General features: G+C 39.6%; 16 protein-coding genes and 1 pseudogene across 16 annotated transcripts; all 17 read right to left on the bottom strand.

The window, feature by feature from the left end:
• Positions 1 to 5,307: 5,307 nt before the first annotated feature.
• LOC118815155 (trace amine-associated receptor 1-like) lies at positions 5,308 to 6,336 on the bottom strand. Its single transcript, XM_036581079.1, has one exon. It carries the CDS (start codon positions 6,334 to 6,336, stop codon positions 5,308 to 5,310), a length of 1,029 nt encoding a protein of 342 aa, XP_036436972.1.
• Positions 6,337 to 10,947: 4,611 nt separating this feature from the next.
• Positions 10,948 to 13,867, bottom strand: LOC118816302 (trace amine-associated receptor 1-like). The gene is made up of 3 exons (XM_036582826.1): positions 13,763 to 13,867; positions 11,455 to 11,898; positions 10,948 to 11,415 (listed from the first exon to the last, which is right to left on the bottom strand). Exons 1-3 carry the CDS (start codon positions 13,865 to 13,867, stop codon positions 10,948 to 10,950), a joined length of 1,017 nt encoding a protein of 338 aa, XP_036438719.1.
• A 17,288-nt stretch (positions 13,868 to 31,155) lies between these two features.
• On the bottom strand, positions 31,156 to 32,178 carry LOC118816301 (trace amine-associated receptor 1-like). Its single transcript, XM_036582825.1, has 2 exons — positions 31,862 to 32,178; positions 31,156 to 31,789 (listed from the first exon to the last, which is right to left on the bottom strand). Exons 1-2 carry the CDS (start codon positions 32,176 to 32,178, stop codon positions 31,156 to 31,158), a joined length of 951 nt encoding a protein of 316 aa, XP_036438718.1.
• Positions 32,179 to 39,332: 7,154 nt separating this feature from the next.
• Positions 39,333 to 40,409, bottom strand: LOC118816300 (trace amine-associated receptor 1-like). Its single transcript, XM_036582824.1, has 2 exons — positions 40,087 to 40,409; positions 39,333 to 40,014 (listed from the first exon to the last, which is right to left on the bottom strand). The coding sequence occupies exons 1-2, from the start codon at positions 40,407 to 40,409 to the stop codon at positions 39,381 to 39,383; spliced, it is 957 nt and encodes a 318-aa protein (XP_036438717.1). The 3' UTR covers positions 39,333 to 39,380.
• Positions 40,410 to 46,745: 6,336 nt separating this feature from the next.
• On the bottom strand, positions 46,746 to 47,774 carry LOC118816298 (trace amine-associated receptor 1-like). Its single transcript, XM_036582823.1, has 2 exons — positions 47,452 to 47,774; positions 46,746 to 47,379 (listed from the first exon to the last, which is right to left on the bottom strand). Exons 1-2 carry the CDS (start codon positions 47,772 to 47,774, stop codon positions 46,746 to 46,748), a joined length of 957 nt encoding a protein of 318 aa, XP_036438716.1.
• A 9,182-nt stretch (positions 47,775 to 56,956) lies between these two features.
• LOC118816228 (trace amine-associated receptor 1-like) lies at positions 56,957 to 58,221 on the bottom strand. The gene has a single exon (XM_036582749.1). The coding sequence runs from the start codon at positions 58,219 to 58,221 to the stop codon at positions 57,169 to 57,171; it is 1,053 nt and encodes a 350-aa protein (XP_036438642.1). The 3' UTR covers positions 56,957 to 57,168.
• Positions 58,222 to 61,794: 3,573 nt separating this feature from the next.
• Positions 61,795 to 62,965, bottom strand: LOC118816297 (trace amine-associated receptor 1-like). The gene is made up of 2 exons (XM_036582822.1): positions 62,500 to 62,965; positions 61,795 to 62,436 (listed from the first exon to the last, which is right to left on the bottom strand). Exons 1-2 carry the CDS (start codon positions 62,839 to 62,841, stop codon positions 61,795 to 61,797), a joined length of 984 nt encoding a protein of 327 aa, XP_036438715.1. The 5' UTR covers positions 62,842 to 62,965.
• A 5,329-nt stretch (positions 62,966 to 68,294) lies between these two features.
• On the bottom strand, positions 68,295 to 70,882 carry LOC118816296 (trace amine-associated receptor 1-like). Its single transcript, XM_036582821.1, has 4 exons — positions 70,711 to 70,882; positions 70,425 to 70,446; positions 69,008 to 69,261; positions 68,295 to 68,935 (listed from the first exon to the last, which is right to left on the bottom strand). The coding sequence occupies exons 1-4, from the start codon at positions 70,880 to 70,882 to the stop codon at positions 68,295 to 68,297; spliced, it is 1,089 nt and encodes a 362-aa protein (XP_036438714.1).
• A 2,409-nt stretch (positions 70,883 to 73,291) lies between these two features.
• On the bottom strand, positions 73,292 to 74,335 carry LOC118816295 (trace amine-associated receptor 1-like). The gene is made up of 2 exons (XM_036582820.1): positions 74,005 to 74,335; positions 73,292 to 73,932 (listed from the first exon to the last, which is right to left on the bottom strand). The coding sequence occupies exons 1-2, from the start codon at positions 74,333 to 74,335 to the stop codon at positions 73,292 to 73,294; spliced, it is 972 nt and encodes a 323-aa protein (XP_036438713.1).
• An 8,333-nt stretch (positions 74,336 to 82,668) lies between these two features.
• LOC118816294 (trace amine-associated receptor 1-like) lies at positions 82,669 to 85,615 on the bottom strand. Its single transcript, XM_036582819.1, has 4 exons — positions 85,598 to 85,615; positions 83,973 to 83,996; positions 83,382 to 83,622; positions 82,669 to 83,309 (listed from the first exon to the last, which is right to left on the bottom strand). The coding sequence occupies exons 1-4, from the start codon at positions 85,613 to 85,615 to the stop codon at positions 82,669 to 82,671; spliced, it is 924 nt and encodes a 307-aa protein (XP_036438712.1).
• Positions 85,616 to 89,267: 3,652 nt separating this feature from the next.
• LOC118816293 (trace amine-associated receptor 1-like) lies at positions 89,268 to 90,308 on the bottom strand. The gene is made up of 2 exons (XM_036582818.1): positions 89,981 to 90,308; positions 89,268 to 89,908 (listed from the first exon to the last, which is right to left on the bottom strand). The coding sequence occupies exons 1-2, from the start codon at positions 90,306 to 90,308 to the stop codon at positions 89,268 to 89,270; spliced, it is 969 nt and encodes a 322-aa protein (XP_036438711.1).
• An 11,162-nt stretch (positions 90,309 to 101,470) lies between these two features.
• On the bottom strand, positions 101,471 to 102,685 carry LOC118816227 (trace amine-associated receptor 1-like). The gene has a single exon (XM_036582748.1). It carries the CDS (start codon positions 102,515 to 102,517, stop codon positions 101,471 to 101,473), a length of 1,047 nt encoding a protein of 348 aa, XP_036438641.1. The 5' UTR covers positions 102,518 to 102,685.
• Positions 102,686 to 107,360: 4,675 nt separating this feature from the next.
• On the bottom strand, positions 107,361 to 110,908 carry LOC118816226 (trace amine-associated receptor 1-like). Its single transcript, XM_036582747.1, has 2 exons — positions 110,899 to 110,908; positions 107,361 to 108,397 (listed from the first exon to the last, which is right to left on the bottom strand). Exon 2 carries the CDS (start codon positions 108,393 to 108,395, stop codon positions 107,361 to 107,363), a length of 1,035 nt encoding a protein of 344 aa, XP_036438640.1. The 5' UTR covers positions 108,396 to 108,397; positions 110,899 to 110,908.
• A 5,571-nt stretch (positions 110,909 to 116,479) lies between these two features.
• On the bottom strand, positions 116,480 to 117,478 carry LOC118816292 (trace amine-associated receptor 1-like). The gene is made up of 2 exons (XM_036582816.1): positions 117,187 to 117,478; positions 116,480 to 117,114 (listed from the first exon to the last, which is right to left on the bottom strand). Exons 1-2 carry the CDS (start codon positions 117,476 to 117,478, stop codon positions 116,480 to 116,482), a joined length of 927 nt encoding a protein of 308 aa, XP_036438709.1.
• Positions 117,479 to 122,138: 4,660 nt separating this feature from the next.
• Positions 122,139 to 123,454, bottom strand: LOC118816224 (annotated as a pseudogene).
• A 10,095-nt stretch (positions 123,455 to 133,549) lies between these two features.
• LOC118816223 (trace amine-associated receptor 1-like) lies at positions 133,550 to 134,608 on the bottom strand. The gene has a single exon (XM_036582746.1). It carries the CDS (start codon positions 134,606 to 134,608, stop codon positions 133,574 to 133,576), a length of 1,035 nt encoding a protein of 344 aa, XP_036438639.1. The 3' UTR covers positions 133,550 to 133,573.
• A 3,059-nt stretch (positions 134,609 to 137,667) lies between these two features.
• On the bottom strand, positions 137,668 to 139,113 carry LOC118816222 (trace amine-associated receptor 1-like). Its single transcript, XM_036582745.1, has one exon. The coding sequence runs from the start codon at positions 139,042 to 139,044 to the stop codon at positions 138,019 to 138,021; it is 1,026 nt and encodes a 341-aa protein (XP_036438638.1). The 5' UTR covers positions 139,045 to 139,113; the 3' UTR covers positions 137,668 to 138,018.
• Between the last annotated feature and the right edge of the window lie 4,161 nt (positions 139,114 to 143,274).

The raw sequence follows: 143,274 nt of genomic DNA, 5'->3' as shown, positions 1-143,274 counted from the left end.
AGTACAACAGGGGCTACATAGACATGGGCTGCACCACTTGCCACTTCCCTCCATTATCTTCAGTAATGTACAGTCATTCAGGAATAAACTGGATGAGATGCAAGCAAACTTCTCTGACCATATCTGTTTTATGTAATGCAATTGTGCAAGTGTGTACTGTAACTGCAATTTTGGCAAATGACCAAAAGATGCAAAGTTGAGCACAACTACATGGACCAAGAATGCTATGCTTCAGCTGAATGGCTGTTTTCATAGTACCAATTGGGATTTTTTTTAAAAGTTTTGTACTGATTTAGATTAATTGACTTTCACTGCATCAAGTTGTATTACTTTTTGTGAATATTCCCAGAAGGTGATTAAATTGTAGCCAAACAATATGCCCTGGGTCAGTATACCCCTCAAAAATTCTCTCAATCAGAAAACATAACTTTCCATCACGGTGCCATTCGCCAACAAAGAGTTGCTCAAAAATTAGTGAAAAAGTTCATTAAAATGCCAAAATGCTGCTTAAAGACAAAGTAGGAGATAAACCTAGGAATGGTAATTCCTGCTGTGCTTAGAGGGGAATTAAAGCTACAGTGGGAATTCAAGACAAGAATGGTATTTGGACCCTGATGAGTCTGATTCCATCTGGCAGAAGAGTTAAATCAGTTTTACTTGAGGTTTGATTCCTTTGATTTCATTAAGGAATTGTCCAAATTTAGAGTTGTTTCAGAGGGCAGTCAGAATTAGGTTGATGAAATGGACTCCTGGAAAACTCTTGAACAGACAAATGTGAGGCAAAGTCAACAGCCTGATTGTATCAGTGGCCGACTGCTTCAAAACTGCCTTGTTTTTGTGTGGCATTTCTGCATTTATTTTCAGCTCTCCTTATCACAGGGTAATGTTACAATGCTATGGAAAAAAATCTATCATTAATTTTAGCCAGAAACTTATTGGCATTAGCTTAAATGATCTTAGCCATCTTTATCAAGTTAGAGCCATGAAAAGAGCAGAGTCCATTCTGGCGGACACTCGTCACCCTTTTCATGCCCACTTTTGTCTCCTGTCATCAGGACGGAGGTACATTTTCCCTAGAAGGGCCAAGTCAAATGGATACCTGAGGCCATTTGTTCCGTCAGCGATTGGATATTTAAATAAGTTGTAGGCACATTGCCCAAGGATTTGAGGACTTTCAGTGGTTTTTATATCCCTTTGTAAGGCCAATATAATGACATCTTATCTAATTGTATGTATAATATGTGTGGGTTTTTTGCTGTTTTTGAAATGACTTGTGTTGTCTAATTTAATCTGACATTACATATATGACCACAGAACAGTGCTGTGAAAAAGTATTTGCTCCTCACCGGTCTCTTCTATTTTTCCTAATTTGTCACATTTAAATGTTTCAGGTCATCCAACTAATTTTATATAATATCAAGACAACACAAGTTAACACAAAATACGGATTTTAAATAATCATTGCATTTATTGAAGATAAATATTTATTCCAAACCTATATCAAACGTGAAAAAGCAATTGTCTCCCTAAACCTAATAACTGGTTGTGCCACCCTTGGCAGTAACAACTGCAATCAAGATTTGCAATAACTTGTGATGATTCTTTTACATCACTATGTAAAAAAGATCGCCAACTTGCTGATTGGAGCGGAATGGCAAACTCATAGGTGATACGGCAGAGAAGACAGAGCCCAGCCAAGGACTGAGAGAGAGAGGCAGCTTGGCGAGGACAGACTGAGAGGACACCGGTCAAGTCAGCATGACTAGGCTTGACAGCAGGGCTCAGCTGGAGGACAGCAGCTGGATGCGAGAACCTGTAGGCCTGGTGGCATTTGCTGCGGCCCTCCAGAGACATTTTGAGTAGGCACTGGCAGGATGGTTAGTCAAGTCCAAGGGCTGGAGCTCTAACAAACAGAAGTAGCAGCGTTGCTGGTGTCTGTGGTGCAGTGTGTGGCAGAAAAAGCTGTAAGTCTCCAGCGGGAGGGCCACTGCTGCTGTCCCTGGGGAACAAGACACAACCCCAAGGGAGGGCTGGCTATGCATGTGGCTGTGAGCACATGTCCATGGTGAGTGTTTACACGGACAGTGGACATTCTGTAACTCCTGCTCAGAGAGCCTTTGGGGGAGGGTGGCAGCATGCCCGTGTACCGAAGGACTCAAACTTTGCTTGGATTTTCCAAGTCACCAGGAGAACTCCTGGCAAGGGGGGAGCTTGGTATCATCCCACTACTGGCTACAATAAGAAACACTTTGCAGTTGTAAATCGTTGTTGCCGCAGACGTTAAGATGTGCAGCAGTGTCATTTGGGCCTAATTAGTGCTATTTTGTGCTGAATTGGGGCAGTAGTGCAGTGTTTACACCTACCGTCAGGGTGAGTTGTGTGGCTGTTGGTGACCTACCTGCAATCACTGAGCGTGAATAGAAGAGATGGCAACCGCAGCTACAAAGGAAGAAAAAAAGCTTGGCTATTTACTGAAATCTGAGCTCAAATAATAACAGAAAAGGTGCAACCAGGCGGAGAAGCAAAGACCGGAATGGAGGAAGAAGTATAGCCATTAAATGTTCAATGGCAAAAGATAGGACAAGCATTGCCATAGGACTGAGAAAAAGGCCAGAACTGAAACACTGCAGAAAGGAATTCAGTACCTTGACGCAGGGATATCTCTTGACCTGGGCTTCTAGGGCTATAGCCCTGAACATTTTTAACTAAGCCCCAGACCTTCTCTTCATACATGATTTTATTCAGGGACGCACCTGATCCTGAAACTGGATATACATAACAATGGTATATCTTTTTAAGATAAACTTAACACACTTTACAATGTCCTTAAAAAATAACCCTAAAACCAGTGCAAAAAATCTGGGAGAAAATATCCCAAAACAATTCTACTGTCAACTGAGATGAGTCCCGGATCTTTACATGCCCAGCCAATGCCCTGGCCTTGATCATTTTAAAACCAAATACTTGTGAAAGAGGCATGGAGTTGCTCATGGTCTTCTACCAAAGATGGCTTTTCAATCAGAAGCTCTGGAGGTGCCGTCTGACCTATTACAAACTGAGTAAGTTTATGTATAACTGGCAGGACTTCCAGTGCCCAGTAGCTACCAGCCTAGCCTCAATATCAGCTGCACAGGTTGCATACCAGTAGCCATTTTACAGCGCATAAATAATCGACTTTTCTTCTGTTTCTCTTCTGGCTTACCTAAGGGTTGTGTTCTGTCTCCTCTCTTGTACATCCTTTCCACAAATGATTGGAAGAGTCAGAATCAGCAGAATATACTTAAATTTGCAAATGATACGATAATTGTTAGGGTGTTATAGGTTGCGGACACTGAACACGGGCCTTTGGTGGAGGACTGATGCACAACTACAAATCTGAAAGCAAACATCACTAAAATAAAAGTCATGGAACACGTGACATGGTAAATAACCTGGTGGCCATAAAATGTTGAGTTTGTTGAATAACAAGTAAACAGAAGGTAAAACATATTACTTAGTACTGTTACCTTACGAGAAGTTAAATAAACTAAACATTTTAAGGCAACAAGCTTAATTACTCTTCCTTGCTATATTATTTTTCAGTGTATAAAGCCTCCAACATGTACATTCACTAAAGGCAGTGTCATTAACTTTGTTGACCACATTGTGAAGGTGGAAATCACTATCACAGGTTTTGCTAAAAAATGATTTAAATTATATATTTATGCAACATCACTTGGAAAGTAAGGTCTATTTTTATTCTTCAAGGTCATCCATTCAGTTTTGCATTTCAGCTTTTTCTTTCTGCTTACAGACTTCCAGTGGGGGGAAAAAAAAACAAGAGACAGAATAACTAAAATCTAACACATCTAAATGTGTAAGACAGTTTTGTAAAACATTATTATAGATAATTATTTGAAATAAGTGCTTTCAATTTTTTTATTTTTTAACTTAAATAGGCTATTTTGTAACAGTAATATCTGGTGTGCTTTTCCTTTTTTCTGAAAAACAAGTTCATAATAATAATATATATAATAATATAATAAGTAATATAACAGAAATAACAATAATTCATGACAATAATGAAAATAAACATTCTCTGAATGATTGGCTTTAAATAGCATGAAACTACTTTTATACTCTTAATGGCACTGTGAAAAATCTATTCTAAATGTTATATGTTTTAGATAAATTCAAAATCATAAATGGTTTAACATACAACAGTACTTTGTAACCATGCTATAATTTAGAATAGATCAAAACAAATCATAATGCTTTGTTTCCAGCTTTGCTTCGGCCTACACAGATGGGTGGGCAAAGGCAGCACTGACATATGAGCAGCTTTCATTTATAGGCATACAAACATACTAACGAACGTTGTTCTGCTAAATCGCTCCTAATCCCTTTTACTTTACTTGATGGATAACAAACCATGAATTAAAACTTGTTGATCACTAATTCACCACCTTTTTGTCTGATTTTGGTGGAAGTCAGGCTATGAGTCTGTGTGAGAAATGTGATTAGTTCTCCAGGACTGTCTGGGGGTTAGTGTTAGTGGATAATTCAAGTGGAACTGGGTCAAAGGATAAAGCAAACACAATTAACTTTTGGTAAATTATTGTACCAAACAGTAATTAAAGGCCATTTTTCACACTTATCCAAAACACTTGTGATGTACTCTGGACTCATTTTCAGGAAAGGCCTGGTATAACAGGTTTGTTTGTTCCTTCCTAATTCATACAGGGATCGAATGATGAATTCTGTATGTGACTTATTAGCACTAAAACATTAATAAACAGATAGTCATATGCAGAAGTTTGGCTCCATACTCAAATGACATGTTTTGTAGATTTTCTAAATAAATAGTAGTCTTCCCTTTACAGGGAACATACTTCTGCACAATTTAATGCAAAATAACATTATCATGTATTAGCTAAATTTCAAAATAGAACATAAAATGCGGCCTATAATTGAATAACAAGGCCATATTAAATTGTTTACTCTTCACAGAATTAACAAAACCAGGGGTTAATAAAGTTTTGTATGGACCGTACCCGTATTGGGTTTGTATGACAGTCAGATTCATTTAATACATTTATGTTGTAACTTTGATTCTGAAAGGTGATACTGTAAAGCAGAGTTATCCAGCTCCAGCTCCATAATCATGCATGTTTTCATCCACACCATTAGCTATTAATCAAGACCTTTAGCTGAAACTGGTGAGATACAGCAGGAAAGCACCAATATCAGCTATTAAAACAATCACATAAATACATAAAACACTGTATAATATTGTATTTTTTGTGTATAGGGCTTTATTTCATCATACTACTCTGAACACAGCTGTATTCTGGAAGAGTTTTTCCTAAATATTTCACCTAATAAAATAACTTTGAGTGCTTTTCTAAACCACTTGTAGACCAATGCATATATAATAGGATTACAAGCTGAATTTGACAAAGCAACCCAACAAAGCAAATCAAACAGTTGTGGTGAACCACTTAAACCAAAAAATGTCACAATGAGATTATAGATAGAAAATGGTGCCCAAAATGACAGAAAACCTCCTGTGACAATGGCTAATGTTTTAGTTGCTTTACTATCTGTCTTATTAACAGAGGGCTGCCCTCTGGATTTATTTACATGAGAGAGAGTATTGCGGACTAATCGTGATTGCCTCCGTGCAACAAGATATATTTTCACATATATGCTGAGCATGATAATGGTAGGTATGTACAACAAGGTCACAGTAATTATTAAACTTGTCATGAATCCTATAACCACCACACAGGCTCCCTCACATAAAACATCACTGTAAGCTTCTGCACCTGTGTCATTTAACTCTGGATATATAATTCCATCAACAATAGCAAGACCCCAACAGACGGCAATCATACATAAAGTAGTAAGAGGAGTCATTTTACTGTGGTACTGCAGGGGGTGGCAGACTGCATAATATCGCTCAACAGAGATGAATACAAGATTTAACAAAGATGCAGTGCACAGTATAATGGCAAAGCTGCTGTGTATTTTGCAGAATATACTCCCCAAATACCAGCAAGTCTCCACAGAGCGTATCATGCTGGCAGGCATTACAACCAATCCTACAAGCAGGTCAAGTACAGCCAGAGAGAGAGTGAGGTAGTTAGTTGGGGTGTGTAGCTGCTTGAAATGAGTTATGGATATGATCACCAGAAGATTTCCAAATAATGTGAGAAGTACCATGACACTAAGGACAAAATATATAATAACACGCATGGCCAGTGGATAGATGAACTTCTGACAGGAGTTAGGATGATGTTCATAACAAAAAGAAATGTTTCTTATGCTCAAATTTTGACTTATGCTCATGTCCATTATGCTTATTTTCCTTTATCTGTAAAGAAATATGCCTTTAACAAGTACTTAAGAAGTGCTTTCTAAATTAATTATTCATGGCAGTAAATAATTTAACATTCCTGAAAAGGATTCACTTCAAATTGCATGAAAGAATAAAACTATCATTTCAGAGGTATTTCTCAATAGTTTGAGATACATTAAAAATAGTAAAAAGCTTATCATGCATGAATAGTATATGAATGCTAGGTAACCCTGAAATGATTAAGCATAGATTAAAAACAAGCACAATATTACAGTAGTTTATCTTTTTTTTCCATCTATGTTTAATGACTTCCGTAGCCAGCCTTACCAATGCTTGTACAGGGGGGGGGTAAAGCCAGCTCTGACAAAAGAGCAACTTTCATTTATAAGCTGATAGACCTGCATCAGGAACGCCCTTCTGCTAAATCACTCCTATTTCCTGATCCCTTGATAGTCTATGTGGTAGTTACCAAATACAAATCAAACTAAGTTGATACATACAGAATATAAGCTGTTAAACTGATATTATTACATAAAAACTTTCCAACTCTCATTACTGCACTCTGGAAATATAACTAAGCCAAGAAAATAGGAAATAGGAAAGGAATTGTACATAAATTTAACATGTATGCGCATTACAACGTTATTACACTAGAAACAGCAAGTCGACTTTCAGTGACAACTGCAACATTCAGTAACACCAGCCAAAATAGTTAATAGTTAACCAATTTTGATCACTCACTGTGCTTTTTTTTAACAATGTTAAATAAAACAATTGTGGCCCCCTGGTGGCTCAGGGGCCCTAAGCGACTGTTATTCCAGAAACAGCCCTGGGTAGACCTATCAACTGAACCGGAATAAAGCTGTCTACATGTACTGTACATTCTCTAAAAGAAAAGGTACTAAACTGGCCCTGGTGTGGGTGTGTCTTCAGTATGTCTAGCAAGGCAACATAATTTGCCAAATGTTTTTCAGTTGTATATTTCAGTTAAATTTACTTTATACACTTTATCTTCACACAAACAGATTACAACCTGTTAAATTGATATTATTACATAACAATTTTCATTCAAATGAAATGAGCAATATAACATTACACTAGAAACAGAAAGTAGACACTGCCTGATCACATCTATTCAAAGTATTTCAGTGACAACTGCAATATTCAGGATAACTTTCCACAAGATTTTGGAGTATGTCTGTGGGAATTCTGCCTGCTCATTCAAAAGAGCATTTCACTGATGCTATCATGCTAGCAACATTTCAGTTCATCCCAAAGGCCACTGGAGTCCCTCCACACCAAACTCATCAAACCATGTCTTCATGCACAGGAGTACAGTCACAGTGGAACAGGAAAAGGCCTTCCCTAAACAGTCACCACAAAACATATTGAACTTGAATTAGGAGGGGTGATCACACACTTTTGATTGTTTTAAAATAAACCTTCTGGGCAAGCTTTCCAGGCAGACCCAGGGCTACTTCTGAAAACTTCTGAACGGAGGCTCCTACCTCCCGCCACATTCTTGTCATTGTCATCATTAATAGCTAGCCAGTTTTGATCACTCACTTTGCTTTTTTAAAACAACGTTAAATAAAACTTTGAAAAGTACATAGTCAGGGCTCCCTGGTGGCTTAGGGGCCCTAAATGACTGTTATTCCACTTACAGCAAGAAACTCTCCGGGTGAACCTACCAATTAACCTGACATTAAGCTGTTTGCATGTACTGTACATTCTCAGAAAGAAAGGTACTAAACGGTCACTGGCATGGATACATGTATGTTTAGCTTGAAAATGTAACTTAACAATATTCTGTTTTAGTGGTATATTTAAGTTGCATTTACCTTACACACATATTTATACTTCATATAACAGCAAGCTTTTTATTTTAGTTTTCTATTTTTGTTTTGTGTTTAACACAAATTTGTCCTTTTCCCCTTAAAATCGCCGTTGAAACTTTAAGGTTACATTTCCAATGTTTCTACAAAAAAAAAAACATATTTGTACACACTTTTCTATTATATACAGTGTAATATTTAAAACTCATAAAATTTGTTTGCCATGTTTTATTTAAACTTGATTAAATGCAAATAAACTGTACACAATTAATATATAATCATTTAACTTACTTGAATACAACACAGAAATTAAAATTCTGACAGGATTATTGATAATTGATCTCAGTATTTGCAAATGATCTGATTACGCCACTACATTTTCTTTTATCTTTTGACACACAAGAATTGTCAGCACAAGGATGGTCAGCATATGCCCAGATTAACGGCAGCAACATAGCTGTCATTCTGTGGACTGGGACAAACAGTTTAAGCAGCATCACTGCTACAGGGTGAAGAGCCAGGCCAAACACACATACGCACACACACAACACTATAGAAAGTTATCCTTAAGCAAAGCAAATCTTCACTTCTGGACTTCTCTGCAGCTCAGTCCACAGGTTTCTAGTGGTGTTTAGCTCAGGGGACTGGGATGACAACTGCAAAAGTATAATTCTGTGATTAGTAAACAATTTGTGTATGAACTTGAGATATTCATTGAGGTTGCTGTTCTGCTCGAAGAGTCACGTGAATTAAAAAAATCCATGCAAAATCATAGACCCACTACCAACAGGGGCAATTTAATGCACAGGCTTACCAGGGCTGAAAACTAGGGGCCCCGACTAATTCAGGGTTTCTGACTGGCCATTCTTTTTTTTCTTCTCTTCTCTTTTTTCTTCAATTCTTCTTTTTTCAATGAGGTTCATAGATTCCCCTACACAGCTTGATATCAGACCTACTTAATCAAATGTATTAAGCTGGCATTTTAAGATGAAATTTGATTTGTTTTCTGTGTTTAATGTCACTTTGTTATGGGCAAATTATTATATTCTTCTTAGCCCTGCAAACACTACACAGCTACTACTGCTATCTGCCATCACCACAAGCTCAGTTATCAGTGTGCCAGTGTTTGAATTTGAAGCTCCAGCTGTGGCCACAAGATGTAGGTTAACCGATTACAGGTAAAAGAGGGTTCCACCTCATAGAGTGTGTTGATTTCTGCCATGGTCGGTTGTCTCCAAATTTGGCAACTGAAACAATTTGTTTTACAATCAGTATGTTTAGGTTTTAATCATGTTGCCTTCTTTTTTGGGTCCACGAGTTTGGAAATTGTGTCTGCCAAGTTGGCCTACTCACTTTTTTCAGCCATAGTCAAAAATTGATTTTTGCCTAGCCTACTGGATCAGTGTCCTACAGTTTTACCAAGTAAACTGTACCACAGGCCCCAACAGATTGAGCAGAGCACCTCTAACACATATGAGCTGAAGCTTAAATTAATCTCAAGTTTAGTGTAAATTTCAAACCATGACTGACTATGGACTTTAGAGGTTTGGTTCTGGGTTTAACTTTTGTGAGCCTGAAACTGATGGTCGGTGAAGATGCCTGGATATCGAATAGCTTTGGGGACCTGCCAGCTGGGCAGCCTGGTGCTGTTTGCTGAGGCCCTCCAGCGACACTATGAGCAGGCACCGTAGGCGTGGTTGGTGAAGGTCGAGGACGCAATGCTCTGGCACCTTGGGGAAAAGAACGCATGCACGTGGATAGTGTTTACAGGCACAGGGCACATTCTGTGACCCCTGCTAAGAGAAATGTCCGGGAGGGTGGCTAAATAAAACAGCCTGTAACCATTACAAATATACAGTGCAGGAAATATGTATTAAAGAACATCTTAAAAGCAGTTCAAAGGCATGTAAATGGTGTCATGTTCACAAGTATGAGTTTAGTCGTAAGCTGTGGCGTATCTGTGTGTTGAAACATTAAAGCCCTTTTAAACCACTTTGCTCAGTTGAGGCAGTCTAACTGCAAACTGCTAGAGTCACTTACAGGTCATCTGGTGGAAAATTATCTTCTTATAAAGCTCTCACATGTCCACAGAATATTAAGAATGCATGCTTGATATGATTTTAAAATAGACATATTTGTTCAGTGTATTTGAGACTCAATTTCTTGAAGTGCTGTTATTTCATTTTGAGCGCAGTATTTTTTCTTTCCAGTTTTTTTTTTAAATTACGTTCCTGTATAAAGCTATTCAAGATTTTGTACCTTAAATGAAACGTGCAATATACATTAAAAATTATTAATATATTATTATTATTAACATGCTAAACAGATGTATGCAAATCTTGGCTTCATGTTAAGTGGAAAAGTACTCCCTCTACAGAGAACATGCTTTGCTCATTTTAATGTGAAATAAAAACATAAAATGTGGCCTATAACTTTTTTAACGAGGATGTATTAACTTGTTTACACTTGACAAAATCAACTAATCCAGGGGTGATCAAAACCTCTGCTTGTGACTGTATGTGTATTGGGTTTGTATGACAGAGAAAGTCATTTAATACATTCTTGTTGTAGCTTCAAAAGATGACACCGTAAAGCAGAGTTATCCAGCTCCAGCCCTGTAGTTTTCATGTACATCCTAACTAATAATGAAGAGCTGAAACTAGTGTGATAGAGCACGAAAACACACGTCAAGAATTACAACAATCATACAAAAGCACACAACATTATATGATATTGTATTGCTTTTTCTATGTGGTGCTTTATTTCATTGTGCTACTCTGAACACAACTGTATTCTGGAAGAGTTTTTCCTAAATATTTGACCTAATAAAATAACTTTAAGAGCTTTTCTAAACCACTTGAAGAAGAATGCATATACAATAGGATTGAGAGCTGAATTTGAAAAAGCAATCCAACAGAGCACATCCAACAGGTGTGGTGGACCACTAAAACCAGAAAATGTCACAATTAGATTATAGATAGAAAGAGGTGTCCAAAATAACAAAAACACTCCCATGATAATGACTAATGTTTTAGTTGCTTTTCTCTCTGCTTTACTAATGGCAGGCTGCCCTCTGGATTTATTTATTTGAGAGAGAGTATTGTGGACTAATCGTGATTGCCTCCGTGCAACAAGATATATTTTCAAATATATGCTTAGCATAACAATGATAGGGATGTAAAAACAAATCACAGAAACTGTAAAATTTATCATGGGTCCAATAAACAACACACAGGCTCCCTTACATATAACATCAATGTAAGCTTTCATGTACAGAACACTTAGCTCAGGATGAACAATCCCCTCAGCAACAGAAACACTCCAACAAACAGTGATCATGAACAGAGTTGTAAGGGGAGTCATTTTACTGTGGTACAGCAGGGGGTGACAGACTGCATAATATCGCTCAACTGAGATAAATGCAAGATTTAAAATAGATGCAGTGCACAGCATTATGGAAAAGCTGTTGTGTATTTTACAGAATAAATTCCCAAAATACCAGCACGTCTCCACAGAGCGTATCATGCTAGCAGGCATCACAACCACTCCTAAAAGCAGGTCAGCTACAGCCAGAGAGAGAGTGAGGTAGTTAGTTGGTGTGTGCAGCTGCTTGAAATGCGTTATGGATATGATCACCAGAAGATTTCCAAATAATGTAAGAAGTACAATTGTACCAATGAAAAAATATATACTAACTCGTACAGCTAGTAGATAGATGAACTTCTGACAGGAGTTAGGATGATGTTCATAACAAAGAGAAATGTTTCTTATGCTCCCATTTTGACTTACGGCCATGTCCATTGAGGTTTTTTTTACTTTATCTGTAAAGAAATATACTTTTAGGAAGTATTTCAAAAGTGCTTTCTATAAATTAATTATTCATGGCAGTAAATAATTAAACATTCCTGAAAAGGATTCACGTCAAAGAATAAAATGATCATCCCAGAGGTTTTTCCTAATTGTTTGAGACACATTAAAAATAGCAAAAAGCTTATCATGCACGAATAGCATATGAACGCTATGTAACCCTGCTATGATTAAGAATAGATTAAAAACAAGGCAGTAATTAATTAAACATTGCTGAAATCACCTCACTTCAAATATTCATAAAGTGATAATTCCAGAAGTATTTCCCAATTGTTTTCTGAGATACATTAAAATAGTAAAAAGCTTATCATTCATGAGTAACCCTGCTTTTTAATAAGAATAGATTACAAAAAACACATTCTTACAGTATTTTCTTTTTTCTGTGTTTCAGCATCCAGCCTTACCCATGCTTGCATGGGGGGAGCAAAGCCAGCTCTGATGAAAGAGCAGTTTTCATTTATAGGCTGACAGACCTGCAACAGGAATGCACTTCTGCTAGATCAGTCCTACTTTCAGATCCCTTGATAGTCCATGTCATAGTTACCAGACAAAAATCAAAATATGTTCACCCAGAGAGATTACGAGCTGTTAAACTGACAGTGATACATAAGAATTTTCCAACTCTGATCACTGCACCCTGGAAATATTCCTACATATTAAGCCAATAAAATAGGAAAAAGGAAAGGAAATGTATACATGTATGAGCCATAAGACATCATTACACTAGAAACAAAACAAAGACACTGCCTGATAAAATCTATACTGAATATTTCAGTAACAACTGCAATATTCAGTAATATCAGCCAAAATGCTATTTTATTTATCATGCATGGTTGCTGCACTATATGGCCAAAAATAGGTAGACACCAGACATTACAATTTTATAAGCTTGTTAAACATCCAATTCTGAGAAATATTTTGCAATGTGTCTGAGAAAATTTGTGCCCATTCATTCAAAAGAACATTTTTAAGATCAGGCACTGATGTTGGGTGAGATGCACTGGCTCACTATCACCATTTCAGTTCATCCCAAAGGTGTTCAGTGGTGTTGAGGTCAGGGCTCTGTGCAGGCCACTAGAGTTCCTGCACCAAACTCATCAAACCATGTCTTTTTGGAGCTTGCTTTGTGCACAGATGCATTTTCATGCTGAAACAGGAAAGGGACCACAAACTGCTGCCACAAAACATATAATTGCTTGATTTGACTGGCTAAGCGTGTGGCTAAAACATATAAATATATTACTCAAAAGGGTGATCACATACTTCTGGTGGTTTTAAAGTAAACCTTCTAGCCAAGCTTTCGAGGCAGACTCACAGCCATTTCTGAACACTTCTAAACAGAGGCCCCTGCCTACCACCCTATTCTTGTGTATGCAGAAATAGAAAAAAAATTAATAGTTAACCAGTTTCAATCATTCTATGCACTTTCTATTTAAACAGTGTTAATAAAAATTAACTAAGTTTTTCTCTGCATGAATCAAGGTGAGTGACACAGTCTATGCAGACTGAACGGCAGATGGCAGCAGACAGTGGTACGGAAGAGCAAGTGCAGCAAGAAAGGAGGAGTAAGACAATAGGCTACATAGACATGGGCTGTGTCGCTTGCTGCTTCGCTCTATTATCCTCGGTAGCGTACATTCATTCAGGAATAAAGTGGACAATTTGCAAACAAACATGAAGTGTTTATGGAAGTACAAAAATGCTTGTGTGATGCACTGACTGGTTCATAGATCATGACTTGAGCCAGGATTTTGAAATCAAGGACTTTGGTCAGCCTCTCTGGCTTGACCATGATGCAGGGCTGACTGTCAAAGTTATCACCCATCTGTGCTTTTGTGGAGAAACATGACAGTATATTTGCCTGTAGTTCTGGAAATGAGCAGTAGGTGGGAGCGACGTGCTCTGCACTTTTCCGTTGTTCACAGAGTATCACGCGAGTAAATTGCTTCAGAATTTCTGTGCAGAGAGTAATGCAAGGTGCAGAGCGAGCCACTGTCCCTATTGAAGAGCATTTCTTCATGTCACAGATGAAATGCTAATAGAGCGTGTCAACAAAGCTGCTAATTTGGAAACAGAAAAACAGCAAAAGCTGAAAAGGGCTGTGTTGGTATGACCTCCCAGAATCAGTGAGGTTCAGATTGAGTTGCATTCCAACATGGCACAGTCATATCCTAAAGAAGCAGAAAAGTCAAAACATAAGGCACTAGACATGGTAGATGTAGGAGAAACCCCCACTCAACACAGGAAATGTCAGACATGTCACACTGATGAAGACACAAGTACCAGCAGAATGATCGAGGGTCTCAAAGCTGAGGTGTTGAAAATGAAAAAGGTGATCCTGAAGACAGTTGGGACCAGCACAACAGACAGCAGACACTGTAGTGAATGTGAATCGCAGGAGACCAGCTGGATGCAGAGCCTGTCAGAAGGCACAGATTGGTGAGTCATATAAGCACTGCTACAGGTGTGGTCAAGATGGACACCTCTCCCGTGGCTGCAGGCAGAGAACAGACCAGGGAAACGGGAGGGGGCTGCCAGGTCGGGACCGCCAGTAGCCCCACATCAAGGGTCCCTAAGCAGTCAAACACTTGAGGGAAGCAGTAAAAGCTCAAAACAGCTTACAAGTAGTACCAACTGTGAAGATCTGCCCCCATCTAACTCTTGCAGTAAAAGCCCTTCTTTAACGAACAGTTCTGTAAGTTACCTTCCTCCTCGATGCCAAGAAAAACTCCTAAACCTCATAGGATGGAAATGTCTGGTGCAGTGTCAGCTTGATGGTGTCGCTGTGGAAGCACTGTGGGACACAGGTGCACAGGTCAGCTTAATCAATGAGGAATGGAGAAAAACTCACTTACCCCACCGCACAGTCCGCCCAATAGAAGAGCTGCTAGGGCCAACTCCGTTGATTGGCTTAGCTGCAAATCAGACAGAGATTCCCTTTTTAGGTTGGATAGAAGTAGAATTCAGATTGAACAAAAACCTAAATTCATCCAACCCCCTCTTGGCCCCAATACTCATTTCAAATGACCCAAATGTAGCCAAACAGCCAATCATTGGATTTAATGTAATAGAAGCTGTTATAAGTGGGTGTGTAAAGGGACAGTCAAAGCCAGAAATGATCCAGAGACTTTGTCAAGCTTTTTCAGTGACACTTAAGACAGCAAGATCACTGTTAAGACTAATCAAAACTGCCTTGAATTGTGAAGTGGGAAGAGTCCATACTGGCAAGAAGAGATTCCACCTGGCAGCAGAGCAAGTAACAACTGTGTATGTCAGAGCCAGTACAGGTGAACAGTTCAAAGTCTGCATAGTACAGGGCCAAAGTCTGCTCTTTACCCTGTGTGAGCTGTCTTTCTTGCCAGAGGGTGTAGTTGTGGAGGAAGGCTTAGTTACAGTGACAGCAGAAAACCCAATGTTTGTCACTCTTCCAATCATGCATACAACCAAACATGATATCACCTTGAATCAACAGACAGTCATTGGTCATCTGCAAGTGATAAAAACAGCATATGCAGTCCAATCGGAACAAGTGGCATTGGCTGGAAAGAAAGATGAAAAAAACACATTGTTACAAATCCAACAAAGTAGAGATCATGCACATGAAGACAAGATCCAAAAGCCATGTCAGTGGGATCCTCCGGTTAACTCAGATCGACTCAGATGACTCACAACAACAGACCGTTCGGCAGTTATTACAGGAAGAGTGTCATGCCTTTGCTTATGATGACCAAGATGTCGGATGTATTCGCTCCTTGAAATTGCACGTCACCCTCCATGACACATCTGTAAAGAAAACATACATGTCTGTGCCTAAACTCCTACACCAGGAAGCTAAAGAGTACATCCAGGATTTGCTTAATCGTGGCTGGATCACCCACTCAAGATCACCATACGCCTCCCCAGTTGTCTGTGTCAGAAAAAAAGATGGAAGCCTGAGGTTATGCTGTGATTAGCGAGAATTAAACCGGAAATCAGTCCCTTATCGTCACCCAATCCCCAAGATTCAAGATATGCTTGACTCTCTCAGCGGTAGCTCCTGGTTCTCTGTTTCAGATCAGGGGAAGGCTTATCATCAGGGATTTTTGGATTAGGAAAGCCAACCTCTAACAGCCTTCATAACTCCTTGGGGTCTTTACCATTGGATCCGGATCCCCTTTGGACTTAGTACGGCACCAGCAGAGTTCCAAAGAAATATGGAAATGTGTTTGACAGGCCTCAGTGATGTTATGTGTCAGCCTCACCTTGATGATAATCTCGTCCACAGCCCCAGCTTTGAAGATCATGTCCAAAGTATTAGAACAGTGTTACAGAGATACCAAAAGCATGGAGTGAAGTTGAATCCACATAAATGTGAGATGTTAAAGTACGCTTCCTGGGACGAAGGGTGTCAGGAGATGGATATAAGATGGACCCTGTGGAAATAGCACCAGTACAGGCCCTGAAGGAAAGAATGCCTTCTACGGTGGGAGACTTAAGAAAAATACTTGGCTTCCTCTTCCATCAGCTGGACACAGAGCCACCAAGAGACACTGAATTCTCTCATAGAGAAGTTAACGGAATCACCCATTCTAGGCTACCCAGATCTCACTATGCCATTTATTCTTCATTGTTATGGATCCCAGGAGGGATTAGGAGCGGTATTATATCAAAGACACAATAGGAAGCTGGTCGTAATTGGTTATGGATCAAGAACTCCGACGCTGCCTGAGAAAAATTACCACATGCACTCGGGGAAGTTGGAAGCCACATTTCACAGTGTATACAGATAACAACCCATTAACGTACATCCTCACCACAGCCAAGCTAAATGCCACAGGTCATCACTGGGTTGCCCAACTTGCAGATTTCAACTTCTCTATTAGGTGCCGCCCTGGCAGACACAATGTTGATGCTCACAGTCTCTCCAGAATGCCTCCTGACATGGATGTTTTCATGAAACAGTGTACAGAAGAGATCAGTCAAGAAGCCATCAGTGCATCCGTCCAAGGAGTATCCATGCCCAGGGATCCACTTTCTCTTTGGACCACTACAGTGAGTATGGATGCGTTGAGTTTGGTCAGCGATGCATCTGCTCTGAGTATGCCTTTAATCTCAGCACAAATCAGAGAGAGTCGAGGACAGAGATCCAGACATAGGGCCGGTTATAAGGTTTAAAAAGATCAACCAGCAGTCAACCAGAAGATCACTTAGATTAGAGCATCCTGATGTTAGGGCCCTTTTCCATCAGTGGAGCAAACTCTATTAGCTCAGAACGCATGCTTTAACAAAAGGCAGGGAATAGAAATTGGCTTGTCCTTTCTAAAGAACATTATTAGATTTTAGAACATTTTATTGGCTGAGGATGCAGGGTGACACTGAGAAATTTGTGATGCATGTCTGTGAGTGCCTGAAAAGAAAACATCCACACAAAGTACCTACAGCGCCGCTCATACCCATTGTAACATCTCGTGCACTCGGACTGGTATCAGTAGATTTTCTACATCTGGAAACATGTAAACATGGTTTTGAGTATATCCTTATAGTGATGGATCATTACACATACTTTGCCCAGGTATATGCCACAAAAAACAAATCAGCAAAAACTGTTGTAGAGAATGACTTTAATGATTTTGCGCTTCGTTTTGGGTTTCCAGAGAGAATCCGTCATGATATGGGGAGAGAATTTGACAACAAGTTAATGTCACAGCTGGAGAAATGCTGCGGGGTGCAAGGCTCTCATACAACCTGCTACCACCCACATGGAAATGGGCAAGTGGAGCAATTCAATAGGACACTTTTGTCCATGCTCCGTACCTTGACTGACAGTGAAAAAGCTGACTGGAAGAACTCGCTGGCTAAGATGGTCCATGCCTATAACTGCACTCGCAGTGAGGCCATGGGATTCTCTCCATATTTTTTGCTTTTTGGGCGCTCCCTAAGACTGCACATAGACCTCCTTTTCAGTCTGAACCCAAGTGCAAAACGAGGATTACATGGAGTGTGTGGAAAACTGGCTATCAAGAATGCGACAAGCATATGAGATTGCTTCAAAAACAGCTGGCAAAGAAGCTTTAAGAGGAAAGAGAAATTATGACAAGAAAATCCAAAGTACTGACTTACACCCGAGAGGAAGAGTTTTAGTCCGAAACCTGTCTGAAACAGGTGGACCAGGTAAGCTTAGGTCATATTGGGAAGACAAAGTTCATATTGTGGTAAAAAGAAAGGTGAGTAGCAGTCCTGTCTATGAGGTTAGACCTGAGGGAGGTGGAAAGACCCGGGTGCTCCATAGGAATCTGTTACTGCCAAGTGACAGTTTGCCCCTGGATAAACCAGACCCTAATGGACAGAGGAGAGAATTCAGGCCACAAGCAGGCTATAACACTGCACAGACAAGACCCAGGAGAAAAAAAACACAAAGAGAGAGAGAGCCAGCAGAATACTCTGATAGTGAGAGTGCAGAAGAATGTGAATATGTCTGCAGATTCCCACTTGACACACCTCAGATTAAAAGAAATCTTGCCCTTAACCTGGATGCACAGCCTTATGTACCTGACAAAGAACGGCGAGATGTACAGCCAGGACAAGATGCAAGTAATGCAGGCTTATCAGACTTTGCAGAAATGGAGGCAGAGAGTACAAGTATTCTGGGGTTCACTGAGAATGAATATCCTGTGTATCAGGAGATGCTCCAAATGATGGAGAGCCCAACCCCCAGTCTGTCAACTATTACCCACAGAGAGAGCGACGTCGCCCAAAGGTCCTGACATATGAAGAATTGGGAAGAATTGTAAAAGTAGAAATTGACAACTTGAAATTAAATAACCGAGGGAAACTTTCAAAACTGATATGAACATTACGAAAAACCTACAGACTGAAATAATTAGCAAAGGACTGAACTGCAGTCAGTATCCCTAGATAATTAAATGTCTGACTCATTCTTTAGAAAAGGGTAAACTGAAAACATGGGTAACAGACTGCTGAATTTGGGTGGCCGAAATGGAGTTCTGTTACAACTGAGTATTCATCTGGTAAAAGATGGGGTTTACTTAAACTTAACAAAGTAAAATTTGTTTATATTTGGTTACACTGGTATTTCTTCTGTTAGATAACTTTATCTAAAGAATGATTAATCATCATCATCATCATCATCATGTTATGTTTAATATAATGTTTAAGTTAAGTAGAAAAGAGTAAATTAGATGTGTGAAATGAGTAAATGTTGACAACATTTTAAATTTGACAAGGAGAGTGAAGCACAGTCAGTAAACAATCTGACAAGAGCATGTTTTGAAAGTTATCACCCATCTGTGCTTTTGTGGAGAAATATGACAGTATATTTGCCTGCAGTTCCGGAAATGGGCGGTAGGTGGCAGCAGTGTGCTCTGCACTTTTCCGTTGTTCACAGAGTATCACGTGAGTAAATTGCTTCAGAATAGAAGAGCATTTCTGTATGTTTTGCAGGTGAGCTGTTGTTTATTTGTGAACATATTACTCAGTTTATGTTGTTCAAAAAGCATGGTGTCGAATTTCATTGTATATTGGTTATATTGCGGAGTTTAGAGCTCGTGGTAAGTTAGCATGGTAGAAGCCAAACAATGAGCTTGTTTTGATATATTGATTGGGGTAATTCATAGTTAGCTTTGTTGAGTCACCATCTTAGAACTCTTGAGTGATATTGTGTTACTGAAAGGTTGCGTCTTTAGTTTCATGTTCTTTGTAAACAACCTTTAAAACATAGAGAAAATTGCTTCAGAATCTCTGTGCAGAGAGTAATGCGAGGTGCAGAGCGAGCCACTGTCCCTACTGAAGAGCATTTCTGTATGTTTTGCAGATCTCCTCATTAAAGTGTCAGTATTTGAGAATTGTAAGGCCTTGTTCTGTGAGCCCGCAACATATGCATCAACTGAATGGCTGCTTTTATAATACCAACTGGGATGTTTTTAGAGATTCTTGTACTGACTTAGATTATATATGACTTTTTGTGAGCAAAAGATTATTCCCAGGAAGACAATTACATTGTACCCAAATAAAAAGCCCTGGGTCAATATGCACCTCAAAAATTCTCTCACTCAGAAAAGGCTAGCTTTCTATCAGGGTGAAATTCAGCAACAAAAAGTCTGTTCAGACATTTCTGAAAACGGAAATAAAATTGGCCTACTTTGTTTAAAGACAAAGTAAAGCAAGAACTTAAGAATGGTAATTCCCACTGCACACTAGGAATTAGAGCTATAATAGGAAATCAGGACAAGAAAAAGGGGTATTTTGATCCCAATAAGTCTGATTTCATCTAGCAGAAGAGTTGAATCCGTTAAATTAGGCCAAATTTAGAGTTGTTTCAGAGAGCAGTCAGATTCAGATTGATAAAATGGACAGCTGGAAAACTCTTATACAGACAAATGTGAGGAAAAGTCAACAGCCTGATTGTATTAGTGGCTGACTATTTATATACTGTGTCTTGTTTTTGTGTGGTGTTTTTAAATTTATTTTTCTTTATCACAGGATAAGAATCCAATGCTATGAAAAGAATCTATAGTTGTTCCAATGGCCAGGGTTCCACCACATTAGCTGCTCAATGATAAATGCCATGAGATACATGTATCATTAGTTATGAGAAGTCTGGAATGAATTGTGAAGAGATTAACTCTTCAAATTCACGTATCAAGCAAGGAAACAGCTAGAGGATGCCACGGCAGCACTGCTGAGTTTTGTTGTTGGGCACCTAGAGGGCAAGAGGACACATGCACGTTTATGTTTTGTTGATTTTTTTCTCAGCATTCAATTGAATGTAGCCCCATATTTTAGCTCACAGGCTTTTTCAAATATCAGGCGTTGACTTTGGCACTATTTGTTAGTTAGTGGACTTTTTGACAAGGAGGCCACAGAACTTGTGTTAAAGACACCTTGTCAGATGCCCTAATGTGCTCAACAAAATCACCTCAGGGGTTTGTTTTGTCGCCCTTGTTATTTGTGCTCTACACGAATGACTGCCAGAGTATCTGAGTAGAGGTCTATAATTAAGTTTGCTGATTATTTAATGATTGCCAGTCTTCTGCATGACCATGAGGGGGGCCTACCTCAGTCATGAATTCGTTCATCAAATGGTGGGAAGATTTTTTTTTTCAGTGTCTCAAAAGAGATGCTTATTGATTTCTGCCAAAACCCTCCTGTCTCTGGGCTGTCGTTGGGTTTCCCAGTTAGTGTGTGTCAGCCCCTCCCCTGCTGTGCCACACTGGTGGAGAATGCAGGCACTGCTCCTTTCTGGACAGGTCCTGTGACTGGGAGCCGAGCAAAGAGGTGCGAGTGGCATTAGTTTCGTTTTTTGGCTTGTTTTCACTTAAATTAAAAAGAAATGCCAAGAGTGATAAAACAAAACAAAACAAAAGAGACAGGAGCTCGCCTCCACCGTCCTGGACTCTTTGGGCTTCCTGCAGCAGCCAGCTGACAAGCCCATGAGAGGAGCAGCAGGTGGGTGGGGCCGGGGTGCCAGCAACTATGCCCCTGGAGGAAACACTGCACCGGTGCTGCCGGACCTTGCCGAGAACTGCACCAGCGGGAAGATTTTTTGCTGCTGCTGTCTGCTCCCTGGACTCGACCAAGATGATGACAGCGTGTAGTGGGTCTTCAAGCCTGGGGAGGTCGACATCCATGTGTCACGGCCCGCCCACTGCCTCCCGACCCTCGTGGACAAGGCACTTCTCCCACTGGAAGATGAGGAGCGCAAAACAGTGGAAGCCCCTGTCCACCCGGACCTGGAGTCTTCCTCTACCTGCCCCCTGGGTTTAGCTTCTCCCCTGCGCTTGGCGTCTTCCTGGCCTGTTCCCAAGGTTCGCTGCTTCTCTCCTGGCTATGGGCCGGGTTTTTTACGGGGTGGGGAGGTGGGCCTGGAGAGGGCAGGCTCACATAGAAGTAGAAAATGACTCATCATGGCTGGTATGGCCTGATGCCTGGGTACTGCCTGGTCTCCAGAGCCGCCGTCAGTGTCAACTGCAATGCTTGGTGTCCCGGGGGGCACCCCAGAATTGCTGCCGAAGTAGACAGCAGCACTGAGCATCCCAGAAGACACCCCAGAGCCGCCACCGCCAGTGTCAACAGTGCTGTCTGGTGTCCTGGAGAACACTGCAGAGCCACCACCAGCATCAACAGCACCACCTAGTGTCTGAGAGGACATTCCCCCGCATCAATAGCACTGCCTGGTGTCCTGGAGGGCAGCTCAGAGCTGCCACCATCATTGACAGTGCCGCCTGGTGTCCTGGAGGGCACCACAAAACTGCCACCAGTGTCAACAATGCAGCCTGGTGCCTCAGAAGACACTCCAGAGCCCCTGCCAGCACTGACAGAGCCACCTGGTGTTCCTAGAGGACACCCCAGAGTCACTGCCTACATCTACAGCACCACCTGGTGTCCCAAAAGACACTTGAGCATTGACAGTGCTGTCTGGTGTCCTGGAGGACACCTCAGAGCCACTGTCAGCATTGACAGCACCACCTGGTGTCCTGACAGACAATCCAGCCAGCCGGCCCAGAGGCTGAGAACTTCTGCTGCTGACACCCCACCTGATGGCCAGGAGGACACCAGGGAACCTTGACACCTTGTGCTCCAGAGGGCTCCGATCAAGCAGCCCTGGCCTGGGCTCATCGCCACATAACATCCTGGCTTCTCTCCCCATGCCTCCTCAGCTTGGATGCAGCCAGCAGACCCCATCTCATCTTTGACCCTGGTGGCGGTGGAGAGGCGGAGCTGCCACCTTTTCCCGCCACATGACGCTGCACTGAATCACAGGAGGAGTACAGACGCCTTTAAAAACAAGCCCTCTCTGAATAGAAAGGAGGATGATGGCCTGGAAGCCACATGCCAAAGAGACTGAGAGAAGGCCTAAACGGAGAGAGCCTTAAGGATTTCATATTTAGGCTGAGTATAACAGACAGAAATGCCATTACTACAGAGTACCTTCTCAGCTTGGTGGCATAAAGTGAGACCTAGGCAGTGAATATGAACTGGCAATGACTAAATTGGTAAAAATTTGTAAATCTGTAAAAAATTATTTAATTTAGTTAATTTATTATTCAATATAAATACCAATGAAATTTCCTAATGATTTTGCATATCATTAATACATAAACACACAAAAGGTTTAAGAAGAATAATCCATGCTCTGCTATAATTCAGAATAGATTAATAATTTAGGATTTTGTATTTCATTGTCAGCAAAACATCATTTCCAGCCTTACTTCTGTCTGCACACAAGAGCAATGCCAGCTCTGATTAAGGAGTAGATTTCTTTTATAGACACGCAGACTTATATCAAGATCACCTTTCTATGAATTGAATGAATGAACTGACGTTAGATTGAGTGCCAAGTAAGGCATAGGAATGGCACAAGTGTTAGGGATTTAGAATGTCCTTTGTTGATTATGCGAACAACTGCGGAGTAGTCAGAGTGATTACTCATCCTGTCCATTCATGTGCCCAAAGGTGTGCAGCAATGACGGGGTAGAGTTCCTGCAAGGCCTGATTTAAGGGAAAGCAAAGCAAACTCCGAAGGTCAAGGAGAAGCAAACCAACGGCTTGCCAGAAGACACCAAAGCCTATCGAGGGAGTTGCATCAGTGAATAGTTGCAGATCTTCAGGGAATAAGATATATGTCCTCACAGACAAAAGAGACGCCGTTCCAGTGTTGGAAGAGAAAGAGCCAGAAGCGGAGTTCCGAGATACACACATCATCCAAGGAGAGGCGGTGATGGAGTGAGGGAACCGAGGAGGCAATGCTGAGGAGGTGGGAGATAAAAGAGCAGCCTTGAGGTATTATTCGAATTGCGTAACTGAGATGGCCAAGAAGAGAGAGGAGCCGGAGCATCATGGAGATGCAACAAGGCTGCAGCACAATTTCTGACATGGCTGTAGTAATGCGTTCCAGCGCATCAGGTGGAAGGGAAGCCTGAAACAAGACTGAGTCTAGCTGAATGCCAAGGAACTAGAGTGACGTAAATCTGTCTTCTCAGGAGAGAGAGGGATACTGAGACGCTGAAATGCAGAGAGGGTACAAAGGCCATATTGCAGGCAGGGAGGAAGGGGAGACTATCACAAGAAAGTCTTCGAGAAGGTGGAGCACATAGGGTAGTCTGCAAACATTCAGCAGGATCCAACACAAGGCTTCAGCTAGGGTGGAGCTGCTCTTGCAGCCTAAGGCAAGACGAACCTCAAAGTAAAACCTGCCTTTCCAACAAACTCCAAACAGATGACAAAAAATTAGGGTGTAGAAGGAGAAGCCGGGACAATGTCAGCTTTGGCAAGCATAGCTCCACGGCCCGCCTGCTTGATGAGCGAGATAATGTTATTCATGGTAGCACAGTGGAGAGAGAAATCAGAGCTTGAGGAGCCACTGGGGGGGGAGACAAATTCATGATGAGGTGTTTCTTGCTAGAGTATTTACGAATGGCAACACCGATAGGATTGATACAATAAGTGAAGAAGGGGGGAGAAGTGAAAAGGCCGATCATAAAACCTTCCGAAATTTCCTTGGCCAAAAGGGAGGACACAACATCAGGCTCTGAAGGGGTGGAGAGGAGGTTGCGACACAAAAGGGAAGAGTCAGGAAGCACAGCAAGTCCTGGAGAAAAACAGAAGATAAGGCCATCTAGCAAATAAGAGGTGAAGGAATGATCAGGTTGGAGGGACAGATCAGCAGAGAGAGCACGCACATTGACAGGAGTAGTCACTTGGGCCCAAAGGAGGACAACGGGGACATTCAGATCGGGAATGAGCTAGGCCACAATGAGAGCATACATGGAGAAACTTGCATGAAGAAGCGAAACATCCAGCTGAGTTGAAAATATTACAGATCATCTGGGCCCCAAAGAAAAGCAGACGCCGCACGTGGCTGCTGCAAGAACTAAAAGTCATAAAGATAGGGGCAGGGGCAGCAGTGGGAGAAAAGGGCACTGCAGGGCGACGAGTGGGAGAGGGTGGGATACCAAGAGTGCAGGAGGAGGCAGGGTGAGAGGGGCAAAAGTAGAGCTCACAGGAGAAAGCAGTACGACCAGCGAGGTCCAAGACGATGGAAAAGTAGTCATCAAACTCCTGACACCTGAATGGGATGGCCGAAAAGACGGAAAAGGCAAGGGCAAGCTCAGGAACATTGAGGACCTTAGGGCATGCAATGGGGGCATCCACAGCGATAGCTGGGCCAGCAGCAGGGGAAAGCTGCCTGGGAGCTTGACTGGGACATCCAGCAGAGGGCGGCTTTTCCAGAGGAGGTGTCAGGGGAGCCAATGACATCATCAATGACATTTTCAGTTGACCATTACTTATTGACCCGGTTCACACAACACTAAAGCTAATACTTGTCATGCACATTTTTAAACAGTAAAAATAATAAAGTATTTGACCGATCTGAGAATATTATTCTTCTTGAGTGTGTAGTGGCCGCTATTAGATGGAAGGTGGATGATGAGATAGACTGGGCATGAGAATGCTTACCTAGCACTCCACAATGTCCCCCAAATAAGCAATATGTATGAGTAGAATTTAGAGATCATGTAATTACTTGAGCTTACTTATTTCTCACTTCTGGTAACCCTGGGAAAACTCTTACCCAACAGCTATTAGGTAATCAATATTGTTGAGAGAACATGTTGACAAATGTACACAGTTTTGTTTCATTGTGCACTGATTCTCCTAAATGTAAAACTCCAAAGATTTTCCCCCTCTAGGAAATAGGTTGTGCCCATGCCGGCTCGCCCCTGGTCTCACATAGCCCTTGATTTTGTAACAGACCTATCCTCCGTCTTAACAATTCACCAGTATTATGACAATAGCAGACAGATTTTCAAGTGCAGCCCAATTCATCCCATTCACTAAATTGCTCACAGCTTTTGAAACAGCAGAAGCATTGTTTAACATCTTTAGATTTTTTGTGATCCCAGAAAACCATGTCAGACCATGGCCCTCAGTTTAACTCTACTGCATGCTCAGCGTTCTTTGAACACCTTGCCATAAATGTAAGTCAACCTCCGGAAATCATCCCCAGTCTAAAGGACAATGCGAAAGGGCAAATAAAAAATTAGGCCAAATTGTAAGACTATACTGCCAAGGGAACCAGTCTGACTGTGCTTGATTCTTACCTTGGGCTGAGATGGCAGAGACCTCATATTAGTTCTGCTACTGGCATCACACCTTTCCAATGCATGCTAGAATACCAGCCTTCTCTTATGCGCTGGACTGCTGTTACCACTGATGTTCCAGCTGTCAATGACTGGATGAAGAGGAGCGAAGTCTGGGCATCCACACATCAATACAATGAACAGGTGTTGAGAAGGAACAAGGCCCAAGCTGATCATTGTTGTGGTGAAACCCCCCTCTACCAGCATGGAGACCATGTGTGGCTGATCATGAGTGGCAGGAACTTGGAGCTTTCGACAGCTGTGTCGTGTGCGTGGAGACCTGGCTGGAGTAGGCGGGGGAGTCGGTTGGGGGGAACGCTGGCTTCTTCAGGAGCCGCCGCGTGCCATACGAGAGCAACAATGGCGAGATGAGGAGCAAGGCGAAGATGAGGCAGCAGGCATGTTAGGAACCGCAATGACAGACTTAAGCCTGGGTGCAGAATGCACAGATTCCTGGGAGGAAATACCCACGGCTTTCACCTAAAAAGTCGGCATCGGAAGCGACAATATCGAGGTCCATGATGAGACAATAGCAGGTGAGTAGCACAAAGCTTGGCCGGTGCAAAATTTTGTCACGAGAAAGAGGAGTGAAGGACTGCTATTTATAGGAAGCTGAAATTGAGAAGGGGGAGTTTTAGATGTGGTCTTTCCTCAAACTTCAGTTATGTCATGACTCCTATTCACTCCGATGTCCCACGACTGCACACTGTCGCACAGCTCCAACCTCTTCATCAAGTTCGCGGACGATACGACTGTGGTGGGTCTCACCAGCAACAACGAGACAAACTACAGGAGCGAGGTGAGCCGCCTGGCCTTGTGGTGTAGACACAACAATCTCCTTCATCTTCTCAATGTTCAGATGGAGATTTTTGTGGACTTCAGGAGAATGTGCAAGCAGCATGCTCCTCTGACCATCAACGGTGCTGCTGTGGAGAGTGTGAAAGGCACCAAGTTCCTGGGCGTGCACGTCACAGAGGACCTTAATTAAGATTTAAAGCTATTGAGCTAAATAAAATAGCCTGTAACAGTTGCAAATACACCGTGCAGGACATGCATCAAAGAACTTCCTGAAAAACAGTTCGAAAGGAAGGTAAATGGTGTCATGTTTACAAGTATGAGTTTAGATGTAATATGTTTTGCACAGTTTCTTGTCTTTTTCTCCATGCAAAACTGATAACACTATTGCACTGCTCTAACATCATTATATTTCCAGGCTTGGAAAATATAACATGCTGAATCTTTATTCATTTTGCTTTTATTTGTGTCACAGAATGTTAAAAATAAACAATTCTGAATCAAGTACTGCTTTCTAAAACTGTGCTTATGTGCTGACAATGAAAAAAACGGCACTTCGCCCCTCACAGCAGAATCAGCAATGATACATATCCGATGACGGCATGTAGCAATGGAAACGTTGCCATGGTGATAGTATTACTGGTATATGATTTACAGTGCTGAACACAAGTATGCCTGGACTTCAGCTACGAGCATTCAACGCCTGTGTTACTGACAAACTTAACATGCAGTTTATTCCACTGCTGTGGCCAATAGTAAAAGTCGTGAAAGCTGAAATCTTGATGGGAAGTTCCACTTACTGCTGCAGTCGGCATAACATTGCCACTGGCAATGGCACAATTTTCAGTCGCTGTTTGAGATCTCATTTGTCCTCTCGCTTCTACCGCAAACATGTAAATGCAGCATAAGTGTTTGCATTGTTCTTATACATTACATGTCGTTCAAATTTACTGTTACATCATTTCTCAGAATCATTTGAATGCTGACGATACTCAGTTATATGTGTCAGCTCAGCCAGACTCAGAGACACAGCTACACATAATGGAAGGCTTTGTCAAAGTGTGTTTGAGCAGGAATTTCTTCATGCTATATTGTGAGAAGTGTTGCTGTCATGCTCTAATTCTGCTTAAAATAAGGTTGCAGATTTTATACCACAGTGATTTGTTTCTGCAACTTAAAGAATGCGGCAGTCCATTTTACATTGTCTACACTGGCTTCATGTAAAGTCTGCACTCACTACAAGGCCTTGCTTATGACATTTAGAACCCTTAATAGCAAAGTTCTAGCATGTCTTGCTGAAGTCTTGAAAGGATCAAACCACTTTACTTAGTTGTGGCAGTCTTACTGCAAACCGACAGAATCAATTGCAGGTCAGTTGGTGAAAAATCATCTATTTATAAAGCCCGTAAATATTCAGAAAATATGAGGAATGCATGCTTGATATGTGTTTTTAAAATCCACAATACAACATAACTGTTTAGTATAATTGGTGCTCATTTTCTCTTATTGTTTGTAGCACTCTTATTTAATTTTAACTGCAGTATTTTTCTTTCCAGTTTTTGTATGATATTCCTGTATGAATCTATTTGAGATTTTGTTACCAAAATGAAAAGCATGGTAAAAAAGTTAAGAATTATTATGTTCTTATTTTTAACATGCTAAACAGATACAAATAAAATAAAAATTGTCCTGTAGTTTAGGTTTGTTCACACAGAGGATGCATTAACTTGTGTACACATCACAAATTCAACCAAACCAAGGGTGATCTAAGTTTTGAAAGTGACTGTATGTGTATTGGGTTTGTATGACATTCATTTAAAACATTCTTCTTGTAGCTTTCTAAATGATACTGTAAACCATTTTTTTGCACATTTTCACGCACAGACAAACAGTACACAGTGTAATATAACAATTGAATTTACTTAAACACTTCTGAATGTATTAATTAGAGACTTATTGTAAGTATCCTGACAGTTGGTCTCATTACTGGTAAATTATTTGATTACCCCAGTACAGTTTTTTTCATCTTTTGACACACAAGAATTGTCAGCACAAGAACTACCAGCATATGCTCAGATTAAGGGCAGCAATTAGTGGTCATTCTAGGGTGTCTGGGACAATCAGGTTAAGCAGCATCACTGCTACAGGGTGGAGAGCTAGGCTGAACACACACACATTATACAAGTGATCCTCAAGCAAAAGAAATCTTCACTTTAGGTCAGGGGACTGGGAATACTACTACAAAGTGTGATTCTGTGATCAGTGAATAATTTGTGTATGAACTTGAGGTGTTCACTGGATTACTGTTCTGCTAAAAAGTTGTAAATAAAAGTATCTGAACACAATTACAGACCCACTACCAACAGGGGCAATTTAGTGCATGAGCTTATCTGAGCTGATGCCCATTGGCCCCAACTAATTTAAAGCCTCTGATTGGCCATTATTTGTTTTTTCAATAAGATTTACATATGCCATCACCACAAGCTCAGTTATCAGCATGCTAGTGTTTGAATCTGAAGCTCCAGATGCAGTCAAAATATGTAGGTTAACTGAGTACAAGTAAAAGCGAATTCCATCCCATACACTATGTCAATGTCAATTGTATGCAAATTTGGTATTTAAAATATTTTTTTAATACAAATGCTGAAATGGGCTTTGCGAAATATTTCAATGCAAACATCTGATGTTAGTTGAATGCATTAAAGGTAAGACATGAACAGACTTTTCCTGTCTACCGTTGTCTTTTTCCTGTCATCTTCTTTTTTGGTTGAGCGTGTTTGGAAATACATAAAAGATCAGGTTCAGTTCCACCCTTGTACTATATATAAGCTATTCCACCACAAACTGGAAGCCAAGTATATTTAAACTTTATGTACAAAATAAGAATACATAATTATACTTTTCTTAAATTTTTCTCTGTCAAAGATTAAGTACAAGCATAGGCCAAACAGATGAGTTGTATAGCTGGTGACCTGCCTACTATCTCGGTTGTTCAGTAGCACTGAGCACTGGATCTGCTCTACTGCAGTATTCAATAAAAGATCATTAGTTTTAAGGTCTATGTTTCCTGCATCTTCTTACTTTATGCCAAAGCCACAGTATAAGCATTTACTTTAATTAAACGCAACACTGACACATTAACAAATCATGATTTTCTTCATTGTCTGACACATTTTATAGACACTGAGCATAAACAGAAGAGGAGGTAATGGCAGCTGCACAGGGAGAGAACAAAAAGCTTAGCCGCTTGTTGTACTGCAACCGTTACTTATAAACAGTGCAGGAAATATATATTAAAGAACTTCTTAAAAGCGGTTCAAAGGCATGTAAATGGTGTCATGTATGAGTTTAGTCGTAAGCTGTGGCATATCTATGTGTTGAAAAGTTAAAGCCCTTTAAACCATTTTGCTTGGTTGAGGCGGTCTTACTGCAAACTGCTAGAATCACTTACAGGTCAGCTGATGCAAAATGATCTTTTTATAAAGCTCCCAAATGTCCACAGAATATTAAGAATGCATGCTTGATATGATTTTAAAATCCACATAACAACACAGTTGTTTAGTGTATTTAGTGTATTCAATTTCTTGAAGTGCTGTTATTTCATTTTGCAGTATAGCGCAGTATTTTTTCTTTCCGTACTTTTTTAAATTACGTTCCTGTGTAAAGCTATTTAAGATTTTGTACCTTAAATGAAACATGCAATACACATTAAAATTATTATTATGTTGTTATTATTATTAACATGCTAAACAAATATAGTTGTATGCATATTTTGGCTTCATTTTAAGTGACAAAAATACTCTACTTCCTCTAACATGCTTTGCTCACTTTAATGTGAAATAAAAACATAAAATGTGGCCTATAGTTTTTGTAAAACTTGTTTACAATCAACTAATCCAGGGGTGATCAAACTTCTGCTTGTGATTCTACATGTATTGGGTTTGTATGACAGAGAAAGTAATACATTCTTGTTGTAGCTTCAAAAGATGACACTGTAAAACAGTTATCCAGCTCCAGCCCCATAGTTTTCATGTAGATCCTTAACTAATAATGAAGAGCTGAAACTGGTGTGATGGAGCAGGAAAACACAGGTGTCAAGTATTACAACAACCATACAAAAGCACACAACATTGTATGATGTTGTATTGCTTTTTTATGGATGGTGCTTTATTGTTATGCACTACTCTGAACACAACTGTATTCTGGAAGAGTTGTTCCTGAATATATGACCTAATAAAATAACATTAAGAGCCTTTCTAAACCACTTGTAGAAGAATGCATATACAATAGGATTGAGGGCTGAATTTGAATAAGCAATCCAACAGAGCACATCCAACAGGTGTGGTGGACCACTAAAACCAAACAATGTCACAATGAGATTATAGATAGAAAGAGGTGCCCAAAACAACAGAAACCCTCCCATGACAATGGCTAATGTTTTAGTTGCTTTTCTCTCTGCTTTACTAATGGCAGGTTGCCCTCTGGATTTATTTATTTGAGAGAGAGTATTGTGGACTAACCGTGATTGCCTCTGTGCAACAAGATATATTTTCAGATATATGCTTAGCATAACAATGATAGGGATGTAAAAGCAGATCACAGAAACTGAAAAACTTATCATGGGTCCTATAAGCAACACACAGGCTCCCTTGCATATAATATCACCATAAGCTTTCATGTACAGAACACTTAGCTCGGGATAAACAATCCCCTCAGCAACAGAAACACTCCAACAAACAGTGATCATGTACAGAGTAGTAAGAGGAGTCATTTTACTGTGGTACAGCAGGGGATGACATACTGCATAATATCGCTCAACAGAGATAAATGCAAGATTTAAAATAGATGCAGTGCACAACATAATGGCAAAGCTGTTGTGCATTTTACAGTATAAACTGCCAAAATACCAGCAAGTCTCCACAGAACGTATCATGCTAGCAGGCATCACAGTCACTCCTAAAAGCAGGTCAGCTACAGCCAGAGAGAGAGTGAGGTAGTTAGTTGGTGTGTGCAGCTGCTTGAAATGAGTTATGGCTATGATCACCAGAAGATTTCCAAACAATGTAAGAAGTACAATTGTACCAATGAAAAAATATATAATAACTCGTACAGCTAGTGGATAGATAAACTTCTGACAGGAGTTAGGATGATGTTCATAACAAAGAGAAATGTTTCCTAGGATCCCATTTTGACTTATGCTCATGTCTATTAAGCTTTTTTCACTTATCTATAAAGAAGTATGCCTTTAGGAAGTATTTCAAAAGTGCTTTATATAAATTAATTATTCATGGCAGTAAAAAAAGCCTGCTATGAATCATAGCAACCCTGCTATGATTAAGAATAGATTAAAAACAAGGCAGTAATTAAACATTGCTGAAATCACCTCACTTCAAATATCCATAAAGTGATAGTTCCAGAAGTATTTCCTAATTATTTTCTGAGATACATTAAAATAGTAAAAAGCTTATCATTCATGAGTAACCCTGCTTTTTAATAAGAATAGATTACAAAAAACACATTCTTACAGTATTTTCTTTTTTCTGTGTTTCAGTATCCAGCCTTAACATGCGTGCATGGGAGGGAGCAAAGCCAGCTCTGATGAAAGAGCAGTTTTCATTTATAGGCTGACAGACCTGCAACAGGAACGCCCTTCTGCTAGATCACTCCTATTTCCAGATCCCTTGATAGTCCATGTCATAGTTACCAAATGCAAATCAAAATACACTATATTGCCAAAAGTATTCGCTCGTCTGCCTTCACATGAATATGAAGTTGAGTGACATCTTATTCTTAATCCATAGGGTTTTATATGATGTCAGCCCACTCTTTGCCGCTATAACAGCTTCTGGGAAGGGTTTCCACAAGGTTTAGGAGTGTTTATGGAAATTTTTGACCATTCTTCCAGAAGAGCATTTGTGAGGTCAGACACTGATGTTGGACGAGAAGGCCTGGCTCGCAGTCTCCGCTCTAGTTCATCCCAAAGGTGTTCTATCAGGTTGAGGTCAGGACTCTGTGCAGGCCAGTCAAGTTCTTCCACACCAAACTCGCTCATCCATGTCTTTATGGACCTTGCTTTGTGCACTGGTGCGCAGTCATGTTGGTACAAAAAAGGGGCCATTCCCAAACTGTTCCCAAAAAGTTGGGAGCATGAAATTGTACAAAATCTCTTGATCTGCTACAGCATTAAGAGCTCCTTTCACTGGAACTAAGGGGCCGAGCCCAACTCCTGAAAAACAACCCCACACCATAATCCCCCCTCCACCAAACTTTACACTTGGCACAATGCAGTCAGACAAGTACTGTTCTCCTGGCAACCACCAAACCCAGACTCATCCATCGGATTGCCAGACGGAGAAGCGTGATTTGTCACTCCAGAAAACACATCTCCACTGCTCTAGAGTCCAGTGGCAGCGCTTTACACCACTGCATTTGATGCTTTGCATTGCACTTGGTGATGTAAGGCCTGGATGCAGCTGCTCGGCCACGGAAACTCGTTCCATGAAGCTCTCTATGCACTGTTCTTGAGCTAGTCGGAAGGCCACATGAAGTTTGGAGGTCTGTAGCGATTGACTCTGCAGAAAGTTGGCAACCTCTGCACACTATGTGCCTCACCATCAGCTGACCCCGCTCTGTCATTTTATGTGCTCGGTTTTATACACCTGTGGCCATGGAAGTGATTGGAACACCTGAATTCAATGATTTGGATGGGTGAGTGAATACTTTTGGCAATATAGTGTATGTTCACCCAGACAGATTACAAGCTGTTAAACTGATAGTGATACTGAAGAATTTTACAACTCTAATTACAAATATTACTACATATTAAGCCAATAAAATAGGAAAAAGGAAAGGAAATGTATACATGTATGAGCCATAAGACATCATTACACTAGAAACAAAACAAAGAAACTGCCTGATAACATCTATACTGAATATTTAAGTAACAATTGCAATATTCAGTAATATTAGCCAAAATGCTATTTTATTTATCATGCATGGTAGCAGCACCATATGGCCACAAGTAGGTGGACACCGGACCATTACAATTTTATAAGCTTATTAAACAACCAATTTCAAAACCATGTGTATTAATATGGAGTTTTCCCACTCTTCTGAGAAATATTTTGCAATGTGTCTGTGGAAATGTGTGCCCATTCATTCAAAAGAGCATTTTTAAGATCAGGCACTGATGTTGGGTGAGATGCACTGGCTCACTATCACCATTTCAGGTCATCCCAAAGGTGTTCAGTGGTGTTGAGGTCAGGGCTCTGTGCAGGCCACTAGAGTTCCTGCACCAAACTCATCAAACCATGTCTTTTTGGAGCTTGCTTTGTGCACAGGTGTATTTTCATGCTGAAACAGGAAAGGGACTTCCACAAACTGCTGCCACAAAACATATAATTGTTTGATTTGGTTGGCTAAGCGTGTGGCTAAAACATATAAACATATTACTCAGAAGGGTGATCACATACTTCTGGTGGTTTTAAAGTAAATCTAGCCAAGCTTTCGAGGCAGACTCAGGGCTTCTGAACACTTCTGAACAGAGGCCCCTACCTACCACCCTATTCTTGTGTATACAGTAATAGAAAAATAATTAATAGTTAACACGTTTCGATCAGGAAGTGCAGCAGGAAAGGAGGAGTAAGACAATAGGCTACATAGACATGGGCTGTGTCACTTGCTGCTTCCCTCTATTATCAACGGTAGTGTAGTCATTCAGGAATAAAGTGGACAAGTTGCAAGCAAACGAAGTGTTTATAGAAGTACAAAAAGGCTTGTGTGACAGCACTGACTGAAACCTTTTTCAAAGATCATGACTCAAGCCAGCATTTTGAAATCAAGGACTTTGGTCAGCCTATCTGGCTTGACCATGACGCATGGCCGACTGTCAAAGAACAGGAAGATGGGCGTGCGTTTGTATGTTAGCAGGCATCCTGTTGGTGTAAGACTGTTGTAGCCCTCACATTGAACTCTTATCTATTTTACCGCACCCGTGCTATATGTCACAATGTGCTATGGTCCTACAAAGGTGGCCTATAATTCCTATGCAATGGCACCAGTAAGCTCTTCTAACCATAACTGCGTTTTTCTTGTTCCGATTTACCAAACTGCCCTCATGCGAAGGCAACTTGAGCACATGAAGATGCTATGCATTAACTGAATGGCTGCTTTCATAGTACCAACTGGGATGTTTTTTAAGACCCTTGTACTGACTTAGATGATGCAATATATTACGTTTTGTAAGCAAAAGATTATTCCCAGGAAGACAATTACACTGTACCCAAATAAAAAGCCCTGGGTCAATATGCACCTCAAAAATTCTCTCACTCAGAAAAGGCTAACTTTCCATCAGGGAGAAATTCAACCTTAAAAAGTTGCTCAAAAGTTTCTCAAAACGGAAATAAAACAGGTCTACTTTTTTTTAAAGACAAAGTAGAGCATGAACTTAAGAATGGTAATTCCCACTGCACACTAGGAATTAGAGCTATACTGGGAAATCAGGACAAGAAAAAGGGGTATTTTGATCCCAATAAGTCTGATTTCATCTAGCAGAAGATTTGAATCAGTTATATTAGGCCAAATTTAGAGTTGTTTCAGAGAGCAGTCAGATTCAGATTGATAAAATGGACAGCCGGAGAACTCATACAGACAAATGTGAGGAAAAGTCAACGGCCTGACTGTATTAGTGACCGACTGTTTATAAACTGTGTCTTGTTTTTCTGTGGCATTTTTACATTTACTTTTCAGGTCTCTTTATCACAGGATAAGAATCCAATGCTATGAAAAGAATCTATAGTTGTTCCAGTGGCCACGGTTCCATCACATAAGGTGCTAAATGATTATTGCCCTGTGGTGCATGTATCATTAGTTATGAAAGGTCTGGAATGAAAGAGGTTAACTCTTCAAATTCACGTATCAAGCAAGGAAACAGCTAGAGCACAGCAGCCACAGCAGCACTGCAGAGTTTTGTTGTTGGGCACCTAGAGGGCAAGGGGACACATGCACATTTATGTTTTGTTGATGTTTTCTCAGCATTCAACTGAATGTAACAGCATTTTGAAACAGCAGAAGCATTGTTTTACCACATCTTTAGAGTTTTTTGTGATCCCAGAAAACATTCTGTCAGACCACCATGTCACCTAGTTCTCCCTTTGTTTTGGTTTCCATGCTCTCTGATTTTGACCTTAGCCTGTTCTGATTATGCTCAGTTAACTCTGAACCCTCAAGTACAATCCAACCCTGTTTTTTTTAATCTGCAACCGTCTAAACTGTTCTAATGTTACAGACTAAATTATATATGCTAAATATGCTAAATTCACTATCCAAGCACACAAATGGTTTAACAAGAATAATTTGTACCCACACTATAACAAAGAATAGAGGTAAAAAGTCAGATTGTTTTTTATTTCCAGCTTTACCTCTGCCTGCACAGATAGGTGGGCAAAGGCAGCACTGTTAAACCAGAAGCTTTCATTTATAGGCTTACAGGCTTGTATCAGGAACTCTCTTCTGCTAAATCACTCCTCTCCTGATCCCTTGATAATTTACATGACACTGACATATATACTCTATATGTGACTAGCTGTAATTATACATGTATGGAAGAAAATGCCCTCAATTGCTTGTGTGGCTTAATAAAATAAAGAATAATGACAATGTTCACAAAGCACATCACGCAATTTTGTCTGTAAAGAGTAAAATTTTGTTTTGTCCATGACTTGGGCCCTTTAAAAGATAAAATTAGAAACGCTATAATGTAATAAATACTCAAAATGCTAGCTAGCTAGCTCACTGGTAGTTGCTCAGTTTTACCTTAAGAGGCTTTGAGACATAAAAACCCTTTAATCAATACCAGATAGATAATATGCAGATTTGCAGATTCAGTATAAATGAAAATCTTGGAAAGAGAGGTATTGAGACAGCGCATGTCAAAGCCTGCTCAAAAATACACATTAAATAACACAGCTTCTGAAGCACAGAAATAGGCACCACAGAGAGAGCTAGAACTGGATTTCAGTGCTGCCTGCAGGCTCCTCAGTTAAGGATAGAGCCTGATCTGCTGTGGGAGCTGGAGCTGGGACAGGGATGGTAACTTGGAGCAGAATGGAGACTGTGAAAGAGACTTGGACAGGTAACAATGAAAAGGACTGAGATGGAGACAGCATTAGAAACCGGGACACAGAAGATTAACACAGAGCCTGCCTCAGGATCCAGATTGGTCAGGGGCTGGATCAGGGTTGAAGGCAGCAGGAGGAGCCAAAGCTGGGTCACAGTGAGGAGCCAGAGCTGAATCTGGTCTGGAGATAAAACCAATAGCTGAGCCTCAAAACTTTTTTTAAAGTACTCACCTTATGAGTAGACTGTCGAAGGTCAGGTAGAACAGAAGACTTGGAGGCCAAAGGTGCCAGGCACTCAAAGACTGATAGGGCTGGAGACTAAGAGCCTGTGCAGCAGGGCAGCATCACTCATGGGCACCAGGGAAATAAAGTTTAAAATGTATCAAATATAACCTAACAATCAACCATTCAAAGATACATTTGAGGTTTTGCAAATACAGACTCATTGCATCTGGAGTTGGTGTGGTATTCTGTATCAAAAGAGGCATGAAGACAGTCTAAGTAAAATACCTGTTTTAATGCTCCTATTCCTGATGAGCTTTCAAATACATTTAAAATTGTAGCCATCCTGTGCATGTTATTGATATAAGGTTGTGAAAATGTGCCCCTTTGAAAACTCCCAGTAAATCAGATGCACAATAAAATAATATCATAATCAGCCTAACCAAAAGCAAACACTGCATAACTATAACTTTGCTACTTAAGTTAAATTTAGATTTAAAGTTACTGAGCTAAATAAAATAGCCTGTAACAGTTGCAAATATACAGTGCAGGACATGCATCAAAGAACTTCCTGAAAGCAGTTCAAATGTATGTAAATGGTGTGTAAATGTTTTGCACAGTTTCTTGTCCTTTTCTCCATGCAAAATGGATAACATTGTATGTTCATAAAAATCATTACATTTCCAGACTTGGAAAATATAACATGCTGAATCTTTATTCATTTTGCTTTTATTTGTGTCACAGAATGTTAGTAATACACAATTCTGAATCAAGTACTGCTTTCTAAAACTGTGCTTATGTGTTGACAATGAAAAAATGGCACTTGCCCTTCACAGCAGAATCAGCAATGATACATATCCAACGGCGGCATGTAGCAATGAAAACGTTGCCATGGTGATAGTATTACTGGTATATGATTTTCAGTGCTGGACACAGGTATGCCTGGACTTCAGCTACGAGCATTCAGCACCTGTGTCACCGAAAAACTTAAAATTCAGTTTATTCCACTGCTGTGGCCAATGGTAAAAGTCATGAAAGCTGAAATCTTGATGGGAAGTTCCACTTACTGCTGCAGTCAGCATAACATTGCCACTGGCAATGGCACAATTTCCCATCGCTGTTCAAGATCTCGTTTGTCCTCTCGGATCTACTACGAACATGTAAATGCAGCATAAGTGTTTGCATTGCTTTTATACATTACATGTCTTTCAAATTTACTGTTACATCATTTGAATGCTGACGATGCTCAGTTATACGTGTCAGCTCAGCCAGACTCAGAGACACAGCTACACATAATGGAAGGCTTTGTCAAAGTGTGTTTGAGCAGGAATTTCTTCATGCTATATTGTGAGAAGTGTTGCTGTCATGCTCTAATTCTGCTATAAGGCTGCAGATTTTATACCACAGTGATTTGTTTCTGCAACTTAAAGAATGCGGCAGTCCATTTTAAATTGTCTACATTGGCTTCATGTAAAGTCTGCACTCACTAGAAGGCCTTGCTTATGACATTTAGAGCCCTTAATTGCCAAGCTCTGGCATGTCTTGCTGAAGTGTTGAAAGGACCAAACCACTTTACTTAGTTGTGGCAGTCTTACTGCAAACCAACAGGATAAATTACAGGTCAGTTGGTGGAAAATATACTATTTATAAAGCCCGTAAATATTCAGAGAATATGAGGAATGCATGCTTTTTTACATGCTAAACAGATACAAATAAAAATGGTCCTGTAGTTTAAGTTTGTTCATACAGAGAATGCATTAACTTGTGTACAAGTCACAAAATCAATAAAACCAGGGGTGAGTTTTGCAAGTGACTGTATGTGTATTGGGTTTGTATGGCATTCATTTAAAACATTCTTCTTGTAGCTTTCTGTAATGATACTGCAAACCATCTTTTTTCTTGCACATTTTCATGCACACACTTTCCTAATAGCCATGACATTGAGCTAAAGCCTTTGTGATATAGCAGGAACACTGATGGCCAGTATTAAAACAAAATATAAACATACACAAAACATTGTATAATATTGTATTGCTTGCTTTGGGAGTTGCTTTATTTTTGTGTGCTACTCTGAACACAGCTGCATTCTGGAAGAGCTGTTCCTGAATATTTGACCTAGTAAAATAACTTTGAGTGCCTTTCTAAACCACTTGTAGAAGAATGCATATATAATAGGATTGAGGGCTGAATTTGAATAAGCAATCCAACAGAGCACATCAAAAAGTTCTGGTGGACCACTAAAACCAGAAAAGGTCACAATGAGATTGCACAGAGAAAGCGGTGCCCAAAATAACAGAAACCCTCCCATGACAATGACTAAGGTTCTAGTTGCTTTACTTTCTACCTTATTAACAGTGGGCTGCCCTCTGGATTTATTTACATGAGAGAGAGTATTGCGGACTAATCGTGATTGCTTCTGTGCAACAAGATATATTTTCAGATATATGCTTAGCATGACAATGATAGGGATGTAGAAACAAATCACAGAAGCTAAAAAACTCATTATGGGTCCTATAAGCAACACACAGGCTCCTTTACATATAACACCATTGTAAACATTCATGCCCAGAATTTTAAGCTCTGGATAAATAATCCCTTCAGCAAAAGAAACACTCCAACACACAATTATCATGAACAGAGTAGTAAGAGGAGTCATTTTACTGTGGTACAGCAGGGGATGACATATTGCATAATATCGCTCAACAGAGATAAATGCAAGATTTAAAACTGATGCAGTGCACAGCATAATGCCAAAGCTCCTGTGTATTTTGCAGAATAAAGTCCCAAAATACCAGCAAGTCTCCACAGAGTGAATCATGCTAGGAAGCATCACAACCCCTCCTACAAGCAGGTCAGCTACAGCCAGAGAGAGAGTGAGGTAGTTAGTTGGTGTGTGCAGCTGCTTGAAATGAGTTATGGCTATGATCACCAGAAGATTTCCAAACAATGTAAGAAGTATAATGACACTAAGGACAAAATATATAATAACTCGCATGGCCTGTGGATAGATGAACTTCTGACAGGAGTTAGGATGATGTTCATAACAAAGAGAAATGTTTCTTAAGCTCCCATTTTGACTTATGCTCAAGTCCATTATGTTCTTGTTCTTTATCTGGAAAAAATATACCTTTAAGCAGCACTTAACAAGTGCTTTCTATGAAATTAATTATTCTATTAATTATTTAAATATTGCTGAAAAGGCTTCACTTTATATAGCAGGAAAGAATACATTGATAATTGCAGTATTTCCTAACTGTTTTTGAGACACATTAAAAATACTAAAAAAGCTTATCATGCATAAAAAGTATATGAATGCTATGATTTAAAGTATTTTCTTTTTTCCATCTGTATTTAATGACTTCAGTATCCAGCCTTACCAATGTTTGTAGGGGGGGGCAAAGCCGGCTCTGACAAAAGAGCAACTTTCATTTATAGGCTGACAGACCTGCATCAGGAACGCCCTTTTGCTAAATCACTCCTATTTCCTGATCCCTTGAAAGTCTTCATGATAGTTACCAAATACAAATCACAATAAGTTTATTCAGACAGACAACAAGCTGTTAAACTGACATTATTACATAATAAATTTATTGAGACTCTCATTACTGCACTCTGGAAATATTACTAAGCCAAGAAAATTGGAAAAAGAAAAGGAAATGTATATAAATTAAACATCTATGAGCAACATGATAAAATTACACTGCCTGTTTACACATATTCCAAGTATTTCACTATCAACAGTATCAACCAAATTCCATTTTATTATTCATGCATGGTAGCTACACTATATGGCCAAAAGTATGTGGACACCTAAGCATCACACCTTTATGAGCTTATTGGACATCCGATTTCAAAACCACTGGCATTACTATGGAGTTTTCCCTTTTACACTCTCCTGGGAAAGCTTTCCACAAAATACTGGAGTGTGTCTATAGGAATTTCTGCCCATTCACTCAAAACAGCATTTGTTAGATCAGGCACTGATGTTGGACAAGATGGCCTTTCTTGCTATCAACATTTCAGTTTGTCACAAAGGTGTTCAGTGGAGTTGTGGTCAGGGCTCTGTGTAGGCCACTTGAGTTCCTCAACACCAAACTCAACAAAACACGTCTTTATGGAGTTCACTTTGTGAACAGGGGCATGTTCATGCTGGACCAGGAACGGGCCTTCCCCAAACTGTCACCAGAAAACAGGTTATTGCTTGATTTTGCACACCTGTTAGCAAAAGGTGTGGCTTAAACACCTGAATTCAGGAATTAGGAGGTGTGATCCCATACTTTTGGTTTTAAAATAAATCTTCTAGCCAAGCTTTGGAGGCAGATTTAGGGCTATTTCTAAACACTTCTGACTAGAGGCTCCTACGTACCACCATATTCTTGTGCACAAATGAACAGAAAAATAATTATCTGTTAACCAATTTTGATCACTCACTGTTCTTTTTTAAAACAATGTTAAATAAAACTTTGAACAAGAAAGTACATAGTCAGGGCCCCCTGCTGGCTGAAGAAGTGTTAGGTATTCCACAGCAAGAAACAGCCCTGGGTGGACCTATCAATTACCCCGAAATTAAGCTGTTTTCATCACGTTTTTTTAGTTGTATTTTAAAGTTACATTTACTCAATACAGTTTGTCTTGACTCCAAGCTTTCATTTTTCTATTTGTGTTTTTTTATTAGTTGTTGTTTTTTGTTTTAACACAAATATATCCCTTAAGATCATTGTTAAACCTTTGTTACATTTCCATTGTTTGCATCAAAACCTACTTGTACATACTCCTGACAGTGTAATATTGAGAATATATGAGAAACAAACAGTACACAATGAAACATTAATTAATTAATTTACTTAAATACAACAATTATAAATGTATTAATTAGACACTTACTGTAAGTATCCTGACAGTTGGTCTCATTACTGGTAAATTATTTGATTACCCCACTACATTTTCTTTCATCTTTTGACACACAAGAATTGTCAGCACAAGAACTACCAGCATATGCTCAGATTAAGGGCAGCGATTTAGTCGTCATTCTAGGGTCTGGGACAATCAGGTTAAGCAACATCACTGCTACAGGGTGGAGAGCTAGGCCAAACACACACACACATTACACAAGTGATCCTCAAGCAAAACAAATCTTCACCTTAAATCAGGGGACTGGGATGACTACTACAAAGTGTGATTCTGTGATCTGTGAATAATTTGTGTATGAACTTGAGGTATTCACTGGATTACTGTTCTGCTAAAAAGTTGTGAATAAAAAGATCTGAACAAAATTAGACACACTAGATTCTATCCCATACACAGCGTAAATGTCAGTTGTCTGGAAATTTCATACTTAATATGTTTTTTTTTTACCTGGCAGATAAGATGCAAAATTCAGCTTTGTTTAAGTTTGTGAAGTAATGAAAAGATGATAAATGGCAGTACTGGAAGTTACTAACAGTGTGTGCACTTTTAACAAACACAAGGTTTCGAGTTTTTAGATGCTGTGTGTAACTGGATCCATAGGGCCCACAACCATCTCCCTTACAAAAAAATATATATTGAAATTTCATTATATTAAGTAAACTTAAGAAACTAAGTATATTTTCCAGGTATACTTTATGTAATAAGTACACTAATATCAATGTACTAGTAGTTCCCCTCACAACCAAAGCTCTTAATTTACACATTTATGAACAAAAACATAAACCAACGTTCTCATTTCTTTCCAAGTCCTTCTTTCAAGGTCTCTTAAGGTTAGGCTCTCTCCAGCCATGAAACTCTCTCTCCCTTCCATGCTGAGGAGAGCCAATCTTTTAAAGTGTCCATACACCTCTGGTGATAGGTTTCAGTTGTCCCTGAACAAGGAGATGAGTACCTGGTACTGAGTGGTTACAGCAGCTCTACCTCTATCGCCACAATACTTCTAACTTTTTTGTTTATGAAAGCCCACTTTTAAGTACACTCTCGGTGAACAACTAGTTTAATAGTTTTTATACTGCAAGTATACTTGTAAGTTTTTTAATTGACCATAATACTCAGTTTACTACTTACATATTATTTTTGCACTTTAAAATATACTACTGGGTTTGTATTTATGTATTCTTTAATACTTGAAATACACCTTTGACTCTACTTTAAGTAGACTTGAAGTTAACTAATAAAAAGACTACCAGTGGACTAAACATACTGAAATTTACAAGATATATAAAAACAAGGACTAAAAACATATTTGTTTTCTTTACAAATCAAGTTTTTTTAAAGAAATATTGCATAGGATGCCAAAAAATATAGCACTGGATGCCAAATACATATTGCATTGGATAGCCATAACAAATCAACATTCAGGAATGGGGGAGTAGCTAAGTAGCGCGCTAAATTTTGTTGCTAATAGCTGTAGCCGCTACAGTTTTATGAAATGTAGCTAACAGCTGTTGCTCCTACAAATTTTTGTGTAGCTATAGCAAAAATTTTCGCTACAGGCTTCAGACGATCCACGCAAAATCTGAACTATAGAACGCGGTCGTTAATGGGGCTTGTGGCGACTGTGTAATCCTGACTGAGCCGTGGACAGTTCGAGCAAATGGGAACGCGCTGATCACCCCTTACTATAGTAGGCTTAGCTAAGGGGTCCCTACCGAAATGTTAAGAAGAGCCATTTTGTCCTTTCAACAAAAATGAAACCACCTTGGGAGCCACAACATTTTATGTCCGTTTCACCATCTTGGCTGTAAGTATATCTCAGTATGTGCTGATGTACTAGTACAGGCTAAAAATATAACAAACACAAATTCAGACTTACTTTGCTCTGCCTTAAACTTTAGCTGAGCTGTAGCCGCTTTTCTCGCATCTCAGGAAACTTCTCCATGAGTTTCCTGTAAAATGTCTCTCAATGTTCGACTTTTTACGAAGCTACAGTCGCTTCTCATTCTCCAGCTTCTCGTTCGAATTGCCTCGTTCCAGCTTAAATGTTGTACTGCCGCTGATCTTGCTGAAATGTTTAAATGGGAGCAGTTTTATTTCCACTTTTGACAATGCTTTGCACAAAGTTGTTTGGTGCGTATTTGGTTATTGTTGTTGATTTTTGTTAGGAAAAACCCGGAATGATTGACTTTGCCTTTAGTCTAAATTTTTGTTGTATATCACAGCCTTTGGTTGTGTAAGGTTGATTGTTGGTTACACTTTTTGCTGATCTGTTTGTATATTTTTTTGTATATTTTCAATTGTATGTTTCTTTCTTGTTCACACTGTCAGTTGGGCTTGTTTGGCGTCATGTGGAGATTCACAAACATTCTGACAATCACGCTTTGACAGTAGCTAAAAAGTAGTGCACTACTTTCCAAAAAGTAGCTAAAAAATAGCCACTACCTTTTCTGGAAAAGTAGCTAAATTGTAGCTAGCTACAAATTTTGGGAAAGTAGCTACTAAGTAGCTAACTACAAATTTTTCAGTACCACAACCCTGTCAACATTACAGCTCATAATAAAACACAATAAACTCATACCTTGAAAGAACTATTAATACAATATTAATCTGTTTTGGTGTGGCTTAATAACACTGTGGACATAAAAGATCACGTTCAGTTCCACCCATGTACTATATATAAGCTATTCCACCACAAACTTCAAGCCAAGTACACTTAAACTTTATGTACAAGGTAAGAATTTTTAATTATACTTTTCTTAAATATCTCTCTATCGCTCTACTGCAATATTCAATAAAAGATCATCAGTTTTAAGATCTATGTTTCCCACATCTTCTTATTTCACGCCAAAGCCACAATATAAGCATTTACTTTAATTAAATGTGACACTGATACATTAACAAATCATAAAATTGTTGATTTTCTTCACTGTCTGACACACTTTATAGACACTGAGCATAAACAGGTGAGAAGGTAATGACAGCTGCATAGGGAGAGAACAAAAAGCTTAGCCACTTATTGTATTCAGGGCTCAAATAACAAGTGAGACTAGGTGGACAAACAAAGACAGGAATGTGGGCAGCAGGAAAGCAGCTAATGTTCAATGGCAAAAGAAAAGCAGCAGCACAAAGAGAGAGTGACACCCTAGAGAGAAGAAAAGGGCAAGAGAGTATGAGAAAGAAAGACTGAAAAAGAAAGCAAAGTAAGCAAAAACAGAAATGACGTTAACTTTTACATGTAAGTAAACTGGCTGTTTGTGTATTTTAAGTTATTTTTAAGTTCATTTAACCTGTCATAGTAAGTGAACAGAAAAATATGTTACCTTCCATTAAATAAAAAAAAAACCTCAATCTTTGTTTTTACAATGCATAGATTTTGAAAAAAACAATAACATTTCTCAATTTCAACATTTGATATGTTGTCTTTGTAGTATTTCAATTAAAAATATGGTTAACATGATTTGCATTCCACTGCATTCTCTTTTTATTTACATTCTGCATAGCGTCCTAAGTTTTTTGGAAATGGGGTTGTACGTTATTGAGTATGTTAACATACTAGAAGTTCTATAATCTCAACATTTTAAGCCACTAAGGTTACTTACTCTTTTACTTACTGTATTATGTTTTACAGTACAAAGCCTCCAACATCTACATTTATTAAAGGCAAGGCAAGTAACCTTTTTGACCATATCATAAAGACAGCAATCAAGATAACTGTTATAACAATTACGTCCACAGAATATTAAAAATGCATCCTTGATAGTTGTTAAATGTAACAATAATAGTTGTTAAAATCAACTTTAATTATATTTGTTTAATGTATTTGGGGCTCATTTTTTCTTGTTGTTTGCAGTGCTATTTATTTATAATGCAGTATTTTATTCTCTCCAGTTTTTAATTACATCCATGCTTGAAGCGATTTTACATTTTGTAACTAAAATGAAAAGCAAGATATAAACAAATAATAATAATAATAATTATTATTACTATTAATATTATTATTGCTATTATTATTATTATTGCAATTAAACAAATACAGTGTTATGCAAAAGTATGGCACCAGTTCAAATTCAAAAAGTGAAAGAAGCACCCCCTTCCCTATACAGAGGACGTACTTCTGCACATTTAAATGCAATTACTGTTTATTTGCTGAATATGCAATTAACGTTTGTTCATACACAGGAGGTATTAACTTGTTTACATTTCACAAAATTAACAAAAACCAGGGGTGATCAAAGTTTTGTATGCACCTGTATGTGTATTGGGTTTGTATAACAGACAGATTCATTTAATACATTCTTAAAGCTTTGATTCTGAAAAGTGATACTGTAATGCAGAGTTTTCCAGCTCCAGCCTCATAGTTCAGCATGTTTTCATGCAAATCCTTAACTAATAATGAAGAGCTGAAACTGATGTGATAGTGAAGGAAAACACAAATTCAAGCTAATGTTAAAACAATACGCAAACGCACAAAACACTGCATAATTTTGTAATGTATTAGTATATGGTACTTTATTGCTTTGTGCTACTCTGAACACAGCTGTATTCTGGAAGAGTTTCTCCTAAATATTTGACCTAATAAAATAACTTTGAGTGCCTTTCTAAACCACTTGTAGAAGAATGCATATATAATAGGATTACAAGCTGAATTTGACAAAGCAACCCAACAAAGCAAATCAAACAGTTGTGGTGAACCACTTAAACCAAAAAATGTCACAATGAGATTATAGATAGAAAATGGTGCCCAAAATGACAGAAAACCTCCCATGACAATGGCTAATGTTTTAGTTGCCTTTCTTTCTGCTTTACTCACGGTGGGCTGCCCTCTGGATTTATTTACATGAGAGAGAGCATTGCGGACTAACCGTGATTGCCTCTGTGCAACAAGATATATTTTCAGATATATGCTTAGCATGACAATGGTCGGAGTATATAAAGAGAACAAAGAAACTGATAAACTTGTCATGGGCCCTAGAACCAGCACACAGGCACCTTTACATATAACATCACTGTAAGCTTCTACGCCTTCAACATTTAGCTCTGGATATATAATTCCCACAGCAGCAGCAAGACTCCAACAAACAGTGATCATGAACAGAGTAGTAAGAGGAGTCATTTTACTGTGGTACTGCAGGGGGTGACATATTGCATAATATCGCTCAACAGAGATAAATGCAAGATTAAAAATAGATGCAGTGCACAACATAATGGCAAAGCTGCTGTGCATTTTGCAGAATAAAGTCCCAAAATACCAGCAAGTCTCCACAGAGCGTATCATGCTAGCAGGCATCACAGTCACTCCTACAAGCAGGTCAGCTACAGCCAGAGAGAGAGTGAGGTAGTTAGTTGGTGTGTGCAGCTGCTTGAAATGAGTTATGGCTATGATCACCAGAACATTTCCAAATAGTGTAAGAAGTATAAGGACACCAATGACATAATATACAATAACTCGCATGGCCAGTGGATAGATGAACTTCTGACAGGAGGTAGGATGATGTTCATAACAAAGAGAAATGTTTGTTATGCTCCCATTTTGACTTATGGCCATGTCCATTATTCTTTTTTCCTTTATCTGTAAAGAAATATGCCATTAAGACATATGTAGGAAATGTTTCTATAAATTAATTAGGCAAAGCAGTCATGAGTGTGAGAGAATAAAAGGCTAATTCCAGACGTATTTTCTACTTGTTTCTGAGACACGCTGAAAACAGCAAAAAGCTTATCATGCATGAGTAGCTATGTAACCCTGCTATAAATAAGAGTGTCTCAAAAACAAGCACAATGTTATTACAGTATTTTCTTTTTTTTCCATCTGTGTTTAATGACTTCAGTATCCAGCCTTACCAACGCTTGTATAGGGGGGGCAAAGCCAGCTCTGATGAAAGAGCAGCTTTCATTTATAGGTTGCCAGACCTGCATCAGGAACGCCCTTTTGCTAAATCTCTCCTATTTCCTGATCCTCTGATGGTCTATGATAATTACCAAATACAAATCAAAAACTAAGTTCACCCAGACAGATTTCAAGCTGTTGAAATGAAAGTGGTTCATAAGAATTTCCATTTTATTGCACACTGGAAATATTACCAAGCCAAGAAAATAGGAAAAAGGAAAGACAGTATATATAAATGAAATATGTCTGAGCAATATGGCATCGTGTTCTCCTTATACAGTGCTATGAAAAAATATTCGTCCCTGCCCAATTTTTTCTATTTTTGCATATTTGTTACACTGCACAGTTTCAAATCATCAAAGTACTCTTAATATTAGACAAAGATGGCCTAAGTAAACACAAAGTGCTGTTTTCAAATGCTAATTTCCTTTATTGAAGAAAAAATGCTGTTTAGCCTTACCTAGGGCCCTATGTGGAAAAGTAATCGCCCATTCGCTACTAAATCAACCAGTTAATCAAATTCAATTGACCATAGGGTTCAATTTCACCAGCCACACCCAGGCATGATTACTGCCAGACCTGCTGAATCTAAACATCACTTCAATAAAACCTGCCTGGCAATATGAAGCAGCTAAAAGGTCTCAAAAAGCAGCACATGATACCACATTCTAAAGAGATTTAAATACAGATGCAAAACAAAGTCGATAAAATCTACCAATCTGGAAAAGGTTGCAAAGCAATTCCTAAGACTCTGGGACTCCAGCAAACCACAGTGAGAGCCTTTACCCATAAATGGAGAAAACTTGAACAGTGGTGAACCTTCCCAGGAGTGGCTGGTCTACCAAAATTTCACTGCAGGCCTCACTTGCCTCAGTTAAAGTCATTGTACATGATTCCACAATAAAAAAGACAAAGGGCAAAAATGGCATTGATGAGAGAGTTGCAAGGTGCAAATCACTCCTGACCAAAAAAGAACACAAAGGCTCATGTCGCATTTGCCAATCTAGATGACCCCGAAAACTTTTGGAATAATATTCTGTAAACTGATGAGTCAAAGGTGAAAGCTTTTGGAAGACATGGATCCCGCTACATCTGGCATAAAGCTAACATTGTGTTCCACCATTAGAGCGTCATACCAACAGTCAAACATGGTGGTGGTAGTGTGATGGTCTGGAGCTGCTTTGCTTCTGCGGGACCTAGACAACCTGTCATAATTGATGGAACCATAAATTGTGCTCTCTTTCAGAAAATCATGAAGGAGAGCGCCCACCCATCAGTTTGGGACCTAAAGCTCAAGTGCAACTGGGTTATGCAGCAGGTTAATGAACCAAAGCACACAAGCAAGTCCAACTCTGAATGGCTCAAAGAAACAAAAATTAAGGTTTTGGAGTCCTGACTTGAATCCCTTTGGGATACTGTGGCAAGACCTCAAATGGTCGTTTCATGATCAGAAACCCTCCAATGTAGCAATTCTGCAAAGAAAAGTGTGCCAAAACTTCTCCACAGTGATGTAAGGCTCATTGCAAGTTACTGCAAACATCTGATGGCAGTTGTTGCTGCCAAGGGTGGCACAACCAGTTATTAGGCTTAAGGAGCAATTACTTTTTTCACATGGGTGAAAAAAAGAGGTTTTTGTCATGCTTCCCTCCGTTCCTGCTGTCTCTGCCTCCCTGCCTCCAGACTCCATTACCCAAAACCCCACTCCCGATCACATGACCACCAACCCTCCTTACATGACTCTCCAACGTTCTGCCTCACCTGACTACTGATCAATCACACCTGTTCCTTGTTATGGTTACCTGTTAGTTAGTATTCAGCCTTTGTATTCAGAGCCTTATCGAGCTTTCCATTTTGTGTATGAACCGTGATTCTGTGATCACCCTTGTGAGGGTTGCTCTAGTGGTGAACTCTTATTCCAACTTTGTCAAGGTAATCGCTCAGTGGCCGCGTATGCCTTGGAGCTGCGCACATTAGCAGCTGGTAGCGGTTAGAACGAGCCTGCTTTACTGAATGCTTTTCGTCATGGATTTAATTCTGACGTGTTAACTGAACTAGCAAGTAGAGACGATGAACTGAACCTTAGATCAGCTAATCGATATGTCAATCCGTCTGGACCAACTTCTACAAAAACGTCCAACGTGAAGAGCAGTTCCACACCCTCGAAGTCTACCCAGCTCCAGTTCCGGCTTCAGCTCCAACCCAAGCTCCAGTTCCAGAACATCGCCTGAAGCTACGCAATGCAAATCCTCAAGGCTTTTGAAAGAGGAGAGACTTTGACGTCTGCATCGGGGCTTGTGTCTCTACTGTGGTGCTACAGGTCATGTGTTATGTGACTGTCGGGCTTGCACACACAAGCATAAGGCGCCATCCCCGGGAAAGCGTGTGGAGTATTCTAATGGGTGGGGAGAGACAGAAAAGCCCACTGTCTGCAAAGGAGGCACCAATAGCAATGAGAAGATGACACAAGAATGACAGCAATACAGTGATTGTTCTATGGTTTGAGACAAACACAGTATAAGCAAAATGACTGCTAGAGCATTTAGAAGGCCAAAAACACACATTATAAAAGCAATTCAAGCAAAAGAAATCTTCTCTTGTGGACTTTCCTCTACAGGTCATTCCTCTACAGCTCATTCCAACATATCGCTGTTGTCAGAAGAAAACCTCGTATCTCCAAAATGACTAACTTCACAGGAAAAGGAAAAAAAAACATACTTTATTTTTAATGTAATCAGTGGAAACAGACTTTTTACCACATCAATTTGGGCCATTTCTTCATCCATTCATCATGAAATTTACACACAATGCAAAGGGCAAAGGCATTTTCAAATCATGTAAAAAACTGAAAAACAACAAAAATGGAGATTTCTTTTTCTTCTGACAGCAGCGATATATAAAGATATTTGTCTCTTGTCTTGTCTTTAAAGTTAATTTGTATGCATATAACCTTGAAAATAATATTTGCACATTCTCAAAATAAACTAAAAAACTAAAATGAAATATATTATGGCCTGAACATCTGTTCTTTACTGGCTAGGTAGTTTCCGGGGAAGAAATACTAACATGTTGACTTTCTCAGGCTTAAGGCAACGTTTTGCTGGAGTCACAGTGTTGCCAGCTGTAGTGAACATTCTCTCAGAAGCAGTACTTGTTGCACAAATGCACATGTACTTTTTTGCAAGGCCATTAAACGTAATCTTGCTTAGTTATCACACCACCACATCAGAGCATCTGCAGAGGGATCCAGTGCCTCTTCCTGCAGGTACTCTGCCATTTCAACATTAGCCCGCACTCTTTCCGGTACAGCCTGGGTTTGTCTGTTCTGTAAGTCTGTGGTGGCTTTTTACCTGCATCCAGGTCAGAAAACCATGACCTGTGCTAGCCCTATTTTCTCCTTTAAGTCTGATGGTTTCCAGTACTCCATGACAGAAAAGTCTTCTCACTCAGTTGCTACAACTGTCAGAGCCCTCAGTGTCTCATCCATGCTCATGGCATACCACGATAAGCTGCAGGAGGGGATGACATTCAAGCCGAACCCAAGCGACTAGGATGAGATCTGCGTTGTGACTGCTCAATGCCTTCAACTGCACAGATGTGCTGTCCAAGCCTCTGGCAGGGCAATGGGTATCATGGTGGCACAGGAAAAGGCCCCCTGGCTCAACCTTTCCAGCCTCTCTCACAGCAGTTCCAGTAGACATCAAGAGCCTATTTGGTTCTGCTATTGCCGCCATGCAGCAGTACTGCGAAGAAAAGAAAAGGTGAAGCCTTGCAGATATGTCTCCCCAGAAAGATGCAGACGGTTCCCTCTGCTGTTCCTTGCCAAACCTTTGCACAGTCTCCTGCCTTCAGGATTCCTAAGCACCCTATGACACAAACAGGGCCTTTTGCGAGTCCCTCAATGTAAGAGCTGCTCCATCTAAGAAGTCCCCTCCTCCTAACTCAGCGCACAGGAGTCAGCCAACCCAGACCTCCAAACAGAGTGGGAAGAAAAAGCACCATGCTACCTAGGGCACAGCTGTGGGAAGGAAGCAACCAGAATGGCCAGATGCTGGTTTCTCCATCCCTCAAGAGACAAAGTAACACAACAAGCAGCAGGAGTTGGGGATAACGAGAGGCGAAACCACTAGATCATGTTCTGTTCATGTTAAAGGAAGGTAAAACCTGTCTTGATGTATCATAGGGGTGGGAGGAACATTAAAAAAGTACTTTTGCTGTGTAGTTTTGCTAATGACTTTGGTCCAATGCAGAATAAAGACAGAAATCTAACAACAATATTACAAAGCCAAATATCTAACTTTCCCATTTTCAAATCATCAATGGGGAGCATGGATTGTCTAAGTGACAAACTACTTGTTAGATAAAAAGGACAATAAGTTGAAAGGTAAGTTAGCTAGCTAACTATCTGGATACTTCACCTCAGTTTCCTGGGTATTATGATTAGAGAACACTAATGGCTAAAAATACAACTTAAAATAGTGAATTCTCTCACCCAGTAAGTCTAAGAGACATCACACAACATAGTATATATGACGAATATGCAAGTTTTACATTCACACCTTTTTGAGACATTCAGATCTCACCAGTTGCTGAAGAAGTCACCCAATGACTTTACCACTATTCTAGGCTGATACCACTATTGCTTTCCACTGAGGTGCTGTTCAGTCGAGCATTCTAGAGTATACAGTAACTGATTGGAGGCACCAGATCGTGGTGTGATTTTATGGAGAAATATGGACATATGATCTCCACAGCCTAATGAGCAGAAGGTTCTTATTACCATTACTAACTAACCCATTACCACACCTAGCATGCTGAGTGAGACTGTTTCCTTTCTTAGCTGATCCTGTGACAGGGTAGGCAGAGGTTGAGGTCTATGAAAAAGTATTTGTGCAAAATTCCTCATAAAACTCTTTCACTACCATCATAGTTTCCCCACTGCATTCTGGTACATGAACATAATTTCAGAGTTTCCAAAACACCAAACTAGCATGGCAGAAAGCATACATGCACTAGCAGTAGTACTGATCTGGTAACACTTTATTTTGAGCGGTCCTCTAAAGATGATTAATAAACTCTTAACAGAATATCAGTAACACAGCAACAACTAATAAGTGAAGTAGCAGTAGTGAAGCACCTCATTACATTGATGTAAATGTCAGACAAATGTACTGTTGATACATTACTTAAATTAAGTAGATGTATTGCGTATGTGTTGCATGAAGCAAACTTAATGTTACTTCCATTATGCAAAACATATCCTTAGCCAACCTTACTTAAAACCTAGCCCTGGCCCTAATCCTAGCCCTAACTTTAACCTCGACCCAAAACCTAATCCTACTCCTAACCCTGGCCCTAATCCTAACTTTAACCTTAACCTCAACCCAAAACCTAATCCTAACCCTCACCCTGGGCCTAATCATAACTTTAACCATAACCAAAACCTAATCAAGTTAAACTCCAGTTACAGAATGGTGTCAGCAGCGTGTCTATAACAGCTTGTTAAGGATGTTGAGATGAGCTGTATTAAACCTGTTCAGTGACCTCTCAAGTTAGCATCTATAGATATGAATTTGGACCCTCCAAAAAAAGTGAAAAACAACTGAATTCAGCAGACTATAAACAAATATTATTTACTCGGTTAATTAAAAGACTCGTGATAATCTACTGTATGTATTCACTGCTGCTACATCATTAATAATTGTGTTATGTTACTGAGAATCTGCTGAGTGTTTAATCTAAAAATGACTACTCAAAATAAAGTGCCACCAAGGCATTGAACAATTGAACAGCTGTTCCAAAGCCTTGCCTTAGTCACTACTACATTCGTTTCTCGTTTGTCTTTTTTATACTCAAGATTCTTAGATTCTCCTTATATTATGTAATTTGACTATGGCCTGTTTTCAGCATGTTGCAGACTTTTCCTTAATATACCTTATAATTGATTTTATCCAAGTTTCCTAAACTGCATGACCCTACCCCCCCCCCCCACACACACACACACCACCCCCTGGGAAAAAACTAGCAAATTATCATAGTGGATATTTTTTAAAGAATAACCAAAGTTCTAAACAGTTGTATACATTTAAAAAGTTACTTATTGATTTATTTTGCTGAGACTTTCATGTGACTAAAAACCTCCTTCTGGCCAACAGTAGAAAATGTTAGAATAGGAAAAATACATGGAAAAAAATTTGAAATTTTAGAAAAAGTTGGAAACATTTGGAACTCCAGAAACTGAATTTTTACATATTAAATCTGGTCTAAGTAAGAAGATATGCATGTAAAATGTCCATTAAACTTAAATGTTAGTAATATTATTGTTATTAACTTAACTTTTTTTCCTAACGCTTTGCCTTAAGTGGTCTTGTCTTAGTGGTCTGTGTCATGACAAATCAAGTATTGCTTTGTAAGTCTTTGGAATATACGTCTCCTCATGAGTCACTTGCAAATATACACTACACTGCTTAAAACAGGCTCCTTAAGTACACTACACTGATAGGTCCACAAGAGTTGTATGGCAGAGACTCATATAATGCATTCATTTGGCTCCAAAGCTTGTTCCAGCTGCACTGCACAAGTTAATGTTTTCCCATTTTTGTATGGATATTTTATAAGTCAATCAATCAAGTTAGTTAATCAAGTCCTTTTTGAGTTGAATTGTGTGTTAACTTGAGTATTGGACAACACGAAACTGTGTAGGTTGACAAGTAGGGACTGTAGTGGTACATCAATTAAATTATTGGAATTTTGACCACGCATGTTCCCGGAGGGCGTCCTGTAGCAGCTGCCATCATCAAAAGCAGCACCTTGTGTCCTAGACGACACCAAGGAACCTCCTGCTGCGTCGACAGCACCAGATGGTGCTCCAGAGGGTGCCCAGAAGTAGCCACCCTCAACGATAGTGCCACATGGCATCCCAGAAGATGCCAGGAAACCTCAAGTCACTTCAATAGCAACACCCAAAGCCCTGGGGAGTGTCTGGGAGCAATAGGTCTTATCAACAGCACTGCCTAGTGTCCTGGAGGGCCCCTGTTGTCTACAGGTTGGGTCTACACTGCCGGTCTGAGGCCTCCAAGGGACTGGACAAAGTCAGCCCCAGGCCTGACAGCGCTTTCAGCGGTGACACCACTTCCCTCACCCTGCCTCCTCGGCTTGAGACCAGACATCAGGCCTCACCTCACCTTTGACCCTCGTGGCTGTGCTCTAAGGGGATGGCAATGGGGCAGTGGAGAGTCAGAGTGACCGCGTATCCCTGAGCACATGACGCATGCTTCAATCACGCACGGTAAAGAGCACTGACTCTTTAAAACTGGCACTCCTCTCAAGTGAGGGAGAAAGAGAGGATGCTTTCCTCCTGGCCACACACATCAAAGAGAGCCAAAGAAACTGAGGAGGCATTATATCACAACTGTATCATAAAAAGTACTGGCCTGTCCACTGTTGATACTACTTACCCGTCTGTTGAGAAGCCAAAACATGGACTAAAATGATGACAAGGGACTCTTCATAGCAAGGCTGAGTAAGCCATGTTTGAGTTGAGTTTTGGTTTATATCATGTGTAAATGTGTAAATAAAGCACTGTGGATGACTAGTTGGCTGGTGTTGCATGTGGGCTGTCCTGGGCCTAGTTCAGCAGTTTCCAGTGGGTGTGCCCATGCAACAGGTTAAAGAAGACATGATAGGACCATTTTCATGCACTTCTGGTGAAAACTTTCATGTGGACTGCTATGGATTATTTCACCACATTTCCAGAGGCCTATGCACTGCCACGCCAGGAGGACAAGACCATTATCAATGCCTTGGTTGAAAGTTCATGTTCATTAGGTTCATTAGTCCATCCAAGGCCACAACTTTGAAACCAGGGTGTTCACTATTATGTGCAGGTGGCTGGGTATCAGGAAGACAGGCTCACAAGTACCAACTATTATCTAAACAAATCTCGTGACTTACAAAGATACAATATATTTACATACACACATGCCTTAACATTCTAGAAACGTTCTGTTTTCGCAAACAAAGTCAGCATGGTTTCCAAATGTGTGTGTGTGTGTGTGTGTGTGTGTGTATATATATATATATATATATATATATATATATATATATATATATGTATATATATATATATATAATATACACACATAACTTTGCAAAGGTAACATCTTAAGACAGCATCACATAGAAAGTCACTGAGCTCCTTTCCCAACAAATATCAGCAACAAAACTTTTTATTAATATTTTTCTCATTTAGTTTTTGCTTGAGGACAGTCCCCCTAGTTATTTTACATATTTGTAAATTTAATAAGGTACAAATAATGTCCATCTGCATTAATTATACTGCTTTATAATAATGTCTAATGACAGCATACTTCTGAATATTGAGTGTTTATTCTTATTTTCAAACTGAATCTGTTCAATAAAAATGCAATGTCCTGATAAGACCCAATGGACTGGGTAGCCCACAAACATTTACATTGCATAGGGTCTCCAAAATCAGAGAAGGTAACTACTGCTTGATGAACATTCTCACATGCAGTGCTAAATTAGTAATATACTTGAGTAAATCAGTTAACTGGATTATTCATGTCTGTAGGTTAGTGGCTTATATGATTTAGGCTAATGACAAGAGCTCTTTGGCAAGCAAAGACCATTTCACACTTGTCCCAGCTGTAAGTTATTTCAAATATTTAATGCAAATGCCTGGAGTCTGCATGGCTTCAAGCACTGAAAACAACACTGTAAAGGGGAACGCTTAAAGCATCAAGTGCGCTCACGTCATGCCTTTATGGACTCACTGGACAAAAGTGACTATTTTAATTTGAAACACTCCTAATTTCACTGTAGCACTGGGTATGAAGTACATGTACATTACAAGTACACAATAAAAATGCCTAAAAGAAACCATCAAGCAGTACAGTTATGTTTATGCTGTTTATTACTTTTATTTAGCTGAATAAAAATTTAGGAATAGAGTTAAAAAGTAGTTTTAATTAAACATAGTCTACACGTTATGAGTAAGAAAAAACATTAAAAAGCTATTGAAATAAATGAACAAGACGAGTCATGTATTCAATTCTGAACACAACTCTGTCCTTGAAGAATTGCTTTTGAATATTTTACCACTTAAAATAACTTTGAGGGCCTTCCTAAACCATGCATAGAAGAATGCATACACAATGGGATTGCAGGCAGAATTTGAATAACCAATCCAAGTGAGGAAATCAATAATTTGTGGTGGATCGTTGTGATCTTGATACATGACAGCCAGACTGTAAATTAAAAGCGGTGCCCAACACACTAGAAAAGCTCCCATAACAGTGGCTAATGTTTTAGTGGCTTTTTTCTCTGCTTTACTAATAGTGGGTTGCCCTTTGGATGAATTAATTTGAGAGAATGTGCTATGTATTGAATGTGACTGTCTCTGTGCAACAAGATATATTTTCCAGTATATGCTTAGTGTGACAATGGTGGGGAGATACATAGAGAAAAGTGACATCATCAAAGTTGCCATAGGCCCAAGAATAATCATACATCCCCCCTCACACATAACAACACCATAATCATTAATGCCTTCAATACGGAGCTCCAGAAATATCACCCCAAATCCCACAGCAGTAGAAACACTCCAACAAACAATGATCATGAAGAGAGTAGTAAGAGGAGTCATTTTACTGTGGTACTGCAGGGGGTGACATACTGCATAATAGCGCTCAACAGAGATAAATGTAAGATTTAAAACAGATGCTGTACACAAAGTAATGTCAAGGCTGCTGTGTATTTTACAAAAGAAGCTCCCCAAATACCAGCACGTCTCCACAGAGCGTATCATGCTAGGAGGCATCACCACCCCTCCTACAAGCAGGTCAGCTACAGCCAGAGAGAGAGTGAGGTAGTTAGTTGGTGTGTGCAGCTGCTTGAAATGAGTTATGGCTATGATCACCAGAAGATTTCCAAATAATGTAAAAAGTACAATGACACCAATGACAAAATAAGTTGCAATTCTTACACTCAGCGGATACACATACTGCTGACAAGAGTTAGGATGATGTTCATAACAAAGAGAAATGTTTCCTCTGCTTCCACTTTGGCTTAAATAGTTCTGTAAGTCAATCATTTCTGGTGTGCTTTTCTCTCTGTGGAGAAAAAGGAAATAAAAAAGATTTTATGAAAATTACATTAATTAGGTAATAACTTACTGTTCTTGTTGTAGATTTCATTGCCATTATATCTTTTTCCCACTGGTGTTGCAGTACACCAGTGTTGCAGTTAAAAAATATAAATGTAACAATAGAAGAGGTAAGGATTAAAGATTTGGAACATAGTGGCATATCTGTCAGGCCTAACCTTTGTCTGAAAAAGAAAGTAAAAGCCAAACAGAGGGGGAAGCAACTTTCATTTATACTCTTATAGGCGTGTACTCTTTTTACCTAATACACTCCTCCATGCAGGACACTTGACACTCCTCTGATGTTCAACAAATCTCTAACTGTTCTCAACAGAATAAAATAAACACATTAATTCTTTGATGTACATGCAAGAACAGAAATAAATGAATGAAGCTGATGTTTTAAAATGAATGAAATTAAAACGATGTGTAATATAATGACAAACATAAAATTTATTATAACTATTTGGAAAAAGTCTTCTGTAGAGGAGATCAAAAACATTAATTCATAGAGTTGAGGACGTTAAGAGATAGGATATTAAGAGTGGGTTTGTGGCAGTGCAATCTTCTAGGAACAGCTTTCCACTACATTTTGGAACATGGTTACAGGGACTACTTTCAGCCCTTGTTATGCATTTTCTGTACTACATTTACATATTATCCACAACTGATATACAATATTAAACTAAAAGGACTAGATAGAGACATCTCTAGGAATCCCCGAGAAGAGCTGCTGTTCATACATTTTTTTAATGTTTACTGTACAGACCACAAGCTGTGGAGTGTATTTACCTAAATTTTAATTACAGTGAATTCAGGTAAAGAAACTTTTCAGTACAAAAATAAACAATGTATAAAAGAATAATGTCCAAGCACTTTATTGTCCCGTATAAATGCTTTTAATAGTGCAAACAAAACTGTGTCATTTTTATGGCATTTCTCCAAGCCCAGTTTGTTCCATGTGCAACAAAAGTAGACTCCAGAAAACATTTTAATGAAAATGCCCTTTGCCTTCAGCCACTCCCACCACTCTGCCCATGGCCTCCCATCTTCTTGGATATGTTAGCTCCAGTGTCTAAAGACCCTGTGACTGATTCAGTATTACTAGCACTCACAGTGGCTCCTGTCTTCCCAACCAAAGCATCCTCTGGCTCAGAATTCCTCTGGCTCCAAGGGACGACACCCCAGAAAGACAACTTGCATCAACTACATCGCCATTAACACATCGGTGAAAATACAACTCAAACCAGCTGTACAGCCATTAACACACTAGAGCAGTTTTCCATTACCTTGTTAAGAAACCTACAGAAAAAGGCCCTCTACTTTTAGTGCGCTCATCTGAGTAAAATGGCCATTTAGTTTTGGGTTTCTACATTCCCAAGCACTGAACCAGGCCTGCAATGTTTGTTTTGTTCTTTTTGTTTTCTTCCTCATTTCTGTGTTTTTTGAGTGTTTGAGAGAGTGGGCCCACGTAATACAAAAACTTAACCACGGATGAATGATCATACGCTATATGGATAAAAGTATTGGGACCCCTACACAATACACCTACACAAGCTTTCATGAATCTCATTCTAAATCCATAGGCAATAATATGGAGTTGTTCCCCATCTTGCAGCTATAACAGCTTCCACTCTTCTGGGAAGCTTTCTACAAGATTTTGGAGTCTGTCTGTGGGAATTTTTGCCCATTTATCTAGAAGAGCATTTGTTAAAACTTCTGTTATTTGAAATCTATGTGTGTTTTAAAGAGGACAGTAATGAGTGAATTTACAGTAAAAATGTAGCCTGCTTCAACTTGCCCAATAGACATCAAGACCTTCATAAAAGTGGCAAAGTGTTTTAAAGCAGGGTAAACATGAAACTTAAGTAGAGCACAGGGCTCCCAGTACCAGGCAAGAGATTAAATGCAGTAACCAGCATCATCATATGCAGCTCCAAATAAACAAACACACTGGGCTGTAAAAGTTGACTGACAGACTAAAACTGGGTAAGAGTGCTGTTCACATAAGGGAAGATAACCCTTAAGGGAAGATAACCCCAAACCACATGACCTAAGAAGACATCAGTGAATTAGCATAATTTAAGCCAATGGAAGTACAATCACAGGAATTAGAATGCATTTATGCAAATGATAAGTGAATTTCGCAGTGTGACAGTAATTCCAGTTGGTTACAGGGTGCGGTAAAAGTTTATTGCCTTGTGTAGCATCCATACTCAAGCTACATGCTAAAATAAGTGATGAAAAGATTTTGTATTCTAACAAAATGCATAAGAACATGCACCAGGGTGTCATTACATTGGTTGAAATACTTGCAAACAATATTTGGTCTATAAGGAAACACCCCCAAAATATCAAACAGCTGGCATGGTAGTTGTCATGCAGAGTTATATTTCTACACATTTGTGATGTTAGGAGACTTTGAATTGTTTAAATATGGTACCATGGTATAGGCTGTTTGTATTTAATTTATTCAAGAGCTATTCCATCATGCAATTTGTCTTCAAGACACCTCAGGCCATGCAGTCTGAGACTCCTGGTCAAAGGGGATCCAGTAAAGGTTTTTTGCCCAGGAGCCCAAGATTAACTGACCTGTCCCTGATGTTACATTTCTGTTGCTGATCATTTCAGTGGATGAAAATTACTTTTCATATTTTATCTTTTAATTTGAAACTCAACAACTGAAGAACAACATCACAACATGAAATGGAAAAATATCACTTTTGCCTATATACAGATATACAATTGTTATAATATGATTTGTCTTTGATCTGTTGGTGGATCTTCTCTCATTAGTGACAAAAATCTAATTCCAAGCAGTTTAGTTGTAGTACGTTTCCACCAGCAGCTTTGGCACTGCATCCTGTTTCATTCCAGATTCACATAGTGCATGACAGCTAAAATCTGATGCAGCAAAGTCTACCTCACTACCTTCACCTAAGGTAGAGGGGCATCGATGGGCAGTCCCTCTCTTTTTCTTTTCCAAAACCATGACAGTTTTACATAATAATAAAAATATCTGGCTGCATACATAACAGTTAAGAGTGAAGATTTGGACAGAAAATACTTGATTGGATGCAGCTGACATAGTTTGAGCAGGAAGGCAAATTTTAAATCCTATGGTTTTTAGGTCACTTGGTAAAAAAACTAGCTTGCTAGAAAGAAAAACTTCCTGGCTCATGTGGACAAGTGATGCACATTAAGAAAATTACGCATAAAAAAGTCTGTGTTTTATTCTCATCAAATATGAATAAGGAAAAGCAAACATCTTTCATGACACTATGGACATAGTGTCAACTGTACAGACAAGACTAAGTATTACATACAAAGTTTCTGTTTCTTACATTATCTATACTGTATGAGCAAAATATCTTTGTGTGTAATATCCAGTAAACATACATAAGAGTAGTACTAAAAAATAAAAAAGCATCAGTCAGTAAAAAAAGAAAGATCAAAAAAAAAAATCAGAGCAAAAAGTTTTTAAGTAAAAGTAAACCAAGTGGTGTGAACATTACCATGAATTTACTGAGCATGACCAGTGATATACTGTTCTGAATACAGCTTTGTTCTTGAAGATTTGTTTGTGAATATTTTGCCATATAGAATATGTTTAACAGCCTTTCTAAACCACCTGTAAAAGAATGCATACACAATCGGATTGCATGCTGAATTTGAATATCCGATCCAACCAAAGAAATCAAACAGCTGTGGTGGACTTTTCAAACCATGATATATATCGACAATACTGTAGATTAAAAGTGGTGCCCAAGACGCTAGAAATGCTCCCATAACAATAGCCAATGTTTTAGTGGCTTTTCTCTCTGCTTTACTAGTATTCATCTGAGAAAGTGTGCTGTGAATTGAACGTGATTGTCTCTGTGCTACAAGATAGATTTTCAAATATATGCTTAGCATGACAATGGTGGGGATGTACAAGGTCAACATTGACATCATCAAAGCTGTTAAGGGCCCAAGAATCATCATACATCCCCCCTCACACATAGCATCACTGTAATCTTCAAGGCCTTGAATACGGAGCTCCAGAAAAATCACCCCAAATCCCACAGCAGCAGAAACACTCCAACAAACAGTGATCATGAACAGAGTAGCAAGAGGAGTCATTTTACTGTGGTACAGCAGGGGGTGACATACTGCATAATATCGCTCAACAGAGATAAATGCAAGATTTAAGACAGAAGCACAGCACAACATAATGTCAAGGCAAGCATGAATTTTACAAAAGAAGCTCCCAAAATACCAGCACGTCTCCACAGAGCGTATCATGCTAGGAGGCATCACCACCCCTCCTACAAGCAGGTCAGCTACAGCCAGAGAGAGAGTGAGGTAGTTAGTTGGTGTGTGCAGCTGCTTGAAATGAGTTATAGCTATGATCACCAGAAGATTTCCAAATAATGTGAGAAACATAATAACACCAAGAACAAGATAAGTTACAAATCTCACAGTCAGTGAGTAGACACTCTGCTGACAAGAGTTAGGATGATGTTCATAACAAAGAGAAATGTTTTCTATGCTCTCATTTTGGCTTAAATAATTCTGTAAGTCAATCATTCTAGATCTGCTTTTTTCCTGTGGAGAAAAACAGAATAAAAATAAAACATGGATATAACATATTAATGTTAAAAAATAATTACAACAGAATTTGCTGGTCTTAGTGTAGATTTTACCAACACTGGCTTACTTTACTGCAGTACACCTCTTGCATAAACTTCAGAACGGCAGAATACTTCAATAATATTGCATGTTCATGCTGTATTTTTACATGCATAAGATAAGGATGAGTGAGTCTCACTACATGCATATGATTTTAGATGTGCATAAACATAATTGCTTCTGTGTCAGGCATAATCTCTGCTTGCATGTAAGGGCAGAAGCCACACAAAGGAGACAGCAGCTCTTATTTGTACTCTTACCGATGTGTACTCCTTTCCACCAAAACACTCCTCCATGCTGGACCCTTGATACTCTCCGATGATCAACCAATCTCTGACTCCCCACAAGAGAAACTCTTTATTTAAATAAATTTACTCTCTCTTTAATCAGTCATGCCAGAATAAAACAAAAGGTTAAACTGTCAGCATTCCAATTCATGCTAAAAGCATTTCATGGGGTTGAGGTCAGGACTTCCACTCTTCCACAGCAAACCATTTCTTTACAGACTCTGCTTTGTACATGCTGAAACAGGAAAAGGCCTTTCTCAACTAGTTGCCACAAAGTTGGAAGCATACAAAAACATCACGGCACGCTGCATTATGATCTCTAGAAAGCTTTACAGTTGGCTCTATGCATTCAAGCAGGTAATATTCTCCTGGCCAAAGAAAGAGAAGCATTCACCTCTAGAGGACATTTTCACTGCTCCATAGTCTAATTGTGATGTGCTAAACTTCACTACAATTAATGTCTGGCACTGAGCATAGGGATCTAAGGCAGTGGTTCTCGATCCTAGCTCTGGAATATCACTGCCCTGCAAATAGTAGTGTTTTCCTGCTCTAATACACCCAGTTCATCTCAGGAAGAGCTTTTTAATTTGTTAATAACTTGCATCTTATTTAATGCAAAAAAACTCTAAAAAGAGCAAGGCAGTGGAAGTCTAGGACCAGGATCGAGAATTACTAGTCTAAGGCTCGTATGCGGCTTCTCAGCCATGGAAACACAATCAATGAATCTCTCAATAAACAGTTGTTTTGCTGAAGCTGCTTCCAGAGGAAGTTCACTACTGCAGTAAGTGCTGCAACTAAGGCCAAACATTTTATGCACTATGCATTTGAGGACCCCCCCTTCAGCAGTACTGTGGACTCATGTAGCTTACCACTTAGTAGGTATTAGTAGGTATTTTTTGAAACCTGAGAAAAGGACTCCAGGAAAGCCCAGGACAGAGAAGACCAAAGAAACACCGAGAGGAACATTCGAGGGGTTAGGTCTGGCACAGCCCAGACAGAATGGACACCAGGAGAAAACTCGAAAATCTTTACCAAATTACCAGCTTAGACTTTAGAATCAGAATCACTTCACTTTACCAAGTATGCTACATATACAAGGAATTTGTCTTGGTGAGTGCACACATTTATGACATGCAATATGCTGTGGTGTCAGAACACACCTGTGTTCTGTGAGTTGAAAACTAAGAAGGTAGCTTGTTCAGCAATCTTTTTGCAGGTTAGTTTTAGGCTGTGTATAGTTATTCACTGGGTGTATTTTGCAGACACTCTTATTCTGAAGGATGAGGCTAGGAAGTGTGAGGTGTGTTTTGGAGAGGAAGCCTAGTGAGGTAAGAGTGAGTGCCAAGAGCTAGCACACAGTGTGTTTTCCCTTTTGTGTTGTATGCTGTTTTCTGCTGAAAGTAAGGCTGAGTATGGACCACAACCTTGACTCCTCTAAGTTTCTTCTGAGAATCCCCTCTGTTACAAGGATGTCAGGACTGGCAGGAGAAATAGCGATGAGAAGTAGGTCCCTGAGGAGGCAAGAGGCTCTAGCAGAGTGCCAGTAAGGTCTCACTGAGCGGGGATGCAGAACGGTGGAGGGAGGCAGAGGAAGAGAAGAAGCTGTAAAAAACCAGGCCCCGCAGGCTGGGGGAAGAGTTCACTCTCCCAAAGACAATGAGGCTGCGAAGACACTGCGAAGCATGAGTGACTGGGTGACATTCAGGTCAACTTGAAGAAATAGCTGACCTGCTGCTGTCAACAGGTCAGTTAGGCATATAGTGGTTGGTATAGTGTATTGGTTAACACCTCTGCCTTCTATGCTTTGGACTGGGGTTCAACCCCCTGCCTGGGTAAGTACCCCACACTACACCAATAAGTGTCCTTAGGCAAGACTCCTAACACTATCATCGCCTGTGTAAAAACAATCACATTGTAAGGTGCTCTGGATAAGAGCGTCTGCCAAACGTCATAAATGTATAATGTAAATGCAGTAAACTTATATTTTCTTGGAAGCATACAAAAACATCATGGCATGCTGCATTATGATTTCTAGAAAGCTTTACAGCCGGCTCTATGCATTCAAACAGGCAAAATTCTGCTGGTCAAAGAAAGAGAAGCATGATTCATCTCTAGAGGATATTTTCACTACTCCATAGTCTAATTGTGATGTGCTAAACATCACTACAATTAATGCCTGGCACTGAGCATGGGGATCTAAGGTTCTCGATCCTAGCTCTGGAATAAGGACTCCTAACACTACCATCGCCTATGTAAAAACAATCACATTGTAAGTTGCTCTGGATAAGAGCATCTGCCAAATGCCATAAATGCAGAATGTAAATACAGTGAACTTATGTCTCCCATGGCAACCTCACCCAATGCTGCTATCAGCCCCTGACGTCTCTGTGTACATTGTGGTCGAAGCCACCCCAACAACTCCAATCCATCTACCTGAGGTAAGGAGTTATGATGGTGTGGGGAGTGGGCCAACATACCTGCAGCAACTCAAGGTTGTTGTGGCAGTGGGGGGTGGGTGGACCAGGTGAAGGTGGCACAGTTAGACTGCAGTGACAGCAAGTGCAAGAAGAGGCAGAGAAGTGGTGCAGAGACAAAATGTGATACAGCGAAGGAGTTTGAAAAGTAGATAACTGTTGTGCTGGCAGTGCAGGAAGAGGGTACACCGTGCCAGTCAATGCTGTAAACCTAAGCTGGTGAAGAAATGGAAGCCAGCCATGAAGATCAGCAGCCAACATGGACTCTGGATTGGATGCAGCACAGATAGGAAACAGCTCATTGACTGTTTCACTGACACCAGCTTGTCAATGTCGCTGCTACATCCAGGCATGCTCCCTCACACTTCCCACTTCCCAGTTGGTACACGTGTCCCTGCAATCCATTCTACCATAGCTCACGGTCAAGAGCTCTCCGGTCCGATTGTCATTTTCACTCTGGGGGTGTGAGGCATTGCGAAAAAAATGTGCAGATTCCTGTCATGGCCAACACTGAGAAAACACTGCCCCTACACCTTTATCGAAAGCACTGACCTTCACCAAGAATGTTTATGAAGCAGCTGCGGTGCTAAAATTGGACCAACCGAAAAGATGTGGGGCCTGGCCAGTCCATGACCGCCTCAGTCTTGGTTGGATCCATGACCAGTTGGCCTCTGGATACCTTTAAATCTGAGAAAAATGACTGACAGAGCATGGAAATGAGATTTCACTAGTTTGACATAAAGACTGTTCCTCATAGAAAGCTGGAGAATCCTTCTAATGTAAATTCTGTGTTCATCTAGGGAACAACTATAAATGAAAATATCTACCAGAGACATGAAGATGTACAGATCTACAGCCTCCCTTAAGGTCTCAATAATATAACACTGGAAGCATTCATCAGTACAAAGGGCAGAACCAGGTACTCATAGTGGCCTGATCGAACGACAAAGGCCATCTTTCACCCATTACCTTCCCAAACCTGGATGTGGTTGTAGGCACTGCGGAGGTCCAGCTTATAAAAAACTGAAGCCTGTTGCAGCGCCTTGAAGGCTGAGACCTCAAGGGGCAGGGATCTTTTACTGTAAATCTGTTTAAGCCTTTGTAATAAATGCAGTGATGAAGGCACCTATCCTACTACAAATAAGAAACTGGCCCCTGCCATATAAGGCCCAAAGCCAAAGCTTCCTGGAAGTAGTCCTTCATGGCTTTCCATTCAGGGCCCAACAGAGGAAGTAGCTGCGGGATCCCAGGACAAGAAGCAGCTGAGAAGCATTGCTCTGTGCTGCCCAATTTGCAGCATATGGGGCTAGGTGTGCTGTGAGACCACACCTAGCCTATGAATGCTCTGAGGCGACCCTGCTGATGTTGTTCCCAAGAAGTGACATTGAGGAACACCCCAGAGATTAGAGGAGAAGGACCCAAAATGGACACCAGTTTTTCCCTGTAACTGACCAGACTACCTGTAGTATAGGCACCTGCCCTCAAGCATGTTCCTGATAAGAAAGATAAATGAGCCCCAAATGCATTATCTGGTTTCCCACATTGGGCAGTTCTGGATGTGGCAGTGATAGGGTGGAAAGCATTATAACATTGTGGAGGGCACTCAACTTCCCGGTCCATGGGGTGGTCCCACAGCCTGTTGTCCAATCTGAAGGCTACCTCATTTAGATTCATTTATTACTAGGCTTATGCTGATAAAAAAAAATATATCATAACAATAATCAGACAATTATCACAGCTCATAATATTGTTATAAATGTTTCAGAATGAATTTTGAGTGTAATGAAAATACATCTGGAAAGTTAAATACGTGCGATATTTACAGAAAATTAACCATTGTCCACATAATGATGCTCAGTGGGTGTCGACTGATTCAGTGGAAGAAAATTACTTTTTGTATTTTGTCTTTTATTTTGAAACTGAAAAGCTAAATATTTACCCTTTATGTATACAAGTGGAACACTGAAAAAGGGCGGCATAAAATGGAAAAAAAACGTTTGCTTATTTAAAGGTACATAAATGTTAAATATGATTCAATTAACAACAATCAATATTATCACTAAATATCACTGAAATTCATATACCATTTCTGTTCTGTTAAATATGCATGTTCTTCAGATGGTGTGGTCTCAAATCTTTTGGTGGATCAATTTTCTTTCATTAGTAAAAAAAAATTTGAATGTTATTACAAAGCTTACATTTCTATGTTTTCTACTTTATTTGTTGTAGACTTCATGATACTGTACACATATTGGCAGATGTACTCACAAGACTCAAAAACTACACAAGATTTTCTGTTCATTACATTATCAATATTGAACCAGCAAAATATCTGTGTAGGTTTGTGTGGACATATTAAATATTTCAGAGTAGTACAATATTTTCTCTCAATCAAAAAATAATATAAAATTTGTACAGAAAAAATGCTTCAGTTACTAAACTGGATTTCCTCATTTTGTATTTCAGATGGAATTACTGTAGAAAAAGAGGGCAAAAAAGGCTTTTGAGGTTTAAAAAAAAAAAAGAACCCAAAAAATGTGAAGGTTGGGTAAACATCCACATGAAACAACTTTGCATGACCAGAAATATTCTATTCTGAAAACAGCTTTGTTTTGGAAGAATTGTATCTGAATATTTTGCCATATATAATAAGTTTGAGGGCTTTTCTAAACCACGCATAAAAGAATGCATACACAATAGGATTACATGCTGAATTTGAAAAACCAATCCAGCCAAAGAAATCAAACCATTGCAGTGGGCTACTCAAACCATGATTTATGTCAGCAATGCTATAGATTAGAAGCGGTGCCCAAGACACTAGATATGCTCCCATAACAATGGCCAATGTTTTAGTGGCTTTTCTCTCTGCCTTACTAATGCTTGACTGCCCTTTTGACGTATTCATCTGAGAAAGTGTGTTGTGTATTGAACGTGATTGTCTCTGTGCTACAAGATAAATTTTCAAATATATGCTAAGCATGACAATGGTAGGGATGTACAAAGAGAACACTGACAAAATCAAAGCTGTTATAGGTCCTAAAACCACCATACATCCACTCTCACATATAACATCACTGTAATCTTCAAGGCCACGATTACTGAACTCTAGAAAAATCACCCCAAATCCCACAGCAGCAGAAACACTCCAACAAACAGCAATCATGAACAGAGTAGCACGAGTCGTCATTTTACTGTGGTACTGCAGGGGGTGACATACTGCATAATATCTGTCAATTGAGATGAATGTAAGATTTAAAACAGAAGCACAGCACAACATAATGTTAAGGCTGCTGTGTATTTTAAAGAATGTAGTCCCAAAATACCAGCAAGTCTCCATGGTGCGTATCATGCAAGGGGGCATCACAAGCCCTCCTACAAGCAGGTCAGCTACAGCCAGAGAGAGAATCAGATAGTTAGTTGGTGTGTGCAGCTGCTTGAAATGAGTTATGGCTATGATCACCAGAAGATTTCCAAGTAATGTAAGAAGTACAATGACCCCAAGAATGAGATAAATTACAAATCTCACAGCCAGTGGATAGAAAAACGTCTGACATGAACTAGGATGACGTTCATAACAAGAAGAATTTCTTAAGCTCCCATTTTGGAGTAGGTTGTTCTGTAAGTCAATCATTTCAGGTGCGCTTTAACCTCTGTGGACAGAAATAGAATAATAAAAGACAAAATTCTCATTATTATGGTGAGAAATTAATATCCTTGTAGATTTCATCCTAATATATCATAGCAATATAACTCTGAAAAAGTGTTATGATATTTTAAAACATTAATAGAATATTTAGCAGATATTATATTTTCATTCTTCATCCTTTTGTGCAAGCACATTACAAAAATATTAGAGACAAATATTAGTAAGTCTGACAACATATGACATTCAAACCTAGAAGCATCTGTCTCCACATGAGGGCAAAACTCCACAGACCAGGGAGCAGCTTTCATTTATACTCTTAGTGACGTGTACACCTTCCCACTAAAACACTTCTCTGTGCTGCACCCTTGATACTTTTCCTGATGATCAACCAATCTCTAACTGTCCTCATGAGAAACATCATTACATCATGCAACAAAGGACACTGGATTCAATACACACAGGCATTAACTGGCAGCCCAGAATATCTTACCTACTAAGGGATGATCCTCAATATTCAGGATTTTAGAGCAAAAAGCTAAACTGGAGACATCTCTAAAGAAATGTGCTGTTTATTGAATTTTTATTTGATTTTTTATTTATGTTGTATGAGTTGTTTACTGTTCAGACAGTGTGGACTATAATTAAACTAAATATAAATTAACATCCAATTGAATTTTTAGGAAAAATATGCATGTATGTGTATGTTTTGAGGAAGATTTTTAGTAGAAAATATACAGTAAAACTGTAGCTAGATCTAATGTTTTACACTTCTGCTTCAACTTACTCAGTAAATGACAAGGCTCTCCTTATGGAATCAAGCATACTAAAGCAGGATAAAACATACGAATTTCCCAGAGTTCGGAAAGAATTACTGCGTTAGCCAACATCCTCATATGCAGCTCTAAATATACAAACATACTGGGCTGGATCAGTTGCCTGACCAATTACAACTAGATTATATATGTTTGTTACTAGCTTAAAGAAACTGGATTAAAGATTACAACTTTTTGACAAGCAAAATCATTCCAACCTCAACTAAAGTTTAAGTAACTTCAAAAGCTTAATGCAGCTCACTGTGCTGTGTTTGTTTCAAGCACTGTAAGAGCACACAGAGCACAGAGCACTACCACATCATGTCTCTGGTGCTGGTCGATTCACAGGAAGAAAATGACTTAATATTTTGCCTTTTATTTTGCAACTTAAAAAAAAATTGGCCAAGTATGCACACAGCCTGTGTAGGTATAAACCAGAGCTTGTACACTTGGCTCAGGCCCCCCACCACAACCAGGAGCTACTTCCTCTTCTACACATTGACTAAGCTGTTGGCGATCGTCTTGAGCTCTGCTCTTTCTGCCTCAACAGCGGCTGCTTGAAAGCTGGCCAGTGCAGCGAGCTGCATGCGCTATGCTCAACTCCTCCGGCAGCAGTGTGTTCTGGAAGTGCTCCAGCACCAACTCCTCCTGTGCAAACTCCTCGAACGCTGAGTATGCCTGTCGAACCGTCTTGCTCAACTCTGCTGCCAGTACCCTCATCTACTGTCTCTTTTAGCATCCACCTCTTTAGGACCAGCTGCCTGGCTGACCACACTACCAGCCCCCGCTGGAGGGATGTAATCAACGCTGCTAGGTTGTCATGTTGTTTCAGTTGCAGATCCACAAGCACCTTTAGTGCTTTCCCATCCAGTGCCAGCTGCGTCGTGGTGACGGCCGCTGTCTATTTAATGCCGGGTGACCACTTTCAGCTGTGCTAATTTTGTGCTGTTTCCTTCGTCGTCTTCCCCAGCCAGCTGTCTTGCTCTCATCTGCCTGGACCCAGATGAGTGGAGAGGGGAACTAACTCACGAAGAGGGAAATGATCACCAGAATATTTCCAAGTAATGTATGAAGTACAATGACACCAAGAATGAGATAAATTACAAATCTCACAGCCAGTGGAGTTAAACCTGAATTAAAAAGACGTTCATAACAAAAACAATCTTCCCTATGCTCCCAGTATCATTATTTAAGTAAAAAATAATATATTATTATAGATTTTACCATTACATTTCATTGCAATATACATCTGAAAAATGTTTTGTATTGCAAATTTTAGAACATTAATGTAATATTTAACAGATATTACATTTTCATTCTTTATTCTTTTGTGCAAAGTCATAATTCACACATTACAAACAAATTAGAGATAAATATGAGTGAGTCTTACTATTGTCATATGGCATTAAAAGCTTGAAGCATAATGATATCTATAAGGCCTAATCTCTGCCTGCACATAAGGGCAAAACCCCACAGACAAGGGAGCTGCTTTTATTTATACTTTTACTGACGTGTTCACCTTTAACTCTTCTCCATGCTGCACCCTTGAAATTCTTCTTAATGATCAACTAATCTCTAACTGTTCTCATTAGAAATATTATTATTATTATTATTTCTTAATCATCCATGCAAGAAGAACACTGAATGGAATGTACAATGACATTAATTGGCAGCCTAATCTACAAATGGATAATCTTCAGTATTAAAGGACTCAGATTGAGGGCATAAAGCTCAACTGAAACATCCCTAAAGAACTCTGCTGTTCAACGATTTTCTTATTGGAATTTTCACTGAATTTTATGGGTTGTTTATTGTTCAGATCAGACAATGTGGACTGTAATTAAATGCAACTGAATATCCAACAGAAACATTGCAAAAAGGCTGTGTGATTACATGCTTAAATCTGTTTGTTCTGAGGACGACAGTAGGTAGAAAATGACAGTGAAACTGTATCTAGATCTAGTGTTTTACACTTCTGCTTCACCTTACTCAGAAACTGACAAGGTCTTCTTCATGGAGCGAAGCGTACTAAAGCAGGATAAACATAAAAACCTGACAGGTAGTTCCCAGGAGAGAATTACTGCGTTAACCAACATTTTCATATGCAGCTCTAAATGCACGAACACACTGGGATGGATCAGCTGCCTGACCAAGTACAACTGGATTAAATATGATTGCTATTATCTTAAAGAAACCAGATTAAAGATGACAGCTTTCTGAAAAGCAACTTCCAAAACTAATCCAACTCCCTGTGATGTGTTTAAATCACTGCATATAAAAATTTAAAATATCTCAGAGCACAAAATCCTAAAACATCATGTCTCTGCTGAATGCTGAATGATCCAGATGGAAAAAAGACTTAGTATTTTGTCTTTTAATATGAAACTCAAAGTTTGGCTTTACGTAGGCAGGTGACACCATCTAAAAACCAAGGCAACAAGAAATGGAGTACATTTTTTTTTCTATAAACAGAAACAACTTCTAAAATATCACTTATTATTATCATCACCTGCAAAATCCATATACCATTTATGTTAAAAATATTGTTCTGATGTTCATGTGATCAGTTATCTGTTGGCGGATCTTCCGTTGTTAGTCAAAACAGTCAAACCAAAACAAGGGTTTTAAATAGATTATACTTCTTTCTTTCTTATTTAATTTCTTGTAGACATGTAGACATATGTAAGACAGATGTACTGACAAGCTAAAAATACTACATATAAAGTGGTTGCTACTACATTTATCTGTTTTGTACAAGACAAATATCCGTGTAGGTCTATGAGTACATATATAAATTTGAATATATGTATTACTTATCAACTATTCTTTGTCCAACAAATAATAATATACATATATAACAACTGTGTACAAATGTGTCATACATTATTTGGGTGGGAATTACTGTAAGGAAAAAAGGGCAAAAAATGCTTTTTAGGTAAAAAGAAACCCAATAGTGCAGGGGTGTCTACTCCTATCTGTGAAGAGCTTGCGTGGCTACAGGTTTTCATTGTTTGTAATGAAAACCTGCAGCCACACTGGCCCTTTGTGGAAAAGACAGGGCACCCCTGAAATAGTATAAAGGAGGGGGAAATGAAATAAATGAAACGACTGAGCGTGACCAGTCATTATCTATTCTGAAAATAACTCTGTTCTTGACGATTTGTTTCTGAATATTTTGCCATATAGAATAAGTTTGAGAGCTTTTCTAAACCATGCATAGAAGAATGCATACACAAGAGGATTACATGCTGAATTTGAAAAACCAAACCAAGCAAAGAAATCAAACAATTGTACTGGAATGCTCAAACTATAGTAAGTATCAACAATACTGTAGATTATAAATGGTAACCAAGACACTAGAAAAGCTCCCATAACAATGGCTAATGTTTTAGTGGCTTTTCTCTCTGCTTTACTAGCAGTTGCTTGTCCTTTTGACGTATTTATCTGAGAAAGTGTGTTGTGTATTAAACGTGTTTGTCTCTGTGCTACAAGATAGATTTTCAAATATATGCTTAGCATGACAACGGCAGGGATGTACAAAGAGAATGTTGACAATACTACAGCTGTGGTGGGCCCTACAAACATTATACATACCCCCTCACATAAAACATCACTGTAATCATTAATGCCACGAATACTGAGCTCTAGATAAATCACCCCAAATCCCACAGCAGCAGAAACACTCCAACAAACAGCGATCATTAACAGAGCAGTAACATGAGTCATTTTACTGTGGTACTGCAGAGGCTGACATATTGCATAATATCGATCCACAGAGATAAATGTAAGGTTTAAAACAGATGCCGTGCATAAAGTCAGGTTTAGGCTGTTGTGTGTTTTACAGTATAAGCTTCCCAAATACCAGCAAGTCTCCACAGTGCGCAGCATACAAGGGGGCATCACAACCCCTCCTAAAAGCAGGTCAGCTACAGCCAGAGAGAGAGTGAGGTAGTTAGTTGGTGTGTGCAGCTGCCTGAAATGAGTTATGGCTATGATCACCACAAGATTTCCAAATAATGTAAGAAGTATAAGGACACCAAGAAGGACGTAAGTTACAATTCTCACAGCCAGTGGATAGACAAACTTCTGACAGGAGTTAGGATGATGTTCAAAACAAAGAGAAATATTTCCTCTGCTCCCATTTTGGATTAAGAAGTTCTGTAAGTCAATCATTTTAGGTGTGCTTTTCCCACTGTGGAGAGAAATAAAGATGACATTCTCCTCATTTAGATAAGAAATTATTGTTTGTATGTTTACATTTCATACTTATTTTCTATTGCAGGATATCTCTAACATTTTTTAAATCATACATTTAAAAACAATTTCATAGAAAAGTCAACAAATACTACATTTCATTCTGCATTCTTATGTATAAAGTAAAGCCAAAATTAGTGCAATACTAAAAACATTACAGATAAAAATTAGTCTTACCGCAGTCATATGACATAAACAACTTAAAGAATAATGATATCTAATTTCTGGCTGCACATGAGGGCAAAAGCCGCACAGAGACAAGAGCATCTCTCATTTATACTCTTGCTCTCACACAGTTGTGTACACCTTTCCACCAAGACACACCTCCATGCTGCACTTTTCATAACCTCCTTGATCAACCAATCTCTGACTGGCCTCATTAGAAACATTATTATTACCTCCCCATCAGTCACACAAAAACAGACATGGAATACATGCATGCTTTACTCACTGTTCACATACCTACATATGTAATAATTTCTCATAGCCTATGTAATTTAGTACCCTTCTTTTATTATGATGCAACATCTTCAGATGTTGCTCATCTGTAGAGGGGCTACAAGAGATTTCAACAAACGGTCAGATCTGAACCTCTGAGTGAAAGACGCATGGCTAGGGATGCGTGACCGGCTACACTGACCATTTCCCACAGCAGAATATAAAAGCTCAAGTATTATTTCAGTATTTCATTGTATTTCCATATGCTGCACCCTACTTTTGTCATCATAGTGCAAGTTCAAAAATAAGGCACAAAATCAAGGCACACGTGAATGTGGAAAGCACAGTGAAATAAGTATTTAACATGTCAATACATTAAATGTATTTCCAGTGCAGCTATTCATATGAAATTTGGACCAAACATTCACCAAGTTAAACTATTCACATAAAGAGATTAACATTACAATCCATGAAAGTGTAAAATGACACAGAAAGTACATGCTACCTGACATTTATTTAATACTGGATGAAGAAGCCTTTGTTTGAAAAAACAAATCTCTCACAGCATTTAGGTGCGATTTTAGACCAATGACTCCTACACAATCATTAAATCTTGAACATTCCAAGGGGCCCTTTGTAAATTATGATCTCCAGATGCTTCCACAAATGTTCTACTGGCTTTAAGCAGTGCAGTCAGCAGAAACAAATTTTTGGGTAACCCTATGAAAAAGTGGGTAAGCCAACTTAATAGATACCACTTTCAAACATGCTAACATCCCACAATGTTATTACATCAGGCTATAACCTAGTCTTGACAGCAGTGCGGCCATCACCCTGAAGAAATTTAACCTGCACAGAGTTCTGTGCAGCCATCATTGAGTCCATCCTCATATTCATAACCATCTAGTTTGGTTCCTCTACCTTACAGGAACGAGCCAAACTCCAGCGTATAATCAAGGCAGTAGAGAAGATCATTGGATGTAATCTACAACAGCAGGGTAACGAAGTATCAAGACAAAATCACAGCTGACCCCTCTCATCCTGCACATCACTTCTTACAGCTACTACCCTCTGGTCGAAGTTTCAGGGCCATTAAAACCAGCACAACCAGACATGCTGCAAACAGCGTTTTCCCCAGAGCTGTAGTGCTTATTAACCACGCTGGATACGTCACACTTTAAACTTAAACTAAAACAAACAAACCTCCCTCACTGTATTACAGTAACACCTCTGTAACATAACACTTATTTGCACTGACTGTTTAGTATGTTACATGTCACACGTGTGCACTCAAGATTGCTGAAATGTATAAATATGAGGGAAAAAAACACAGCAAACTTAAAAACCTGAAAGTAATCATCTCTCTGCTAAAGTATACTAGTATACAGTGGACAGACCCAAAAAAGACGACATGACCAAGTTCAAAACAGACAGCTGAGGTGTGCAAAGACCAGAAAAAACACCACAAATTATCATAGGTAAAAGCATACTGCTTCAAATTCAAGTGACGTGTAACAACCTTAAGGCTCAAAGCAATGGTGGATAGCAACAGTTACTAAGCAGTGCTTGGAGGGCTGAGAAAATAAGGCAGCAAGTTGGTAGGTTAAACTTCAACACCTCATCCATATGGAAAACAAACATATGGACACAAATTTATATATATATGAAATTACATTCCACAACTAAAATGTCTAAGAACAAACAACATACTGTCTTGAAACACTTTACTGTTTGGAATAGCTTTTGAAATTTATTATTTATTATTTTTCAGTATCATCATTTTGAATATTAACCAATGTACCTTTAACATGAGCAAGGGTTGTAGGTATTCCAGTGTCGAATCTTGGGAAGATCTCCTTAAATTCATAATGTAAAGCATCCTGCAACATATTTGAAGCTGCAACTGTGAAACAGCCAACCAAACGCCATAGCAGGTTACGTGACCTTGAAGTATGACAAACTTTCAAACCACTGATTTCACCAGAAAAATGAACAAGAAAATACAAACCCAATTCCAAAAAAGTTGGGACACTGTGTAAAATGTACATAAATGTAAATAAAAACAGAATGCAATGACTTGCCAATCTCAATAGAACACACAACACATATCAGATGTTGAAAGTGAGACATTTTACCATTTCATGAAAAACATGAACTCTTTTTTAACTTCATGGCAGCAACGCATTTCAAAAAAGTTGGGGCAAAAGCCTGGAAAAGTAGGAGGTTCTGATAAAAATGGAGGAGCAATTTGCAACTAACTCACATGACTGGGTATAAAAAGAGCATTTTAGAGACGCAGAGTCTCCCAGAAGCAAAGATGGGCAGAGGTTCACCAATCTACGAAAAACTGCGTCTAAAAATCGTGAAACAATTTCAGAGAAATGTTCCTCAACATAAAATTGAAAAGACTTTGGCTATCCCACCATCTACATTACGTAATATCATCAAAATTGCACAGTTCAAAAGCCTGCATCTCTGATGGTATGGGGTTGGGGCTGCATTAGTGCATTATTAGGCAGCTTACACATCTGGAAAGGCTCTATCAATGCTGAACAGTATATAGAGGTTTTAGAACAACATGTGTTCCCATCCAGACAGCATCTCTTTCAGGGAAGGCCTTGCATATTTCAGCAAGACAATACTAAACCACATACTGCATCCATCACAACAGCATGGCTTCGCAGAAGACGAGTCCGGGTGCTGAACTGACCTGCCTGCAGTCCAGACCTTTCACCAATAGAAAACATTTGGTGCATCATGAAACGAAAAATCAGGCAAAGAAGACCCAACAGCTAGAATCCTATATTTGACAAGAATGTGACAACATTCCTCTCCCAAAACTCCAGAAATTGGTCTCCTCATTTCCCAAACATTTGTAGACTGTTGTTAAAAGAAGAGGGGATGCTACACAATGGTAGACACGGCCCTGTCCCAACAGGTAAAATGTCTCACTTTCAACATCTGATATGTGTTTTATGTTCTTCTGTGAATAAAACATGGGTCTATGAGATTTGCACATTTTTGCATTCTGTTTTTATTTACATTTATTTACACAGCGTCCCAACTTCTTGGAATTCGGGCTGTACTTATATTTTATATATGCATACAAGAACAAAAATATATTTTTGTTTCATTTTATTTTTTTGTTTAGATATTAAATATTGTGGCATCAGACACACTGGGCTGTATTTAGTGTAAAAATAACATTGCTCTTGCTTTTTGCTGTGTGTAGTTAGGCACTGTGTTCTTAGCTGGTCCGGGACTCTTATTTTGAAGGACTCCGGGGGGTGTAAATTAGCGAGCTTCCATAGCCCAACTGGCTAAGGCAGAAAAACAGTACAGCCTGAGCTAGTCTGTGTGCTGTGTGTCCACTTTGCAGCTGTTTTGAACTGAATTTCCATTAAAGCTAAGTTGTGGGCAACATTTTTAGGTGTCCGAGTGTGTGTTTTCCTCGTCTTCCACTTGAGAGAGCAAGTTCAGTCCCAGAGCAGAGAAGCAGGCTTGTCATGATGATGTCTCTCTGCTGCTGCGTGTATGAGGTAATTAGATCGGTCAACGCTGCACTAACGATGTGCTCACTGCAGATAATAACGCAACAACAATAAAAATATGATTTATCTTGCAGCCCTATTTTGTGTTATGTGGTTTAAAGTGTATAATGTAGTTTTGTAGGACAGCATATTCTGAGAAAAATGTTCCTCCCACAGCATCTTTGAGATTTTATGTTTGGCCAACTGAGTGTCCTGGAGACAAGGTTTATGTGCCTCAAGGTGTCAGAAACCATCTTATGCAGTGAGTTCATACATCACCCAGCTCTGGACATCCCGGTATTCAGCAGACTTTAGGTCTGGTAAGAAATAAACTTTGATGACCCACACTGAAAAGTGATGTGACAAAATCTGTTAATGATTATATTGTCTGCGCACAATCTAAACCCCTAGACAGCTGTCAGCAGGACTCTTAGATTGCCTGTTCCGTGCCATCCCTCGTCCCATATCAGCGTGGATTTCATAACTGACTTGCCCCCATTCCAAAGTAATACCACTATTCTTGTGGTAATTCACAGGTTTTCTAAAGCAGATTGTTTAATCCATTTAATGAAACTGTCTACTGCCATGTAAACAGCAGAAGCCTTGCTTGACTTTGCTTTTAGGCTCTATGGACTTTCTGAGGACTCACAGTTCACAGATGAAATGTTCTCTCCTAAACATTAATACAAGTTTAACCTCTGGACATCACCCCCAATCTAAAGGACAGGTGGAATAACTGAACCAAGAGATGGGGAGATTTTTACACTCCAATTGTAGCAGGTCTCAGATGAACTGGAGTTGATGCCTGTCATGTGCAGAATACACTCAGGACTCCCTACGCAGTTATACCATTGTTATAACAGACAAACTGCAACCTGCTCCTGCTTGCCAAGTCCAAAGGTCAGGCTGTCCATCAGAAACTATACGCTCAAGCTCCCTTCCTGCAAGTTAAATCCCAAATATATTGGTTCTTTCCCTATTAAGCAGATTATTCATATTTCATATCATTTACAGCTGCTAGCCTCTGATTGTAATTCTCTCACTTTCCATGTATCATTGCTTAAAACTGTGTCCTCTTCTACTCAGATTTTCAGGAATGCGGTGGAGATTCACCCTGATTCACAGTTGGACGGCTCTCTGGCATTACTCTGTTCATACACTCTTGGACTCCAAGGTGCTGGAGTAGAGGAATGTACTACCTGGTGGAAAGCGTCAGCGCCGGAGTCATTGGAGCAGTAGAAGTCACCCATAGGGAGGGGGATTGTCATATCTCAGACCAGATATTCCCTCCTCAACTGCAGAGGTCGCTTTTGCCTGAATTTTAACAAGCCTTTCGCACCTGTTTGCTAATTTAGCCTTCCTTCAACAGTGTTTGCCAGTGCTCCTTGTGAAGTCTTCCCAAGGTTTTTCCTTGTTAGTTATAAGTAGTTATTATATCTGGTTTCTCTGTTTTTTGACACCTGCCTAAAATTTTGTTTTTCTCAGTTTGGTTTTCCCTTGTGTTTTGATTTCTTGATCTCATGGTTTATCATAGCTGTCTATGGACTGTTTACTGGGCAGCTGCTTGGTGTGCCCTTGTCTCTTTAAAAGACTTCTGCTTGAATCGTGGTGTCTCAACTTTGTAACAGGAAGTTTGACAAAGCTTATAACATCATTCAGGTACATTATTTTTGTATTATGATTTATTGAAAAAAAATCACTTTTTGTATTTTATATTTTGTTTTAAAATTCAAAAACTAAAAATGTGACTGAAACAATGAAAAAACAAGGCAACCTTAAACAGCTTTCAAAACTGGATAAGTTTGTATATTCAGCTCCCAAACGATTATTAAGTGCTGTTAAAACGAAAAGCGATAAAACAGTGGTAAACATGCTCCTGCCCCAACTTCTGTTGAATGTGATGCAGACATTAAATCTGGAATAAGCGTACATTTATGAAAAACAATAAAGATTATAAATTATAAATAAAATATTGTGTTTCTGTACCATTTTCAATTTAATATGTCAAACAGAATTGACTAGTCACTATGTTTTTATTAGTTTTTACAAATACTGTCCCAATTTTTTTGGAACTGGGTTTGTGCTTGATTAGTGCAACTTGTATTCTCTATGAAAAATTAAAAAATGAGACTGGTCTTCATATTGCCTGATTCTCAACCACTCAGTACCACTCAGGTCAGAAATTACTGTCCTTGTGGTTTTCATCATTATACAGGGTGATTCAAAAAGATTCATCCGATTTCAAAACGGCATATTTTTACAACTGTGAGGTGCCTAGGAACCAATCACATACCAATTGGAAGGGGGGCTCATAGAGTTTCTGACTGTCACCGGAAGATGGCTCTCTTCAGTCTGAGAGGAGATGCGACCCCTGAGCAGAAAGCATTCTGCGTTCTCCACTTCAATAAGAGTGAATCCATCATAACTGTGCAGTGTGATTTTCGACAGCAGTGAACCTCCAACAGCTTGTCCGTCGTTCATCAGTCGGTTCCACAACACTGGATGATCTTCGAAATCGCACTGAAAGAGCCGTGAGTGCAGCAACACCCGACATGCTCAATCGAGTATGGGATGAATTTGACTATGGCGTTGATGTTGTCCGTACAGCTGGAGGAGGTTCATACTGAGACCTTGTAAAATTACATAAACCATTTACTGCATTGTTCTGTAATGATTTACCAGTGAAATAAATCATTTTGAAAATGGATGAATCTTTTTCAATCATCCTGTATTTCACTGAAGTATACGTCTGTAACTATACTACATATATTAAAACAGTGGAATAATTAAGAAATACAGGGATCTGAAGTGGGAAAGGAACGCGGTCTCCATCGCCAAAAGAGCAAAGCATGAAGAATGTTCTTCCTGAGGCAGCTGAAGAAATTCTATCTGCCACAGAGCCTGATGATCCAGTTCTTCATAGCAATCATTGAGTCCTGCCTCACATTATCTATAACCATCTGGTTTGGTTCCTCCATCTCACAAGAACAAGCCAAACACGCATGATCAGGACAGTGCTGAAGATGACTGGATGTAGTCTGCCAGTGCTTGAGAACATCTACACCAACCGGGTAATGATGCGTGAAAGCAAAATAACAACTGACCCCTCTTATCCTGCACATCACCTCTTACAGCCACTTCCCTCTGGTGGAAGATTCAGGGCCATCAAAATCAGCACAACTAGACATGCTAAAAGCTTTTCCCCCAGAGCTGTAGTGCTTATTAACCACAGTGGACACCTCACACTTTTAATTTAAACTAAACAATAAAACCTCCTTAATGTATTGCAGTATAACTCCTCTGTAACATAATACTATTTGCACATCTGTACAGATGTCGTCACAGATTTTTCATTTATCTAAGTAATATGGTTGGAATAAAAACCTGACTGAAACTTCCCACTAACTTGTTTGATATTACATACACATTTAATTGTTTGAAAATAACTTTTCCTAAGACCTTACATAAAAAAGGAAGACGAGAAATTGGTCAAAAATCATATAGCATGGAAGGATCTATGCTACGATTTTTCAAAGCACCATCCACCACACTAGCTGACAAGTTAGGGTTGGTGGATCAATGGTGGAAAAAAGGACTTTTATGAGTACCCTTTTATGTTCCATTTGACTGGAACAAAAGTGTCAAGGGTTTCCTTTAATCTGGTATCTACATCAGAGACCAGATAATTACAGAAGGGAGTTAGAAGTGTATTTAATGTCTTATTATAAATATCTGTAAAAAAAATACTATTTCGCTTGAGAGAAGTGTTGCTAAAAAAGGTTGACCACAACATACTCAAAGGATAAACTGACCAACCAGGTAGTATTTTTACAGTTAAAGTCACTATTATAAAGGCATGCTACTCCTCCTCCTTGCTGGCCCTGTCTTACTGTGAAAAACTCAAAATCAAAAGGCTTTCAATGCTTCACATTTCTGAAATTTTAATTGTGTCTATTGTAGACATCGATAATTAAGGTGGAGACGTACTGTCTGCAGTACTGAGGGGAATTATTATATACATTCACTTCTGTTTCTTACAATATCTGTCCTGTATGAATATGCAAGACATCAAATGCAGATACATAATTACATATAGAAAATACAGTGTAAATCAGTAATTCTATATGTTATTTCTCATTTCTATTTGAGAGAAAATTATTGTATCGAAAAGGGCAAAAGCAAAAGGTACGAATAAAAATACAAAATGGCTTTTTAACAAACACTCTACCGGTGTTTGCTAAAACAAGCTACTGAAAGAACTGCAAAAAAGCTCAAATATATATTCTAGTCTGAAAACAACTGCATACTTGAAGAATTATTCTTGAATATTTTGCCATACAAAATAATCTTGAGGGCCTTCCTAAACCATGTGTAGAAGAATGCGTACACAATGGGATTACATGCTGAATTAGAATAACCAATCCAACCAAAGAAATCAAACAGTTGTGGTGGGCCACTCAAACCATGGTATATGACAGTAATACTGTAGATTAAAAGTGGTGCCCAAGATAACAGAAAAGCTCCCATAACAATGGCCAATGTTTTAGTGGCTTTTCTCTCTGCTTTACTAGCGGTTGCTTGCCCTTTTGACGTATTCATCTGAGAAAGTGTATTATGTATTGAACGTGATTGTCTCTGTGCTACAAGATAGATTTTTAAGTATATGCTAAGCATGACAATGGCAGGTATGTACAAAGAGAACAGTGAAATTACCAAAGCTGTTATGGGTCCTAGAATCATCACACATCCTCCTTCACACATGACATCACTGTAATCTTCAAGGCTCCTAATATTAAGCTCAAGAAAAATCATCCCAAATCCCACACTGGCAGAAACACTCCAACAAATAGTGATCATGAACAGAGTAGTAAGAGGAGTCATTTTACTGTGGTACAGCAGGGGGTGACATATTGCATAATATCTATCAACAGAGATAAACATAAGATTTAGAACAGATGCACAGCACAACATCAGGTCAAGGCTGCTGTGCATTTTACAGAACGTGATCCCCAAATACCAGCAAGTCTCCGCAGAGCGTATCATGTTAGGAGGCATCACAACCCCTCCTAAAAGCAGGTCAGCTACAGCCAGAGAGAGAGTGAGGTAGTTAGTTGGTGTGTGCAGCTGCTTGAAATGAGTTATGGCTATGATCACCACAAGATTTCCAAATAATGTAAGAAGTACAATGACACCAATGATAAAATATATCACCACTCGCACACTGAGTGGATAATCAATCTTTGGACAAGAATGAGGTTGATTTTCATAACAATGAGAGATGTTGTCTACGCTCCCGTTTTTGATTAGATAGTTATTTAAGTCCATTATTAATATATGTTTTTCCTTCTGCAGACAGAAATGGAATAAAAATGGAGCAGCAAAACAAATCTATCAAAATTCACTGTAACTGTCCTTGGTGTAGATTACATCAAGACCATTACATTTTATTGCAGTATACCACTGCTGCAGCTTTATGTTACATTTTAAAGCATTAGTACAATATTTCATGTAATTACATCCAAAGGAAAGCCATTGTTATAGCAACACCTGAAACCTTCAAACATAAATAGTCCAGTATCAAGTCTAACCTCTGCCTTATATGAAGGCAAAAGCTACACAGAGAAGAGAGCAGCTCTCATTTATACTCTTACACATACTCGCATCTGCTAAAACACTCCTCCATGGTAGACCCTTGATACTCTTCCTCATGTTTAACAAACCTTACATGCTACAAACTCTGAAGGTAAAGAAACACATCATTTGATAAACTAAACTTTTAAATAACAAATATGTGGAAAGTGGTAAATGTAGTTTTTTCATACTGTCTCACTGTTTATAGATTCTAGTAATATTAAATTTAATTACAGTATTTTTAACTCATATATACTCACAATATAACTCATCAGTTCAGGAGATCAAGAATATTAGCCTGTTTAGAAGATCCTTGATTAAAAATAAAACAACAAGAATATCCTATTAATGGTTTGGAGATGGCAACAGTGCTGCAGTGGATGACAGATGATGCAACAGATGAATAGAAACAAAGACACTTCATCACAGCTTTCTTTTCCTTCAGTCTTGGGGCTGAAACAATTATTATACAAATACTGTCACAGTATTATAGTCTTTTGTAGGATGGTCAATCAAAGTAAAATACCCAAAGGCCTCCTCAGTGAACTTCTTCTTTACCTAACATATACTGTGCAAAAATTCAGCCTAGTGTCTTCATCTACTGATGAGATTGCATAATATTTAGACTATACTATACATACACAAAAGTGTCGCATTGCCACATAATCCAGGGAACAGTTGTGTCAACAGGGCATATATTTGTAACTTTGTAACTGTAACTTTTCAGGCATAACTTTATGACACCAACCAGTTATAAGCTGAATTTTCACTAAGACTGGGTAAAGACTTTGTGCCTTTGAGACCGTTTCTAGGCTATGTTGACCACGTTAAACAATCTAGTACAATGGTTGTCAACTTTTTTCTGTGTGTATTAACACACCATTAGGCCATTAGCTAACGCTACAAAGCATGCAAAAAAGAAGACATATTGTTTTGTTCATAATGACCAAGTTAAGAAAAAGCTGTCCGATGTATGCAAATACTTCCACTCATTTTGAACTCCCCAGTGAGAAGAAAGATGAAGAGTTAATGTGTTTCAGGGATGAGTCAAGTGAGAGGGGAAATGGACGTCAAACAATTTTTTGTGGTTGTTGCACAAAAAAGGTTAAGAACCACGCTTTAGTGTACTGTACTCGCAAATTTTCCCATTAAGTTTATTCCCTTGTGTGGCTTTAAGCATACTATATAATCAATTTTTTTTTTTATGTAGGTGAAGTTATTTCTTCTGCTTTTTTATCTTATCTTAGTAGCATGAATTGGCGATTTAGCTGTAGCCAGTGGCAACATATACTACTTTTTAAGAGTCAAGGTACATTGTAAGATTGATATGATCCAAGTACAGCTTCAAAGTAAGTACATCAACACTGCCAATGCAGCACCCATCTAGCTAAGGTCCTACCAGCACCCTATTGCTTAGTGGCAGGCTGCTGAGAAGAAAACCAGTCTGCAGCCCATGGACAGCGTCAGCTTTTAAACAGAAGAACTGCAGCTGGCGATTCTGCATGGACTACAGGCAACTCAATGTAGCTACCAGCTTAGACCCCAACCCACTAAATTGTGATGATGCCCTTGACATGCTCACTGGCTTCTGGTGGTTCATCTCCTGAACCTGCCCATTGGTTAATAGAAAGTGGCATTGATTCCGAAAAGCAACGAGAAAACAAGCTGGAGCAAACCTGATTTATTCAGTCTCAGTCTTCAACAAATGATCGGGTGTGTTCCTGCTTTGTAGGAATGAAAACCCGCAGCCACACGTGCCTTTGAGGATAGAAGGCTGCACCTGAACACTCCTGGCCAACCTCTCTGCCCAAGCTCAAGATGATAAAGTGCTGGTCCAATTATTTACCAAGAGAACTTTGATAAGGTGCCACTGATAAGGACTCGTTGGGGCGCTCTATGATGCAGTCAGCTCACTTCAAAACAAACACCCTAAGAGTTTCACTATTATCATGGGCGACTTCAACCATGCTCGTTCAACCAAACCATGTTGGAGGAACATTCTCCCCATCCCAACAAGGAGACAGAATACACTAGGCCATGCTTACACCAACATAAAGGGTAAAGCTGTACCCTGCCCCCACCTCAGAATCTCACACCACAAAGTTGTGATGCTGTTCCCTGCTTATCTACCACTTTTAAAAATAAAAAACTGTCACCAAAAACAACAAAATGTCACCAGAGGGAATTGTTCCAGTGCTGCAGAACTGTTTCAGCCACACAGACTGGAGCATGTTCAAGGATGATGCTTCATGTGGGGATCACACAGACTTGAATGAATATGCATCACCTGTCACTGGCTATATAAGAAAGTATGTGGACAACGTAGTGATCACAAGAATGGTCACCGAACAACCAAACCAAAAGCCCTGACTGAATGCTGAGGTCTGTTCTCTGCTTAAGGCCATGATGTTGCATTCAGATCGGTTGAAAAAGCAGCATTCAGGGCAGCCAGAAATGGCCTCAATGCAGGCGACAGCAGTGAGGATCCTGCCTCCCCCTGGCGACCAGATGCTGTCTGTGAGTGCAGCTGATATGAGGAGAACCCTGCTGAACATGAACCCCCGTAAAGTTGTATGCGAGGGGCGCACAACTCCAGTCCTGGAGGGCCGGTGTCCAGCATAGTTTGGTGATCTTGCTGCTCAGACACACCTGATTCAATTCCTCTGTTAACTGGCAGGTTTACAAGATGTGTTTGAGTTGGGAATCTACTCAATAAACTGTGCAGGACACCAACCCTCCAGGACTGGAGTTGTGCACCCCTGCTGTAGGCCCTGACAACATTCCTGGGCTAGCCGCTGTCATCATGGACATCTTTAACATAACCCTGGAGCAGGCTGCTGTTCCAACACGCTTCAAATCAGCCACCATCATCCCAGTGCCACAGAAGTCCTCTGGCACAGACTTAATGACTACCGCCCAGTTGTGCTAACCAAAACTGTCATGAAGTGCTTTGAGCAGCTGGTTATGGTACCCATTAAGCAATCCATTCTCTCAACAATGGACCCCCACCAATATGCCTACAGGCAAAAATGCTCCACTGAGGATGCCATAACCACTGCCAACCACCTGGGTTTTAGAATGCTGTTTATCGACTTCAACTCAGTATTCAACATTATCAGACACTATCATACTCTAGTTAGTCAGCAAACTCCTCTCACTTGGACTGAGCTCATCCGTTTGTAACTGGGTTCTAGACTTCTTCAGCAAGTCAAAATCCAGAACAGACTACCCCATTCCATCACTCTGAACAATGAAGCCCCCCCAAGGCTGTGTACCGAGTCCTCTGCTGTACACCCTGCTCACCCACAACTGCATCGCCAAACATCAGAGCAATCACATCATCAAGTTTGCTGATGACACTGGGGCTCATCTCCAACAATTCTGAGACAGCCTACAGAGAGCAAGTGAGGCAGCTAGAGTTCTGGTATAAAGACAACAATCCCTCTCTGAATGTGATCAAGGCAAAAAAGACGACTGTAGACTTCAGAAGGACACTGACGCCTCATACCCCTATGCACATCAGTGGTACAGTAGTGGAGAAAGTGTGCAGCTTCAAGTTACCAGGAGTGCACAGCACTGACAATCTCACCTGGTCCCTGAACACCTTCTCCTTAGTAAAGAGGCCACAACAGCTCCTCTACTTCCTAGGGAGCCTGAAGAGGGCTGGCCTGTGCTGACATATCCTACACTGCTTCTACAGAGGCATCATAGAGAGCATCCTGACCTGCATCATCACTGTCTGGTATGGAAAATGCTCTGTCTCAGACAAGAAAGCACTGCAGCGGGTAATGAAGACTGCCCAGTCCATCACTATGTCAAGCCTCCCTGCTGTTAAGAACAACTACACTAAACAGTGTAAAACGAAAGCATGCAGAATCAGGATCCCTCTCATCCATGACACTATTCACACCGCTCCCATCTGGAAGAAGACCACGGGGCATCAGGGCCAAGTTCTCTAGACTCATGAACACTTTCTTCCCGCTGGTAATCAGACTGTAGAACGGACCTACCTGATGGCCCCTTACATCTCACTGAACTGCTACCTCAGCCATACTACTCACTTTATCTGTTGCATTTGAACTTCATCACACTGTACACCATCTGTAGTTTTATTAATCTTTGCAGTTGTCTTATTAAAAACTATTGTTAGCTGTAAGTGCATTGATGAATTACTACTATTGCTGCTGTGGACCAACAGCTTAACTATTTTCTCTACTGTCCTGTGCTCAGTGGTTGTGTAGTGTTGATTGTGCAGTGTGGTTGTAGTTATTGTAAATTTAGAGAAGAAATTATTGCATAGTATTTGTACAGTGGGTCTTTGTTTATTGTATTAATTGTCAGTCTGCACTGTTGTCTGCTGCTGTTCTGTGTTAAAAGTAGCACCGTGCCCTGGAAAAACTATATCTTCTAAACTATATCTGTGATGAGAAGGAATGACAGTGAAGCAGACTTGGTCTCTGACTTTAAATGCACTGCTATGATGAGAAGGAACGAGTTTGACTTAACATGGAAACTGAAATCTAAAAACATCTCTATCTATTCTCAGTGACCTAAAACAATGTGGGCAGGAGGTCAAAACAGAAATAAAACTATGTTGTTGAAATGTTTAGACAGACAGGGTGTAAGTGACTTCCAAAGCACTGTGTGTAACAATTTAAAGAGATTTTAAAGACACATTTGCACTCTGGGTATACAGTTGTGGCAGGTGGTCCAGATAGTAAACTCAAAGAAATCAAAGCTACAACAACAGGATCCTAGAAGATTACTACCATTAGTAAATACACATATTATTTTGTGGAATGTCAAACTGTACATTGCTGTGGTGCTGGTATAGTCCTCAGCTTGATAAACCTTCTGTCGTTAGTGAAAAATTCAAAAGGCTATGATTTAAATTATTTATTTACATTTATAAGTATTAAATGTCTATTTTGCCTATTCAAGACGTCGTTCATTAGGCTGCAGACATACTGTATGCATTACAGAGAAATTTGCATGTCTTGCATAGTCTATTTGTTGTTACAATATCTTTGCTGTATAAATACATAAAATATGAAATCTGAACTTATATAAATATAAATACATAGCATCAATCAGCAAGAATTTACATTTCTAACTATTAATTCATATTTCATTTGGGAGGAAATTTTGGTATGGAACAGGATAAAAGCATAGTGTTTTAAAAAAAAAGGCAAAATGACTTCTTAGCAAAACTAACAAGCTACTGAAAGAAGTGAATAAGACTGAAGACATTTCTATTCTGAACACAACTCTATTCTTGAAGAATTATTTCTGAATATTTTACCATACAAAATAATTCTGAGGGCCTTTCGAAACCATGTGTAGAAGAATGCGTACACAATGGGATTACATGCTGAGTTTGAATAACCAACCCAAGCGAAGAAATCAAACAGTTGCACTGGGCCACTCAAACCTTGGTATATCCAAACAATACTGTAGATTACAAGTGGTGCCCAAGACACTAGAAAAGCTCCCATGACAATGGCTAATGTCTTAGTGGCTTTTCTCTCTGCTTTACTAACAGTTGCTTGTCCTTTTGATGTATTCATCTGAGAAAGTGTATTGTGTATTGAACGTGATTGTCTCTGTGCTACAAAATAGATTTTTAAATATATGCTAAGCATGACAATCGTGGGAATGTACAAGGAGAACATTGACATAATCAAAGCTGTTATGGGTCCTAGAATCATCGTACATCCCCCCTCACATATAATCTCAGTGTAATCCTCAAGGCTCCTAATATTGAGCTCAAGAAAAATCATCCCAAATCCCACACTGGCAGAAACACTCCAACAAACAGTGACCATGAAGACAGTAGTAAGAGGAGTCATTTTGATGTGGTAGAGTAAAGGATGACATATTGCATAATATCGATCCACAGAGATAAACATAAGATTTAAAACAGAAGCACAGCACAGCATAATGTCAAGGCTGCTGTGCATTTTACAGAAAAAAGTCCCCAAATACCAGCAAGTCTCCACAGAGCGTATCATGCTAGGAGGCATCACAACCCCTCCTAAAAGCAGGTCAGCTACAGCCAGAGAGAGAGTGAGGTAGTTAGTTGGTGTGTGCAGCTGCTTGAAATGAGTTATGGCTATGATCACCAGAAGATTTCCAAATAATGTAAGAAGTACAATGACACCAATGACAAAATATATCACCACTCGCACACTGAGCGGGTAATCAATCTTCTGACAAGAATTTGGATGATGTTCATAACAACGAGAGGCGTTTTCTATGCTCCCATTTTGAACTAGGTAATCCTTGATGTCCATTGTTTAATACATGTTCTTCCGTCTGTGTGCAGAAATTGAATAAAAACAAAGTGTTGATTAGAAAAAAACTGTACAAGTAAAAAAAAAAAATAATAATAATAATACTCTAACTATCCTTGGTGTAGATTACATAAAAATCACTGTAGAATATATATTTTTATATTACATTTTAAAGTATTTAGTATAATATTTCACATTTCACATTCATAGTAAAGCCATATTTACAGCGACAACTGAATCCTTGAAGATAAACAGTCCTGTATCAGGTCTAAGCTCTGCCTGCATATAAGGGCAACCGCCACACAGAGAAGAGAGCAACGCTCATTTATACTCTTACAGATGAGGACTCACTTCGCAAAAACACACCTCCATGCTGGACCCCTGACACCCTCCCTGTTATGCAACCAATCTCTGACTGTCCTTAAAACACAAAGCATGCTTTTTTTTAATCAACCATGCAAAGTAAAAGAAATGACTGACATTTTGTTTACCATGAAATTACTTGAGAATAAAAGTCACTTCTTTGTTTCTGAGTTCCTGAGTTCCTAGTTTCCCTGTTTTCAGTTTCCATTTTTCTAGTTCCTGGTTTTTGGTCTTTACTTTTCCTGCCTGTTTCTTGCTTTCTCAGTACGAATACAAGTGTAGTTGTTTCTGCCTGTGCTTGTCCCTGCTATGGACTGACTATCATGATAGGATTTACTTAATTAGTAAGCTTTGCATTTTATTGCCTTGCATTACAGAAAATGTTGTCGAACAAGTATCTAGTGAGGCTCATTAGGCCAGCAACACGGTGTAAAACATGTTGGACCCATGATACTCTTCCCCATGTTCAACAAATTTTGCAAATTTCAAAGAAAAAAAGGTTGTTTTTTTTTGCAAAATTTATGAAGATATTAGTAAGATACATACTTTGCAAGTTTAATATACAACTACAGTAACTGATAAGAGAAACACAAAGTATATTTCAGCTTTTAACGCTATGAAGTTACATGGTAATCGCAAGTACTACCGAACTGCTTCAAGAAGTACATGTCTATGTGGTAGTGAAGAGTAGGTCACAGGTACAGGTGACAGTGATGTAAAAACTGCACTGCACCTAGCACTCAGTACTCAGCAAGTACATTTTCTCCTTTTCTACTAATTCATTCTATATTAATTGGTACATTTACTGGTAAGTTCCCAGCAATATTATAGAAAAAGGCGTGTAAATTAAAGTATTACTTTATATGTGGTATTTACGCAGTAACTGTTTTCTTGTATTTGTTGTATGCTGAGCATAACAATAAAAAGTATTGGATGTTAATAATGGTAAAAGGTCTATGGTGTCGATATTGTAGTGTAATATAAGGACAAACAAAGCAAAAACAACACGCAGCAAACATGGAAACGTATAGTACAAGCCAAACAGTGAAACAAGACTTGCAATGCAGAGAATGTCTACATAATGTAACAAACGATTAAGCTACTAAATCCAAAAAGCAGACAGCAGAGTTCAATAGCGATACGGGGTGTGTGTTAAAGTCACACAGGCACAGCTCTCGACCACAACATAAACGTAAAAGTGGCTAACAATGGGTGCTAAGCAGTGATTGGAGGGCTGAGGAAAATGGGGCGGAACTTGATCTGGGTCTGACTGGCTTGGTGCCTGATGTTGACAGGGCTCGTCACGCCCCTGTCCTGTAGCACGGCACACAGCTTGTGTCGCATACTAGATACTGTACTGTATGCTACTGATCAAGAGTAGCATCCAGTTGTTAGTATATACTGATGCAGTATGCAGTACACAGTATGCTATTTCAAACACCTCAGTAATTCAGCCGATCCAGTGCAATCCAGAAAGTTAGCCACTGTAACATTCCAGGTAGTTGGTAATTTTGTTTGTTCATTTTGTCTGTAGGTCAAACCTGAACTCTGTAATCCAGTTAGTTGTTTAATGCAGTTTACTTTGCTTTAGTACAATACAGTTCCATTGTTGCAAAATAGATGCCAGAATATTACTAATAAATACCACATATTTACCAATTTAATACTAGTGGCTTACAACATCGCAAAATAGATACCTATTTTTTACAGTATTCTAGAAATATGCTATTTCATTAATAAAGTTTACTGCTGCTTGCATCTTTATGCTGAATATAACTCCTTTGTACAGGATTCAAGAGCTTTAGCCTGTTTAGGAGCCCCTGATTAGTACTAAATAATATAACGAAAATCAAATCTCCCATTAATGGTTCAGAGATTTCATCATGACAGCAACTGCAGTACAGTGCTACAGGCAATGAATGATGCTGCATTGCTACAAGTGTAAGCTAGCAATCATATGGATCCATGCCATCTGTAATAACTATGGCTGTATGATACAGCATTTCGTGAAATGTGCCTTACTTCTCCAAGACAGCTGTCCAGAGTGCTGAAGCCACATCTACCAGTGAACTTTGGTGTCTGTGTCGTGAAGAGCTGTTGGCTCCTATAAACCACCCATAAACCAACAGCCAGCTCCTATAAGATAAGCTCCTATAAGATGGCTCCTTCCTAAGCCTCAGAGCTTTCTTTTCCTTTAGCTTATGGCTTAAACAATTATTCAAAATTATGTATAGTGTAGACAAAAAAAATTGTCAAGAAATATTTCCATTCTTAATTTTTTGTTTACACTTCCAAAGCGACGTCCAACCTCGAATGAGTTAACTTCACCTGACAAAATCAGTAATTCACCTACAGGGCCAAACGTATGTGAGCAGATAGGAAAATAAAAGAATAATTAATAGCTAATAATTAATAATAATTAAGATTGACTCTGGAAGCATTTCTTAATATGTAAGATAAAGTAGTCTCAAACAGCATGTGCAATACTATCTATCACCAGAAAAGAAGACATGCTGGTTTTGAATCCAAAGCAGCATGACAGTGAGTAAACGGTAGATTTTTGTGTTCTGACAAACCAAAATCCTTCCTGAGGACGCACAGGTGGCGCTGTAATTGACTACTCAGAATGAGCTGACGTTCCCCTTGAAAATATCACTAAATATTATCATGTTACATCGATGGATTTGGTGTGGAGGAACTTCAGCAGCCCTCACAATGCACTGACCTCAACCCACTGAACACCTTTGGGATGAACTGGAACGTCGAGTCAAGCCAGGCCATCTCAACCAATGTTAGTGTCCGAGCTCACAAATGCTCTTTTGACTGCTTCGGCACAAATTCCTACAGACACACTTATGGATCATGCTAATCAAGATGTCTTGGTAACTGTACTAACTATGGCTGCATGATATTATACTTTGAGACAGCAGGAAAGTTGTCTCACCACTCCAGGATAGCTGACCACTGTCCAGAGTGCGACAGCCACATCTACCGCTAAACTGTGGTGCCTGTGTTGTGTAAAGCTGGTCTTGTAGAATCGCATAACAAGAAACAAAGGAACCTGACTGCAGCTTTCTTTTCTTTGTGTCACGTATACTGAGACTAACAAAAGAGGTACATTCTGCTGCTGATATCCCGGCTGCAACTGCCCATCTGCCCAGTATCCTCCATGATCTTCACACTTCACACAATTTGAGAATCAACTTGTATTGCAGTACTTTACATTACATACTCATCTTTCAAGAATTACATAAATCTTACACAAGCCATTTTTTTAAGATTCTAAGAAAATGCTTTTTAAATGGTTAACTACTACTAGGTGGCTTGAGGCTCACTGATGCTCAGCGTTAGGTACGGATACGAATACGGATGGAGGCTTCTGTCCGTACTCTGCATTGATTTCTTCCGTATTTGTTCATGTTCTCTGAAAACTTACGGCTACGGATGAAACAGAGCAGTACCACTTGAAGCCGTGGGCATTCAGTGTAGCCAACAGTTCACGCAAGACACAATGCCAATTTCTCTCATTAGTAAAATAAGTAAAAAGAATTCTCCGTCCACATGTCACAAAGTATTTAATGGCCTTATAGACCACCAGTCTGTCACGCATTCAGCAAACTTTGACAAGGAGACGGACTCCATTTCCCAGAATCCTCAGGGAAGTCACGTGACCGAGCAACTTCCCTCCGACTCGGATTCAGACATGGACTCCATTGCCCACAATTCAAGGGGAGATCACATGACTCCTGACTCTCGCCCGTACTCCAATCAGCGCTCAAACTCCCCAGAGTACTAACTGAGAACACCTGTGAACTTAATCATATGACTAGTTAGTCTCCTTTATAAGCCCGGGCTTGAGTTAGGTTCATTGCGAAGTATTGTATCGTTACGACCTACTGAGCGCTTGTTTTTCTGACTGCCTGTATTCTGTTTTGCTGACCAACATTTTGTTCTTCTTGACTTTGTCTTTTGCCTGATCCTTTTGTACTGTTGCCTGATTTGGACTGAACCGTGTTTTGAACCTTTCTGCCTGTTTTTGACCCTGATTTCAGCTCTGCCCTTTTTGCTTTGTTTGCTCGATTATATTAAAACTTGTCGTTTTTACATCCGCGAGCGTCTGTATTGTGTTGCCACATCACAGAATACTTCGCCACCCATGCAGACGGCGGATCCAGAAGCCTTTCAAAAGGCTCTAAACGAACAAGGTCAACTCCTCGGTCAGCATCAACATGTGCTGTCGGGTGTGACTCATTCCCTCGAGTCCTTAACCCACCAACAAGCGGAGCAGCAAGCACAGCTTGCTCAACTGGTCGCCAGTGTCAAGGGGTTGACGGACCAACTACAAAACATGAGTCTCGCAGAACCGACCGTGAGCTCTGTGTTACCCACTACCATCACGCCTGCTCCACCTTCAGCGTTTCCGGTCAGTAAACCCGACAAATTCGAAGGTAACCCGGATAAATGTCGGGGTTTTTTGCTCCAATGTTCAGTCTTTTTTGATAATTCCTCAGTTAGTTCTGACCAAGCTAAGATATCTTTTGTAGTCTCTCGTTTAGCCGATAAAGCTCTTGAATGGGCAACGGCCAGTTGGGCTAACATTCACCGCATGTCGTATGCCCAGTTTATTAAAGAATTCAAGCTGGTTTTTGACCACCCTTATGAGGGCAAGATTAGTGGGGAATTATTATCACAACTACGCCAGGGAAATCGTTCTGTTGTGGACTATTCGTTAGAGTTTCGCACTCTTGCTGCAAGCAGTGGCTGGAATGAGGCTGCTCTCCTCGTGATGTTTCGGCAAGGACTGAATGCTGGGATACTAAACGAACTGGCTAGCAAGGATGATGATTTGAATTTGGATGAACTGATAACTCTCGCGATTAAGTTAGATCATTTGATAAACTCCCGAACCAGAAACAGGGTAGGGAAGGCCCCACGAAGGACACTTCCTCAGGTGAGAGTCACCCCGGACAGTGCTGACCACATGGAACCCATGCAGTGTGACTCCTCCCGGTTGTCCCAGGAGGAGAGACGGCGGCGACTGGACAACCATCTATGTCTATATTGTGGTAAAGCGGGGCATCTAATTCGCAACTGCCGTGTGAGACCACAAGTAAGCAAGGCGCCGACCCCTGGACAGCACGTGGAGTACACTCCACGTGCTAATGTGGTGAGTGTGCCCACAAAGGGGTTGGTTTCTAAATCCGTAATGTTGCCAGTGAATATATACTGTCATCCCCATTCTCTATGTGTTTCAGCGTTGATCGACTCCGGGGCTGAGGAGAATTTCATTCATGTCAGACTGGTGGAGCAGCTACGGATTCCAGTGCAGAAGCTCCACTCAAATCTTAAAGTGGCCGCCCTCGATGGAGGACCCGTAGGATTGGGGACCATTTTCAATGTCACCACACCCTTAACTGTTCAGACCAGTGCACTTCACCAGGAGGAATTGTCATTTCTAGTCCTAGAACATTCTGAATTTGAGGTGATCCTCGGGCTCCCCTGGTTAGAGAAACATAATCCTAACATTTCTTGGGCTGAGCACACTATTGCCAAGTGGTCTGATTTTTGCTTCCAAAATTGCCTCACTGTCCCCACCATCTCAGTCTTATCCACCTCCATAGAAAGCCCTCACTCGGACTCACCATTTGAGATTCCCCCAGAATATGTAGACCTCAAAGAAGTTTTTAACAAGAAGAATGCCACCAAACTGCCTCCACATAGACCTTATGATTGTGCTATAGACCTCATTGAGAACCCTGTCCTTCCCAAAACTAGAGTCTACCCCCTAACCCAAGAGGAGCAGAAAGCACTAGATGTCTATATTGAAGAGGCCCTAGAACAAGGTTTTATCAGACCATCCACGTCCCCCATAGCATCCAGTTTCTTCTTTGTTAAGAAGAAAGATGGAGGTCTCCGCCCGTGTATAGATTACCGAGCCCTGAATCAGATCTCTAAAGCATATCCCTATCCCTTGCCCTTAGTGCCAGTAGCATTAGAACAACTTCAAGGGGCTAGGTTTTTTACTAAATTGGACCTCCGTAGTGCTTACAATCTAATTAGAGTGAAAGAAGGGGATGAATGGAAGACAGCTTTTTTGACCACTAGGGGGCACTATGAGTACCTGGTGATGCCTTTCGGGCTCTCTATCGCCCCCTCTGTATTCCAAGCCTTCATCAATGACGTGCTTAGGGACATGTTAGGACAATTTGTCATAGCATACCTAGATGATATTTTAGTATACTCACCTTCTCTAGAGTCCCATGTACGCCATGTCCGGACAGTACTGCAACGACTACTCGACAACAATCTATTTCTCAAAGGAGAGAAATGCGAATTTCACCTGCAGTCAGTTTCCTTCCTCGGTTACATCATCAGCTCCCAGGGAGTTACCATGGACGACCACAAGGTCGATGCTGTAGTACAATGGCCAAATCCTTCTTCTATAAAGGAACTACAGAGGTTTTTAGGTTTTGCCAATTTTTACCGCAGGTTCATCAGAAATTTCAGCAGTATAGCAGCCCCTCTAACCTCTCTGTTGAAAGGGAACCCCAAAAAACTTCTGTGGACTGAACAGGCGGATCAGGCTTTCCAACATCTCAAACACGCTTTTACTACTGCTCCCATTTTAAAGCATCCAGATCCTATACAGCCTTTTGTAGTTGAGGTGGATGCCTCAGAGACTGGAGTAGGAGCAGTTCTGTCCCAGAGGACTGGATCACCACAGAAATTATATCCCATAGCATTCTTTTCTCACAAATTATCACCCACGGAGAGAAATTATGGCATCGGAGATCGTGAACTACTCGCAGTTAAGCTAGCCTTAGAAGAATGGCGTCACTGGTTGGAAGGAGCCAACCATCTCTTCACAGTCTTCACAGATCACAAGAATTTAGAATATCTCCGTTCTGCCAAAAGACTCAATGCCCGCCAAGCTAGGTGGTCACTATTTTTCTCTCGTTTTCACTTCCACATAACATACAGACCTGGCTCACGTAACACTAAGGCGGATGCACTCTCTAGAATCCACCAACAAGATGCGCACAATCACATGTTAGAGACACCAGAACGCATCCTCCCACCTGAAGTGATCATCTCGTCTATCAGATGGCAGATAGACGAAGAAATCACAAGAGTACTACACGACATTGATGTGCCCAGTCAATGCCCACAGGGAAAGCTATACGTACCCGAACAGTTCAGAACCCAACTCATAACTTGGGCCCATTCGTCTCTGACTTCAGGTCACCCAGGAGAGACCCGCACTCACCAGCTTCTGGTCCATCGGTATTGGTGGGAGACCATGACCCAGGACATCCACTCTTTTGTATCCTCATGTTCGATCTGTGCACAATGTAAGACACCTAAGACGTTGCCAGCAGGGAAACTAATGCCCTTACCAATACCCAATAGACCATGGTCCCATATCGCAGTAGACTTTGTCACCGATTTACCTGAGTCACAAGGATTCACCACTGTTTTGACTGTGATTGACAGATTCTCTAGGGGAGTACGCTTCATACCTTTTACTAATCTCCCCAGCGCCTTTCAGACTGCTGAGGCCCTGTTCCAGTACGTATTCCGGCTTTTCGGCATACCAGAGGATATAGTGTCTGACCGAGGACCTCAATTCACCTCCCAGGTATGGGCCGCCTTTTTTGAACATCTCGGGGTTTCTGTGAGTCTCTCGTCAGGGTATCACCCACAGTCCAACGGACAGTGCGAAAGGACTAACCAGGAACTGGGAAAATTCTTAAGGCTGTTTTGTTTTAATAATCCAGGTGACTGGGCACAGTATCTGATATGGGCAGAAATAGCGCAGAACTCATTGACAAGTGCCACGACGGGAATGACCCCTTTCCAGTGTGTTTTAGGTTACCAACCTCCGATAGCCCCCTGGACTGGAACTCAGACGGACGTTCCGGCCGTGGATGCCTGGATGATACGCAGTGAGCAAGTGTGGGAAGAGACACATCAGAGGATAGAAACTGCCATCCAGCGTCAAAAGGAACAGGCTGACCGGCACCGAGGTCAAACACCAGTGTTTCAACCAGGGGACCGTGTTTGGCTGGCAACGAGGAACTTTCGTCTTGATGAGGGAAGTTGCAGAAAGCTGCAGCCCAAATATATTGGGCCTTTCAAAGTGTTAAAACGTATCAATAATGTTACTTATAGATTAGATCTTCCCCCACGTTTCAGAGTGTCACGCTCATTTCACGTGTCTCTCTTAAAACCGGTTGTTACAGGGCCCTTGGATGAGGCTACGCCAGACGTCTCGCCCCCGCCACCGGAATTGATAGATGGGGCTCCAGTCTACGCTGTTCGAAGGTTGCTGGACTCCAGAAGACGCGGTGGGCTTATTCAGTACCTCGTAGACTGGGAGGGGTATGGCCCCGAGGAACAGTGTTGGGTGCCTGCAAGGGACATTTTAGACCCTGGTCTCATCGCGGATTTCCACAGCAAGCACCCGAATAAGCCAGCTCCTCGTCCTAGGGGTCGCCCACGTAAGGGGCTTTCTAGTTCCATGCCTGCCCGTTTGCGTCCTCATGTAGAAGGTCCATCGGTCCAGCACCTCGGCAGCTCTGGTTCTGCCCCTGTTCAGCGATCCGGTGGTGTGTGTGGTGAGCGTCCTGGTCGTCCTTGTGCCGAGGCCCACCCGGACGCTTTGGGGGGGGGTACTGTCACGCATTCAGCAAACTTTGACAAGGAGACGGACTCCATTTCCCAGAATCCTCAGGGAAGTCACGTGACCGAGCAACTTCCCTCCGACTCGGATTCAGACATGGACTCCATTGCCCACAATTCAAGGGGAGATCACATGACTCCTGACTCTCGCCCGTACTCCAATCAGCGCTCAAACTCCCCAGAGTACTAACTGAGAACACCTGTGAACTTAATCATATGACTAGTTAGTCTCCTTTATAAGCCCGGGCTTGAGTTAGGTTCATTGCGAAGTATTGTATCGTTACGACCTACTGAGCGCTTGTTTTTCTGACTGCCTGTATTCTGTTTTGCTGACCAACATTTTGTTCTTCTTGACTTTGTCTTTTGCCTGATCCTTTTGTACTGTTGCCTGATTTGGACTGAACCGTGTTTTGAACCTTTCTGCCTGTTTTTGACCCCTGATTTCAGCTCTGCCCTTTTTGCTTTGTTTGCTCGATTATATTAAAACTTGTCGTTTTTACATCCGCGAGCGTCTGTATTCTGTTGCCACATCACACAGTCTACTCTGGTACCTCTTTCGTCTCTTCCGTAGTTGGTACATTATTACGACCTCCTCCACCATCGCCATGTTTGTTGTTGTCAGAAAAGTTTTACTCTGGACTGCTCTCTAGTGGATGTACTGCTTAACATCCATGCCAACGTAAAGGACGCACGGAAGTATGTGGGCAGTGACGGTTACATCATATGAAACGGACTTTTTTATCGTACAGAAAGGGAGCATAAATGAGTCTTAACTATGACTGTGCAGATGGGTATTTGTGTCTTATATACTAGTGGTTCTCAGATCCAGGCCTGGAACTCCAGTGTCCAGCACAGGCAGGTGATTTCCCTGCACAGACATACCTGCTTCACCTCATCAGGTAACTGCAAAGTTTAGTAGGTGTGTCTGAGTAGAGAAATCACCCAACAATGCAACAACACTGGTCCTCCAGGACTGGAGGTGAACATCCCAACTATACCTCAACCAGGGCAAAACTGGCATGGTGGGAGAATGTGGGTATGTTTTTAATTTACATAACAATATACATTCACAGATGTTTGCCACCTTTATGAGGATAAAACTGTTAGCTCTACTAATCCATTTTAGCAGTCTTGAAAGCTTTAAAAATTATAATTAATTATTCAGCAGATTATTTAACCAGTTAATGGTTCACCTTTAGGGGCATTTCAAAATATCTCAAGCTTAATATGTTTCATATGAAGGTTTACGGTAAGTTTTTGTGACAGCAGTCACTGACTGTTCAGGGCACAACCTCAGATTCAAATTACTATTTCCAGTTTGTCATTTATTGTTCAGCTGAGTTGCATTCAGATAGTTCAGATAATTAAATGGAGAATATTCAAATAAACGTGTTTATACGACAAACAGCTGTATATATATGCCACCTCTTCACATTTTTAAGTCTTGACGGCCCATTTTTATTTCACTTCCTAAAAGGATATATAATGGACAAATTCTAAAGTACACATATTCTTTAGACTAATAATTCAAACTTAGAACTTTAGATTATATGTGTACTTGTACTAGTTCCAAAATAAATATTCAGAGAAAGACATGTTTTATTTGAAATGTGTGGTGGGAAAATAGAAAACAAAAGTACAACTAGATCTTATTTTTTTTTACACTGAGCAAATATCAATTCGGGTTTCATTCCATTAGAAGTTACCTTTTAATCATATACTATGGCTATATCCAGTGATCAGATCGGTAAAAATAAAACATAGTTTAATGGTTGAAGAATGAACACTGATCCAAGCACACAGTAATTAAACATGCTGCATCTTCTTATCTGAGCTTTCTCTGCCATTCACACACCTGCAGCATAGGAAACAACGGTGCACAGTGCATACATTAACTGTTTAGGTCAGTAGATTTTATGTTATGTATGAACTTAAACATGTCTTTCAGAAAGGACAGCAACACATTATGAAAGGAAATTAATGATTACTATAAGATCGCAAATAAAGATCCTAAAAAGCGAACACAGAAACATTTAAACAGTTCATTCAAGCAGGGTCCTGTTTGGAAGGTGCAGAACTGTGACCTTCACAGCCAAACAAAAGAAAACACTGGAAATCTATTCTGAACACAATTCTAATCTTGAAGAATTTGGTGTAAATATTTTCCCATATACAATAACTTGAAGTGCCTTTCTAAACCATCTGTAAAAGAAAGCATACACAATAGGATTAAATGCAGAATTTGAATAACCAATCCAACCAAGTGCCTCAAACACCTGCGGTGGACATTTATACCCCATAAACACATCAAAAATACTAAGGGAAAAATATGGTGTCCAAAACAACAGGAAAACTCCCATGACAACAGCTAATGTTTTGGTGGCTTTTCTCTCAGATTTATTGATGGTAGCGTGCCCACTGGATGTGTTTACTTGTGAAAGTGCATTAAGGATTGTACGTGATTGTCTGCGTGCAACAATAAATATTTTCAGATATATGCTAAGCATGATGATTGCAGGGACGGGAAAAGACAGCACTGAAAAGGTCAAACCTGTCACAGGCCCAAGAAACAGCACACATTCCCCCTTACACTGTTCAACATCACTGGGGTAAAGTACTTCATATCCCTGGGTATACCCTTGGAATATCATTAAATACCCCTGAAGAGCAGAAACACACCAACATACAGCAACCATGATGAGGGTAACAAGAGGAGTGATTTTAGTTTGGTACAGCAGGGGAAGACATACTGCATAATATCTGTCAATAGAGATAAATGCAAGATTTAACAGTGAGGTATTGCACAACATAATGTCAAAGCTGCTGTGTATTTTACAGAATGTGGTCCCAAAATACCAGCAAGTCTCCACAGAGCGTATCATGCTAGGAGGCATCACGATCCCTCCTACAAGCAGGTCAGCTACAGCCAGAGAGAGAGTCAGGTAGTTAGTTGGTGTGTGCAGCTGCTTGAAATGAGTTATGGCTATGATCACCAGAAGATTTCCAAATAATGTAAGAAGTACAAGGACACCAATGACAAAATAGGCCACAACTCTTATAGCCAATGGATACACATGCTTCTGACAAGAGTTAGGATGATGTTCATAACAAAGAGACATGTTTTCTATGCTCCCATTTTGGACTGCATAGTATTTTATGTTCATCACAATATGTAGATGCAATCCACTTCAACACACAAAGAGAGAAGATTATCTGGAACAAATAATAAAAAAAAAAACAGTTTTAACACATCTTTGCAATCAAACAACTTTTATGTAAATACTTTTCTATTTGTGATACTGTGAATTCGTGTTATTATCAGTCTAGAGCACAAGAACATCATCCCTTACCTCTGCTTGCATACAAGCTCCAAAGCCACACAGAGAATAGAGGACCTCACATTTATAGTATTTCAGGCTTCAGTATAAGAGACACCCTACTGGTCCCTTGATACTCTTGATGATCAACAAGCTCTGAGGCACATATTTCAAACTGTTTTATTTATTTATTTTTTTTACACACACACACACACGTGTATATATATATATATATATATACATATATATATATATATATATATATATATATATATATATATATATATAAAATGCTGCTTATCTTTACATGCTCACATATATAAAATAATTGTTATACATATATATATATAATCATGCTTAACATTATTGCTTATCTTTTTGATCTTTCATTCACAATATTAACAAAAATATAACCATGAATTGAAGTACAATGATTGAAAAATCTTAGCTGGAGATATTTTTTTTTCAAATATGCGAGTGCCACAATTGTTGGCACCCTTTTATTTAATATTTTGTGCAGCCTCCCTTTGCAAAGACAACAGCTCAGAGTCTGTGATGAGGTGGCTTGCCAGAGGTGGGATTTCAACCCAGGCCGTCTGGGTGGTGTTTCGGAGGCCAACTGGGTGAGCCACCACAGGGTTTTGGAAGGCAGGACCCAAACACTAAGCTTCTGTGGGGCGTGAACCCACACCACCACGTTGATAAACCGGCGCTCTACCACTGCACTATAGAGGCTGCGTCACATAGTGCAGGAAGGGTTCGCCTCAAAAGGGAACGCCCGAAAACAAGTCGATAAACGAACGGCAGAATGAAAACCCACCTACTAAGGCTTAGGCGGGAAAACAAACAAAGGATGCCAGGGGAAAGACTGGCTCTCTCAAACACTTAGGAAATGCTAACTGAAATAAACTACTTTCCCAACAGAAGAGAATGCCCAAAGGAGAACGAAGAGGAGAAAGGGACAAACTTGTTCCTTCTCTTGCTTTAATACTTTTTTTAAGGAAGAAAGACACAACTTGAGAAAGAGGATAAGCTCAAGAAGTGACAGAGAGAAAGAGAGGAATTCTCTAGAGCTTCTACCTGAAATTACCGGCCGGTCTGTTTGCCAGAAATCTGAAACAAAGACTCAGCAAAGTGTGTCTTCTTCCCAGCCCTTATACAGCCCCCTGAGCAGGGGTGGCTCATTTGGTTGGATTGGGTCATTGACTCCCCCGGTGGCCGGCAGTGGCCTAACCCTGGAGTCAACACTTAGAGTCTTCACCTATAATACTTAGTGAGACTGGGGAACACATGGCAAAGGATCTGAGACCATTCCTCCATTCGTAATCTCTCCAGACCCTTCAGATTCCAAGGTCCACTGTCACGCTTCTTGGACTCACACTGCATTACGAACTCCAATTTCCAAGATCTCTCAGTTTGTCGTGTGACTCCACCAACCAATCATTTGTCAATCAGCAGATGCTAGTCACCTGAACACTGATTGTCATCACCTGTTAGCCTGTGTATATATGCCTGCCTGTTTCACTCAAACTTTGCTAAGTATTGCCTCTGTTTTGTTATTGTTAAGTATTAAGTATTAAGTATTAAGTTGTAAGTATTAAGCCGGTCTTGTTTTGCTGGCTATGTGCTGTTTCTCGCTGTTGACTCTTGGATTTTCCCTTTTGACTAAGATTACCTGTGTATTGGTTAGTTAAATTCGCCCTCACTTGTTTATCTGCTTCAGTTTTTGCCTTCTCCCGTGCATCGTGTTTTGCTGTTCTGGTTTTTGACCTGGTCTGGTGTAAACCCTGCTCACCTGGTTAATCCTCCTTTTAATAAACCATACGGTTTATTTTATATCTGCGAGTGTCTGGTTCGTCAACCCAGCTTTACATCCTCACAGGTTTTCTATGGGGTTTAGGTCAGGGAACTGGTATGGCCATGGCAAAACCTTAATTCTGTGTTCAGTGAAACATTTTTGTGTTGATTTTGAGGTGCGCTTTGAATTGTTGTCCTGCTGGAAGATCCAAAAGCTGGCTGGGTGATCCAATCAGCTTTTGATGGATTTTTTCCTGTTGGTACTTGACGGGGTCTGTGATAACATGTATTCAGGGCCTTTGAAAGAAAAACAACCCACAGTATCACAGATTCACCACCATACTTCACAGTAAGGATGAGGAACATTTCTGCATGGTTATGTTTGTATCCACTTCAAACTCATCTCTGGTGTTTGTTGCCAAAAAGCTATTTTGGTCTCATCTGACCACAGAAAACAGTCCCACTGAAAGTTGCAGTAACATCTGGCAAACTGTGGGAACTTGAGTTTGTTGGTCCTTGATAGCAGAGGCTTTCTTCTGGCAACCACCCCAAAAAAACTTGTGGTTCTATAGGTGGTGTTTGAATGTGGTTTAGGAGACAATGTGACCCCAAGACCTAACTAATGTCTGCAATTCCACATCTGTGATCCTCTGAGATTCTTTGTCCACTCCAACCATCCTCCTCAGTGTGTGTGGAGTCAGTATAGACATATGTCCTCTTCCCGGCAGATTTTTAACATCTCCAGCTGTTTTAAATTCCTTAATTATTGCCCTGATAGCGGAAATGGCCATTTTCAACTGTTTACCTATTTTCTTGTAGTCTCTAGGGGAGCCAATAAATGTTTATTTCAGGACAAGATTTAGTTTTTCGTTATACCTTAAATAAAAGTTAGCTTTTTTTCTAATATTTTGAATGAAAGATTAAAACGATAAGTAAGAATATTAGTATTAACAGTGTTATTTTTAATGAAAGTTCTATTTAAAATTATTCGTAGACAGAGCTGTCTATAGAAGCTGCGTTTCACACAGCACGGATCTAGCATTTTCATATAGTGTGAGCAAATAAATCGTAGGTTTTATTCATGCACGATTGTCTATTCAACCATAGTTACACTGTGAGTCACCAAAGAACAATAAATCGCACAGTGTATGGCTTTAGAGGACATCCAACTACAGCTCAACTCCCAGCCAAATACAAGACTTCAAGAAGACATCGACTTCACACGTGAGCTCCCTGGATTAGCCCAGGGTGTGATTCCTGCTGTCACTGTGCCATAGAGACTGTTATTGAAAAAGACAGATGAGGATCAAAACTATGAAACATACTTCACTTACAGCTGTGCAAAAGCATTTCTCTGACACGAAACAAAACCCGCTCTTCTACACTAAAACACTACTCAATCCAAGATAACTAATGTAGCATAGCTAGCTAATGCACATCATTTAAAATCAATTAGGTTTTAATGACTTAACTGCTAAGGTACATTGCACTTATTTACACTAACAGCTACTTCATTCTAAGTAGGTTACCCAGTATGTATTGGACTGTTACCAAACACTTTATAAGCAGACTTTTATTTTAGAAATGTGACTGCAATCTTGACCAAACAAGCATAGAATCACTATAATTGAGCTAATAGATGTTTGACTCTCCAATGTCATACTGAGTTCCCATCCTCTATGCCGCTGTATGCTCAGACCACAGACTGTAGCTGTTCATTGCTGGAGCTGTTCATTGTCTGATTTAAGAGGTCAATCAGAAATTAAGGAGAAACATTTTACTGTGATTGGTTGAGAGAAAAGACATCAAGAGAGGACTCTGCTTGTCCCTGAGGTGAAAGAGTGAAAATCAGGGCAGTAGTGCAGACCTCATCCCCGCCTAAGCGCCGACCCTGCCTCAGGAAATGATTACAAATTTAAACTCATTTAATCTGAGGAAGCTGTTTGAAGACCTGACTGAATGTCTCTTGCTAGTTTTTGGTTCGCTAGCAAAAGCCGTAGTTTGCATCTGTCTGCATCAGTAGGAAAATGGTGTTAATGTACCGGATTATCAATAGATTTGTGTATTTTGTTTTTCCAAATCATAACACAAAGCTTAATTTTCTTAGGTTCATCATTATTCGATACGCAACTTCTACCTCTTAAAGTAAGGAAGCCTTCTGGAATTCAGTTCTAACGAAGCAAAGTTTGGACACTGAACATGTCTTGGCTGATCAACTGCATTCAGGGCAAGTGAAACATTAAGTAATTTAATTTTTTGCCAAGCTTTTCCTTTAATATCTTATCAAATATTTTGTTATATACAATTGATATGAATGACTTCCAGAATTTTTCATAAGGTGTAGAAGACTGATGTAATTTAGACCTAATTACAAATATAATATGATTAGAGATTAAATACTCAACATTAAAAACCTACGTTTTATTACACAATTGTTTACCATACATAGTAAGTCTGTCAGTAGTGCTGTCTTCAGCCTCTACTGGCCAATTATTTGTTACTTACTATTAATCTTGTCCTTGAAAATTATTATATAGTGTAGAGCCCTTGGTTAATTTGAGGAAGGACACAGGAGGCAGGAGTGACAAGTTCCACAGAAAAGTTAGTCAACGCTACACTATAAATCTGTTAATTTAATATCTGACCTATCTACCAATTCTCAGTTTCTCAATAAAACACTCTGCTGAACTAAATGTATCCACAATATATTACATATTCATTCATATCCATATTCATATCAATTCATATACATTACTGATCAACATATTAGACATCCCTGTTAGATTAAAATGTAGCTATGTTTTAAATGTGCAGAACTGATTAAATAATGCACAGCAGTTTCAAGGAAACAGCTTATGAGGTCAACCCAATTCCATGACAATGTTACAGAATCTCAAAACAACTTTATTCTGGATGCATTTTGCTTAAATATTTTTCCCAAAAGAATAATTCTAAATGATTTTCTGAACCACCTATAAAAGAATGCATACACGATGGGATTGCAAGTAGAATTTGAATAGCCAATCCAAGCAAAGAGGTCAAATAAAACCGATGGAACTGTATGTTGAACATAAGGATCAATTAAAGCACAGATAAAGTATGGGGACCAAAACAGAAGGAATACACCTATGACAATGGCTAAAGTTTTGGTTGCCTTTATCTCAGTCTTGCCCACTGCTGTACCTCTCTGAGAAGACTTCATTTGGCCATGCTGAATTAATCTTGCTTGTCTTTGAGCAATATGGAATACTTTCATGTATAAACCGATCATGATCACAGCAGGGATGTAGAAACAGAGCATTGTGAACACAGCACTCGCTGTTTTACTCAGAAACAGGATACAGCCCCCCTCACAAGTAACATTACTGTAGTAATAATCTTCATCTCCCAGAATACCGAGCTCTAGAAATATCATCCCGAATCCCACAGAAGCAGATACAGTCCAACATACAACAATCATAAATGCAGTAGTATTAGGAGTCATTTTACTGTGGTACAGAAGGGGGTGACAGACTGCATAATATCGATCTACAGAAATTACACACAGATTTAAAATAGAAGTGGTGCACAATGTCACATCAAGACTGGTGTGAAATTTACAGAATAAAGTCCCAAAATACCAGCAAATCTCCACAGAGCGTAGCATGCTGGGAGGCATCACAACCACTCCCACAAGCAGGTCAGCAACAGCCAGAGAGAGAATCAGGTAGTTAGTTGGTGTGTGCAGCTGCCTGAAATGAGTTATGGCTATGATCACCAGAAGATTTCCAAATAGCGTAAGAAGCACAACAACACTAATGACAAAATAAGTCACAAGTCTCATAGACAGAGGATAGACAAACTTGTGACATGAGTTAGGATCATGTTCAAAACAAAAAGAAATGTTTCCTCTGCTTCGACTTTGGTTGACGTAGTTTTTTAAATCCATTACTTGAAGATGTAAAAACAAGTTGATTATTATCTGGAATAAAAATGGTACTACAACAATGTACTGTATTTATCATACAGTATGAGCCTGAAGCACAATATCATCCCTTACCTCTGCTTGTATACAAGCACTGAGGCAGTAGAGAGAACAGAGCACCTCTAATTTATAGCATTTCAGACTTCTATTCAGTGACGTCACTGCTCTGTACTGATCCCTTGATGCATGTTACATTTTTCTAAGACAGCCATCTAATGAGTGGCCCAGGCATTATCTAAGCAAATTACCCTCATATTTTCTTGTTGAAAAAAAACATAAAATGATTCCATCACGCTCCATGTAGCTTTTGTTTAGATGGTGTAGGTTACACTTTAATATATTGTTTTACACAAAATAACAATTCCATGCTGGGAGTGGCAAAAAAAATCCATCCGCATCCACAAAGCATGTGCAAAATAAATCCCAGAACACAAAAAATTCCCGAATACACAGTCTATAAAAGTATAAATATAAAAAGCCTTTACTGAAATACGGCAATACGTATAAAAATTTAGCTTGCATACCCTTCACCATCTGAGAGGGCAACAAAATGCAAGGTATTGAATCCTTTAGACTATGATTATGTAACTTCAATCCTGGAAGGCTGATGTCCAGCTCAGTTTGGTGATCACCCTGCCCAAACACACCTGATTCAACTCTTCTGTTGACTGCTAGGTTTAGCATCTTAATTTCGGAATCTTATTTTACAGCATCTTCTCTCAATTTAGGAAATCCTAAACCCAACTGAGGTCAATATCTGTAACCAAGCAAATGACAACATGTGCACAGCTAAAATGTAAGCATGTAATCAAAATAACATTAAAAATGCAAGTTAGTTTGCTAGACGGCCACCGTTACCAAAGTACAAATGGTCAAAACAAACTAAAGTGCGCTAAACTAGAACAATATTGTGACAGCACTCTATGCTGTTCATCAGAGTGTCCCCGGTACCTGGTTTCAGTTTCCATTTCCCAAAGCTTCAGCCAATATTACTCCTATTAAGCACACGTTCAGCTCTGTTTCCTTATTATTTATTACCATCACAGCAACATTTTATTTGATGAGTTTTCATCAAGAATAATATACAAAGGTTAGAGGAGACGGTAGCAATTGAATCTGCAGTGTCTGCAATTTTTTTCCGTCATCAATTTTTTCTTAGTTTTTGACAGATATGTGATATGTAATATCGATCTACAGAAATTACACACAGATTTAAAATAGAAGCACAGCACATTGTCACATCAAGACTGGTGTGAATTTTACAGAAAAAAGTCCCCAAATACCAGCAACTCTCCACAGAGCGTAGCATGCTGGGAGGCATCACAACCCCTCCTATACACAGGTCAGCTACAGCCAGAGAGAGAATGAGGTAGTTAGTTGGTGTGTGCAGCTGCTTGAAGTGAATGATGGTTATAATCACTAGCAAATTCCCCAGAAATGTAAGAAGTGATATAAAGGCAAATAAAATGTAGAGTAATGACTGAACTTCCTTTGGATAAACCAATTTCTGACATGAGTCATTGAGAGACGCATAGCAGAGTGGAGGGTTTTCCAGAATCACTGTTTGGTTTAGAGTCGTTTTGTAGCCCATGCTGCTTATCTAGTCATTAAACAGAAGTATTAATGAATGTTTTACACTTTCAAGATACTTTTAAGAAAGAAAGTCACAAACACTGTCCTCAAACTGACATGATTTGCTTTGAAATGGTGATAAAAGCTGTTTGAAGCAATTACAACTATTGATGAAATACATACGAATACACTCTTATATCAGAAAAGAAGAAGTTCTTAAGTTATGTTACAGAATATTTTACAAGCACATACATGACATTAGTTTGTAAAATGAGCTCTTAGGCTCCCCCTCTGCTTGCAGACTGGGCGAACCAAAAAAGTGTACAAGAGATGTCTCTTTTATAGACTTAGACATTCACCTCCCAAACCTACTAAATCACGTGTTCAGTGTTTTTCCCTGGACTCCTTTTTAGTGCTGTAGTTGTGGGGGGTGCTGCTCAAGTCAGTGATTTGTAAAAGAAAAAAAAATTATTGAAATTTTCTTACCTTATGTTTAGGGGAACTGAAGCACTCATCCATATGCTTAGCAGTAGACAACAGAGAACGGCGCTCAGAACATTTCATGCCTTTGCACAGAGATACATCAGACTGAAAAAGACTTGACATCTCTCATATAACTTCCTAGGTATCATATTGTTGTTGTACCTCAGAATCAAAATCAGAGTCAGAATCAGTTTTATTGGTCAACTGTGTTTGCACACACAAGGAATTTGTCTCCGGGTTACAGTGCTCATGAACAGTGCAATTGCCATGATACAGTGCTTACATATAACAACAAAACAGCAGACATAACTTGAAACCAACACACTGCTTATATACAACACAAGGACCAAAAATATTACATAATATATCATAAAATTGCATAATATTACATAAATATTATTGAATATTACACAGTTCAGAGAATTGTTTGGGGTGTTAAGGCACATGACATGTCTGAGTATTCATTCAATAGCTTAATTGCTCACGGAAAGAAACTGGTCTTGTGCCTGGATGTTTTGGCAGCAGGTGTTCTGTAGCACCTGCCAGACTGGAGTAGTTCAAACAGACTATGTCCTGGGTGTGAAGGGGCATCAGCAATTTTCCCTGCCCTTTTCCTGACATAGGAAGAGTACAGGTCCTGGACAGCAGATTGCTGCCGATGATCAGTTGTGCAACTCTGACAATCCTCTGTGGTCTGGACTTGTCATGCTGGCTGGGGGAGCCAAACCAGACAGTGAGGGATGAGCAGAGTATGGGTTCAACAGCAGCTCTGTAGAACTGACAGAGCAGCTCCTTGGGAAGGTTGTACTTTCTCAGCTGGCGTAGAAAGTACATCTTCTGCTGCACCTTCTTCTGATGGAAGTTACATTAGACTCCCACCTCAAGTCCTTGCAGATGATGGGTCCACGGTCTCGAGGGTGTTAAGCACCAAATTATTGTTACTCCAATAAGTAAAAGCCTTTCCACGTCCTGTCTGTATGCAGATTCATCACCATCCCGGATGAGGCCAATTACCATTGTATCATCTGCAAATTTTAGGAGCTTGACGGAGGGATCCCCAGAGGTGCAATCGTTGGTGTACATGGAAAAGAGCGGTGGAGAAAGTACATATCCTTGTGCCAGTACTAAGAATGCAGGTGCTGGATGTGATTTTATCCAGCCTCACATGTTGCTTCCTATTGGTCAGGAAGTTGGAAATCCAGTGGCAGGTGCAGCTGGGCATAGAAAGCTGGCAGAGTTTATGATGGAAGATATCTGGAGTGATAATATTGAAGGCCAAGCCGAAATCCACAAACAGAACCCTGGCATAGGTTCCTGGGCTGTCGAGGTGATGCAGTATATAGTGCAAACACATGTTGACAACATGGTCCACTGATCTATTTGCCCTATACGCAAACTGGTGGGGGTCCCGACACTGCGGTGTTAGCAAGGAATGTATTCTTCAGTTTTTCCGAGAAGCTCCTTTTAGCTGCCCTTATTTCCTTTGTCAGTGTGCTTCTAGCCCTGTTATACTGGACCCCGTCTCTTCTTCTGTAGGCTGCCTCCTTATGTCGCAACTGTCGTAGTTTAGCTATAAACCACGGTCTGTCATTGTTGAATTTTCTGCGAGTTCTGGTGGGCACACGTGTCTCCACAGAAGCTGATGTATGATGTAATGGTGTCTGTGAGCTCATCCAAGTCCAGAGCCACAGCTTCAAGCACACTCCAATCTATGTGATCAAAGCAATCCTGTAGCTCAGGCGTTGCCTCCATGGTCCAACTTTTCCTAGTGATGACAACTGGTTCAGCAGTTTAAACGAAAAGGAGAGAGTCTGGATGATACTGTTCAGCAGCAGAGCTTGAGAAGTCCTTGTTGGCTCTGATGAGTAATAGCACTTCGTCCATCCTGTTGCTAAGAGAGCGGAGATTAGCAAGGTGCAAAGCTGGGAGTGGAGTTCAGAAGCCCCATCTTCAGGGCTTGATCAACGAGCCGGTGTTTCCTGCATCTCTCATACAACGTACGTACAAAGTACATAGAAGCACAGTCCCAAGGCAGCCATGCGTTGCGCCATCTTAAAGTTCTAAAAGAACAAACTCCAAATCTGTGCAGATGTGATAGATAGAACAGAACTTCCCTAGAACCGAATACAAGTGGGGCTTCGAGTGGTGCAACTTTCTAAGCGATGGTCTTTGTCACCTTTGTCTAATTTTTGGCTTAGTATTTGCTAAAGTAAGACTTCAGTGCTCTTCAAATTTTTCTGCATTGGCGCTGTCAGTGTAAATGCTGCAAAGCTACATAAAACAAAACCAATCTAAAATCTCTGAAGTAGAGTTCTGCGCAGGACAGATTTTTAGTCCCGGTCCTGCAAGATTTCATCCCACTCCCACAGAAAATCACCAATCTTTGCCCCGCTTCCGCCAGCAACATAAACATTTTGCCCCGCTTCCTCCTGCAGTTCTCTACAGATAGTTTCCAACTGCATTTGTCAGGTTTAAAAAAGACTGTCATGAGTCAGACTTCAGTCAGTTTCATTGATGTGTACCTCTATTAAGAGCACATGCCACAGCTGTGGCTATATGACTGTCTGAAGGCTCCACCAGTGCAATTTGTGCGTATTTACAATGCTTTTACTAAATTTTGGTATTTTGCTTTTAGATATTATTATGTATTCAGATAAATAGTATTATGTATTATGTATAATTATTAAGTGATTTGTCATTTTATTTAAACGTTCATTAATTTGTGGGACTTCTCTACACTTATGTGTCATTCCGCTCCCACTTGCGGAAATTTGACCCGCACCGCAAGATACTCTAGTGGATCCTGTGGATCACGCACTACCAATAAATTGAGGAAAAGTACAGGGGCAGGGATTTACAGAAAACAGACAAATACCTCGCTCCTCTTTTCAGCAACAGAAGTGCCTTCTGATTTGCACACAAACAGCGAGAAGCAGCAGCAAAAATTTAATACGTAAAAGTCATTATTTAGAGCAGCGACATTCCTTTTTAGCTCAACATGACATAATTGAGAATAGATTTGTTTTTACAATCTGAAATGAACGTGTTCTGTAGGTAAAATGTCGTTTATAAATAAGAAAATTAGCTGCAGCTACAGACTTGTTTGTTTAACCTGTTTGAATCACTTTAGTTTAGAAGCAGTTCAGAAAGATCTTACTTTTGGAGGACAGGCCACTGTTGCTCGCTTTGGAGTAACGAAGAAACGCTGACTGTCTCCAGCAGCAGTCAGGTAGGGAAGTGCACATCGTCCCACCTCCACTGCACACAAACCAGCTCCACTAGAACACAAGCAATATGTATTCAGAACAAATGCACTGGACAGCCATCAAATGGTAAACGTAGTGTTCATTTATATTCATGGCTTATACTCTGGATGTTTTTTAAAATAAGAGATTTAGCTCCTGTAATGTGAAAAGCATCCCAAACCTACCATACAATACAATGCAATATTAGCATATTAGCTTACAGAGTTAGATTGTGACTGGTGCATCAGTTCTGGGTTAGGATGTCTGCAAATAAAAAGACAGCAATGGCATGTCTGCTCATCTGCACAAACATCCATGCTGAGAATGCTGATACATATAAAAAGGAAGCAAAGTTAGCTACTAAGTTAGCTGCTTGGCTCTGCCACGAACCACACCTGGTGCACTCTGCTTTAGCTAACAGTGTTAATTTTATACAACTTAATCTACTACAATGAAAAGTCATTTAATAATATTACAAAATTAACATACCTATATGTTGGATTCGATAACGCATTCCGTTTTCTACACAAAATATTTCAAATTCTTTCATGATGCTGTCCCTAAAAATACTGAAATATCAATATTTTATCATAATTAAAGCATGAAAACACTAATGGAGAAGGATTTCTTCACATTGCAACAACCTGAGACTGTAGCTTTTTCAACAAACTAAGCTGAAATAAACACCAATATTTCGCCTTACGCAAGCTGTTTCGCAAAACGACAGAACATTATCTAACCTCTGGTAATACATAGAATAAATTAACATTAAACTCACCTACAAACAATCTTACTCAACAATGTTAAAATGAACATACCAATTTAACAAATAAACAATAACACTGCCACACAGCTGGCATTGAGTGAGAGGCACATCAAAGCAGTTAGATTTTAGAATATAGGGTAGAACTTAAAAAATGACTTACCAAGTACAAAAGCAGAATGTCATCATACACATACCGGTTGCATACCCCCACTACAAATGGTAAATATAGTGTTCACATCTACATGAGTGAATTTCAGAGCTTTCCACTCTCTTAACCCCAGGCTTCAAAAATGCACACTACCTCAAGAAGCCACTAAAGTAAAACAGGATCTCAGTACTGGAATGCTAGCAGAGGTGGAAAGTAACAAGTACTTCATTACTGTACTTAAGTAAATGTTTTTGGTGTCTGTACATTATGTGCTGTATTTGTCACTTAATATTTTTTTTTATTTTTACTCACTACATTTTAAATGAAAAATCTTTTTACTCACTACATTGTCAAAACAGCCTTGTTTCTTTGGTTTCAACAATCTATCTATTCTATTTCTATAAATTGGCTACTTCCACGGCTTACAGGCCTCAGCAGTAAGCATGCGGGACAACGAAGAAAAATAAACAGACGAGACAACGCAATCCGTACAACATGACAGCGTCGAGCCAGTGCTTAGTGCAAATGATGAAAACCCGCACCCATGGCCTTACTCAGCGACAGAGTAGGAAATTACAAGAGTTGAGAAAATTCCCGGTGGACTTGTAGAGTTTTGGGCCAGATACTGTGAATAAATAAACTCACAGCACAAGAACGCTCAAACTGTAAATATTACATCCAAGTGTATATCTGTAGTGATTTAGGGGTTAAACCAGCAGCCCCGTCTCAGTGATGAATATATAGGGTGATGACTGCACAGCTGGTTGTAATGACACTGCAGGGCATTAGCACATTTTGTGTGTGTGTGTGTGTGTGTGTGTGTGTGTGTGTGTGTGTGTGCGTGTGTGTGTGTGTGTGTCACACTTCAACTTTTACTTGAGTATTTTTTTAATAGATTACTAGTACTTTTACTTAAATAAGGGATTTGTGCATTTCTGCCACTTCTGAATGTTTGGGACTGCCACCTCTGAATGTCTGGGAATAATTTTTTTTTCTGAATACAAAATAGAATTACTGGCTAAGTATAACAAATAAAAGTGTGTTACCAGACCACCATTATAAATTGTTAGGTTTACTCACAAATAACTCTTACATCTAGTCTGCAGTAATGCGCCAAATTATGTTGCTTGTCAACCAAAGCTGTTATTGAATTACCTTGTTAGATGAACTGTGCATTGTGACTTTTGTGTTTATCGTGGATATTATTTATATTTTCTCACAATTTTATAAAAACAACATTTTAGTCTATAAAAGCATTGATTTAATGAATGTAAAAGGGGCTCTAGCAACAGACTTTGGAACTGAATATTAATTGTGTTAATTTACTGTCACAATATGACCTTGAGGCTACAGCACAGAATGTCTTTTTTTTCTTTAACGTGATGAAGAAAGGCCTTATGTTGAGTTTAGCCCCCAATTTCTAATTGTTCCATGTTCCCCTCAAACATAAAAGCTGGCTGAGATGTGGAGGGTTCGACATTAATGACATAAATGACATTAACGTTTGCCATTTAAAGGCCAAAAAAAAAAAAAACACCTTTACTGATGATGTAAATGTAAAGAACATCTATTAAAATTTCTGAATATGTCAAACAAAACACTGAATGAAATACACAAAACTTGGTCAGGACATAAACCATAACAGCTCTGTCACAAAACTGCTCAGGGGAACTACACCAGAGTTCGTTATTACAATACTAGAACTTATCAAAATAAATGCACCTCATCAGAATTAATTACAGTATTACACCAGTAAGGATTTTTTAAATGTTTAATTTCTTTTTCATTGCCAAAAGTGTTAAGACAACTGTGTGGCAATTAAGCTTAAAGCAAATTATAATAACTTCATTCGGGATGAATTAGGCTGAAATATTTTTCCTAACAGAATGGCTCTGAAAGATTTTCTAAACCAGCTATAAAACAGTGCGTACACAACAGGATTGCAGGTAGAATTTGAATAGCCCAGCCAAGCAAATATATCAAACAGAACTGGTGGAACCATGTTTCCTATGAATGGATCAACAAAATAACAGATACAAAACGGAGCCCAAAACAGAAGAAATACACCTATGATAACTGCCAAAGTTTTGGTTGCCTTTATCTCAGTCTTGCCCACTGCTGTACCTCTCTGAGAAGACTTCATTTGGCCATGTTGAATAAATCTTGCTTGTCTTAGAGCAATATGGAATACTTTCAGGTATAAACCGATCATGATCACAGCAGGGATGTAGAAACAGAGCATTGTGAACAGAGCACTCGCTGTTTTACTCAGAAACAAGATACAGCCCCCCTCACAAGTGACCCTGTTGTAGTAAAATTCTTCATCTCCCAGAATACCGAGCTCTAGAAATATCATCCCAAGTCCAACAAAAGCAGATACAGTCCAACATACAACAATCATAAATACAGTAGTATTAGGAGTCATTTTACTGTGGTACAGAAGGGGGTGACAGACTGCATAATATCGATCTACAGAAATTACACACAGATTTAAAATAGAGACGGAGCACAATGTGAAATCAAGACTGGTGTGAATTTTACAGAAAAAAGTCCCCAAATACCAGCAGCTCTCCACAGAGCGTAGCATGCTGGGAGGCATCACCACCCCTCCTACAAGCAGGTCAGCTACAGCCAGAGAGAGAATGAGGTAGTTAGTTGGTGTGTGCAGCTGCTTGAAGTGAATGATGGTTATGATCACCAACAAATTCCCCAAAAATGTAAAAAGCGATATAAGGCTGAATAAAATGTAGAGTAATGAATGAACTTCCACTGGATAAACCACCTGACATGAATCGTTGAGAGACACATAGCAGAGTGGAGCGTTTTCCAGCATCACAGTTTGATTCAGATTCCCATATTTCCTTGTCATTAAAGAACAGTTGATTTAAAATGCCTATTTTTGAATTTCAAATATTTTTTAAAAAATTAATTAAGTAAATTAAGTAAAATTACTAAACTGATCCTTATACATATATTATATTGATCTGAAATTGTGACAAAAGCTATTTAAAGCAATACAACTATGTAACAATTATACAGCAATAAACATTAAATAGAATAATATACAATAAACATAATATACAATGAAACATAGTTTTACATCACATTTGCTCATAAAACAAGCTCTGTGCCAGGTCTTACCTCTGGGCAAGACAAAAAGGTAGATAAGAGATGTGTCATTTATAGTCTTCCACAGCATCAAATCCTCTAAGTCATGTGCTTAGAGGTTTCCCTTGACAGCTTTCCTATGATGTGCTTACTGTAGTGCACTAAACTGGAAAAATCTACTTGCATGGGGGTAGGGCTGGGCAATAAAACGATAACGATAAGTATCGCAATATAACTTTTCCTCGATAGAGCGATAAGACAGGTTCGATAAATTTTGATATAATACACCATTCTCACACTTACACGTTTTAGCGAAAGCCCTGGTGGCGTTTTCTGCTGCAAGGAAAGCGCCACTACTCTGCTGTTGCCAGGAGAGGGCGCACTTCCGAATTTTTCGACTTGATTAGAGAGGGAGGGGGCCACGAGTAAAAAAAGGGTCGCCAGATATACTTTAGCAACGGCTGAAACGTGGAGTTATACAGTCCCTGTTTGAGTGGAGCGACTGGTGATCTGTTCTCCTGTGACCGAGTGTGAGTGACGAGGTCAGTGGTGTAACTGTACTGACCTACAGCGAACTCACCTCTTTCCATGCATCCTAACAACTTTAGCGGTGTTAAATCACGTCTACAGCGCCGTGTTACAGCGCCAAACCGTCATATTTTAGTATTAGTGCACTCTCGAGCAACGAAAATGAAAGAAAGAAGTGGGTTTATGTTTGAAAGTAAACTGAGGAAGCTGTGAGGCATTGGAGAGCAGGAGAGCGCTATCTTTCCAGGCCAGCTGTTTTTAGCTGCTGGCTAACTTGAAGCAGCGCTCCGGCACAACACGGTGAATTGATGATACTGTAGATCAAACAAGACACAAAATCACCGCTTTCAGTTTAAACATACCTAAAAGGAGGACTCTGGGACTGGTGTGAGAGATTCACACTGCAGATAATGCTTTTACACAGCGAACGTCAGATATACTGCGGTTCACCCCTTAAACTACTACGATAGCATAGAGAAATGCAGTTGTCGCTAGCTGCTGTCTGAATACTGTGATCTGCTCTGACATGGATGTGGTAGGAGTGACAGCAGTGACCTACTGAACCGAGTTGACGTTGTTGAGAAACTAAAGAGTTTAGCACTGTTGTTGGCCACTTGTTTAGCATTTGTACCGGGGTAGCCGAGCGCTCGTCACCAGACAGCTAAAAATAATATGTTTTCTTTCTTAAATCATGACTATTACAAAAATTGCAGCTGTGCTTTTCAAGCTGATAAAAACAGCTTAGAAACTTTCTCCCACTCTTCCATGACAGATCAGTGAAATGTTCCACTGCTTGCCGAGTGTTTTTCATGATCAGACCATAAGTGATAGTTTAAAACCACAATTAACCACCCAGGAGCAAAATCAGCCTTCAAACGTGAAAGAAATCATGATCTGACATTTATCGCGATATGTATCGATTTTGAACGATATGAATTTTGTTTATCGTGATAACGTTTTTGGCCATATCTCCCAGCTCTACATGGGGGATACGGGGTGGGGGGCTGCTGCTCAAGCCAATGACTTGCAGGACATCCTGAAAAAGCATCCTACTTTATTTTTAGGAGCCTTGGTCGGCTCTACAGAATAAACAACATCAGTGGTTGGTGTTCCTTAAACCAGGTTGATAAAGAGTAAAACTGAAACAGCTGAAAAACAATGCACACCTAGGGAAAGCCTCACTCCCTCCAGCCAGTGCCTCCATTCCTCCAGAGCCAACTTGATCACTAGCAACTCATGATCCCCGACATCGTAGTTGCATTCAGCAGGAGTGAGGCGGTGGGAATAGAACGCACAGGGATGTAATTTCTGGTCATCCTCCGTACACTGAGACAGTACCGCCCCTATACCTACATCAGAGGTGTCGACCTCCACTACTAGGGGTAAAGTGGGGTCTGGTAGGCGCAAGACAGCCGTATCCAGGTCGACTAAGGGCAGGTTGAGGGTCTTAGCCATGTTGACATCAATGAAGTTCCTGGCTGCCCCAGAGTCTACAAACACCTGGAGCCTCTTCTCAAAATTCCCTCCCCAAGACCCCGTGCCTGTCAGCAAGACCCCAGGTGCACTGGAGGACTGAACTGGGTCCATCACAGGCCCCCCTCCCTGCAACGGACCCCGGCTTTTCCTTCAAGCTTGGGGCAGCCTGAACAGAGGTGACCAGCCCGCCCACAGTATAAGCACCTCCCACATATGGGCGTCATGCTCCTGACGAGAGAGGCAGGTGCGCCCCAGCTGCATAGGCTGGTCAGTTGACTCGAGAGGCACAGGGGTGATCGGAGATGGCGTTCTGACCCGTGAGCCTCCAGGCTCCCATTCCCTACTGTGCTCCCGCAGTCAGCTGTCAAACTTAAGAGCATGTTCTAAGAGCTTTTCCAGCGAGTCTGGTGCATCGCAGGTCACCGTCTCATGCTTAATCCTGCAGTTGAGGCCCTGGTGAAAGGCAGCCATTAATTAGAATGGCAACGTCCGCCACAGAACGTTTACCCTGTTTTATCTGGAAGAGACAAGAACCAAACACTCCCCTGCAGACTGGGTGATTGAAGGCACAGCACATTGCAGCCATGAATTGCGCTGAAGAGGAGCATGTGGTTGCATCTTTCTCCCACACAGGGGTAGCCCATGCCAAGGCTTGGCCTGTGAGTAGGGAGAAGATGTATGCTACTTTAGAATGTTCTGTGGTGAACCTAGAGGGCTGCGGCTCAAATGCCAGTGTGCATTGCAGGAGGAACCCCCTACAATGCCCAGGGTCTCAGTTATATCTTTCCGGAGAGGGCACATTAGGCTCGAGCCCGGTGAGGTTAGAACGTTATTTGGGGGAACGTTTAAGAAGAGCTCACAGAAGGCCTGATAAACAGGAGGGAAGAGAATAAAGGCCAAACGAAAGAAACCCCAGGACAGCGCCTTCGACAAAAGAGGGTTTCAACAAACTACAGCAGCTAACAGAAAAGGTGGTAGAAAGGGTTTTCGTTTTGTTTGTTTTTTTTTTTATACTTACGCTGGATAAACTACAGAGAGAGAAGGACTCGAAATACGAGAGCAATACTGTATTTACCAGCTGGGCCAAGAGACATACGCACGTGGCGGCATGAACTCAAGACTGTGCACAAGACGGCATGTGAGCACCCCTTAAATAGGGTGCCCGCAGCTGTTGCCGCTCAGCCCTAATTAGCATTTCGTGGTGCCTTGTCTCCCTGTAGCAGCTGGAGGTGGCCTAGCACAAGGCTGAGACATTACAAGGAGAAAAAGATGAGAAAGGCTAAAAGTTAGAGGTTTTTCTTTTTGCACTGCAAACGTATGCCATTTTTTTTTTACTTTTAGTTGGAAAACAACAAGTAGTTGATCTGGATTGAGAATGCTGAGAACATAATCGGTCATTTAAACTGTTACTTATCACAACCCTAAATGAGCATCCAATCATCAGCAATAATAAGTTATCCAGTTCAAAATACACATCATTTTGATAGCTTGTTGTAGTCAGTGTTATTAGTTAGTGCTAATTTAACAGTACATTAGCTAGTTTGCTAATGTTATGCAAAGTTACGACGTCTAACCTAGGAATTGCTTACTTCTGCCACTGAGTTGATTGCTGCCATTGATACACTGACAATTCTGTAAAACCAATTAGACGGGAGAAAATAACAAGGTTTCTGAATGTTATTGTATGTATATAATTGTATGATGGCGCTGTCATGCTAACTAGCTTAGGCTGAGACTGTAGAAAAATGCTATGGAATTGGAAAAAGCTAATGTAGCTGGCTCTCAGCTTTTACATTTAACCTTCACAAACAAAGCAGTGTTAAAACAGGCTTTTATTTTTAAACCGTTACAAATATGTATAGGTATGGGGGAGTGTCTGGACAGATAGCAACCCCTAATTAAATCTTGCTTAAGGCCCCCAAAAGCATAGAGCCGGCCCTGTTAGGAGCACACAATTATAGCACACAGAATATTATTATTTTTTTTAACATGATGGAAAAATATCTTATGTTGAGTTTAGCCCCTGATTTCTAACTGTTCCATGTTCCCCTCAAACATAGGAGCCGGCTGATGTGTGTAGGGTTTTACAATAATGAAATAAATGACATTAATGCTTGACATTTAAAGGCCAAAAAAAACATGATGAAATCAAGAAAACTAACAATGATGACTGATCTTAAGACAAATACATAACTAGATGTTACAAAATCAGCAGTGTGAAAATGAAATTGCTAGGATTTAGATATCTGGCTATTTTTAGTGACAAACAGGTTAATCAACAAAAGACACCCATCGAAGTGATGAAAAAAGGTGTGGGGACTGAGATGGTCTGCAAATTGGATTGACATTGCTCGGACCTGCATGATGGCCTTTGTAACTGGCTCACTGGCCTTCACTGATGATGTAAATGCATATAAAGATCTATTAAAATCTCCATATATGTCAGATAAAAGACTGGATTTAAAAATTCACAAAACTGCTCAGGGGAACTACACCAGAGTTCATTATTACAATGCTAGAACTTATCAACATATATGCATCTCATCAGAATTACAGCGTTACAACAATAAGGATTTTTTCAAACTGAAAGTTTAATTTCTGTTGCACCACCTCTCTGAGTAACAGATGAAAATCAAAAGTGAGTGGCAATTAAGGTTAAAGCAAGTTATAATAACTTCATTCGGGATGAATTAGGCTGAAATATTTTTCCTAACAGAATGGCTCTGAAAGATTTTCTAAACCAGCTATAAAACAGTGCGTACACAACAGGATTGAATGTAGAATTTGAATAGCCCAGCCAAGCAAATATATCAAACAGAACTGGTGGAACCATGTTTCCTATGAATGGATCAACAAAATTACAGACACAAAACGGAGCCCAAAACAGAAGAAATACACCTATGATAACTGCCAAAGTTTTGGTTGCCTTTATCTCAGTCTTGCCCACTGCTGTACCTCTCTGAGAAGACTTCATTTGGCCATGTTGAATAAATCTTGCTTGTCTTAGAGCAATATGGAATACTTTCAGGTATAAACCGATCATGATCACAGCAGGGATGTAGAAACAGAGCATTGTGAACACAGCACTCGCTGTTTTACTCAGAAACAAGATACAGCCCCCCTCACAAGTAACCCTGTTGTAGTAAAATTCTTCATCTCCCAGAATACCGAGCTCTAGAAATATCATCCCAAGTCCAACAAAAGCAGATACAGTCCAACATACAACAATCATAAATGCAGTAGTATTAGGAGTCATTTTACTGTGGTACAGAAGGGGGTGACAGACCGCATAATATCGATCTACAGAAATTACACACAGATTTAAAATAGAGACGGAGCACAATGCGACATCAAGACTGGTGTGAATTTTACAGAAAAAAGTCCCCAAATACCAGCAACTCTCCACAGAGCGTAGCATGCTGGGAGGCATCACCACCCCTCCTACAAGCAGGTCAGCTACAGCCAGAGAGAGAATGAGGTAGTTAGTTGGTGTGTGCAGCTGCTTGAAGTGAATGATGGTTATGATCACCAACAAATTCCCCCAAAATGTGAAAAGCGATATAAGGCTGAATAAAATGTAGAGTAATGACTGAACTTCCACTGGATAAACCACCTGACATGAATCGTTGAGAGACACAAATCAGAGTGGTGAGTTTTCCAGCATCACAGTTTGATTCAGACTCAATTTGTAGCCCATATTTTCATTGTCATTAAAGAACATTTGATTTAAAATGCCTATTTTTGAATTTCAAATATTTTTTTAAGAGGCAAAATTACTAAAACTATCCTCATACATACATTATATCGGTCTGAAATTGTGACAAAAGCTATCTAAAGCAATACAACTACATAGCAATTACACAGTAACAAGCATTGAATATAATAAGACAACAAAATATATTATATTGTACAAACATATAGCTTTAAATCACATTTGCTCATAAAACAAGCTCTGTGCCAGGTCTTACCTCTGGGCAAGACAAAAAGGTAGATAAAGGATGTGTCATTTATAGTCTTGCACAGCGTCACATCACTAAGTCATGTGCTTAGAGGTTTCCCTTGACAGCTTTCCTATGATGTAGTTACTGTTGTGCACTAAACTGGAGAAATCTACTTGCACGGGGGTTGCGGGGTGGGGGGCTGCTGCTCAAGCCAATGACTTGCACGACATCCTGAAAAAGCATCCCACAATTCCGCGGTTAAAGAACACGTCATGAATTTGACTTTTGACACAGCATCTCATCAACAGCTCATCTTAGGTTTCTTAATCTAGCTGCAGCATGTGATGATTACTTTAGAGCAGACTGTCGCGCAAGACATATGGTATGATACAGGTATCATTCATGCCCTACAGAGGTGAACCACCCCTCAAATCTCCCTTAAAGTTAATTAATTTTTAGTGAACTGAGTGCCAAGTTACAAAAATTTATAGTTGCACAACCACACGCTGCAACAGCGCACGGGGCCAGAGTCGACAAGATTGAGTCAGTTCCGGCAAACACACCTCGCACCACTTTCAAATTTAAACCTAGCTCGACTCACAAGCCACTTTTTCATGCAACCTAATAATCCAATAATAATCCGACTAATAGCTCAATCGGAATAGAAAACATCCATGTATAAACCTCAATTAGAATAGACTAGTCCGATTGAGGCCATTCGGAATACAATTTCTATCCGATTGAACGAGGTGGGTAATCCTGTAAATAATCTGTTAAATAGCAGAGCAATAACCGTGTAAAAGCCTGTATCTGATTGCATTCCCAATCGGAAATTTTAAGTACGTTCTGCATGTGTGTCACGTCACAGTGAAAGTTTATAACGTTCAACATGGCGGGAGCAGAAACTGGTCTGCAGAGGAGACGAAGGTTATGTTCTGAGAGTTAAAAGACGGCGGTGGGACGGACGTCCAGCTTATGTGTCTCAGAACACGACGTCTTCCACTCGCCGCTTCCCTAATACATACGACGTACGTTGTTCTGCCATAGTTTTAAAGCAATAAAAAACACAAGCGTGCCAGCTGAAAACTGTGACTGGACTCACGTGATGATGGTTGTCATGGTAACGTCTACACTTAGTGGTTCTCTACACATGCGCGTCATTTTGGAATGGATTACGTGTAGTGAACATGGAAACGGAGATTTTCCATCAAACTGTTGAGTAGAGTGAGCAAGTAAACACCTCAGTCTGAAACTGTAATCGGAATATATTCAATCGGATTGCCAAAAATCTTTGCATGTAAACATAGCCACGGTAAAGTAACTAGTCACAAAGTTCTTAGTGTGAGAGAGAGCAGCGGTGTGTTTTTCCTCTTTCGTTTGGCTTGTTAATTCCTCTTCACCACCGTTCAGATGTCAGTGATTCATATTAACAACATGTGGGTAAAGCTAGTCCACATATAGACTTTTCAGTGCTCCAAATGTGATGCAGTGACAAAACGCATGTGGGGAGGGTCCACAAAATTCAATGACTTCTCCAGCACTTATTATTTTCTATGACTTTTCTGGGCCTGGAAAACCAAATTTCTATATTCCATGACTGTTCCAGGATCCTCCTTGTTTCTACGCTCATTGTCCATTTTATCAGCTCCACTTACTATATAGGTGCACTTTGTAGCTCTACAGTTACACATTGTAGTCCATCTGTTTCTCTGCATACTTTGTTAGCCCCCTTTTACCCTGTTCTTCCGTGGTCAGGACCCCCATGGACCCTCACAGAGCAGGTACTATTTGGGTGGTGCATCATTCTCAGCACTGCAGTAACACTGATGTGGTGGTGGTGTGTTAGTGTGTGTTGTGCTGGTATGAGTGGATCAGACACAGCAGTGCTGCTGGAGTTTTTAAACACTGTGTCCACTCACTGTCCACTCTATTAGACACTCCTACCACAGCAACACTGCTGTGTCTGATCCACTCGTACCAGCACAACACACACTAACACACCACCACCACATCAGTGTTACTGCAGTGCTGAGAATGATCCATCACCCAAATAGTACCTGCTCTGTGAGGGTCCATGGGGGTCCTGACCACTGAAGAACAGGGGGCTAACAAAGTATGCAGAGAAACAAGGAGGTGGTCATAATGTTATGCCTGATCGGTGTAGTTGGCTGGTTATGTAAAAAAATTTAAGACTCCTAACCTAGAAATGTGTTGTTTTGCCACTGAATTGAAAGCTGCAACTGATACTCTGACAACAGTTCCATAAAACCAACTAGAAGGTAAAAAAATAAAATAAAAGGTTTCTGAATCTTATTACATGCACATAATTACATGGTGTTGCTGTCATGCTAACTAGCTTAGCCTGACTGTAGAAAAATGCTATCGGATTGGAAAAAGCTAATGTATCTGGCTCTCGGCTTCAAGAGGCTTTTATATTTAAACAAAACATGTAGGTCTGGGGGGGGTTCCCGGACACATTGGAGACTCCAAAAAATATAGCTATACTAAAAGTTATATACTACAGATCAGCCCTTACAACATTTAGCACAGAGACAGATCAGTCCACTTTTTATTTAATTTAATAATTTAATTTTTTCATTTAATTTAATAATAATAACGATAACAATAGTAATAATAATATAATAATGTGTATTTTGCAGTTCATGTTTTACATGCAGTTTTATATTTTGTAACTGACCTGACTGAACCAATGACCTTTCTATGAATTATGAAATTAGGTGCAGATGATGATGATGATGATTGTTAGTATTATCATTATCATTATTATTACAATTATTGGTGTTCCAAGCACTAAGGATAACGACAAAGAGGGTAACTGCTCCCTCACTCACGGGAGCTGGTTAGATAGATGTCTTACCTCAATTTGGCTTATTATCTCTGGTTGAAATGGTAAAACTTATCTCTGCCATCCATTTTGTGCTGAATAAAGACAAAATCGCTGTTTCGTTTACAGTTTTGTTAAAAACCGAGGTATGAGTTACACTAATGCTGCCATAATGAGTGGCAAGGCTAGCTGTCAGGATTGGTTGACACCACAGGGATTCCCAACAGCTGTTTGATGTATTTGCATAATGCGTGCTGTGCATTAAAGTTAGAGAACACTGCTAAACAAATACAGAAAAGCGAAATAAAATCCTACATTCTTTCAAACCAATGAGGCTGAGGGATACAATGCCGTGCTACAGAACACCTCACAACACGACAAACTGCTTTGGGAGACTGTATATAAAAACAGTTTTTAAAAATATTCATAAGTTGGAATACTGAACTTATCTAAGCTACACGTTTGTCTACTACACCAAATATCCCAGAACAATAATGAAAGTAATAAAAATATTTAAATCTATGCAGTATCGCTGACTCACCCAAATCTGTGACGAATTTAGAAAACTTCTCCTCTGCACTTCCAGACTTTCCTTCCCTGTGTGACACTGTTCCTGAAAACACAGTGAAATCCTTTTTATTTTTCTACGGTCATCTGCATATGCTGTTACTGTTTTTCTGCTGACTAGTGCTTTTGGCCTTCAGACAATAAAATGTAGATTAGTTTGTCTAGTTTGTTAGTCTGTGGGAAAGTCACAGAAAAAGCTTTAAGTCAAGCCATGTTTCAGTTTTTTTCAATGTCATACTACTTTCAACCAAGGCATTTGGCAATTAATGTTTCATGAGTAACACAATCTATTTCAGCCTATTGATCAGAAATATAAAAAGAGATTTTACAAACCACGGACCTCCCAGAATTAGTCCTTCTTAGCCATACAAAGAGTACTTCAAAAAAGACTTTCATGTTTTTTTATAACGACAATATACTTCTGTAACACAAATCTTGGGACTTGTTATTTATGCTGTGTTCACATGTTTACATTGAAAAAAATGTCACTGCGCACCTCACAACAGTACGCGACCGACGGTGGCATGCAGCTACGCAGACATTGCCATGGTGACTATGGTGCTGAGGAAAATGGATGATCATCAGAGCAGAGCTTTAACAGTGTATATTGTTTCTCTAAGTGGAGAAAGGCAGGAGAACACTCTGAGATCTTCTTATTTTTAGTTGTAGAATACTGAGTTCATCTGGAATCCAACAACAAGACTTTGGCTACCCAAAAAAATCAACATCTCGCTACTCCACCACTGCAGTGGATGACAAAAGTTGGGAAAATTGAACTCTTAAAGGAACGTTCCGTCTCCAGAACACTGCCGCTGGCGGTGGCCGAATTTTCTGCTGCAGCTCCATTGAGAACAATACAATATGCGTTTTGCTGTTGGCCATCTACAGCAAACATGTGAACGCTGCATTAGGCTATACATTCAAAATAACTAACATACAACATTCACAACGTGACTATATATCACTAAAATAAAAAATTAAATGGAACTGACATTATTCTAAGACATACCTAGTGCACTATGTAGGGAGCAGGGAGCATCTGAGGTTCAGCCTTTATTTTTCTGTGTATTTAATGTTTCACACTAGAAATAACTTGATAGGTCTATGTACATGATATTAAATGAGTTGATTTCTGATAAGCAAATAAGTGTATCAAAGGCCCAATCCCATTTCACTCCTTGCACCTACACTCTTAAAAAAGATGGTTCTTCAAGGGTTCTTCGGTAAAAAAAAAATATATATATATTTTTTTTTTTATAAAACCATGAACACTCAAAAAACCCTTTGCATGATTAAAGGGTTCCTTACATCACAAAAGGGCTCTTCAGATTTATGGAGAATGTACTACTGATGATTCTATATAAAAGGGTTCTATGTAGCACCAAAAAGGGTTCTTCTATTGTTTCAATGTCAATCTTGTTACAATAGGAGAACCCCTCTATGGCACTTTCTCCCTCAATCTGAAGAACCTTTTCATGACGCAAAGAACCAACTGTGCAGACAAAGGGTTTTTTGAGTGTTCATGGGTCTATAAAGAACCATTTTCTTTACTAAAGAACGCTTAAAGAACCACATTTTTTAAGAAAGTAGTGTTGTTTTTTTTAGCTTTTCTCTTGTAAATTGCACCTATAACGTCCTGCCAGCCAACTGAATTCCTACTATGCTATCATGCAAGACATGGCACAGCTGGGATTTGAACCTTATTGCAGCTCTAAGCCCAAGATGTTCCCTGCTGTAGAGTTCTCAGCTACATTCTTAAAAAAGATGGTCCTTCAAGGGTTTCCAGTAAAGACAATGTCCCATATTTATCAAGCATTTCAAAGTACTGATCTAAGGTTTCATCAGCCCATGTAACTACATTCAATGTTCTGTAAAAAAATCTAAGCTGACCCCAGAGCAGCATTCTTACTCTGCGAAGTTTAATAAATATAAGCCAATGGTTCTATATAAAACCATGAACACTCAAAAAAACATTTACATGACTGAATGCTTCTTTGAACGGTGAAATGTTTTTTCTAGACAGATTATTTGTTGCGAAAAGCGTTTGGCCTACCCCTCCGTTTTGTATGTTCATGTCTAGAAGTAGGGTGTCCCGATTTTTGTTGAGATAGAGGGGTAGGCCGAAGTGTTAGGACTACATGGCCCTCCAAAGGCTTTTCAGAGGCACATTTCAAAAAGAATCAAAGAAAAATCGGCAAGATGGCTGCGCAATCGACCAAAGAAACCCACAAATATAAGTATTTTCTCAGCTAAAAATTACGACAACCATTGTATTATCTTAGTTTAATGTCATTTCAGTGTATTATAGTCCTTTTCTTTATAACAAGCTTAAAAAAATCACTAGTAGTATGGTATCTCGGTATCTAGCACGCTAAATTTCCTGTTCCACCTCAAATGGTGCAGCAGTTCTGAAGCCTGAGGCACCAAAATGCTCCATCTAAGGTGGAACAGGGAAATTTGAGCAAAAAGCTGACGAATAGCTGACTTCAGCTTCATATCACTTAAGAATTAGGTCGCTGGACTTTACCCTCTGGCAGGGTCGCCTACAGAGCAGCGCTAGTAGCCTGTTAATAAAGTAATGCTCTTTTTATTTGAAGGTCCGCTTCGTAGGTGAATATTTCAACCACAACACTCAAAAACAAGGGGCTAAAAATAAGAAATGGGATTGGGCCAAAGTCTGTTACCTCTTATATATTATATGTCATATGTGACTAATTTGCTTTCATAACATGTAGCATTTAAAAGCTAGCGAGTTAGCTACAAATCCAACCAACTCATATTCATAATTTAAAACACACTCTATACAGTAAAACGCTCTGAAATGCAACAAAATGACATTTATATACAAAGTAAGACTAAAGCGGTACTGAATTTAATTTATTTAACACCAGTTTTACCTGAAAAGACGAAGAGAAAGTAGTCCGGCCACCAACGATTTTCTGACTAACGGTAACGGTTCATCTCAGGCGACCGTTGCGATTTGAAAATCCACAACTCCGGCTCCTCATTGGTCAAGCGGTGCTGCGCAGATTCGCTGATCTTCAACTCATTTTCATTACCAGTGTTTCGCTCGCATGTTTTAAAGATCGTGATATCTGCCTACCCGCGTAATCCTAACCCCTGGGTGAGGGAAAATTTAAAACGCGAGCGCCAGAAAATGGACAGTCAGCTACAGTAGCTACATAAACGTATATATATATATGTGCACTGATATTTTACCAAAGTTGTGATTCAATTAATTAAACTGAAATGCTATTTTGCCCCAAACTTTTAGTCCCATTTCAGTAGCCAGAGCAACCGTCATCACACTGGTTAAACCTAAACACATTCAAGTCGTATTTCGACCTATTATCGTCGTATTCTCAACCAAAATGTCAAAGAATTTGTAGATTGTCGACCATTTGGCTGGACTCGGTTGACATCGCAAACAAAATCCAAGTAACCTAGCTAACGTTACCTGTGTGGCTGCTAACTTCAGTGGCCAGACGTTAGCTACAAGTTTAGTAGCGCAATCTGAACCTTACATAGCAAAATAAATGTATATTCACTTACAGGCGATACTAAAGTCCAACGAACTTGCAATGAACACGCACTGTGAGTGCCTGGCTAAAAATAGCTGGCTAGCTAACTAACTTAGCTAAGATAGCGTGAGCATAGAAACGTGGCTGGCAATTATTAAAGCAGTTAAAACAGAATATAGACCAGTACTTACAAAGTTTTGCCTTACCCAGCACAAAAGCAGTACTTCCAGTGTTTCCAGACCCATATTGGTGGCATTCTGCCACAAAAAGGGTAAATATAATCTTCGGCAGCTTCCAGAACCTTCTACTCTCTCTCTCAGTGCGCTCCATAACGTTAAGTGCCTCCAGGGGGCGCTCCAATATAAGTCGATCCGTGTTGCAGCGCGAGAAAGGAAATACACACTTTTTATGTGGGGGCTAAATGTTTATGGATATAAAGTAGAATTGCTGGATAGGTAAAACAAATGAGTGTATGACTAAACCACCATAACACTTGATCATATCAGGGCCGTAACTAGGATACGTTTTAGTGCAGAAAAGTGACCAATATCACGTAGTAAATAACTATGGATATGTGTATGGATCTGTGCAGCACACCAATTCTCCTTTAGTTTTTTTGGGGTTTTTTTTCCCATCATTGCTATGTCTGTTTTCCTGTAATTTGTTTATTGCCCATCCTTTGATTCTTCTATAAACTGCTATTGCTGTCCTATAACTTCTCTCCATAGGAGTCAATGGTGTTACCAACCCTCATTGGTGTTACACATAAGAAAGGTAACACCAGAGACATTTTTAATGAAAGATGCCTTTTACAAAATGGCTGCTACAGAGCATCAAACCACATGTTGTCAATCATGGAATATCCACTAAAATATGGAATTTAATCCATTTGTGTTCTATTGTTTCACAATTACCTAAGAATAAAGTCGGTCACACCAGTGACTTCAGCTAAAAGCTTCATATGAAATCATGAGCTAAATGAGAAAATCTCTGATAACTGAAAGACACAGTGGACTCACCATGTGCTTTTCTTCACAGATCCTCAGAAAACAGGTAAAAGGAAGTCAAGTGATGTCATCAGTGTGACTTTTATTTCAAAATAAGAGATTTTTTGTTACGCAGTAACACCAGTGACACGACTCCTGGAGACCACAATACAAAAATGGACGTTTCTGTAGAATGACCCAAAAACCAGACCAGCAATAGACCAGCATAAACCAGCTTAGATCAGAGAGAATTCATGCTGGTCCATGTTGTTTTTTCCAGTAGGGAAGTGAGGTGGGCTGCATTGCAATGCAGGACTGTTGGTGGGGCATGTAAAGATCCCGTGTTGACTGGCCTGTGTTGTAAACAAAGTAAAACAAAAGCAAAGGAAAAAAGAGTGAAAAGACAAAAAACGAATACTATTTGTGATAGAAAGTGAGTGAAAATGTGTCAAAACAGATATTTCCCAAATAATGACACTAATAAAGTTCTTTGTTCCTCTCTCTTAACATCAATCTCTTCTACATGTCTCCTCTCACATCTCCTGCTAACACAGAAACATTTTATCTGTAGTTTTTATAAAATAATTTGTAATTTATAAAAGCTACAATATTTTGTATAAATAATACAATATTTTGTATATCAAATGAGTGATTTTTTTATGTACACTTATGTACATAAGCTTGTGTATGTAAACTTAATTGAGCTTAAAAAATGAGTAAGATGGCTGCCTTAAATGTTTTATATTTTTTTACTTTAAATTCTAACAGAATGTAACATATTTTAACTTACTATTGGATGAATTAGACATATTAAAACTGCCGGTTTACTTCCTTTTTTTTTTTACTGTATAGTAGATTCACCTTTTATATTTTACAGAAATTTCAGGCACCACAAGCATTTAATCTCTTGCACTTTGATTGCATTCGCTCTTTGTCTTTATCTCTTTCTTTCTTTCTCTCTTTCTTTCTTTCTCTACTGTGCCCACGCTCTCTCTCTTTATCTCTCTTGCGCATGCTCTCTGTCTTTCTCTATCTCTTTCTTTCTCTCTCTCTCTAAACATGAAAAAGCACCCACACACTCAAGTGTGTGCAAAAATCTTTTTTTCATTTGCAAGCTTTTGGTCAGAGACCTTGTTCAAGGCATGAATGGATACAACAGCGCTAAAAGGTTAAGCACAGCGCTTGATTGGACTTAATGCAGGACATATGTGTCAATCAGTTGAGCTTTTGGCTCAGCATTATGGGAAATGCAGTCCTTAATTTGATGCACAAGTTAAAGACATACTGTCCACAGAGACATTTAAGAAACAATAAGCAATTGAGATTAATGCTACATGAACATCAGTCATCATCCATCATAAAACATAAAGCTTGTAGAAACTATTGTTTTTTATTCATACAAAAGGCCCAGTGGTTGTAGTGTACCCAGTGTGGCTGTACTGATACAGTGTAGTAGCTGTATCTAACTTTTGTTGTATTCACTGTTGTTTCCATTTGCTATCTATGCATGCCTTTAAAAAAGTCTCTGACTGAAACTCTGCAAATTAAAAGGATTTTTGCACAGATTTGCATGTGTGGAAGCTTTTTCACATTTAGTTTTTATTTTTTAGCTCCAGCACCTCAGCCAAGTCTGACACAGGATGAGCTTGGTTGTTTCTCTCTCTCTTTTTTGAGGAGTGGGTAAAGGTTTGAGGCTGGTCAAAAAATATTTGGGGCTACAGCACAGGAAACCCAGGCCAGGCGATGCCCCTGTGACTGGTTCTTTATTGATAATGTAAATGTTTATAACAGTTACATAACTGGCCAGGGTGACTAGTCCAGTCTTAATTCAATACTAGATTTCATTAACATATATGCATCTCATCAGGGTTAATTGCAGCGTAGGAACAGTGAAGACAATCTGAGAAACGGATGTAAGTCTATGGAGTTCTGTTTAATTATTGCACAGAAATATGCTCAGAACAGCTTTGTTCGGGATGAATTAGGCTGAAATATTTTTCCCAACAGAATGGCTCTGAAAGATTTTCTAAACCAGCTGTAAAACAGTGCGTACACAACGGGATTGCAGGTAGAATTTGAATAGCCCAGCCAAGCAAATATATCAAACAGAACTGGTGGAATTATGTTTCTTATGAATGGATCAACAAGATTACAGATAAAACATGGGGCCCAAAATAAAAGAAACACACCTATGACGATGGCTAATGTTTTGGTTGCCTTTATCTCAGTCTTGCCCACTGCTGTACCTCTCTGAGAAGACTTCATTTGGCCATGTTGAATTAATCTTGCTTGTCTTAGAGCAATATGGAATATTTTCAGGTATAAACCGATCATGATCACAGCAGGGATGTAGAAACAGAGCATTGTGAACACAGCACTCGCTGTTTTACTGAAAAACACAGTACAGCCTCCTTCACAGATGACATTACTGTAGTAATATTCTTCTTCTCCCAGAATACCGAGCTCTAGAAATATAATCCCGAATCCTACAAAAGCAGATACAGTCCAACATACAACAATCATAAATGCAGTAGTATTAGGAGTCATTTTACTGTGGTACAGAAGGGGGTGACAGACTGCATAATATCGATCTACAGAAATTACACACAGATTTAAAATAGAGACAGAGCACAATGTGACATCAAGGCTGCTGTGTATTTTACAGAATAAAGTCCCCAAATACCAGCAGCTCTGCACAGAGCGCATCATGCTGGGAGGCATCACCACCCCTCCCACAAGCAGGTCAGCAACAGCCAGAGAGAGAATCAGGTAGTTAGTTGGTGTGTGCAGCTGCTTGAAGTGAATGATGGTTATGATCACCAACAAATTCCCCAAAACTGTTAGAAATGACATGACAATGAACAAAATATAAAGAGCAATTTGAGTTTCCTTTGGATAAACAAACTTCAGGCATGAACCATTGAGTGACTCGTAGCAGAGTGGAGGGCTTTCCAGCATCACAGTTTGACTGAGAGTCTTTTGGAAGTCCATATTGTATCTAATGATACAACAGATGCTGGATTAGTTAAAAGATATTATTAACCAGAATCCGCAACATAGAAATACACTGACATCACAGTGAGATGAAATGGTAACAAAAGCATTATGAACATATCATATATCCATTTGAGTGTAAAAGGAGCACTCTGACAGATCTGACCTCTGTCTGCACAGACAGCAAAGACACACAGTGGTCCAGATTTATAAAACACTGCCTTTTCAACCATGTGTTCATTGTATTCCCATGATAACGCTCTTGGCAAATATTACTTAGTCTGAATGAATTATAAAAATAATCTCTTTTACGTCTTATTAAGAAATTGGGGAGATACAAGTTTGGTAAGGTTTTTTTTACACACACACACACACACACACACACACACACACACACACACACACACACACATAAACACACTTATCTTACATAACTTGTGAGGACGTTTATTGGTTTCTATTCATTTCTGTTAAGACTACACCTAAACCTAACCTTAACCTCAATATCCAAAAGCCAATCTTTCTGCACTTTTATTTTTTTTTCCCAAAAAAATGAACTTGTTGTGAAACCAGCACATGCTAAAGTAAGGACCAGCAAAGTCCTCACCTGTGCAAACCTGTCGTGTTGTCCTATTATTGTGAGGACATATGGTCCTCACAGGGAAAGCAGGACAAACACACACACACGTCTTGTGTTTGGCCATGATTTACAAGATGCTGACAGTGAAATAGAAGACGATGCATCTGAAACAGAGTTCAGTGGTAAAATCAGTTCAGAGTGTGAGGAATTATGCACTGATGAGGAAACAAAATGCAGCAAAATGCTGAAAGGGTGGCATTCATTTTAAAAAATGCCCAAACCACATTGTCCTCATTCCCCTCCGAAACTCAGGGTAGAACGGCACCTCGTAATACACTCAGATTGACCCCAGGGCCCTCAGGAGTAGCAGTGACAGGTGTCAAAGTTTTCTTCAGGAAAAATGAATAAAACTTTGGTTTCATTTGTAACCTGAGGGAAAATTTTGACCCATAACTTAAAATTGTGTAATTATTCATAAAAGTGATGTCATATTTGTGGCATATTCTAGAAAGAGACAGTCAAATAGAATGTATGCAATTTAACCCCTTAAATAGTCTGGGCCTGCAGGCAGGGCCCAAAGTTCTGATGGAGAATGTGCTGTATATGGTTCTGTCAGGCCCAAAAGCCTGTCTTCTGTGCTCAAGGCCCGTGGACAGAGATGGATTCTCCTAGCGTGTTCTAATACTGTTACCTTAAGAGCTAACCGCAATATAACTTCCTCTAAACAAAATAAGAAAAATGTCAAAGTGTAAAAAGCAAAGTAAAATAAAAAGACTTCAGTCGCTGAGTTCTTGTGGAAGGAAGGAAAAGCCCTTCTGCTTTATTGAGCTTGGATGGCAAGATGGTTCCCGAACAACCACAATGCAAAGAACATGTCAAAAACACCCAACTTTTACATCCTATTTGGGGCGATGAAGTAATCACCCCTCCTTTTCTATGGTGGGAACCATCACATTTTCACTTGGGAACCCTTCTTTCCAATCATACATGATACATGCTTTTTTAAAAATATCTTATCTTAGCTGTACCAGAACGTTCCAGTTCCCAAGGACATTAGCTTTGACTGGTTGCATTGTAAGTTCACCTGTTCCAGGGCTGGTTCTTATCTCAAGGACAGCTCTTCTTGCTCACACAGCAGATTCTCACAAGCTTCAGGAGGCCCCTTTTACTAGCAGGGGGCATCCTGAGTCCAAGTTCTCACGGAGGCTAAGGCCTATTTTACAGTGTGAAGATTACTATTCTTTGGTTAATAAACACTACTTGTTAGCATTATCAGAAGATAAAGATTATTTATCCAAACATCCGTCAGTTCTATATTGAACATGTTTGAAAACATATAGCACAAAAAAGGGTTTCACATACATGTATTTCAGTTTGATTAATTTAGATTTCATTGGAATGAAATTCTCTTTGGGTCAAAACAAATTTGTTGAAATATACTTTAATTATTTTTTGTCCATCTTAAGTAAAGCAGGTACTTTAAGACAACTAAGTTCATTTTTTAATGTTGACATATTTTCAGTTTGTCCAACAGCTATGTTGGTTAGTTTTTTTGAGTGTGGGTGGCTCCTATTCATAGAATGTTTTTTTATGGTTATGTCCTCTCCAGGCATTTTTAATGGCAGTCTCAGGGTTAAGGTTCCTAATAAAATAGAAAAATGTCAGCATTTTGGAAAATTTTAATTTTTTTTTGTTTGTTTTTTCTAATTCTAGTTGAAAGAATCACCAGAGTTTAAGTGACAGAAAGCACACATTTGGGTGAAAGTCTGGGCCAAAACGACTTTTTGAGATTAGCTGACTGCTGGATCAGCCTGCTTGAAATTACTTGGCTCATAAACTCTTAACTAAGTTAATTAACCATTGGGCCACCATTCATAAAAGTCTGTTCGAAGGTCAGCAATAAAAAAGTCAAAAATTTGCAATATTAACTATGCAAAAAAATCTACAGTGTCATTTTTAATCAGATATCAGTTACATTCTTTATGAAACAAAGCATCTAAAAATAATTACTCACACTGTAAAAATCTTCTCTATTAAATTACAGTGAATTGCATTAGTTTCATTAATTTACCAAGCCATACTGACAGTAAATAACAGTAACGTAGCAGATGTAAACTATGACTCTACACTTACCTGCATCACGAGATTAGCTGCATTCTGCTGTACACTTATTGTAATAAGCTGTAATTCATTTTAAATAACATTTGTAAAAGTAATGTAACACAGTAGACAGCAAGTTACTGTAAATTAACTTAAAAAAGACAAGTAAATATGTTACATTTTGTCTAAACAAACTAAAATCGAAAGTGTCAATCATTATATTTGTTGTATATTTCACGCTGCATTTGTGCAGAATATAGAATTTCTTTGCAAATCCACATTTTACAGACAGTTTTATTTTGCTCATAGTTCATGACCAAAATCTCACAACTGGCAACATAATTGTTTGTCAGCGAAACAACAAAAAGAACTTAGAAGTTATTAAAACACCAAAACCTAAATTGTGCAGATGAAAACACTTTAAACGCTTTCATTAAAATGATTATGCCTTTTTAACTCTCAGTTGCTGCCCAGGTGCAGCTCAACATCAACCTCAGAGTAATTTGCAGTGTTATTTTTACAGAACCTATCTGTTGATTTCACAATAAGATGATAAATACGGGATTTCACTGTGAAAATGAGTGCTGAATATTGTGAAATCCCAGCAAATATTCTCACTGTGGATCAAAATACCTCATGCTTCTACAATAAGCCACATTTTTATTTCATTATTTTCATTATTTGCTTTCTAGAGTGTGTGCATTCATTTTCTGAAGATGGGTTAATTTCAGTGTGAAAACAGATTGGTTCTTGAAGAGCCTGGCTGAAATATTTTACCAGACAAAACCATCCTGAGAGCCTTCCTGAACCACCTGTAGAAGAAAGCGTACACAATAGGGTTACAGGTTGAATTCAGGTATCCGATCCAAACAAGCATATCGAACAACACTGGAGGAATTGAATAACCGGTAAAAGGATCGACGACGTTGCAGATGAAAAACGGCGTCCAGAGAGACAGGAAGACCCCCATAATCACTGCCAGAGTTTTGGTGGCCTTCCTTTCCTCTTTGCTCAACACTGATTGCGAGTTGTTTTTGCTTTTTGAGTCCTGAATGGATTTCGCTTGTTTTCGTGCAACACGGAATATTTTCAGGTATATGCTGAGCATCACAATGCCTGGCAAGTAGAAGGAGAGTAAAGAGGAGGCGGTGCTCGAGGCTGCGCTTTGGAACAGCACACAACCTCCTTCACAGACAATATTTTCATAATAAAAGTCTTCAATGCCCAGAATGTTGAGTTTAAGAAATATAATTCCAAAGCCGACTGCAGCCGAGACAGTCCAGCAGATGGAAATCATGACCGCAGTGGCGAAGGGGGTAATTTTACTCTGATACAGCAGAGGATGACAAACAGCATAGTATCTGTCAATAGATATGAAGCATAAATTTAATATGGATGCGGTGCACAATGTGACGTCAACACTGCTGTGTATTTTGCAGAATAAGCTCCCCAAATACCAGCAAGTCTCCACAGAGCGTATCATGCTAGGAGGCATCACAAAGCTGCCCAGCAGAAGGTCAGTCACAGCTAGAGACAGAATGAGGTAGTTAGTCGGCATGTGCAGCTGTTTGAAATGAACGATGGATAGGATGACTAAAAGGTTGCCAAATACTGTCAAAATCACCACTGAAGTAAAGAACAAGTAGAGCGGCACCCTCAAAAGCAGCGGGTAGGCAAATTTCGGACAAGACCCGTTTAAAAATTCATAGCAAAGAGGAGTGATGTCCACTATCTGAGCCTGGCTTGAGTTCATTCTGAGGTCCAACTGTTGAAGAGATGCTTTCTTTCTGAAATGTGACCTGTAAATATGTATAAAACACGATGAAACACAATACACAGTGATTCCACATTTCTCATCTGCCATTTCTGACTCTGAGCTTATTGAAACCAAAATTGTGTGGAAAGTGCAGATTCTAAACTTTCAATCTATACCACATTAGTGCTTCTTAGTAAAAGATGATAAATTTTACTATGATTCAAATTTGGTGAAAAGTTTTGAAGAAACAGAACCCATTCTTTATGGTTTTGCCCTGTTTTTGTCATTTTTTGGCATCAAAAAACAAAGAAAAAAGTCAAAAATGCAGACTTGAATTTGTCGATGAAAATGTATATTGAATGTTAATATAAATTCCTAACATACTTCAGTACATACTAAATTGTATAATGGCAGCATTTAATTACATTTAAAAAGTACTGAAAACTGGTAAACAAGAATGTAAATCTTTAAAAATGAAGGAAAGGTAGATAAAATGACATAATCAAGTGACTGAAAACTTCCTTCTGAAACTGTTCAGTCTTGTTGAACAGTGCAGCAGTACACAGTCATTAGATCAATAGGCCTGCAGTTATCTCAGTTTGAATCTTACCTCAAGCCGTCGCTCACGTAGACTGTCCAGTACAATCTGCCTTCTTTATAACCTGAGCACAAACTTACATCTCCAGCCCCGAGGCCATTAATGCCCAGACCAAGCCATTATTCCCAGCCTAATTAACCCAAAATGACCACCTATGCCCTTCTTTCCCCATGGAGTTCACCAGACACACAGGCACTGAACAGGACCAGGTCAAAGCACAGAATTACTGGCCTAAATAGTTCCCTCAGTAATCAGGCTCCACAATATATTGTTTTTAATCATTATTCCAATATTGTTTTTTACAGTCAAAGAAGGCTGCAATATGTAAATGAGCCTCTAACCAATCACAGATTCATGTGTTGTGGGTGCATTAATAAAATTATTAATGTTATATGGCAAAATGTTTTTTTTTTTTTTGGTGAAAATGATGCAGGAGTTGGCAGATCACGTCTTGGACTTCCATGGAAATTTTCAAGGAGAGCTCCTATTTAGTTCAAGTAACTATGCAAAATTTCAAAACTGTGCTCCAAGTAATTTTTTAGTCAAATTTGTCAAATTTTAACTAAAATTTCAGTTTCAATCAATTATTTTCATGTCACTGTATTCCCACAATATTACCCCAATTTTAAATGACTGTAGAGAGTACTTTTTTTGTTAGAGCATCAAATCTGTCATGTTTGAAATTTGAAATTGTTCAGTCAGTTTTCAAAATTATCTTTATTTTTACTTTATTTTAGTTACTTTAAAAATGTAACTTTTATATAATTTTACATACATTTCTATTTTGCATCCAATATATGAAGCTGGGATTTCAAATTCAATTCAAAAATCAACTAAAAATTCCCCAAAAAATCATTATTTATTTATTTTTTACTCTAGATGTTCTCAAAAGTGATTAATGCTATTTAGTTCAAATTATGTTATGTTTCATTTACATATAAACAATTGCAAATGTGCTGTGACTCCTTTCTAACTCTGCTAACTCCTTCAGCATTAGCATTTTGACTCTGAATGTGGCTTTTGTATAAGCTCCAGTAAGGGACTGGAAATCATACTAAGGTCATACAAATCATACTAATACACAGTGCTGTGCAGAAATCTTGGAGAAATGTATATTTAAAGCTGTTTATCTTGAGTGGCTCTGAAAATGCTTGTATTAGAATAAATACAACAAAACCTTAACACAATAAATAGTGGTTGCTATGTGTAATATGTCCCATGTTTCTTACAGAGTCAGGACCTTTACTGTCATAAAGAATGTATGAAATCAAACAAACACTCTCTCAATCACACACAACTCTGCCATGTTCGTCTTCTAACGCATTTTATCCCAACCCGTCCTTTGTCCCCAATTGCAGTGCTGGTAGGTTACTGAACAAACGTATGTCAGGGTCAACAGGCTCTTATCAACTGTGTGCGCCCACTGTTAGTTCACTAGACGGGCAGTGTGACCTTCAGACTGAATACCTGGTGAACCCAACTCAGCCACTCTACAGTAGATTTATATATTTCAAATATGTACCTATTTTTAGGTGGCTATTGCCATTGTATGTGGCCGAAAGCCCAGCTAGACAGAATAAGTTAGGCCTAGTTCTACACAGAGTGTAGAACTGAATGCAAATCAATCCAAGAACAGGCACACCAGCTGGTTTCTGGGTAGTCTCAGGTCAAATAAATATGCAAATTAAAGCATTATACACATACAAAATATGGAAAAACAGGTTTGCTTTTTCTCATTTAAGTGTCTCCAGTTAACAAGTGAACTCTGGACATATGGACTACCAGGTTACAAAACCTCTAGATTAACTTTGGGGTTGGCGTTAAAATGCTTTGCTTAGCAGCACAACTAGAGGATGTTCAGTACAATGACCAACACACCAGTCAGGAATGGCTGACATTGACAACAGAAATTGTCGTGCTGTAAATGACAACACAAAGGGCCTAAACTGGATCAAAACAACTCAGAACGTCACGCTCCAGGGGTTCTCAACCTTTTCCACACCAAGGCCCAACTGTGCATAACTACAACTACTTTTTAAAATATAACTTTATTTTTCTTTTCTTAAATGCTGACACTGAAAACCTGAAAATTAGGTCCTGAAAAATATCAGATTGGCCTTTCTGGTTGTCAGTAAGTTTGCAAAATTTGCAGATATGTTAAAAAACATGAAACAAGTTTAAAAAAACCATGTTTCTAGTGATGTTAAAACGGGAAGAAAAGAGTAAAAAAGAATAGAAATGAATGAGGTAGATGTGATTTGGAGCTGCTGTCAATTGTGTTTTCACTGAAAATGCTCCACTGGCTTTTCCCAAAGAGTAACTGTTTGGTTTCGAGACGTCTCTAGTTTTGAGGGTTTTTGTGATGCCTTTGAAACCACACCCCACTCACTGGGCTTTTGGATTATCGTCGTCACAATCAACAATAATTGTAAATCTTACCTGATCTCTGCTTTTTTGTCATTGGTTTATCAGTTTGAGTTTAACCACTCAGGTCCCTGATGCTCGACCGAGTTGAAATCAAACGCATCTCTTCTCTATTATTTTATGGCTCATCTGTTGTTCATCAGCAGCTTTTCAATGTCTAAAGAGTCAGTCGTTAAAACAGTCGTTATGCTGACTGTATGGTGTCATTGTGCCTCTAGAAGAGAAGGAAAGCCAGCTGTGTTGATGAATTCCCTCATTTGATCACAGAGCGCATTTCCATCAGCAATGAACCAATCAGGGTTCGGGTTGAAGCGGACTGAGACGTGGGTATCTGTCTAACCGGTTCAGCTGTTTGCTGCAGACCTGAATACGGGTGGAGTGTCAAACGGAATTCTCCCTCTGAGTACAGGCCCGCAGACCACCAGTGGGCTGTGAAGCGCCCTCTAGTGGTCTGTGGGCCCACAGGTTGAGAAACCCTACTCTAGACCTTCTAGAATGTCTGCTTTCACCTTTAAAGCATAACCATGTTTGCCATTCCTGGTAGAACTAATAATGAACAATCAGGTTCCTCAGGAAAAACAAAGGGCCAGTTGTGTTTCAGCCCTGACCGAGGCACCTCATTCATTGCCAATGTAGTGATGTATCTGATGTGTCTGTGAAATAGCTTGACATCAAGTTGATTTTAACTGAGCTTGTGAGCTGAGATAACCTATCCAAATTTTCAATCATATATTCAGTAGGTGTTGCATAGACTAGTCAACTAGTTGGCTAATTAATCTGTTAGTGGACACTGTGGGTAGTTGATTAGTCGAGGACAGAGCCTGAAATAAAAAAACTGTGGTGAACAGAACTACACAAAATGAAAACAAGTTCAGTGCAAGTTGCATAAGAGTGCACAGAAATTCAAGCTTTTAAAGCCAGACCAGTAGGTTCAGAGACCCATGATAGGAAAGGTGTGCACAACAAAAACAAACTAGGAGCAGAGGTCACAAACATACAAGGATATCTTGTTTACTTGCTACCCACCTACTACCATCTAGCTTGATAAACGATTGCATATTTTCCCATCGGACAGTGCCAGAGTGCACAGACCAGAACCAGTTTAAACCCTCTGTGAGAGGAGAGATTCTGAGAGCTCTGGTGATTTTAGTGTGCAGTTTACATCAGACAGTCTGTGTACCTTTGTGTGCAGAGTGCCTGAGTCT

Source organism: Colossoma macropomum, unplaced genomic scaffold (assembly GCF_904425465.1).
Source record: "Colossoma macropomum unplaced genomic scaffold, Colossoma_macropomum, whole genome shotgun sequence".
In the NCBI taxonomy this organism is placed as follows: Eukaryota; Metazoa; Chordata; class Actinopteri; order Characiformes; family Serrasalmidae; genus Colossoma; species Colossoma macropomum.
Note: the sequence above shows the minus strand (reverse complement) of the source record. Positions and strands in the feature narration are given on the sequence as shown.

What these genes read in the sequence shown, in the direction of transcription:
- LOC118815155 (XM_036581079.1), bottom strand. Translation starts at nt 6,336, where the DNA reads ATGGACATGAGCATAAGTCAAAATTTGAGCATAAGAAACATTTCTTTT.
- LOC118816302 (XM_036582826.1), bottom strand. Translation starts at nt 13,867, where the DNA reads ATGGGTGATAACTTTGACAGTCAGCCCTGCATCATGGTCAAGCCAGAG. An exon ending in AAGTCATGATCTATGAACCA is followed by an intron (nt 11,899 to 13,762) that starts GTCAGTGCATCA and finishes AACTCCTGTCAG; the next exon opens with AAGTTCATCTATCTACTAGC. An exon ending in TTGTTCATCCTGAGCTAAGT is followed by an intron (nt 11,416 to 11,454) that starts GTTCTGTACATG and finishes GTTATATGTAAG; the next exon opens with GGAGCCTGTGTGTTGTTTAT.
- LOC118816301 (XM_036582825.1), bottom strand. Translation starts at nt 32,178, where the DNA reads ATGAGCATAAGTCAAAATGGGATCCTAGGAAACATTTCTCTTTGTTAT. An exon ending in TATTTTGGCAGTTTATACTG is followed by an intron (nt 31,790 to 31,861) that starts TAAAATGCACAA and finishes TATCTCTGTTGA; the next exon opens with GCGATATTATGCAGTATGTC.
- LOC118816300 (XM_036582824.1), bottom strand. Translation starts at nt 40,409, where the DNA reads ATGGACTTGAGCATAAGTCAAAATGGGAGCTTAAGAAACATTTCTCTT. An exon ending in TATTTTGGGACTTTATTCTG is followed by an intron (nt 40,015 to 40,086) that starts CAAAATACACAG and finishes TATCTCTGTTGA; the next exon opens with GCGATATTATGCAATATGTC.
- LOC118816298 (XM_036582823.1), bottom strand. Translation starts at nt 47,774, where the DNA reads ATGGACATGGCCATAAGTCAAAATGGGAGCATAACAAACATTTCTCTT. An exon ending in TATTTTGGGACTTTATTCTG is followed by an intron (nt 47,380 to 47,451) that starts CAAAATGCACAG and finishes TATCTCTGTTGA; the next exon opens with GCGATATTATGCAATATGTC.
- LOC118816228 (XM_036582749.1), bottom strand. Translation starts at nt 58,221, where the DNA reads ATGATTGACTTACAGAACTATTTAAGCCAAAGTGGAAGCAGAGGAAAC.
- LOC118816297 (XM_036582822.1), bottom strand. Translation starts at nt 62,841, where the DNA reads ATGATTGACTTACAGAATTATTTAAGCCAAAATGAGAGCATAGAAAAC. An exon ending in GCTTCTTTTGTAAAATTCAT is followed by an intron (nt 62,437 to 62,499) that starts GCTTGCCTTGAC and finishes ATCTCTGTTGAG; the next exon opens with CGATATTATGCAGTATGTCA.
- LOC118816296 (XM_036582821.1), bottom strand. Translation starts at nt 70,882, where the DNA reads ATGAGGGTACTGGCAGCAGAGTTGAGCAAGACGGTTCGACAGGCATAC. An exon ending in CTTGAAACAAACACAGCACA is followed by an intron (nt 69,262 to 70,424) that starts GTGAGCTGCATT and finishes ACGTCATCCTAG; the next exon opens with TTCATGTCAGACGTTTTTCT. An exon ending in GTATTTTGGGACTACATTCT is followed by an intron (nt 68,936 to 69,007) that starts TTAAAATACACA and finishes TCATCTCAATTG; the next exon opens with ACAGATATTATGCAGTATGT.
- LOC118816295 (XM_036582820.1), bottom strand. Translation starts at nt 74,335, where the DNA reads ATGATTGACTTACAGAACTTCTTAATCCAAAATGGGAGCAGAGGAAAT. An exon ending in GTATTTGGGAAGCTTATACT is followed by an intron (nt 73,933 to 74,004) that starts GTAAAACACACA and finishes TTATCTCTGTGG; the next exon opens with ATCGATATTATGCAATATGT.
- LOC118816294 (XM_036582819.1), bottom strand. An exon ending in TGCCTTCATATAAGGCAGAG is followed by an intron (nt 83,623 to 83,972) that starts GTTAGACTTGAT and finishes TCTTGTCCAAAG; the next exon opens with ATTGATTATCCACTCAGTGT. An exon ending in GTATTTGGGGATCACGTTCT is followed by an intron (nt 83,310 to 83,381) that starts GTAAAATGCACA and finishes TTATCTCTGTTG; the next exon opens with ATAGATATTATGCAATATGT.
- LOC118816293 (XM_036582818.1), bottom strand. Translation starts at nt 90,308, where the DNA reads ATGGACATCAAGGATTACCTAGTTCAAAATGGGAGCATAGAAAACGCC. An exon ending in GTATTTGGGGACTTTTTTCT is followed by an intron (nt 89,909 to 89,980) that starts GTAAAATGCACA and finishes TTATCTCTGTGG; the next exon opens with ATCGATATTATGCAATATGT.
- LOC118816227 (XM_036582748.1), bottom strand. Translation starts at nt 102,517, where the DNA reads ATGAACATAAAATACTATGCAGTCCAAAATGGGAGCATAGAAAACATG.
- LOC118816226 (XM_036582747.1), bottom strand. Translation starts at nt 108,395, where the DNA reads ATGGATTTAAAAAACTACGTCAACCAAAGTCGAAGCAGAGGAAACATT.
- LOC118816292 (XM_036582816.1), bottom strand. Translation starts at nt 117,478, where the DNA reads ATGCTGGAAAACGCTCCACTCTGCTATGTGTCTCTCAACGATTCATGT. An exon ending in GTATTTGGGGACTTTTTTCT is followed by an intron (nt 117,115 to 117,186) that starts GTAAAATTCACA and finishes TAATTTCTGTAG; the next exon opens with ATCGATATTATGCAGTCTGT.
- LOC118816223 (XM_036582746.1), bottom strand. Translation starts at nt 134,608, where the DNA reads ATGGACTTCCAAAAGACTCTCAGTCAAACTGTGATGCTGGAAAGCCCT.
- LOC118816222 (XM_036582745.1), bottom strand. Translation starts at nt 139,044, where the DNA reads ATGAACTCAAGCCAGGCTCAGATAGTGGACATCACTCCTCTTTGCTAT.